The 144,179-nt window shown below is 44.5% G+C and overlaps 2 protein-coding genes and 1 pseudogene across 5 annotated transcripts; 2 read left to right on the top strand and 1 right to left on the bottom strand.

The window, feature by feature from the left end:
- Positions 1-40,934: 40,934 nt before the first annotated feature.
- On the bottom strand, positions 40,935-80,577 carry LOC146830301 (uncharacterized). The gene is made up of 2 exons (XM_085604505.1): positions 80,482-80,577; positions 40,935-45,418 (listed from the first exon to the last, which is right to left on the bottom strand). Exon 2 carries the CDS (start codon positions 45,146-45,148, stop codon positions 44,168-44,170), a length of 981 nt encoding a protein of 326 aa, XP_085460631.1. The 5' UTR covers positions 45,149-45,418; positions 80,482-80,577; the 3' UTR covers positions 40,935-44,167.
- Positions 80,578-81,020: 443 nt separating this feature from the next.
- On the top strand, positions 81,021-123,392 carry LOC146830299 (uncharacterized). 3 transcript variants are annotated; one of them, XM_085604493.1, is made up of 3 exons: positions 83,275-83,396; positions 117,577-117,694; positions 120,450-123,392. In XM_085604493.1, exon 3 carries the CDS (start codon positions 120,725-120,727, stop codon positions 122,153-122,155), a length of 1,431 nt encoding a protein of 476 aa, XP_085460619.1. In that variant the 5' UTR covers positions 83,275-83,396; positions 117,577-117,694; positions 120,450-120,724; the 3' UTR covers positions 122,156-123,392. The 3 variants fall into 3 exon arrangements, with proteins under 3 accessions (XP_085460621.1, XP_085460620.1, XP_085460619.1); XM_085604495.1 differs by lacking the exons at positions 83,275-83,396; positions 117,577-117,694 and adding an exon at positions 81,021-81,109; XM_085604494.1 differs by lacking the exon at positions 117,577-117,694 and having other exon boundaries at positions 83,270-83,396.
- LOC146830300 (uncharacterized) lies at positions 83,270-108,427 on the top strand (annotated as a pseudogene). Its single transcript, XR_014961092.1, has 4 exons — positions 83,270-83,396; positions 101,973-102,480; positions 102,538-102,846; positions 107,845-108,427. The product of XR_014961092.1 is annotated as an uncharacterized LOC146830300 (transcript).
- Positions 123,393-144,179: the final 20,787 nt, after the last annotated feature.

Raw genomic sequence — 144,179 nt, 5'->3', positions numbered from 1 at the left:
TGAAGTACACCTGGTCGTCCCGGCCACCAATGTCTCCCATATCAATTTGCACCCAATGACTGGCGACGTCATCTTTCTCGACCGCCACCAGCGTTCAGCTCAATACTTTGCAAACGATCCCTATGATGACATTCCTCAAGAATGTTGCCTCTTTAACGATGCCCAGCTCTTCTTTGGAGGGCTCATTCCACTTTTCCAGACTGAAGCTAATGCCCGATGGCTCGAGGTAACACGCTATGAGGTAATGAAGGCCATCAACAGCACTAGGGATGGACTAAATGCAATTAGAGAAGAGCTACGCCCCTTAAGACTAATGGTTCTAGAGCACTTTCATACCGGGAAACGACAACGAGAATGGATCAATCACAAAGGCCATTGAGGAGTTGACCAACTTGGGAAAAGAAGATGGCCGAGGAAGGAGGTGCCCCTGCAAACATTTTTGCGGACTGGTTCGACGTTGGCTGGATGCCTTCATGGCTGACGGCAATCTTAAAATGAATAATCCCCATAGTGGGAATTATGTTGCTTCTGCGTTGAGTCTTTCAGATAGGGAACCACTGTGTAAAAAAATTCAGCACCAAGGTAGTAGGTATGAATTACGCTGGCACAAGGATTTACCAGACAAGACAGTATGAGTACATGGACTGTGCCCCAGGGGACGGGAATGGGACACAATTAGAAATGAGTGAGCTCACAGCACCTGACGCTCATTACAACATACTCACAGCTCCCCCACTTCCTCCAGGTAGATACACCATGAGAGAGGGCCCTGCAGCTGCACAATATGAATGTCTGAATAACAGGTCAGATGGAGAATATGCCGAAATAAGGGAACGACAGGGCAGATACAAGTGCTACGTTAATGACACACCCTGGATGCCCCCGCTGGAGGAAGGGTCACCAAGATACTCTGTGAAAAGTTTGTTAAAAAATTAACAAGAGGAGGGAAATGAAGGAGGGTCACGTTTTACCATATAAATTCCCAACACAACATTCTGCTCTACCCAGGCAGCATGAAGCCCCCCTATATAGGCCCCACCAGTTAAAACCTGGGAGATGCATTATCTTGACCATTTTATCTTACACAGTCACTAAGTGCCATAGTAGCTCACACCTCCCTTGAGACATCTAAATATAGGCCCAAGGCCAGTGCCTCATTTTATCCTCCTCAATAATAAAATCTACCAGGCCCCACTAATCTCAAACATGAATTTCTCTTGTGCCCAGCACGGCGAGGCAGCCTGGGCAATCACAGAAACTTTCCAGTTACAAGAATAGCCTATATCACACATAGACAGGACCAGCTGGTACATGCTCGTTATTTCATAAGTAGTGTTTGCCTTTCCAAGCTTGCTCAAAACAAAACCACGATGGCACCTTGGCATGATAACACCTGTTTCAAAGTTCCGCTTTCAGATACATTTTCCGAGAAATTTATGATAAAAATATTCTTTGTTTATAAGTTGCGGTCAAGCATTGCTAACCACCCAATCAAACACCTGGTCCACTGTAGGTACCACATCTGTGTTCTTATGGTACCACTTCTGTATTCTCAGGATTTTAGCAACATCACTATACCCTAGTTGGTGCACAGAACTCATCTGCAGTGCCATGCACGGCATGGGTTCCCGGCCAGCCGTATATCTGCATTGGGCCTAAGAAGCCTACTCTCAGGTGGTAGAGCCCAATCTAGATTAACATTTTTCCTTTTTTAGCCTTTTGTCTTATTCTTGGTTTCTCATCCTCACCCAATTCATTGTATTTAATGTACTTTAAATATTGTGCCTCTTGATGGTTACGTTTTCTCATGTCAGGTTTGCCTTCTAGGCACTTGCACGTTTATTAATATGTGATTTGTGTTGCTATTTCTGACTGATTGAAATTGTGATTTTAATTTTTTCTCTAAACTAATGCATTTAATATATATCTTTTTGCTGTGTTAATGACTTAATGAATAAAAGTGCCACTTCAATGCAAGGTCTTCGCTTCACACCTGTGTTCGTTATTTTTAGACAAACTGTGTTTGAGTTGTGGTAGACCACACTAGGAGGGGTATGATTTACCCTTCAACATTTGTGTCATGTATGAAAGGTGTGTGACTGGCCTGTAGAGAGGTTGGTGTTTTGTTGCAGCTTTACAGCTCACGAGCTGTGATCAATGGATCAGGTTTTCAACTTTTCAGTTATTAATGGTGCATTTCATTTTTGTGAAATCTCTTGTTAGTAAAGTTTTACACTCTGAACCTTCACTCATTCTTGTGCCAAATCCAATCAGTATGTGTGTGTACTCGAGGAATAGATGAGTGTGAATTAATATTTGTCTTATTTCTTTCTCTGCCAGGGTGTACATTGTCTCTACGTTGTCTGTTGATGTGAGTGTTGTAATGTGCTTGGCCCACGGCAGGCGGTGTGAATGGTCTTGTGTGTGTCGCATATGAAAGGTGTCTGAATGGCCTGTAAAGAGGTCGGTGCCTTGTCGTAGCTTTACAACTCACGAGCTATGAGTCGGTTCAGTTTTTGGAACTTTCCGTTATTAACAGTGTATTTCACTTTTGTGAAATCTCTTGTTAAAAGAATATATATTTTGAACCTTTCACTCACCCTTGTGATTTAAAGGAACTCAAACTCAAATGCACCACCATTGTGGAAGTGAAACCAGTTCCGGCAAGGTACAGGGATTAAGTTGGGATACAGAGAGCCTGGTTGTCAAAGAGACAGAAGTAAGCTACTGGGCATACACCACATAGAGATCCCCTGGGGCTATCCAAACTAACACTCCCCTTGAAAAGACCAAGTCGGCCGTACCATAAACAGTCCCCCTCCAATGTGTCTATACTCTTCGGAGGTCCTCCTCTACCCAGTGAGTCTCCTGCTGGAGTGCAATGTTTATACAGTGAAGTATGAGGTGGGAGTACACGGCCCACTTCTTGCGTAGTGTGGCCATATCTCTGACATTCCAGGTCAGGAGGCAATAGGTGGGGGTCGATACTTTGTTAGCTTCTCCCTTTAAGTATACATGTGTGCCCTATCCACCCTCATCCACGCCCTATGTATTGTCACTACGGGTCTCACCTATCCTCTCCTGCCCCCCCCCCATAATCTATCTTGTGTCTTTAAAACACATTTGACATATCCTCCCCACTGAAACAATCCCACACACCTTCTTCCAGGACATCAGCCTGCAGCATAAGCTATCTGCAACATTAGAACAACACCTAGACTAATCGGTGTCTAGAAACCTTTTAAGCACGTCTGAGTTGAAAACAAGTAGGAGTGGGGGAACCATTGTGGCGTTGCATGTCCCAGTGTCTTCCTAGTGTAAAATATGTGTTCCAGTCTCTGGCCCCTCCAACACAGCCCCAACCTCCCCTAACACAAGTCAGGGGCTCCCGGAAGGCAAAACACCCAGAGACATCTTCCCCTCGGTGTCCGCTAAGCAACCCCCCATTAATTACTGTAGTTCTCAGGTGATGTTGTCTGCTGTTCGGGGAGTCAGTGCTGGTCCTTTCTTGCTTTACACTCCCAAGTAAAAGAAATTCAGCACTCTCTAGATGAGACACTTGATAAAGCAGGACAAACACCTGGAAATGAGGCTCAGCACTCACAAAATGAGGCAAATCTAAAGGCAGTTTCAAAATAAAGTGTGTTTTTTTTTATTAATGCCAAACTCTCTAATAACAGAAAGACTTTCCCAGATGCCAAATGAAACAGATAAAACAACATCAACTGTATAATGAGATATATGTGCACAAGCAAGTAATAATAATACACAAGTAAACAAATGCTTGAGATAAAACACAAGCATATAATAATGGGACATTCACAAGTCAAATGCAAATAAGCAAAACATAAGAAGATAATAATGGAACATTCACAAATCAAAAGCAGATAATAATGGATGTCCAATGCAAGAAACAAGCACTGTTAAATGCCAGAAATAAACACTGTTAAATGAAAGAATCATTTATAAAGAGCACAACATGAAAACATCACAAAGCAATAAAATGTGTAGCTCATACATCACAATTTGAGTTAAATACAACATTCTAGTCAGCTTGACTGGGAAGCCCTTCGGTCGTCCAGAAGTCTCAATGAGATAGCAAAACATTCCCCCGTGACGGTGCGTCTACCTCACGAGGATATCCAGGTTGCCAAAGGAAGAGTCAGCACAAGTCGCGCTGCGCCCTGCAGAAGGCGATTACGCTCTATGGCTATCTGAAGAAGTCCACAATCAAGGACTTAGAGGTACTAATTGACCTTTAGAAACAGGTAAAATATACCTTGTTTCATTAACCCTGGTTACTCAGGTCAGTGATCCATTCCCTTTTGATTTTGAGTCCTACAAGGTGAACATTATTGTGGTGGGACGTACGCTCTGCGTCCTCCGCTCCCAGCGGTAGGCGCTGCACATCTGCCATCAGTAGTTCCACCAGTGAGGATAAGTTCCGCTGGTCAGCTCGCAAGAGGGACACCTTCAAGGAGACGGAGCCTATATTGACCTCCACGGTGGATGTAGTGTCTTGGATAGCCTGAAAAATCTTGGCAAACTGCTCTGAGTGTAGCCCCAGTGTGTCCTCTAGTTGTGCCCTGATGCCTAGACCTGGTGCAGATGTAGTAGGGCTAGCCGGTCCCTCATCCTAAGCCACCAGTGGTGGCCTGCTACTCTTGGGCTGCATCATCTTGCAGTGCGTCACAACAAGAATGGGGGCACAAGGGTAGAACCAAAGTCACATGTGGTGGCCACCTTCCGAGGGTCCAGCAGTCACACCTTGACCCAGATGGAGCAAGAGTCGGTCATCTGCATGGAACGGTGGACGGTGAATGCTGAGGCCCAATGATTTTGGCTAGCACCCTCACTGCCAGGCCCCCAGTCTGCTGCTTAACGTCTCCCCTCAACAGGGATACGGGGGGATACCCGTGGAACAGCCTCTCACTTGGGATTCTGCTGTGGGGCCTTTCCTCTCAACGCCGGTTTCAATTTTGTGCTCTAGTCTCTCTCACTGCTGCTCACAGTGCCAGAGCCCCCAATCCAGTCCCCACTTTGCTCCGCTGTCTGCAAGGGGGAAGATTGTCACTAGCATCCACAGTCTCGCTTTCCCTCATGGTTGTGGCCAACACAGAGGGGGCTTCGGGCACATCTCAGGCCCAAATATGGTCTAGGACTGCAAATGGATTTCGCTTCACTGCTCAGCTCACATCGCAGCCGAGAACAGATGGCTTCAGTATTACAGCCATAGTAATTACAGTATTACAGCAAGAAGTGTGTCCACGTATGGGACTATTTCAGAGGACTCGCCTCCGAGTCCACCCACTGCGACATACTCCATCTCTATTGACCCGTGGCTGCAGTCGCTGTTGGGTGCCCAAGGCGCAGCCCAGGCCCTGAAATTGCTTACAGCTCTGAGTGGGTATTGGCTCCGCAGTCAGGAGCGGACGTGTCTTTTACCGTCGCTGCACAGGATTCAGCTCTGCCTACTGGGTGACCTCGAAGGCCTCTTACTGTGGGCCACTGGCCATGCCTTAGGCCCCGTGGTGGAGACAGGCACCGTATCTTTTAATCAACCTGTCGGACGCTTTCTTCTCCATCTGCGGGCTTCCCACAGCCTTGGTGGTTCTGCGCCTGAAATGATGCCGGCCTTGGGGGGCTAGTTTGTGTAGGATTATTTAGGCCCCAGTGCGGAGCTTCAGCAGCACACATTCGCACCAATCGCCATCTTGGCAATGCCCCACGAAACCTCATTTTAAATTCTAACTTATGGTGAAGTTGGATTTTAAATTGGAATCCTGAAAATGCCACTTTAAGAAAGTTGGCATTTTCTTGCTTTAGCCAGTCGGTGCCTGAAGCCTATCTCTGAGCCACATGACTGGGTGCGGGTAACAGTTGGGCTTTGTGTATTCCTCCATTACGGCCACACATAATGGGGAGGTTAAGTGTGACTGGAAGGGCCCTCACTGACAGGATGGGAGGGAGAAGCTGGACCCAACCCCACTTACACTTGAATAGGCTGTGTCCTAGTGGTGGCTTAGTGGATTAACGCATCCACTGGAGGGTCCTGTGTTTGACCTCCTGCTCACAGGTTCAAATCCCAGCGGGTCCACTCAGCCTTCCATCCTTCGGAGATCAATAAAATGAGTACCATTGTGTTTGGTAACAATAAACATCTATTGTTCACTACCAAGATACCTTTGGGTGAATATGCGCTTTACAAATACACGTGTTATGTTATGTCCTGTTTCCACACAAAGGGCTGTATATTCCCTGTAGTTAGTCTGGAGCCAAGACCAGGAAGGAAGTGCACCTAAGCACTTCAAAGGCATGCCTCTAGAAACTCCTCCCCCTGTTCAAAGACACAACTGGGTTTAAATACTAGGCCTCAGACATCATCAGAAGGACTGCTGTGCTGCTGAAAGGACTTTTGCTCTGTACGACGGCTGCCCTCTTGCCTGGCTGAGAAGGACTGGACCTGCATCTCTTGAACCCAGAGTGGCTCCAATGGCTAGTTGGCTGGCCTCCTGATCTGAAACCTCAGTGACACAACAGGCTTCCAACAACCTCACACCTGCACCTGTACTCTGCTATCTGTGAGTCTACCCTGCCAAGTGGTGACACCTCAGTCCTGGACTCTTAGACATGGGCCAAAGGAACTCTGTCAGCCTGGTGATCCAGAGAAATCTATGCATCTTCTCTGCTTCGCAGCGCAAACCTGGGCACACCTGCCAAATCCCTGCTGCTGCATGGATTGGACCTGTCACAAAGACCCGCATTGCATCGCAGCCTCTTGGAACTGCCACTGTGCAACACATCCTTGCACAGGCATCTCTTGTCGACAGCAGCCTCGATGACAATGCCGAACCCCACATCGCAGCCTCACAGCTCCCCGGAACCGACATATCGCCCATGACTGCGCACCACATCCTTGATGGTGGAATTTGAATCACAAGTCCCGTCAACGGGATCCTCAACGACAACACAAGCCTTTTCATCGCAGCCTTGCCACATCTCTGACCCGATGCATCGCTTCGGCTGAATAACGCAACTTTGGCTTGGACCCTCACAAAGCTTCACAAACCAGGATTTAAGGTTCTTTCTTCAATGGGTCTAATTGGGTCCTCGTAGCCGGCTCACACCCCATCGCGGTCGGCCTGAGCAAGTGACTTTTTTCCGGTCTGGCATAACCAGATATCCACAGTTGGCAGTAACTACTAATTGTATGTTTGTTTTGGTCCTGTTTTTTTGTGGTGTTTCACTGTGTTACTGTTTGAAGTGTTGCACAAATACTTAACACATTGCGTCTAAGTAAGCCTGACTGCTCTGTGCCAATCTACCAGAGAGTTGAGCATAGGTAAATTTGGGTTTTGCTTGTGACTTACCCTGACAGGGATTGTGGTTGCTGCTCACACTCCAGTCAACCAGTGACCCCATTTTTCACAGAGGGCAGAAGGGATCCACCAACATTTCTACTATGTGTCCTAGAATGTCACTGCACTATACACTAAGATGGAGCTTGGTGAGGGCACATTTAAATGGATTAGGCTTGACAGTGGGCAGATGGATGATGTGTGTGTAGGTGCCCCTCTGCCCTCTTTCAGTCCTGCACATAGCTGTATTTCATCACTGTTGGTGCACTAGCTATACCCACGTCATATCCCCTTCTGTTGCCATGGTATTTGTTGTGCCTTTCTGTAATTTGCAATTTGTCTACTATTTTTGGTACGGTTTTCAATCTGGTGCATCTTCCTTTCACCGCTTCTGCCCACATTTGAAAATCTATCTATTGCATGTTTTTTGGGGCGGGATTATCTTGAGGATTGCTCAGGTTGTGAAAGTCTTAAACCTTTGCTTACGTTTAGTAATGCTCTTGTTCTTGGGGCCTCCGCTTGTTTATTTGGTTTATACTGGATTGGATAGGTTTTCATTTCTGTACTTTTGGCCTTACTTCTACCTGCCTAATTCTTGTTGGGTGTTCTATCACCTTCTATCGTTGAGTGGCTAGGATACAGGTGGTGGCTGCCTTCTCTATATGGCAAGGTACCCTTCAAGCGTTGTTCTTTCTATTTGGAGGCATAACTTACTTTTAGTTACTTTTTTGCCTTAACCTTCTTCTGGTTCAGGGAGGTTTAAGTCTGGTATGTATCTGTTTTTATTACCTTCTGGGTGATTTTGCTACTTTGTGTGGTGGTCTTAGTAGTTTACTCTACTTTGGAGATTTATGAGGTGAGAATCTATAGGTAGACTATCCATCAGAAATATAGTCATAAATGTTAAGTAACCTTTTCTTTCTTCCCAAAACTGAATAGACATTAATCCAGTAGTTTTAGAAAAGGTAATATCCTAGAATATCAATCAAAGACTGAGGTAGCATGGTTAGTAAGGTGGGATCCCTGTGGGGAATATCTTTTTGCCTGATCACCAGAGGCCTGGTTACTGAACCCAAAATTATTGGGTCTGGCAACACTAGACTTAATTTTACCAGGTGTGGGTCCACAACTGGTATAATGTGTGGATCTCTGGGCAGAGGCTGTGGACTCAAGCACAGCACATCCCCTTCCAAGAGCACTGGGGAGCAGGCAATCCTCCTCCAAGACCAGAGTTGTCTGGCCTGCTTTCCTGCATCCACCTGATCCTCCGCCTCCCAAACTGCATTTTGGCTCCAATATCTCAACTTCCTAGAGCATGTGATAAAAGCAAGGTCCCCGAAAATTGGGACATGCCTATTGAATTGGAACTGGCAATTCCAGGTTTGCAGCTAGCACTAAAGCCTGGTACTGAGCTGTGCGTAGTGCTTAGCCCTCTCATAGAACTACAACATAAAGCCTCCCACCATAAGAACTACTATGCATACTGATGAGCCCGGGTATTGGACTACTAGAGCTGGCCTCTGGTACTGATATCTGAGCTTCTAAACTCTCAGACAAAAACATTTTCTGAAGCTCCTCGGAGGCACCAACCTCAGTGAAAGGAACAAAGGGTAAGTGATGCATGTTCATGTGCCTACAGTCATTGAAAAGTGTAATTCTCTCTACAGAACAGGACAATATGAATTTTGGAGATTTGCTCCATAACTGCAGGGATGGGGTTTCAGACCCATGATGCAAGGACTCAGTTCAGTGCACATTATGAATTAGAGAGGCCCAGAGGACCTCAGCCCTAATACCAGCACACCAAGCTATTCTTTTGCACAGGCACTGTTTTCAGGTGAGTTCAGGGACGCAGTGGTAATTAAAACAATTTGTTTGGGGTGAGCTAGAGTGCCCGGTGCAAGATGGCCACACCGTAGTGCAGCTCTGCGGGCCAGGCGGAATAATCCTACCATAATCCTGCATGTCCAACCTTCCGAAGCTACCACAATAGGGAAGAAATACACTGCAGCAGAGACAGCATCTGACAAAACGTGTCGGATCATGGGAGGAGACGCCGAGCGCCGCCCCGGGAATGATTGCCTGAGACCGCACTGTATGCAGAGCCGAGGCAATATAGGGGAACTTCATGGCCCCCACTTGATTTGTTTGGAGTCGGACATGTTGAGCCGTATTGAAGTGGTCCCATGCAGCTATATTTGAGAAATTGGGCCCAAGACCAACGGACGCAATGCAGAGATTGATGTCGACACCAGGCCGGCGCCGAGATGGCGGTGTCTGATGGAGATCGTTGAAGTAAGTGGCACAGGTGGAGATCTTCTGGCTTGCAGTGCGGTGGCCGGACCGCTCTGGCCGCTACTAGACAGAGAAATAGAGTGAACGAACTGTTAGTACCTCTGGATAAACTCATGCCTGCATACCCCGTCCATAAATAAGGCTTGCAAAATGCACAGTGGCTACGCACTATGAAAGTGGGAGGCTCTGGTGGGCAGTAGGCCTTCTTTCACTCTGATTGTCACAGCCCTGCTGACACACTGTGCAAGAGACCTAGTGCATGGCTGCGGCTCCTGGCTTCCCTTTTCTGGCTGCAGTACTGAGGAGCACATACAGAACCAGGGAGGCATATACACCCGCTGGGCCGATAAGAGTTGTGAGGAACCTGACCATTAAGGGCCAAGCGGCGCAGAGTACGCCTGAAATCCTCTAGTTCTCCTGCCTTGCAATACAGAGACACTGGACACTCCGTCTGGTGTAAAAGATCGAGTTTTATTATCTGCAGCTAGGACAGTTGTCCGTGAAGTCACACAGGGATGGGTTCACAAGAGACTGCTCCTCGACCTCCGTGGCGCACAAGCTTTTATACAGTGAAATACAATGGATACAATGGATAACCAAAAACATATAGAATTTGAGACATCGACAAATGTCACCGACAATGGTTTAAGCTGAAAACTGACTCGGGTTCCAGGTGATGTTTGTTGCTGGCCCCTTTAAGCAAATTACAAAGAGAATCCACATGATATAGTTTACAAGGAGAGAAAACATGGTTGTATGTTCTAGAAGGACAGTCGTGAAGCCAGAGAATGCATGAGATGTGTAGCGAAGGGCAGTAGATAAGATAAGCAAGAGGAAAGAAATGTGTGAGCTAACAGATAGTTCGGGCGGGGGTTATCCAGCTCAGACATGAATTAGTGTATTCGGCCAGACCCTGACACTAGTTAATAAACACGGGACGAAAGGTTACCTGGCACACAAGGGCAGAAATGACAAAAACATCTCGTTTACCAGCTGCCTGAGTGAGGGCAACCTAAAATGGCGGAAAACACAAGATGGAGTCTGGGTGCGATCGAGAAACGAAAAATTTCAGAACCTCAGACCCTCCTTTTGCCATTACTCAGGCAATAACACAATGACTGGGCTCATGTTAGTCTGAGTCGATATCAATTGCCATAAGGTCGTTTAACTGTTGCTGGACCATCATCTTACTATTCTCCGTTTGTTGGGTTACAGGCTTTGATACACATAAGGTAGCGAACAGACCACAGATAGCAGGACCACAGTGTATGCACAAGCAACAAGAGAATATGATGGCCAGAATTGCTCCAAGGAATGTTAGTATCTTCCATCCCCAGGTAGATAGCAATCCCCATAACCATCCCATGAGGAACCAATCTCCTTCGTCCTGATGGATCGATGCGGAGATGGTATGTAATTTTGAGATGGCCTGATATACAGTCGGGGCGTCATGAGGAATGTATATACAGCAGCTTGATCCAATTAATTTACAGACTCCTCCTCGGTCTGCTAGGATCACATCTAGCACAATTCTGTTTTGTAACGTCATGAGACGGTCCGCTCAGAGTTCTGCAGTGATGTTACTTAAGGCACCTGCAGTAACATCGATGGTTGTCTCAACCACGCGGACTAATCGCCTAATGTTTCCGCTGTTAATCATTGGTCCCCAGAAGGGAATGAATCCTTTGAAGAAATCTCCTCCCTCCTGGCCAGCTGTGTCTTTGGCATCAAATACGCCTCTACCATATCTGTGTCTGTGATGGTCTGAGGGTGCAGTATACGTTGGGGGAAGCAAGAATGCTATGTAACATGTTCCCAAAAAGTCAGAGGGGAGCCATGTATATGCTTTGTCATAGCAGACAAAATAGGTTCCTTGTGATGGGATCAATGGAGGGTTATTTTGAGACGTGAATACATATATCTGGGAACAGTTTTGTTGAGTGTCATTCTCCTTGCTATTGATTCGGAGGCAAAAGTTGCCTTGGTGGGGTACAGTCCATGCTGGGGAAGACTTCACTTGTTTGGTCTTATTATTAAGACTGGAAATGCAATGAGTTACATTCCAACCTTCGTAGGCTTTCTTTTCATCCAAAGGAATCTTACTCTTCCCTAGAATTTTAGCCATGGCCACTATACCCTTTATCAAAGTACCGTGGCTAAAATCCATTCCTTTCTCAAATGTACCTATCGGATATCGAAGTCTGTTGTGGTAGGCAGCCGAAAACATGGCCAGGTAAGCCCATGCTGAACCTTCATATGAGAAAGGCAATACTAAATAGGGCATCCCTTTATGGGCAGTGTGGGGCATGAGTCCACATACCCAACAGTCGGATATGTTGACAATTAACTGGTGTTGGTGTAACAGCTGGATAAACAAATTATTTTTATACTCCATCCTTCTTATTTGTTCATGTGGGGTAAGGGCACTTATCTTGTGTTGAATTTTAGTGGGACGAGAAGGTACAGAAGTAGATAGAGGAACAGTTTTTAGTTGTAACACATGGACAATCCAACCTATACATGCTAGCAAAACACATAGAATTAGCAACACACACAAGGTTACGCCAAAACGACTACGTAAGGATTTACGATATTTGGTTTGCATATTCTGTCTCCTATCTACCTGACGTGATGTACCATCCATCCTGGCTAGAAAAATGTGTCGCTCGCGGCAATCTTCCTCAATCACTTGGCTATTTGACAGTCCTAAACCTAGCGGATCTTGACCATAAACCAGGTCCAGTCCAAGACTCCTACCGAGACCCTGCGATGGGGACAGATGGCACAAATACTATCTAAAAAGGAAAAATAGTTCATTGGTGGCAAAAGTAACAAATGTTCAAGTCTTTGCTCCAGGTCTGGTCCTCAGGTTGTATCGTTTCTTTGTTGGAGTCGTTTGGTCCTGAAAGATTATTTCCGGATTAGTAGTGTTCACTTGTAGATATAATGGAATGGTTCTTCGAAGAGTGTCATCACTTTCTTCCTCAGTCTGGGTGTCTTCCAGCCGTGTGTTACTAAATGGTACGAACCGGGGAATCTTGTCTCCTTCAGATTCACCTATGCCCCCGCGGACCCACTGGTCAAAAGGCAAGGGCAAGGGTACCTTTTTGCAATGCACGGCGTGGACCCAGTTTTTCTTGCCTAATTAATTAGCAGTCAAGTCATGAAGGTAATCAATAAGCATAGGGTACCGTATGTCTGAGTACTTCCTAGGGTGAGGAACTCCCAAATATTGGTGGGGCATCCGAATATCACTTCATATGGACTAAGTCCCACACGAGAGTGTACAGTAGTTCTGGTGGATAGTAAGGCCAATGGTAAAGCGTCAGGCCAGGCAAGACCTGTGCTGGCCTGAATCTTTGTCAATTTCAGTTTGAGGGTGCCATTGTAGCACTCTACCAAACCCGCTGACTGTGGATGGTTTGCCGCGTGGAATTTCTGCCTAATACCAAGACCCGTACATACTTTCTGCATGATTTTGCCTACAAATTCACTTCCATTGTCACTCCAGACAATTCGAGGCAAACCGAATCTAGGAAAAAACTCTTTTAGTAATACTTTAGCAGTTGATACAGCTGTGTTATCTTTTAAGGGGTAAGCCTCTATCCACCTAGAGAATGCACATACTACCACCAGAAAATACTTGAGATTGTTGCATCGATCCATGTGTATATAATCAATCTGTAATACTTCAAAGGGGTACGTAGGGGGAGAGAAATGGCCTGCAGGAGTTGGAGTACCCTTCCCCGGGTTATGCATTAAGCATATGATGCAATGTTTTACCACATTGTCTGCACATTTCGGAATTCCTTCATTTTGCCAAACTGGAGCCAGGAGTTTGCATATGCCTTTAGCACTAATGTGAGCTGGTCCATGAGCCATAGTCACTACAGGTAATACATATGCATCTGGCAACATCCATCGCTGCTGCTCTGACAATTCTGTCCAACATCCATTCGAATCCAACATTCCCGTACTTTCTTTCCACTTACTCAACTCTTTCTCTGTAGCCTCTTCCTGAATCGTTCTTACGCTCTCAATTGTATCCTCACACATTCCTCTTTCTGGGATCTGATTTGCAGGGCCTGCAACATACATGTGACTTGTGATGTCCATAGCTGTGTTTTTCGATACCTCGTCTGCGACAGCATTCCCGCGACCAATGTCATCTGTGACTCTTTTCTGTGCACTACACTTGATGATGGCAATTTGGGTAGGTAATGTGAGAGAGTCAAGAAGATCGGTGACCAACTGGCCATGCTGAATCTTCGTTCCATGGGAAGTAAAGAATCCTCTTTCCTTCCATAAACGACCAAAACTGTGTGCCACGCAAAAAGCATATTGGCTGTCTCTGTAAACATTCACTCTTTTCCCTTTCAACAGCACACATGCTCTAGTCAAGGCTATCAATTCTGCAGCCTGGGCTGAATTGTATTGAATACATGCTGTCTCCACTACTGTATGTAATGTGGTGACTGTATAAGCTGAGGTAGTCTCCCCATTGGGTAATTTGAAACAGGAACCGTCAACCCACAAGGTTCCATCCGGATCCTCGAGCGCAGTATCTTTTAAATCTATTCTTCCTTTTGTTTCTTCTTCTGTGCGGAGAAAGCAGTCATGATGATCCTGAGAATCTCTTTCATCTGGGAGTGGTAACAAAGTAGCTGGATTCAAGGTGTTACATCGCTTTATACGTATGTGGCTTGCTAAGAGAGTCAACTCGTAACCAGACAACCGGGCACTCGTGAGGTGTTGTGTTTTAGTTCTATTTAACAAAGTGTCCACAGCATGTGGTACCATGACAGTGAGTGTGTGATCCAATACTACTCCAGCTGATTGACGAATAGAGATTGCTGTCGCTGCCGTAGCTCTGAGACAGCTAGGTAACGCTTTAGCTACCGGGTCTAACGTAGCAGAAAAGTAGGCACATGGCCTCTGTTTGTCTCCAAATTGTTGTGTCAAAACTAATAATGCACAACCTTCTCTCTCATGGACATAGAGCGTGAAACATTTACTGTAATCAGGGGTACCTAACACAGGAGCAGAACACAGGGCTGATCGTAAGTCCGAAAAACTCTTCTGACATTCATCAGTCCATGGGAGTGGATGGGGCGTGTCTTTCTGTGTAAGTGCTAATAAAGGTTTGGCCAATAAAGATAAATTAGGTATCCATTGTCTGCAGTAGGAAGTAATGCCCAAGAAAGCTCGTACTTTTCTCTGCGCCGATGGTACCGACATGTGCGCAATTGCTTCAATGCGTTCGGGGGTTAGTCGCCTTCCCTCCTTTGATAAGAGATGACCTAAGTATGTAACTTCTTGGCACACGTACTGTAATTTAGAAGGTGATACCTTATGATTGAGATCAGACAAATGCTGCAACAATGCCACAGTCACATCTCTACACGCATCCTTTGAATCAGTCGCGATCAACAAATCATCCACATACTGAATAAGAGTGGCTCCTGGAGGCAAAGGGAATGTATCAAGCTGTGATTTAAGAGCTTGACTATAAATGGATGGACTTTCACAATAGCCTTGTGGTGCTCTCTTGAATCGGAAGCTTCGGCCTCCTAAACAAAATCCAAACATATCTCTGCTCTCTTTAGCAATAGGAATGCTGAAGAAAGCGTTCTTTAAGTCAATCACGGTGAACCAAGCTGCTGAAGCTGGTATCATCGTCAGTAAGGCTGTAATGTCTGGGACAACAGGGAACTGTGGTGAAACAATTTTGTTCACCTCTCGAAGATCAATCACAAATCTATAGACTGGTGGTTGAGAAGGATCAGTTCACTTAAGAATCGGAAGAATAGGGCTGTTACACACATTTCCTCTAGTTTCTTCCACCACACCCTTCTGGACCAAATCTTGAACAATAGCCAATAATGCTTTTTCACCTTCATTGGAAATCTTATACTGAGCTATACGTGGCAGTTTAACATTAGGCTTGAGAGTGACAACATATGGTGGAATCGCAAGACGACCCACATAATTCGGACCCGTAGCCCAAAGACTTTCAGGAAGAGATAGCAATTCAGGTGGAAACTTATCTCTAGACAGATGCATTGATGATGTTTGTTTCTTACCTAGTGTAAGATACACACCAGAAGGGGAGCAGTGTATTGTGGCATGTAACTTTTTCAACAGATCCAAACCGAATAGATTCTCACCACAACCAGTTGTAAGGATAAGTGATGCTTCCAGGTCATATGGACCAATCGAAACCGGTAAAGGGCAAGAGACTGGGTTACGAACTGGGGCGCCGGAAAATCCTACAGACGTGTTTATTGAGCCAGACAAAGGTGCCCCAGAGAGTTTAGAATGAATAATAGAACTTCTCATTGCACCAGTATCTAAAACAAATGGCTCTGAAATACCCATTGCATTGACAGTGACATAAGGACCATTCTGATCTACTGGAATTGGTACTACTCCCTTACTTTGTCCATGGCTGGCCTATTCATTTTGGAAACTTTTGTCACCACCTTCAACATAATAGTCACTATAATATTGTGTAGACTAGACTCTCTGTTGGTCAAAAGTATTCACAGCATTAGGGGAGGGAAAGGAACACTTCTCTTGGAGGGACATACCTCTACCTCTACCCCTGGAGACTGACTGGAAATGACCACGGCCTCGTGGGACAAACGCTCCATTATTACGTTGGAGCAAAACTGGACAATTACTCTTAAAGTGTCCCTCTTCCTTACAGTAAGCGCATTGGTTTGGACCTAGCATAGGTCGGGGTACATAATGTTCGGGCTTCTGAAACACTTTCTGAAACTGTGGGGGCTGAGAAGACTGGTGCTGAGCAGGACGTGGAGGATAAGCCTGCTGTAAAAGAACCTTTGTTTTTAAATCTTTATTTTTCTTCTCCTGCTTATCTTTCTCTTCCTTGTCCCTGTTTTCATAATATTGTGCTGTAGCCAATATTTTAGCAGTAGAAGAAACAGCCCATGCACTTTCGGAACTTTTTAATTTATTCGATAATTCGGGAAGCAAGTTAAATACGAACTTGTCCACAAATAAGCGTTGTCCACCTTCCGTGCTCATATCCTGGCCACTATGATCCAGAAAGGTCTCTTCAAACCGAGTGAAGAAATCGGAGACGCTCTCGTCTTTCTTTTGCTTACAGGCGGTTAACTTATCCCAATTTACTCGTACCGCAGGCATAAGAGTCTTCATTAAATCAATGATTCCACCAGGAAGTGCTGTAATCAGATCATCAGGCTTTGCGCCGCCAACTTGTGCTGTGTCAGCAGCTCTAATAGCTGCCCAAACACCACCTAGTTCGGCAGCATGATCTTCCCTACGAATTTTTGCCCATATTGCTTGCGGAACAACATTCCCAAATAACATATCAATGTCAGCTAAGTTCATAACGCAAGCCTCAACTGTCTGGGATAGCTCCTTATAATAGCCAGCAGGATTTTTACGTGGGTCTGGAAGTGTTTGTTTAAGGGCTAAAACTTTGACTCTTTTCCAAGGTTCATGTACCCATATACGTTGGAAATGAGCAGCCACCGGCTGAGCACAACCTACCGCCTCTCTCCATACTGGGGGAACTTCACGCATTGGATAGTGTTTAGTTTTGTCAATAAGATCAGTTTCGGGGAGTTTTAGAGAGAGAAATGAAGTCCTAAATTCAATCAGCATAATCACCGCTTTCTCAACGTCTGCTCCTACTATAAAACCTTTATCAAAATCGGCTTGGAGCTTCATAAGTTCCATAGGAGCCATGTCTAATTCCATATTGTCCCAACCCTTAATGAGAGTGTCGCACATTACGTCAAAAACATATCTTTGAATGGGCTCTGTCCATTGAAAGAAGGTGCTCAAAATATCCTGTGCACTATATATTGAACCTTTCTCAATCCATTTACGGGCGAGGGAACCTAATACTGCTTTTTCTTCCGTAATAGGAAGCTGACAACGAGATTGTCGTCTAGAAAAAGACGGAGACAGATTTAGGGCTCCAATTAAGGGAGAAAAGAAACTTGTGACAGCATTTGTGAGTCTCCTCGGTGTACCTGGAGAGTTTCTCACCAGAGCAGGGGATAAAGAGGAATTTAAAGGAGATGGAATAACAGGAGGAGGAGAAAGCAAAGGCTGAGGAAGAAGTGAAGAATTATTTGGCTGAGCAGGTCGCTGAGCAGCTGCTGGTTGAGCCATAGGAGGTGCAGTAGGAGTTTGCACATAGGGTGGAGGAGAATTCAACAAACAAGACATTAAAGGGTCTTCCTCTATATCTTTACTCTTCTCTGAAGGGGAAGTAGGCAACACCGGATAGCATCTATCTACTGCCATGCAATGTTGTCTTTCTGATACCTCCCTAGCAGAGTCTACTTCGTTATTTCTGAACTGCTGGGCAGCCTGTAAAATCGACATATTTTTATCCTTTTGATCTCTTCTTGCTTGTTTCATTTCTTTCTGTTTGGCTTCCTTTCGCCAAAGGCGGAACGAGTCAAACATTGCCGGCCGGGCTTTTCTTCTAAACAAAGTGGTTTCTAAATTGTCTAAGATATTGGGCTCAAAACTGCCGTTTTGTGGCCACTGTAAAACACCGTCTTTTCTGGTATATCGGACCCATGTCTTGTTAAAAGTGATGGGGCCAATACCATGTTTTGAATAGAGCTCATAAGTGGGAGTTCCAACCGGAGGAATCAGACAAGAGTCCTCGAGCTGGGAGTCCCTAGTACAACCTAAGCAACAAAATCGACGAAACTTACTTAGACCAGGCATCGTTATTTCTCTGGACTATTCTACAAACTTCAAAAAGGGGGGGGGGGTCAATTCTTAACAAAACAGCACAAACGTACTCACCCCTTGGCTTCAATTATTGCAACAATTGAAATACAAGAAGGAAACTCAAAGACCCAAAAACAAAATTTTGTGGGAGCGACCCACCAATCAAATACTTAACTAAGTATCTTCTTACGCCAACCTGAGGTCCGTCTATCGTCTCGCTCTACCAAATCGTCACAAAAACCGGGGCCAAGGCAGGACGGCAGTCAGGGCAGCAGTCGCAGCAGCCGTCTGAAAGGAGAAGCCACGCCGTAAAATCCTTCGGTCCACTTTCGACATACAGGGGACAATCACGTGAGGCGCCTCCTCCAGATTTTCCTTGCGGGCCCCTCACGATCCTCTGGCTGCACCGCTACCACTGAAGCCGTCCCTTCGTGGTCGCCATTTGAGGAACCTGACCATTAAGGGCCAAGCGGCGCAAAGTACGCCTAAAATCCTCTAGTTCTCCTGCCTAGCAATACAGAGACACTGGACACTCCGTCTGGCGTATAAGATCGAGTTTTATTAGCCGCAGCTTGGACAGTTGTCCGTGAAGTCACACAGGGATGGGTTCACAAGAGACTGCTCCTCGACCTCTGTGGCGCACAAGCTTTTATACAGTGAAATATAATGGATACAATGGATAACCAAAAACATATAGAATTTGAGACATCGACAAATGTCACCGACAATGGTTTAAGCTGAAAACTGACTCGGGTTCCAGGTGATGTTTGTTGCTGGCCCCTTTAAGCAAATTGCAAAGAGAATCCACATGATACAGTTTACAAGGAGAGAAAACATGGTTGTATGTTCTAGAAGGACAGTCGTGAAGCCAGAGAATGCATGAGATGTGTAGCGAAGGGCAGTAGATAAGATAAGCGAGAGGAAAGAATGGTGTGAGCTAACAGATAGTTCAGGCGGGGGTTATCCAGCTCAGACATGAATTTGTGTATTCGGCCAGACCCTGACACTAGTTAATAAACACGGGACGAAAGGTTACCTGGCACGCAAGGGCAGAAATGACAAAAACATCTCGTTTACCAGCTGCCTGAGTGAGGGCAACCTAAAATGGCAGAAAACACAAGATGGAGTCTGGGTGCGATCGAGAAACGACAAATTTCAGAACCTCAGTTGGTGGAGCTGGACTGTGGCAGGTTGGAGCAACTGTGTGTCACTCTTCATGCGCCAGGCCCCTCATCATCGCTCCTCACCGAACATTAACAATTGAAGTCGGCAGACATAGCACTACAAACACTGAGGGTGCATCACTGCGCATTGGCGACGCAGAGGTAGAGTGTTCGTGACCCACTACCTGCTGGATTGACCAAAGACCCTGCTAATTCAGGAACGTCTAGGGGAGGGAAGATACCGATACCCATCACTGCCCTGTGGCCCAGTCTAGGTGCATAGAGACAGTGCGCTACCACTGCTGCAATTGTGATAACCCCCGACATAGAGGCAGAGGGGTTCCAAACAGATCTGAGATGAGAAGAAAAGAATCAGCCTCGACTTAGAAGCCAGCAGGAAACCTGGAGATGGCAAGCAAGCCCTCTCTAAGGCTAGAGTAATGGCGACGGCCCCGCCGTAGACCTCCGACTTGGATTCAACCCAGCTGGCGATGCAGCAAAGTCTGAACTCCATAGACTGGGAAAATAGATAGCCTGAATCGTCGCATAGATCATCTGACCACCATGTTGGAAAAACACACCACCCGCCTGAATGACGCTTAACACTGCATTTCTACAGCAGAAGATGGAGAGTAATGTTGAAACGATACTGAAGGAGATATTTGGAGGGGATACTTTCTCTTCTTTCCTCATTGTTGAACGAACACACAGGTCGCTGGAGTTGAGACCGCCGCCCGGGGCCCCCGACCAATAAATGCAAAGCTACTGAACTACCGCGATCAGGATGCAGTGCTGCATTTCGCAAGGGACAAACAGATCAGCTACCAAGGCAATTCCAAAGCCTTCTACCCGGATTTCACCACAATGATACAAGCAGCATGCAACAAATATCTTCCAGTGAAAAAAAGACTCCAGCGGGTGGAGATTCAGAACTCAATGTTATACCCTGCCCGACTGAGAGTGGAGTACCGGGTGCGACAAAGATCTTCGGGACCCCTAAGACAGCCATGGGCTTTATAAAAAAATACTCACACCTCGTAAGCGTCCTCCAGAGAACAATGAATATAGCACCAGTGATACTTGAACTGTTGGGACAGTAATATCTCCCAAAGTGTCTGGTCAACGCTTTTAGTTAACAAAGACTTGAGAAAAAAATTGGTGCGTTCAGAGAGGTCTTAAGTGTTGGTCTGACTATTGTTCATACAGCGCCTTCTCCCATATGGTTGTAGCAGTTAACTGAGGCAGTGGCGGTCCGCCCTATTACACAATTTCTTCTTTCAAGTGGACACTAAACGAGTTTGGCCTCCTCCATGTTACTTGAAGGTGCCTCTGGTACTCTGGGTGCCCCACCAAGGGCATTACCCTGAAGTTAGGAACACACTAGAGTATGTCTCAGTTTGTCTTATTAGTTGTTTTTGGGACTTCTGCAAGGATGGGTTGTCGTTAGCATGATTGGGATACTGAAGTTGGAGAGGGAGGGGTCGGAATGGGGGGGGGGGGTTATTCCCTAATGTTGCAAATGACTTTGATGTTGCTATCATCTAGGTACATGCCACACCGCTGAACATGTCTTATGCTTTAGAGCTCACCTACTCTGATGAAACAAGACGCAAATGCATAGACACATATCATTTATTACTAGGAACGTCCGAGGTTTAAATAATCCCCGTAAAATCTGTAAAAGACATTGAAATGTTATCTCCCTGAGACTTCAGATCAGGAGGCCATCCAACTAGTCCTAGGAGTCACTCTGGATACTAGTGATGCAGGTCCAATGCTTGTCAAACAGGCAGAGGACAGCAGGTGACAGGTCAGCAAAGCAGGAGTCCAGTAGAGTGCAGTCCAGCAGAGTGGCAGTCCTTCAGCAGGGTGGCAGTCCTTTTTCCTGGAAGCGGATTCACCAGTCCAGAAGTGTACTGAAGTGGTGGTATCGGAGGTTAATTTCTTATACCCGGTGATGCCTTTAAAGTGGGGGGGGGACATCAAAGACTTGCCTTTGAAGTGCACAGAAGTCCTCCCTTCCTGCTCTAACTCCATACTCACTACAGGAGGGTATGCAGCCCTTTCAGGTGTAAGTGAGGAGGTCCAGCTTTTCCTTCCCATCCTGCCAGGATGGCCCATCACGTCACACCTAAGCTCCCACTGGTGTGTGGCTTTTTAGAGGGAATACACAAATCCCAGCTCTCCCCCCACAGCAGACATGTGATCAGAGACAGGCAGTAGGCACCAAATGGCTAAAGTAAGAAAATGCCAACTTCCTAAAAGTGCAATGAAAAAGATAATAGAATGCACTCCTTTCCTTGTGCTTGTTTCGTTACTAGGTTATGGCATGCGAACTGATTTTGTGATCTGTCCCAAAAGTCACAGCTGTGTGGTTAGCAGTATAAAAGACAAGTGCCTTACGCGCCAATCAGTCGCACTGCGTTATGCAGGAATTGATCCTCATCATTGATCCTCACAATAAACAGATATGCATCTTGTACTTCACATTTAGTCCAAGTTTTAATGCGATTTTTTATTATGATGCTTGTTCCAAACGTCATCCATTAGTTTACATTCACTACAAAGACAGCGTAATTCCACAATTTTTTCATTTTTTCAAATGCCTACTGCATGCCCATCCGGGCCTTAACAGCAACATGTAGGAATAAACAATTCATGCTGAGTAGCCTCATGTTGTTCCACCCAATGCATTTCGCGCTATATATAGCCCTTCGTCAGTGGTAACTGAAATAATGAAAAGGACATCTAAATCATCTGCTCAGTGCCATCTATCCTTAGCATCTGTGTCTCAATAATACCCCCTGTAGTTTGCCCTTAACCAATCTCATCCTAAATGTGCGTGCACCATCATGCAAGCATACTTATGTGAACATGGTAATAGTACCCCTTGCCTACTACACACAAATGCTCTACCTTAAGTGCATGCTCCAAAAACCATGTCTGATCCAAACCCAAAACGTCCCAATTACAATCTCACAGTCCAGCATAACAAGTATTTCACCATCAACAGTTCCATCCTCTAACATTCAAAATCATTTTTATTTCAGACTCTAAGGGCAAATCCTTCTGCACCTTACCACTCCTGCAGACCCTAGCATACTGCCCATTTTTCTCCACACTTCTAATAGGTAGCTGACTTTGCAAAAAGCCCTGAGATTTAAATTTAAAAAAAATGCCCTGCATATCCACATCTAAAACACTTCCCTGTAACTCTTTGAAAACTTTGCTTTCTTTAATTTTTGTTTTGTCGGAAATGTACGCAAATCATTCACACTAAACACCTCAATAACTACATCAATATTTTCCTTAACTAGCATTCCACTATGCGATTCAACATCATCATTGTTTTTCTCACTTCGCATCTCAGGCACCCACACTGATGTGTTCTCCAGTCCCTCCATTATGGCTATTGCCTCTTTCAAATCAGTATTCCTGGTGAGTAACTTTTCTTTGAACCCTGTGACCACTGTTACCCCTCACCAGTTGGTCCCTTATTACAGAATCCGTCAATGTTTCAAATTCACGAGTGCGCTTCCTACTTTCTCCATTTTACCTTGTACTCTGGCAAAAAAAAAAATGGGTTTCTTCAAAACTACATTGATGCGCTTAGAGAAATATTTCTCTATCATGGCTGACATTTCATAAAGTGCAGCTGGTTCACCGTCACCTCTTCTCCAAGGTTTCATAGACATTCCTACCCTCCAGTCACAGGTTGTGCAATAAAACACTTGGTTTTCTAATAGCTGAAAGCTTTCTCCCCCAATTGCGAGTATATGAGTCAAAAAGCTTTTTCCACCATTTCCACATTAAAACAGGAACTCCTCTTTCTGAAAAGAACTGTGGAGGTTGAGACATACTGAAGATCAATATGAGATCACCGAAGAATGTTTCTGCCGCAAAGTGACACCTTCAAGATATTCCAGTCTGGATAACACATTTAAAGTTTCTGCTAAAACAATCCTGAAGGTGTAGAAGTCATTAGCAGACAATTAATTCCTGGTAATTACTAAGTGTAAATGCAACAATTGATCTCACAGTGCGTGCGATGCTAGCCAAACTGTACAATTCCTGTGCTGAATTCAACCGGTATAATGAGATCGATACATTTTGCTAATCCAAATTGGCTGCTATCAAGTTGCACGCATATGAGACGCGTGAGGTCAAAACTGGATTCAAGCTGGGTGAAATACTGTGCGTCGTGCATGCCCAAGTGATGCCTCAACCTGCTTCAAAAGGGCAACACACACTGTATGTGGAACACGCAGGATTCCCACACTGATGAGACACTGGAAATGGCTGTCAGCATGCTGTCAGTCGTTGCTATGCAACCCGTTAATGTTGTGCTTGAAACCGCATGAAGGATGAATTGAGCATGGTATCTGGTAAAACCAGAATGGAAATGGGAGAAAACGCAATTGATACAGAGACCATACCAGATTAGGTAAGAAGGTCTGCTGAAATGCTGTGTGCAGTGCTAAGTTCAGCAGGTGGCCAAGTACATTGGTGGGTCTGGAACAACCGGTGGCTTCCAAACACAGCCGAAGAGATCCTTGTCGCCAGTGTTAAGCTCTCCTTCTTCCAGTAAAATCCACAGGCTTGAGATGGTTTTAATCATTTATTAGGAAGATAGAGAGAAGAATAGAAACCAACAGCCACCTCACAGCTCAGTCCAACTGACTTCTTTAGAATGTTTCTCAACCTATTATATTACAATAAGAATACATCACAATAACAAACCCAATGACGCAGATACATTCTTATAGCATCAGAGAATGCCCATGATGAAGAGACATTCTCTTAGCAACAGAGAATGCAATACAGAGAACATTAACAGATACATGGTACCTTCACCGCTTATTATGTGGATCTCTACCGCCCCACACCAGAGTGCCCTTCCCTAAATCATCTGGGACAAACAGTTGACCGGCCAAATTTTACAAACCTTTCCAAGCCACATTAGCCCCCAAGCTACTCTGACCCTTTGAAACAGCGCCATTGACCGGGATCCTTTCCGCCACTCTTCTGGAGGCAGCCATAATGTCGTTATTGAAACTAGGTAAAGACCAATACCATCTCATTGCAATGTTGAACATAGACTATAACATTCTGAGGATGGTGTTATCTCAAACTGTCCAACGGATTTTACCATGCTTGATCCATAGGGACCAGAACGGATTCCTACCGGGGAGAAATACCTCTCTGTGTGTACAACCGCTTTTCCGGATCATGGAGGTGGCACAAGGCAGATGGCCCAGGGCGACGTCACAAGTGGTAGATGGACAAGTTACTCACCTTCGGTAACACCTTTTCTGGTAGACACACAATATAGCCATAGATTCCTTACCTTTGAATTTCCAAGGCATCGGAATGGATATGGAAGATTTTTTTACAAGCAATATTCTTGCGCGCTGGTAGGTGGCTTTGTATGATGACTTTGGCATCGTCTCCATTGTTGTGATGTACACTTCACCTATATAGGCACCACTTCGACGCACTGACATCAGTTACTTTCAGGACTTAACCGCCAGAAGCGCAGACCCATTAAGTGCACTAACAGTGGTGTGTTTTGAACAACTAGGGGCCTGAAAAGTAACAGCCCTAAACTTGTCCGCAATGAGGGGAGTATGGGTGGGTTGTAAGGAATCTGCAGCTAGATCAGGTCCGTACCATGACCGCACAACCTTGTTTTACTCCCACGTACCCCACAAAGAGTTAGTCATCCACCCAGAACTCTTTTGTATGGTCAGGGTAAAACGACTACGCTGTTTTTGGTTGCAGACGGTGGAGTCGCTCCTCTTCTTTAGAGGGGTGCGGAGGAGCATAAAAAGTGGGCAAGGTGACACATTGTCCAACGTGGAATGGTGTTCCACTTTTGGTAAGAAAGAAGCCCTAGTGCGAAACACCAATTAATCAGGGAAGAATGTCAGGTAAGAAGGCTTAGGTGACAGAGCCTGCAATTCTCTCACCCTAATAGCAGAAGTAATTGCCACTAAAAAGGCGATCTTGATAGTGAGCAGCCGGAAGGGGCAGTTGTGCGGAGGTTCAAACGGAGCACACATAAGGAAGGTGAGAATCAAATCAAGGCCCTGCTGAGACATGATGAAAGGGGCAGGTGAAAACATACATACAAGCCCCTTAAGAAATCTATTTACAATATGCATTTAAGTAAAGATGGTTGGTCTGGCAACCTCAAGAAGGCAGGGCTGGAAGGTACCCTTTGAGAATGCCTAAAGCAGAGCCCCTGCTGGGTAAGGGTAAAAAAAAAAAAAAAAAAAAAAAAAGGACTCGAGAGACACAAGCAGAAAGAGGATCAATAGATCTTTCTGTACAATATATTACAAATTTGTGCCACCGGCAGGAGTGCACAGCCTTGATAGAGGGACGCCTGGCTGCCAAAATAACAACATTACAGACTTCGAGAGGAAGGTCGAATGCTGTTAACTGCTGCCGCTCAATCTCCACGCAAAAAGGCGTAGAGTTGATAGATTCGGGTGGAGGACCATCCCCTGCTGCTGCGACAAAAGATCCTTCCCAAGGCGCAGCCGAATTGGAGAATCGATGCTCAATTGGAAAAGCTCTGGATAGTGGACTCTCCGTGACAAGTCGGGAGCCACAAGAATGACTTGGGCCCATTCGCTCCTGATCTTCTTGAGCACTCTGGACAGGAGTGCTATTGGCAGAAAGGAGGCCTGTGCTCCACTTGAGATGAAAAGCGGCGCCGAGCGAGTGCCGCCTTGGAAACTCCAGCGTGTAAAACTGCTGACATTGCGTGTTATCGGTGGAGGTAAACAGATCTAACCAAGGGTCTCCCCACAACTGGAAGAGACCATGAGCCACCTCCGGATGGGGATGCCATTCGTGTTCCGCTAGGCAACAATGGCTGTGTTTGTTCGCCCTGTTGTTCAGAAAATCTGCCAGGTGTTGAACCACCAAGGAAATGCGCTGCTGTTCCAGCCACGTCCAGAGATGCAGGGCCACTTGACAAAGGCTACACAACCCCACCCCACCCCACCCGGTTTGTTGCAGTACCACATGGTAGTGGTGTTGTCCATAAACATTGAACCAGCTTTCCCTTGGTTGAAGTAAGAAATAGCTTTCAATACTAAGTGAATCGCTTGGTTCTCCAGCAAGTTGATGTGGAGTCCCGATTCTGTCAGAGACCAGAGACCTCTAATTTTCACCTCTCCCAGATGGCTGTCCCATTCCAGGAGTGACACATCTGTCACTACTGTGGTGTCTGGTTGGAGAAGGGAGCGGGGTCTGCCTCTGACCCAATCGCAGTCTGTTAGGCACCACTGCAGGTCCCATACAGTTCTCTCCGCGATCTGGGCTATTCTGGAGTGACTCCCCTGATGCTGCGCCCACTGGAACTTTAAGTCCCACTGCAAAGCCCGCATATGCCATCTGGCATGTGTCACTAGCAGGATACAGGCCACAATGCCCAGAAGCCTCAGTGTCATTCTCACTGAAATTCAGGTTAGAGGCTGAAACGTTGAATATCCTTGAGTCGCCTTTCGGGAGGATAGGTTTGAAACTGCACCGTATCCAGAACAGCTCCAACGTTAAGGAGCATCTGAGAGGAAGTCAGGTGTGACTTCAGCACGTGGATTGAGAACCTCAGTGAGTGCTGAAGGCTCGCCGTAGTCTGGAGGTGGGGGATGAGAGCCTGGGGCAACCACCAGTCATTGAGATAGGGGAAGACTGGCACCCCTGATCTGCGCAGATGAACTGCGACCACGGCCATCACCTTGGTGAACACTTTAGGGACGCTGGTAAGACCATAGGGAAACATGTTGAACTGAAAGTGCTTGTGGCCTACCTTGAACCGCAGGTATCACGGATTGGCAGGCAGGATGGGAAGGTGAAAATAGGCGTCCTGCAGGTCTAACTCTACCATTCAGAGCTAGAGTGAGCATCTTTAACTTTTCCTTTTTGAGGAAGTAGTTGAGGGCTCGCATATCTAGGACAGGGTGCAGGCCATTTTCCTTCTTCGGGACCAGAACTAGCAGGAATAGCAACCTCAGCCTACTTCTGGCAATGAAACCCTCTCTATGGCTCACTTGGCCTAAAGAGCCACGACTTCCTCCTGAAGCAAAGTCAGGTGATCCTCCATCAGCTGGTCATACATTGGAGCATAGAGGTAGGGGTAGTCTCGAAGGGGAGGGAGTAGCCCAGTAGCCCCTTCCGACTATCTGAAGAACCCCCCTTGTGGCTGAGGTATGGTTGGCGCAGCTGAAAGCCCTTTCCATAGCCAAAAAAGGGGTGAAAGGCAGACAGGGGTGTGTGGCCACTGAGAGGCCTTATGACTTGCCAGTAGCCCGTGAGTTCTTAAAGCGCTCAAAGACCATAACTGCTTGCCTCAGAAGAGACGGGTGCCATCAAAGGGCATGTCCACAAGGAAAGTCTGGACATCCCCAGAAATGCCATAAGTTCCGAGCCAGGCGTGTAGTCGAACAGCCACAGCCAATATTGCTCTGCCCAGCGAGTGGGTCGTGTCAAACCAACAACGAATGGCGAACTTTGCTGCATCTCTCCTGTGTGATGCGACTTGGGAGAGGCTGACACAGCCCTCCTCCAGGGCCTGTGGCAGCACTTACGCAACCATTTCCCACAGGGAGTGGGAATAATGGCCCAATGGGCATGCGGTAGTCACCGACCGCAATGCAAGGATGGCGGAAGAAAAGATTTTCCTACCCCAACTATCAGGGGTGCTAAAGGGAACACGCCTAGTGAAGTAGAGGCCTGGACAACCAAGCTCTCGGGGGTTGGGTGGTGGTGAGAACATTTGGGTTATACTGTGCAGGGTAATGGCTGCAGGCGATTGTCCTATTCACACGAGCCCCTTGTAGGAAGGTGGATATCTGACTATGGTTACCCCCAACTTTTTGCCTAGTGTCTAGCTGGTTTTTCGACTTAGTTGGCCTGAGATCCTGCCATTCAGGGTCTCAGGCTGTCTGCTCTCTCTTTAAAATGGACTCCATGTACCCTAGGTACATAACCAATTGGTAAGGATCACCTTATTGGACCCTGTACAGTGTACCCTAGGTACCCAGGGCATAGGTGTACCCTAGGCCTCCCAGGGGCTGCAGCATGTATTATGCCACCCCTGGTCTGGCCTTCCAATCAGACACAACTGGCTGATCACTCAGCTGGGGCAAGGTCGTGTAATCACCCCTTGCTTAGATATAGTATATCTATATCTACCTTATATATAGACACATGTGTACCTATCAGCCACTCCTATGGCAGGCCTTAACAATCCTGGAGGCAGAGTGCTTGCTAACATGTGAGATGGTGCTCTAGCATGAGCTGAGCCTGTCTGCAGCTTTCGGAACCATGTCCTTATAGCTGTTCTATGATATAGCCTACCATATACTCTTAAAGTGCCTTATAATCTTAAACGGTTATGGTAACTATGGTTTGGCTTTATCAAAACATGTCGTGTAAGGTGTCTAACACTTTGGAATAATACCCCCATACCATTTCTGGTGATGAGGATATTATTCCTCCCTTCTAGAGGGAGAGACATGTTAAAATCCTACTTTGCTGTTTAACTCTAACCAAAGCCTCAGCATCACAAAATGGATGCTGCTGCCACAGACACAAGTCTGACCCCCTGCTGCTGGGAGTGATCCCGGCAAGGGAGGCTTGGACAATAGGTTTCCTGCTTGGGGAGGTGCTAGCACCTCCCCAGACAGACTTTAGTGTATTGGGGCAGGGTGGGCTGAAAGGAATGAGACATGCCTGGGGCACACAAGGTGTTCCTTGCATAGTCCAGTTCAAACCGGTGCTGGGGCACTCCAGCCCCAGCTCTGGCGCGAAACTGGACAAAGGGAAGTGGGTGTAACCACCCCCTCCCAGGTCCCACCCATAAGGCGTGACCTAGCAGGTATCCCAGCCCCCCAGATTAGTATAAGAGTGGGAGTTGGGCCTCAAGACTTTAGATTATCCTGAACCTGCAACTTGAACAGAAACTCTGGACCTTTGACATTCGACGAAAGAAGAAGACTGAAGAATCTCCCTTGTGGCCAAGGAGTGGCTACCCTGTGCAAACAGGCACCATCAAGAGACTACCCTTTGCTTTGCCCACGTTCCACGAGGAACCGACTGCAGAGCCCGACCAGAGCCTTGACTTCCAGACTTCTCCGACCCTGATCCACATCTACAGCAGAGCTGAGATCCGTGGAGGCGACGAGCGACGTGGGACCGGCTACCTGGGAAAAGTGGCTAGTATCTTCAAGCGCAGCTTCTGAGGCACCCTCGAAGTTGTGCACCGGGGATTGAGAAGCCCCACCCCCAAGCACCATCTGCACCGAAGATCAGCCCCCCACACTCCACGAGTCCTGCGTGGGGCCCTTCAGCATTTTCCTGCTTGCCGCGTCTGTCCGGTTGCTTGCCCGCTGGCTAGTGGCCTTTGTGACGACGCACCCTGAAATCTTCTGCGCTGGTTTGGCTCCTCCAGACTGGCTCCCGCTTCTCTGCAAAGAAGAAGCACCCCAGACCTTCCTGGTCTGCACCAGAAGCAAGTCCTCCGTTCTTCGTGGGTTCCGCTTGCCAAGGCTTGGTGAGTCCTAGTCCAACTTCGACGCCGCCGACAGCAAGAGCCTTCGTGGGACAGCTCGCCTCCTGGTCCTGGTCGTCCTCGACGCTTCCTGGTCCTCCTGGCTGCAGCGACAAGCTTCACCTTCACCTGCAAATCTTCACGACATCGTCTGGTTCCTTCCTGGTTCCACGTGGTCACTGGCTAGTGACCTTGACTCTGTCCCCTCTGCTTGCAGGTCTCCTCTCTTCTTGATCCCAGCCTTGGGATCCACCGGACACTCTTCACTGACTGCCTGTCAGCATCTTTCTTCAGGCATCCATAGGAGTCGACGACGAAACCCGACGCAACTTCACCCCTATGCACCCGCAGCCTGTGGGCTAGGTAACTTGGGTACTCCGGTGCTCATCAGGATAGTGACTATCCTAGTGTCTAAGTTTCAAGTCTCAACTTCCTAGCTACTCCGGAAGTGTCCTAAATCTATCTATTTCTAAACTGTACTATTGCTAGTGACTTTTACGCATTACGCGTGAGTGTTTCCACTCTGCATACGAATCCCGTGGGCCTCCCACTTCCTAACCTTTGGTAGTATAGTGTAGCCCCAGCGATTCCCTAGGCCTAGGCCTATTCTATTTCCGTGACAGTGGTTCTTATACCACTTACTTAGTATATGGTTTGCGTGGCCCCTAGGGCCTAACTGTATTACTTACCTGTGTGACTTAATGTATGCTTAAATAACACTGTGTTGTACTTACCTCTAATCTCATAAAGAGTGCTGAGGGTTTTCTTAGAATAAATACACTTTATTTTATATATATATCTGTTGTGGTGTCCTTTCATTTGGTATTCAAGGGATTATATATGGTATCACAGCTGGCTTCACATGCCATTCAGAGTTTAGCCTAAGACTGCTCTTGTCCATGCTACCACTAGGATAGCTGGTCTATAAGGTTGACTTTACAACCAATCACCATAAGGGTATTTGGACTGATATAGGGTGTACACTATAACTAGTGACATCATACATCAGGCCAACTTCTCACATTGGTGAGCAGCGGTTGGGATCTGAGCTTGCTGTTGTAATACCATTGTAATCTTAAGATACTAAAGTGAAAGATCACACAGATATTGTCTAGGTACATATAACATAGTTTATAATACTTAAGTCCTACTGGACTTAGTAGTTGTAGGTTGAAGGGAGTAACACACCCTGACTACAACTACTAGAGAGGTTTAGTAGAAACAACTAGTGTAGGTAGGTGCACACACCACACCCTCACTAGATCATGCCTCTGGGAGGAGATCAAGTAGATGCTCTCTCAGGAGGGGCAGGTCTGCAGAAGACCCCCTCTAGGTATGATACCTTCACATTCCAGGAGATGAGACATTTGTGTACCTCCAGAGGAATAAAACAGGGTGCAAACCCTACTCTCCTTCAGTTAAGACAACTCCTAGAGGAGTATGATTCTCTTAGGGCCTCTCAGGCAGGTACCCTAGGTACAGAGGAGGGTCTACCCACCACAGATGAGTCAGATGGGACTTCAGAGGAAGAGGTAGACAGCCAGGGCCAAGTAGGAAGACTTAGCCAGGCTCACCTAAGTTTACATGGGAGTTTGCATGGGGTCCCCCCATACAGACCCCCAAGTAGGCTTTCACAGAGAAGCAGGAGAGACAGATCCCCTTCAAGGGAATCCATCCACTCCCATGTCTCTAGCATCTCTAATGCTTCCTCTCACAGGGGAATGACTTCACCTGAGAGAAAGGAGCATGAAGCCAGAATGAGGGAAGCTAATCTGAGGATTCAGAGGGAAGAACTTGCCCTTGCCAAGGAGAAGCTTGCTCTGGCTAGAGAGCAAAAATTGTGTGGGTCAGAACCCACTGGTGGCAGCAACATTCCTAGAGATAGGGATAGGTCTTATGACCATAGAAACCTAAGCAAGATAGTCCCCCCATATCAGAATGGGGATGACATCCACAAATGGATGACTGCTTTGGAGAGGGCCTGCAAAGTACAGCAGGTACCCCAGAGTCAGTGGGCAGCTATCTTGTGGCTCTCCTTTTCTGACAAAGGCAGAGACAAGCTCCTCACAGTCAGTGATGAGGATGCAAACAATTACAAAGTCCTGAAGAGTGCTCTGATAGATGGGTTTGGCTTAACCACTGAGCAATATAGGTTGTTGTTCAGAGACACCCAGAAGACACAGACACAGGACTGGTCTGATTTTGTGGATTGTGCCACTAAGGCTTTGGAAGGTTGGTTAAATGGCAGCAAGGTGCAGGACTATACAGGATTGTACAACTTGATTATGAGGGAGCAGATCCTTAGTAATTGTCAGAACCAGTTTCTCCATCAACACCTGGTAGACTCAGATTTGACCTCTCCCCAAGAATTGGGAAAAAGGGCAGATAAATGGGTCAGGACCAGGATTAGGCCTAAAAATCAGGGTGGTGACCAAAAGAAAGATACCACCAAGCCTCAAGAGAAGGGTGGGGATAAAGCAAAAGAGAAATCTTCCTCAGGGCCCCAAAACTCCACACAGGGTGGTGGGTCCCAAGCTCCCTCCTCTACCACAGTTAAAAAGCCCTACTGCCATGAGTGTAAAACTCCTGGGCTTTGGAAAACTGACAGCAGTTGCCCAAGGGCTACAAACAAAACTGTTCCTCCAACTACTCCTGTCACACCACCTATTACTGTCAGCAGTAATCCCCCAGGTGGTGGGAGTGCCCCCAAAAATATGGTTGGGCTTTCTTGGGGAACACAGGGGGATCCTGGCTTAGCCAATTCCCCCACAGCAGCTACTCTTGTCTGTGATGGTGGCATGGGGTTTGCCAACTTCACTGCCTGTCCCAACACTTTGGGTAGGTACAGACAGGAGCCCTACATCAATGGTAGAAAAGCTGAGGCCTACAGAGACACTGGAGCTAGCATCACTATGGTGGCCCATAGGCTAGTTCCCTCTGAGCAGCTTTTGCCTGGTTTCTCATACCAGGTAACTAACATTGATGGCAAACAGAACAGTCATCCCATGGCAGAGGTATGTCTCAGCTGGGGAGGGGTCACTGGGCCTAAAAGGGTGGCAGTGTCCCCAACCTTGCCGGTGGACTGCTTACTGGGGAATGACTTAGAACTCTCAGCTTGGGCTGGAGTTGAACAAGACACCCATTCTAAAATGGTAGGCCTTTCAAAAAAGGGTAGTGGGGTTGTGCCAGCCACAACCCCTGTCCAAGTAGATTTCCTCCCTGAAAAGGTTGGAAGGGCAGTGGTAGCCACAGCCCAGGCAAAGACAGACTTCCCTGTAGAGATTGGCAGAGCTGTGACAGTCACAGCTCAAACACAAACTGAGTGCCTCCCTGAAAAGGTTGGCAAGGCTGTAATGGTCTCAGCCCATACTCAGACTGACATAGGTGTAGTGAAGCCTGAAACTATGGATCACTCCACACAAACAGAGAGTAGTGGGGAGGAAGAAAAGTCTCCCTCTCCCCAGACATTAGGAAAAGGTCAGCCTCCTCAGGGATCTGACCTCACCCCTTGTGAAGGAACTGCCCCAGAGGTAGCCAGGCCTGGCCTGGCAGAGCCTCTGATGTCAGTGGCCCCTTCCAAGGTGGGACCCAGTCTGGTGCAGGTAGCCTGCCTCTCTCTACCCTGCCTCAGTCAGCCCAGGGCTGCAGAGGTCAGGGAGGCCAGTGGACCCCAAGAGGGCCCCTGTCCACAAGAACCCCCCCCATCAACAGAATGAGGATTGCCTGGCTAGTAGCCCTAGCCAGGTGATGGGTAAAAACATTCCTGAGGGATCCCATTTACAGGTAGTTAGGGACCTCCCCCAGAGGGATTCTGTTGGGCACAGGCAAACATGGGACCTTAGGGCCCCAAACCTGACCTGTCCCTCCAGTAAGCCCACAAAAGGGACCCAGCCTCCAGCTTTAGGTAGCCAGAGGCTGACCCTGAGAGCACAGTGCAACTCAGTGAAAGAAAGAAAGGCATCCATGGTGGAGGATGATTGGAGGAAGCTGAGGCCTCACTTTGAGGACACTCACTTCAGTACTCCATCTCAACACCAGCCTTTTACTTTGCAAAGACACACCAAAGGTAGAGATTCCCTATGGTGGAGACCCTATGATATCTTTAGGATGAGGGATTGCTTAGTGGACCATGAGACAGGGGGTAACCATGCCAGTGCTGGTTCTTCCTTATATGGCCACTTAGGCAATAGAGGCTTACCTTGTCAAGGCCAGCCTTATCTCCTTTCGTTTGGGGGGGGTTGTGTAGGAAGGTGGATATCTGACTATGGTTACCCCCAACTTTTTGCCTAGTGTCTAGCTGGTTTTTCGACTTAGTTGGCCTGAGATCCTGCCATTCAGGGTCTCAGGCTGTCTGCTCTCTCTTTAAAATGGACTCCATGTACCCTAGGTACATAACCAATTGGTAAGGATCACCTTATTGGACCCTGTACAGTGTACCCTAGGTACCCAGGGCATAGGTGTACCCTAGGCCTCCCAGGGGCTGCAGCATGTATTATGCCACCCCTGGTCTGGCCTTCCAATCAGACACAACTGGCTGATCACTCAGCTGGGGCAAGGTCGTGTAATCACCCCTTGCTTAGATATAGTATATCTATATCTACCTTATATATAGACACATGTGTACCTATCAGCCACTCCTATGGCAGGCCTTAACAATCCTGGAGGCAGAGTGCTTGCTAACATGTGAGATGGTGCTCTAGCATGAGCTGAGCCTGTCTGCAGCTTTCGGAACCATGTCCTTATAGCTGTTCTATGATATAGCCTACCATATACTCTTAAAGTGCCTTATAATCTTAAACGGTTATGGTAACTATGGTTTGGCTTTATCAAAACATGTCGTGTAAGGTGTCTAACACTTTGGAATAATACCCCCATACCATTTCTGGTGATGAGGATATTATTCCTCCCTTCTAGAGGGAGAGACATGTTAAAATCCTACTTTGCTGTTTAACTCTAACCAAAGCCTCAGCATCACAAAATGGATGCTGCTGCCACAGACACAAGTCTGACCCCCTGCTGCTGGGAGTGATCCCGGCAAGGGAGGCTTGGACAATAGGTTTCCTGCTTGGGGAGGTGCTAGCACCTCCCCAGACAGACTTTAGTGTATTGGGGCAGGGTGGGCTGAAAGGAATGAGACATGCCTGGGGCACACAAGGTGTTCCTTGCATAGTCCAGTTCAAACCGGTGCTGGGGCACTCCAGCCCCAGCTCTGGCGCGAAACTGGACAAAGGGAAGTGGGTGTAACCACCCCCTCCCAGGTCCCACCCATAAGGCGTGACCTAGCAGGTATCCCAGCCCCCCAGATTAGTATAAGAGTGGGAGTTGGGCCTCAAGACTTTAGATTATCCTGAACCTGCAACTTGAACAGAAACTCTGGACCTTCGACATTCGACGAAAGAAGAAGACTGAAGAATCTCCCTTGTGGCCAAGGAGTGGCTACCCTGTGCAAACAGGCACCATCAAGAGACTACCCTTTGCTTTGCCCACGTTCCACGAGGAACCGACTGCAGAGCCCGACCAGAGCCTTGACTTCCAGACTTCTCCGACCCTGATCCACATCTACAGCAGAGCTGAGATCCGTGGAGGCGACGAGCGACGTGGGACCGGCTACCTGGGAAAAGTGGCTAGTATCTTCAAGCGCAGCTTCTGAGGCACCCTCGAAGTTGTGCCCCGGGGATTGAGAAGCCCCACCCCCAAGCACCATCTGCACCGAAGATCAGCCCCCCACACTCCACGAGTCCTGCGTGGGGCCCTTCAGCATTTTCCTGCTTGCCGCGTCTGTCCGGTTGCTTGCCCGCTGGCTAGTGGCCTTTGTGACGACGCACCCTGAAATCTTCTGCGCTGGTTTGGCTCCTCCAGACTGGCTCCCGCTTCTCTGCAAAGAAGAAGCACCCCAGACCTTCCTGGTCTGCACCAGAAGCAAGTCCTCCGTTCTTCGTGGGTTCCGCTTGCCAAGGCTTGGTGAGTCCTAGTCCAACTTCGACGCCGCCGACAGCAAGAGCCTTCGTGGGACAGCTCGCCTCCTGGTCCTGGTCGTCCTCGACGCTTCCTGGTCCTCCTGGCTGCAGCGACAAGCTTCACCTTCACCTGCAAATCTTCACGACATCGTCTGGTTCCTTCCTGGTTCCACGTGGTCACTGGCTAGTGACCTTGACTCTGTCCCCTCTGCTTGCAGGTCTCCTCTCTTCTTGATCCCAGCCTTGGGATCCACCGGACACTCTTCACTGACTGCCTGTCAGCATCTTTCTTCAGGCATCCATAGGAGTCGACGACGAAACCCGACGCAACTTCACCCCTATGCACCCGCAGCCTGTGGGCTAGGTAACTTGGGTACTCCGGTGCTCATCAGGATAGTGACTATCCTAGTGTCTAAGTTTCAAGTCTCAACTTCCTAGCTACTCCGGAAGTGTCCTAAATCTATCTATTTCTAAACTGTACTATTGCTAGTGACTTTTACGCATTACGCGTGAGTGTTTCCACTCTGCATACGAATCCCGTGGGCCTCCCACTTCCTAACCTTTGGTAGTATAGTGTAGCCCCAGCGATTCCCTAGGCCTAGGCCTATTCTATTTCCGTGACAGTGGTTCTTATACCACTTACTTAGTATATGGTTTGCGTGGCCCCTAGGGCCTAACTGTATTACTTACCTGTGTGACTTAATGTATGCTTAAATAACACTGTGTTGTACTTACCTCTAATCTCATAAAGAGTGCTGAGGGTTTTCTTAGAATAAATACACTTTATTTTATATATATATCTGTTGTGGTGTCCTTTCATTTGGTATTCAAGGGATTATATATGGTATCACAGCTGGCTTCACATGCCATTCAGAGTTTAGCCTAAGACTGCTCTTGTCCATGCTACCACTAGGATAGCTGGTCTATAAGGTTGACTTTACAACCAATCACCATAAGGGTATTTGGACTGATATAGGGTGTACACTATAACTAGTGACATCATACATCAGGCCAACTTCTCACACCCCTGTGCTGGGCTTGGACCAGGTTCCAAGAAGGGCATCTGTCAAGGCCTTATTGAATGGCAGGAGGGGTTTCGAGGATTAGACACCCTGCAAGACCTTTGTCAAGATGTTCGTCTTGACTTCCACCGAAGGGAGCTGAAGGTCCAGGATCTTAGCAGCCCTTCTCACCACCACAGCATATGAGGTTCCCTCCTCCATAGCCACGGTAGGGGGGAGAAAGCAGGCCAGAATGTGGAGCGGTATCCAGTCCACTGGCCGCACCCAATTCCTCATACCAGTCCATTTCGTATTGAAGCTGGTCTTTTAAAGGGTCAAGCAACCTCTCCCAATCTTCCTCCATTCCTAGCTCTTCAAAATAAGGCTGAGGAACCGACCTAGGACCCAAGGGTGCTATTGACAGCGGAATCAGCATCAATATGCGCCTATACAGCACCGGGTTGTTGGGGATAAGAATGGGGCTAGCAGCAGCGGATGCCTCGGCTCAGGGACCGGCCAAAGTCAAAGTAGCACGACCAGCATCAGTCCAGATCCATTCCCAGCTCCATGGGGGGTGGGGGGGGGGGGGGGGGGGGAGAGAGGGGCACAGAACTTGATGGAGCACCATCTGAGCCTCCAGCACTCGAAGGCACGCGGGGAGGGTCAGGCCGCCAAAATATGAGGCACATGGCATCATAAAATTGTTTGAGCTGGGAGGGGGTGGCTTTGGCTCCCGGGAAGGAAGGAAAGCATGGAGCAGACTCAGGCACAGGTTCTGCAGAACAAGGCATGCCGAGGCTCGTCTGTCAAGTAAGCCGATGGACAAGAAGAATTCGAAGCACACTTCGACTTCTCGTGTTTCTTATGACACTTACCGGACGACTTTGAGTGGGAAGATTAGGACTTAGGACTCCCAGAGCGGTTCCCAGACTTTCTTCTCGACTGGGATTGAGAACGAGACCTCAGGGACAAACGACGTGGTGCCGGGCCGCACGCAGCTTTAGGGACTGCTCCCTCAAAGCTTTCAGAGTCATGGTCCGGCAGTTGGAGCACGACTTAAGAGTTGTGGTCGCACTTCAGTCACCAAAGGCAAATCAGTCACCGACATGGCACGGTGGTAGGCACCGCATGGTTTGAATCCAGAAGTCTTCTTTGACATGTTGGAAAAACCTACACAGCAAAAAAAGTGCGACAAAACTTTGAGAAAAGCCTATCAAAAAGTGACAGACGGTATCTCTCTTCACAGATCTGCGCTGCTGGCGTAGAAAGAAAACGTCAGCGCGCCGAGGTGGTGCCTATATAGGTGAACCAGACGTCACAACATTGGAGACTACGACAACGACGTCACGTGGGGAGACCAATGCCACCTATCTTCCTGATCCAGTCTGACGCCTGGGAAATTCAATGGTAAGGAATCTGCAGCTAGATATCTCTATCAGATATCCATAAAGCATTTGCTTCCCTCAGTTGGGATTATCTATTCATTGTTCTAGTGGGTTTCAGCCTTGGCCCCTACATTGCCAAGCTGATCCTGTTATTATATACCTCACCTACCGGTTGAAATCGCTTTGGAGGGTCCATCTCTAAACCTATTATGGTAAAACGCGGCACTAGGCAGGGCTGTCCCCTTTCACCCCTTTTGTTTGCTATGGTTATAGAGCTGGGGCCTATAGGGCACCGATGAATGAAGCAGACTGGGGAATCCTCCTATCTGACGGTTCTCACACTCTCTCACTCTATGAGGATGATGTCCTGCTCTAGCTACAGGATACTGCTTCCGACTTCACCCCTGTTGCCTCGCTCCTGGTGGAATTTGACTGAGTGTCCGGATTGATAGTCAGCTGGAACAAGTCTTGCCTTCAGCTCCCACAGAGCATAGGGGCCTTGAGGTGCCAAGCTTCAAATACTACTATCTGGTGGCCCAGCTGTAGTGGCTGGCCTACTGGTTGGTGGGCCGGTTTTGGGCGAACATGGGGCTGTCAACCCTCCCCTCTCTGCTGGAATCTTTCTTCGTCTCCTGCACGCTGGTGCCGCTCTTCCCTGGGACTTGCTCCTCCTTCCAAGGGTAGCTCACCCATGCGGGCACTCTATATTACACAATATCTATCTTCTCCTGTATGCCCCAGCGATTCTCCTTTTGGGCTTCCTGACCTGGAGGGCCCACCTTTCCAGCAGTCAGCTGCAGGTGAGGGAGAAGGCTGGCCTCACCAGTATGAGTGAGCTTTTCAAGGTTTCATGGATGGCCATATAATGGTGTTGAAAACACTAACTGACCAATGCACGCACCCCGAAGGCCAGTTCCTCCTCTATGCCTCTCTGGGGGGGGCAGGGGGAGGGGAGGGCAATCGGTAACACCTGCGCCACTCAGGGCTTGGAACCAGCCACACATCAACTCATCCAAACACTAAACACTATGGGCCCCAGCTGCAGATTAGATGCATGGCTCATTAAGGCTCTCATTGCACACACGCAGACATGTCTACAACCTTTATGAGACGAGTGGGAGGCTGAATTTGGCAGGCAACTTCATGATACCCCATGCGAACGGGCCTTAGTTTACACACAAAGAGTGTTCCGCAAAGCTTGCCTAAAACGGATCAAATTTTATATACTCCATAGGGCTTACCTATTCCCCAGGTGACTGGCGTGCATCTTTCCCGGTGCACCAGATATGTTTGCAAGATGTAATAACCCAGTAACCGACCTGAAGAATATTCTGTGAGACTGCCCTCAGTTAAGAACATACTGGACCATATATTCCCCCCTGGAACATATCACAGTAATCCCTAACATCAATTCTTGTGAAGCAGGAGCTTTGGAAATATATACACCAGACCACGCAAACGTAAAATCAAAAGGCACTTCTTAGACCTGGCCCAAAAAACGATTACAAAACGCTGAAGAATGGGAGGCATTACGCTCCAAATTGATTGACCCTGATTTTGTGCAAATGAAATAAATGGTAATGACACAAAATAAGAATAAGATTGCAGTTAAAACTGTTACTATTAACAAGAACAATGTGTAACGTTTCAAACATGTTTTCAAGTTACATAGCATCCTAGATCCTAATTCTATTACTAATCTCTACATTAATTAAGAAGGCTAAAATCTTAGATAGCACCCTTACCTGCTAAGCATTTGGAATGGATCACACAGCATAACTTTTGAAACAGCATGTCTGGCTGTTTGTTATCATAGTTCTGCCATGATAAAACAGACTTGTACTTTAGCCAAGGACAAGAATCCCAACATAGCTGCTTTCGGCCTCTGCAGCTAGCCTCTTCCGATGTATCTCTCAAATTGGGAGCAGAGTCTGATTCAGGAACCAGCAAATTGGCAAGACCTCTGTTGATAATCTCTCAGGAGAATACCCAGACTTTTATAGGAATTTGGCCACTGATTCAATCTAATGTTTACAAAACAAATCATAGATTGGGACAAGAAAAACCTCTAAATATTCAGTTAGTTTCTAAGCTTTCAAATTTGCTGCAAAGTTATTTGCAAAGTGCATCAATATGCACTCCTTTAAAAATTAGTTTATCAATCTTAGGGAAGGCAGTCTTGATCTATTGACAAATAGAAGTGCTTTTAAGAGGCTTGTTGCTGAGGCTAGCTATCCGGAACAAAAGAAGACATCCCTGTTCTATTGCGGTCTTCGAGACCTGGTTGTGAATCTGTCTCAAAACTTGTTGCAAACTTATGAGTAAGGTCATCAAACTAGATCATAAGAAGAATGCAAGGGTGAGCAGGGCAAAGCAGACTCGAAAGCAATCAGAGTCCTGCTGGAGGTCTTTGTGCATGTTCAATCATAAAGATATGCAGATTCAGATATAGTCCAAGAGACGTTCTCATAAAGTAATATTCCTTTATTTTCTTATAGTATATTACCAATAGAAACAGTTCATACAAGAGATAGCCAACATGTGTTTCGAGGAAATTCCTCTATTTCAAGGCTTTTTTCAAAACCCCAGCATTGATTGGAAAGCACATGCAATAAACCATACTGCTTCAACACTTGTTTACCAGTTTTATGGCACAACATTCCTTATCATAGTAGCCATGGTCCAAGCTAGGGAGTACAATCAACTCTTCTCTTTTGAATTTCGATTGCCATATCGACATTCATCCTTGAACCACTTTAAGATGCAGTTGTAGCTGAACTCCTACTAAGAAAGAACCTTAATACTTGTAGACCCACTTAGACCTTTGTTACAAGCTGCCTGGTAAATGGGCCTTATCTCACCTCCATCCCCCTACCCCAGGAGTACCAGTAACTCTGGGGTAGTGGTGGGAATCTGGGTCACTAAGAGTTGAACCAGAGGGTCCACTATGAAATAAGAAATTTACAGGGGAGATTTGTAATCCTGAGTCCGATTCCCCTGTTCAGCAGCTAAGAAGTCTGTTAGAGCCACAATTAAGAGGTCACTCTATTTAAATGCATTTGCAATTGGTTTTAAGGTTCTCAAAATGTTCTATTTCCATTTGCATTCTTTGTGGCTCAAAAGAGGGAGCTTGAGGACTAGCATGAATTACCAGGTACTTAACAAGATGACTATTGAGAAGGAATAACTACTGTCTTTGATCCCAGCTTTGTTTTATCAAGTCAAAAGCAGACCTGGATCTTCACATGGCATACAGTCTTCTCAGGATCCGAGCGTGTTGGACTTGGCCCTTCCTGCAGGGTCATCCCCAAACTTTTAGCATTCACTCTCTTTTCTTCTGAACCGGTTTTCATTGCCTTTTAGAACTCTGCAATTTACCACTGATCATTAGTAATAAAGTGTTTGAGCTCTCTTTGTTAAACATAGAGAAATTGGCTTACACTCAATTGGCACAATTAATTTACTAGTACGCCCCTAGTAAAATGGTACTATGTGTACTCAGGGCCTACATTTTAAGGGTTACTATGGGGCCTGCATCACTTATTGTGCCCGCCACTTACGTAGCCTTTTAAACACGTCTAAAGTCTCCCATTGCAGTCTGTATGTGCAGTTTTAAACTGCCATTTCAACCTGGCGAAGTAAACCTTTTGCCATGCCCAAACGTTCCTTTTTTAACACATATGTAATCCCTAGAGCAGACCCTAACCAGCCCATAGGGTAGGGTGCATTGTACTTAAAAACGTTGGACAAAAACTTTTAAGTTTACATGCCCAGGGAGTAAAAAACTCCTAAATGTGTTTATTACAACTCTAAGGCCTACCTCTCTCATAGGATAATATTGAGTTACCTTATCACATTTAATAAGTGATAACTTTTGCTTGGGAGCAGGTAGGAAAGTCATGTTTGGTGTCTAAGGAGTTTCAATTTAACCCCTTGCGTGCGGGTTTTTTTCTCCCGCTGTGCGGGAGAAATAAACGGCGTTCGGGAACACGACGTCTCCCGGCCGTCGTGCGCACACGCCCACCGTAATGCACGACGGCCGGGAGACGTCGTGCGCATGCAAGGGGTTAAAACACTCTTTAATGGTAAAGTCAGATTTTAAGTCACAATTTTGAAAATGCAATTTTTAGAAAGTTGATATTTTCTTGACCTAAACATTTAATGCCTGTATCTCATGACTAGGTGTAGATGGCAGTTGGTCTTTGTGTATTTCTCCTAGACAGTGAGACAATGGGCCGTCTCCGTCAGGATCAGGTGGAAAAGATTTCACCTACCACACATGCACTTCAACGACTCTGCCTCAGCACACTTACAAAGGATTTAACCCTACTCTGTTGTGACTCCAAACTGGGTAAAAGTCAGGGAGGAAGGAAATTCAAGACATCTCTGTGGTGGGAAAAACTAGAAGCTTTTCCCTCTTCAAAGTGGGCACCAAGAGTAAATATTGGACATTCAGAAACAACTCTTCAATTATGCACAATATAACTTAAAACATTCTAAACATAGGATTGGAATAAGCAGAAATTACATAGGCTGTAATTGATTAGTTGCAATGTTGTTCTCAGCAGAATTAGAATGAATATTGCATTGAATTGGAGGATCTTCACAAATACTTAGTGGATCCGGCACCAATGAGTACACCTGTTGACACAAAATTGCAATTTATGGAGAATGATCAGTACTACTTGATTCCGGGCTGGATTATGTTGTTTCCCAGTTGGTTGTCTCTGTTGGATTGAGGGCAACTTCAGTTTGACGCTTAAATAACTGAATGTTTGAACTCTCTATCACTAGCAGAACTTATCTTGGGACTTCTGCACAGAGGTTTAAGGGCAGGCTGATCTGGAAATATTTGGAACCAGGCTCCAGCATGTCTGATCAAACAGTGAGCCTTTGTGAGCTAATCACCTAGAAAATACTCAAAGTCATTATTTTCAAGTGAGGATGACAAGATAAGGAGCAATTACGTAATTTATAGTTTGCATAAATTATTTCTACAGAAGGTTGGTTCAGCATTTTCCTACAGATTAGCGTATGTTCTTCAGATATCAAGGCCTCCTTTTCATTAGAATAAACCAACTAAAAGTTCATAAAGCTAAGTTCTAAGTAAACTGGTTTTGCAAGTCTGGCTTAAGGCGTTCCCAGAGTCCAAGCCTCCTCCTGCCCATCCACAAAAAAAATAAAAAAGTTTTATGTTGAGGTAGTCTTTGTAAATGCATCAATCATCATACAGACATTTTTCTTAATGGGATACAAGCCTTGTTAGTGGATAGAGAAATCTGCTTATGGGTAGAAGGCAGTTTCATGAGTAGCGCCCTACTGTGTTCTTATTCTGCCTTCCTAATCTATTAGGTAATGGCAAGTTGCAGCTGGTCCCTTTAAACCGCAAATTGGGCCCCAATTGCATTCTCTGAGCTTATCGCAGGGTGGCAACTGCATAAGCCCTTCCCAAATTTGAAACCATAGGGTGATTCCCAGAAGTATGACTGCATCAATGTTTTAATGAAACTATGCTACTTGTGAAGCTGATCTTGCCATCTGTACACCAGCATTGTTTTCTCCAGAATGGATCATTGGATGCCTGTAAATACGTGAGGATCAACTTCAGCTTTTTTGCATTCAGCACACTTATATGGCTTCTCCACAGAATGGATTCTCTGATGACAAACCAGAGTTGATGAACGAGGGAAGCTTTCCTTTCACCCACTACACTGGTGTGGTTTCTCCCGCGTATGGATTCTCTGATGCTTATAAAGACTTGAGTGTCGACTGTAGCTTTTTGTGCACTCAGTACACTGGTATGGTTTCTCTCCAGTATGGATTCTCTGGTGACAAACAAGATTTGATCTTTGAACAAAAGTTCTCTCACACTCTGAACACTGATGAGGCTTCTCCCTAATATGGATCATCTGATGCGTACAGAGTTCAGAGTTTAGACTGAAGCTTTTCTGGCACTCTGTACATTGGTATGGTTGCTTCCCAGTATGAATCTTCTGATGCGATTGGAGACGGGAGAATCGACTGAAGCTTTTGTCACACTCTGTACACTTGTGTGATTTTACCCCAGTATGACTTTTCCAATGATTTACCAAACCTGATTTATCAATGAAGCACTTGTCACACTCAGTACATTGGTATGGCTTCTCCCCGGTATGGACTCGGAGATGCAGTTCCAGAGATGACAGAAAAGAACAGCTTTTCTGGCACTCTGGGCACTGATATGGTTTTTCACCAGTATGGATCCTCTGATGAGAGTAAAGATTACCCCTTTGACTGAAGCATTTTTCACACTCTGTACATTTGTATGGCTTCTCTCCAGTATGGATTCTGCGATGTTGGTAAAGATGCGAGCTTCGACTGAAGCTCTTCTCACACATTTTACATTTGTACGGTTTCTCCCCAGTATGAATTCTTTGATGCTTCACCAGATATGATTTGTGAGTGAAGTTTTTCCCACAGTCTGTACACTTGTATGCTTTTTCACCACTGTGGATTCTTAAATGTTTTAATAAATATGACTTCTGAGTGAAGTTTTTCTCACACTCTGTACACTGGAACAGTTTCTTCGGGGGCGGAACCCTTTGGTGCTTGAATATATTTGAACTTTGAGTGACACTTTCCATGCAATCCATATGCATTTTATCCCCAGTACAGGTGTCTTGATATAGCAAAGTCATCATCAGTAATGGTTTTCCCTTACTCTGGTACGAGGTATTAGCGATAATTCTCTAACGTGTGAATTTATTGAAGCTGGGGGTAAAGGTTAACTGGCACTCTGTGCCCTGGCATGTTATTTCCCCACAGATCTGTATACATATGTGATCTTCAAGAGTTTCCTCACACTCCTTGCGGTGGTACGATTATTTTTTACCACTGTTGCTATGGATGGTGTGCTGCAGTGATAGTGCATCATACTGTACAGCACGGCTGTTCATCAACAACATTTCAGGCTGTGAAAGAGAAGAAAAGCAATTGTAAATGAGTGGTTAAAAGGTATCTGGTGTTTACTTCTGCACCACAAATATTCATGTCTGCAATTTATTTGAGTATGCATATCTGGATTAGTCGGGGAGTGGTGAGACTTGTGTTCGTTTTCACGTCTTGGGACAGAAAGAAATGAGTACAACATGTAAAACTGTTAATGTACCGTGTCATGGTTGGAAATGGAGGCATGTCTCGAGAATTCAAGGTCATTAATTCAGCTCAGTTTGTCGGAGTTGTTTGTCACCATTTACATGTATAGAAATGGGAGATGTTAGATTGCTTGGGCCAAGGGAGAACAGCGCACTGGAGTGCAGGGCTGAGTGTCCTTTTTATGATGGGGCTGAGAGTCTCATGGCTGGCTTTACCTTTTATTTTTAAAATATATTTCATTCATTGCAAAACACTGTCATTAAAGAGCAGCACTGTATTTAAGTCTCATACTTTCTTGGAAGCAAGTGGCTTTACTCACAGTCACATTTTAAACTGTATCCAGAATTATTCCATATGCTCTGATTTTTTAAAAGACCAAACTACAAACTGTATAAAGTTTTAAAACATTTACAATCCATCACTCTCTCTTCCATCTGAGTGGGTCCATATTAATTAAGTAGGATTAGCATGAGAAAATATTTCATAACTTATATGATCGATTTTCTTGGAGTATTGACCTATGCATGTTCACTGTATTTATGCACCCAATTAACATGTGTTCTGCTTTGTATCCAATCCAGAAAGCATACATAGTTTACATATACAAACGGTTTACATACAAACAGATTAGGCTTTCATGTATGAGCATTTGTGTTTGTAAAGTAAGGATATCTCAGGGATCATGGAATCATCTCTATTATTATCTTCATTATTAACATTTCATTCTATTGTTGTGCCATGGGCTGCCTCCTCAATCCCAGTCTTTTCTTTCTGTGTAGTGTAAGACTAGCTGCATCTACCAAATGAATCAGAATTCTCCTCCAACTAGTAGGCAGGAAGGTTTGACGGTCTTTCAAAGTAGGGTGATAGCTCTCTTACCTATTATAAAAGCCAAATCAAATTTCAAGATCACTATCCCCCTTTTAGGTTTCTGGAATAACCCAAGAATATAAGCCTATCCTGTTGAAGGGCAGCATGGGTCTGAAGCTTGTGTGCATCTCACAGCAATGTGGGTTTTCTGAAGGTTGATTCGGAATTATCTTGTTCATTTTCTGCTGGGTGAGTAAAGTCCTCTGTAACATGTTAAACTGTATATATGAAGCGTGAATTCTGGGAGACCTTATGTAGACAGTCGGTCACTGATTTCACGCTCAATGTCTGTTTCAAATGTGCCCGTAAATGGGACGATTGGTATGTCTGAAAGTTCAAGTATTGCTTTATAGAACCAGGAGACAAGCTGTCTGGCATTCCTCGTAGTCATGGCCACTGCAATAAGGTGATTCTGCACCATTTGCTTTTTCTGCATACTATAGCTTTGCTGCATTTGCCACATAAGTCATGGTCTGCTGCATAATCTGCAGAGTTTAACAACAAAAATTCCCTCCAGCTCAAACAGATCAAAAGTTACTAAAAACGTGGCAATGTGTTTGCATGCAGTGGACAGTCGTTTGCAAAGGTTAACTTGGGCTTCCAGTTAATAAGCTTCAAAATTAGTGGCCCATGTCCTTATTTATCCAATGGCAGTTTAAATTTTGCTAATGCTACTCTTCTTCTGTTAGTCTCACATCAGATCACGACATGGTAGCATAATCACTGTGAATAGATTGAGCTATACGGCCCATAGTGGACAAAGAGAATGTGAATGAGAATGCAAACAGAGATCGCTGCATACGAACCACGGATCTTAATTTGACCTCTAATGTATCACTCTCTAGAAAATATGTCTGGATCCCAAATTATCAGAACAGGACTACTTCCCATTGCATCTCATGGCCCGAGAATAAATCTCTACTTGGTAGTGTATGGAATTTTTGGAATTTGCAGGATTTGCTTAAAATAATGCCCAGGCTCAACACATCTTTGAAGGAGCAGAGAGCATTCAAAATAGTTGTGAGATCACCCTCAATACCCCTAACAAAGCAGTATATCATGTGTATAAAGTGAGATTGCATAATTAGCATCTCCCAGTTGAGTTGCTCATTCCTACCCCAAAAGGGCCTTTCTGATGGATAGTTGTTCAATGGCTAGCAAGAAGAGGTGGGGAGAGAGTGGGTACCACTGCTGGCATCCTCTTCCCACTTTATACAATACCAATATGGATCGTCAAGCTATAACCCTGGCCCTTGGCCTAACATGGAGGATAAGGATCAAATGGAGCATTTGCCTGCCTGTTGCAAATTGTGGCAGTACTTTCAAAATATAGCGCTAGTTGCACGTCAAAAGTTTTCTCCAAGGCCAGACAGGCCATGCATAGACAAAGACCAGGAGTCTTTTCTATAATACTACAGGGGCATCCAATATTCAGAAATGTGTTAAGAGGGATAAAGCCATTTTGGTCCTGTAATAAAGTAGGTAAAATGGCTAGTAGTTTGTGTGCTACTATTTTACTGAGTATCTTTTATATATTACATGCTGTAGGGGTTGGTACTAGTATTGCTTGTCCGCTGTGTTAAGTAGTTACCTGTTATCGAGTGCAGACCAGTTTGAGGGCAAAAAGGCAGCATATTCAAGTATTGAATCCCCTAAGGTGGTTGTCTTCCCTTGTGCACCTAGATGGTTTGCACAGACGTCTGTACTACATCATGCACCTCTTAAGGTAGTTGGCATGCCTTGCACAACTTTGTGTGGCTAGCCCTTTTATTGTTATGAGTTTCAAGTTGTGTGCTACCGTGGGTCTAGTCACTCAAAATGGAGTCTCCATGACAGCCAATATAATCATGTGCTCTCTACAGCTCACCTGCATTAATAATTACTATTGCTACAAAGGACCCTTGACTGGGCTAGTGAAGTAATTTCATGGCACATCCTGGTGAAAGATTGAAAACCTTGCACACATCTCATTTATTTTAGGCTTTTTAGCGCCAACTGGCAGCTTGCTAACCATTTAGACTGCTGGATTACGCAAGATCCGGTGGAATTTGCACTTAAACTTTATCAATCAAGTTACATTTATTAGTGTAAGTAGAGGTCATTGTAAAGTTCATCTAAACTGTAAGTTCTGAAAGAAGGTTAGCGTGGAATGGTTGGGATATTAATGAGATAGGGGAATGTGACTACCAATATTCAATGGGAGCGGACGCCACAACCCAGCCCTCTGTCTGACTTTCTTCAGTGACCATCCCAATGAACCATCTAATGGAGTTAGGGTACAGGTAGAACATTAGGTTGGTTCTCAATTTGGTTTTCTCTATTGTGTTCTCTGCTGAGCCACACTGCTTGCTGTGGGTTGTATTGTCAATGTGGGTTTCATGTTCGTTTGCAGTTTAGTTTGTGCTGATTAAGGGAAATCAAGGCAGAGTAAACCACAAAGGGCATCAAATTAAGGAGTACTGTGGGCTTCCAGTTGTATTAAAGGGCGCCTGACTGCAGAGAGGTCCTGGCCTTCCTGTTTTGTAAGATAGTGGTTGTGCTCCCTGCCCATCTACTGGTAAGAACAGACAATGAAATGATGGCTGCTGGGATCTAGTTTCATCTACAGGTCAAATTCCAGAAAGTTCCTCTTGGCTTCTTATCATTGTAAAGTCCTACCTATTCACATTGTGTGATAAGAAATTATACATACAAATGTTCTAAGTAATGTGCTTTTGATACAAATGCTATAAAATAGATGTCACCTTTGCCTGTATTGTGACCTGCGTACCCTTTAGGTTTGCTCTAGCACACACAATCGTGATGACGCGCACCGAGAGGATGAATCTGCACACCCCCCAACACGGATGGTAATGGTTACACCCATCAGTGATTGTCTGGCCATTAACCATAGCATGTTAATTGCCAAGGTGGGAAGGTAGAGGCATCAAAGACTTTAGGACTGGTGTTCTGCTGCTTTAAGGCAGTCTTGCTTATGTGTTCATAAAGGCAGCACTCTAGCAAGAGTTAGCATCTGTAAAGATTAAGGCGTTGCTTAGAACATTGCTTACCGTATGACACCTTTGGAGTTGCCGCTCCTGTCTCCCATGAGAACAAATGCAGTCAAAACAATTCTAGTTTACCGCAGGTAGGAGGACTGCCTGGATAAACAAGCAATACGTTTTTAAATCAGAAAACTGAAATGTGACATTAAATCTATTCACTTATTAATTTTCCCTGGTCTTTTCAAATATTTGGCCCTGTTTCAGAGAAATGTAGAGATTAGTGTATTAAAAGAGGAGTTGTTGCTCATTTACTATTACTTTGAACTGAAACATTGTTTTTTCCCTTTTCAGTAGTAATATCCATAAGGAGTAAGTAGACATTAATTTAAGTAGATAACATACAAAAACACAAAATGTAATATTAGTTTTCTTTAATAGAGTCCCAAAAACGTTTCTACTGAAGGCTTAGTTTTTCCAAAAGTAGAGTATTTAGTGATAAGGTTTTAGTACATTCCTTAGTGCTGTAGGTTTAGTTAGCCGTGTTAGATTACATTTTATATGGGAAATTATTCTTTTTTTTCCCCCAGCAGGAATTATAAAAATTAAAAAAAACACAAGCAGCCTCAATCGGAGTGCTTCTAATAATTTGAATTAGGTTTTAAAGCACTGTTTTAGCGCAACTTTCGATGCAGTCACTGTTTTGCCCCCTCAGTTCTCTGCAAACAATCCCTGCTGTAATTTGTGGGGACATAAAATGTGGGTAGGGGACTGTTGTGCAGTAAAACTGACCTCAAAGACCATTGCCACATATTATTCCCCATTACCAGCCGGGAAGCTCTGAAGGTACAGTGCGTTTAATGTATTTTCATAGGAGGGTGGCAAAGGAGGCTCGGTGAGAGCAATATTATGTCCACAACTGGGAGAAGACTTGTACTGGACAGTGTGATATGTGTTGGTAAACTCTAACTTAAAACAAACCTTAAAAGCTATATATGAAACACCCTTATGTTCTTTTTCTCACCCATATTTATTGCTAATTCAAACAGTGTGATAAATATTGAATGAAATCGGGTTAGTTAATACAGAGATATGAAATGTGCCATACTTGGCTTATAAACTAAGTATTTAGGACCAGGGTATAGTCTACATATAGAACTTGCATCATATGTACACATAATTAAACTTCATTCAATGCCAGTAAACCACAGCTTTGAGTGGGAGGTCAATTTCGAGGATTCAAATTGTACAACTGGAGCCCTGTTAGAAGACCCACAGGACATACTTGCTTTTGTCTTGCTGTTTTTTTATATGAATCTTTGCTGGTCCTCTAACTTCCTGTGTCCAATACATACTATTTTCCTCTCCCATCCAACACCGCTCCAGTGTTCTAGCTCGCTTAGCATACTCGCCCAAGAGGCGGCTCATGGTAACTTACTCTTTCACTCTACACTCAGTCGATAAATTAGTGCATATTACCATCAGAATTCATATGCCAATTTGTGCATTGCACATCAGAGTCTGCCTTTTTTATGTCAAAAGTTTATTTATAATGAATGCACAGGCATCTCCGCGAATTGGACATCTTCAGACTTCCAAGGAGAAATGGGCTCATGATACACAGACAATGAGGGCTGTAGACTGGCTGTTTTATTCTTATCTGGACTCTTGCAGTATGTATGGAATGCCAAAATACAGCCACAACTTGACCTCATCTAGGAAGCTGTGTACAGTAGAAGACTAGACTGGAAAACATCCTGTAAGAATGCATGTCTGATGCCATCAGAGAAACTCATAAGGGGCTTTTGATGCTGAACTGGTTCAGCTCTTCTAGGGACTAGAAAGGGATGGATTTCAGCATCGATTGATTAAACCAAAAACCATCTAACATGGAATTCTTTTTAACATACTATTGTATTTCCTATGTTATCATGATTGGTCTGTTGACGCTAGTTACAACATTTATTCATATAATATGCACTAGGGTAGGGCATTAATTATCATTCAAGACTTTCAGATATGCAGTGTGGATTTCTTGTGTTGGTTCATCAATGTGCAAATGAACCATGGAACTCACCAATAAAACAATCCTCTAGTCTCACAGGATTTTTCGTTGCCCCATATTAATTATCCTCAAGTAGGTGGGAGGTGTGTTGGTCCACAGTCTGCCTGATTCCCTAGCTCGTAGCTGAAAGATTGGTGAAGCATGTGCATTTTACAGGATTTAAGATTTCTAAACACTCGGCCAAATTTGCTGTTTAACCTGCAAAAACATATCATTACATCCAACTCATGGGCTAGAGTTTGTCGTACAATTGGTTAACAAGACCCTATGGTTTATTACGGACGCAGAAAAAAACATACCTAATATTGGTTACACAGTCACCTTAAGAGCTTCTTATTAACTGTAGAATTTGTTACACGTAACTAAGAGGTTTTCCCCGTTTCAATTGTCTCATTCTGAATCTGTTGTAAAATGGCTGTCCAAATGAGGACGCGCTTTTGGAGTCCTTTGACACAGAATCTCAAGGGATGAGGGTACCCTTAGATGGGGGGGAAGGAGGGGACAGAAACACAGCATGCTCCTTAAAATTTTGATCCTGCACATGCAGCAGATCCTGTAAAAAATTTCCTTATATACAGAGCTGTTTAAATTCTGGAAAGTTATGACCCTTATGCCTCACGGTAAATCCCTATAGGTTTCAAAGATCATCAAGCATGGCTGGAGGCGAAACTTGTCAATGTAGTGGAACCTGCTAGCATGGGTCCTTTAGGTCTTCCAGACGCTACTTTGCCAGTATTAGTTGGTTATATCCCATATCCTAACATAGTACATATAGCTGATGTGTAGAATTAAGACATTTACTAAATGAATTTGAGGTCATCTATAGGAGACTATACGTAGTACAGACAATAGGTACTGGTAAGGTTGGTTCACGCTGTTGCCCCACAGGCACCTGCTTCAATGCAGAAATCTGGCCCGCAAACTGTTAACGCAGTAATGGGCAAGCGAAACAAAACTAGGAGCCCTCGCAAAACAATTTGAGAAGGTCTGTCCACATTCAACATTGCAAGATAAGCATAGGCCACTATGTGTGTTCATATTCTCATGATACCACCTACACAGAATCATACTAGATAAGTAATAATATTTGATAGCGTATATACTACAACAGGTGGTACACCATTTTTAATGGTATTAACAACAAATACAGGAAAAACATGGAGCAGCTCCAGTGGTTTATTTGGGTATGTAGTTAGTTGGTAATTTGAGTCGTTTCAAAATTTTAGTGACATCTAGGGACAAAGCATATATATTTTATCACAAGGGAACCCCACATTTTTGAACCAGGGGTACAATGTAGTTTAGAGGAAAACAGTGGTTCTTATAAGGCCAATAGGTCCTGATAACAGTGTGTTATCCAAAAAGACACAGAGAGCAGATTTCTCTATACCCCACAATGTCATACAATTCTTTTATGTATGTATAGGGTGGGACACAAAGGCATTGTTCGTGTAATACATTTATTCCACAATATTCATATCTGACTGTTCAAAAATATGGATATGGGGCTTACAAATTAGTGAAAAGAGGGAGGTGTGCTGTGGTGAGTTAGAAGAAATGTTAAAAACATTCATCACATTGACAACATAAGAAAACTCCTTCTAAACAATGTTTTTATATAATAAACAAGGGGTTATAATGTACTAAGGTCGACGATGCTTAGATCTCAATTCGAGATCATGATCAAAACTGGTTTGAGAGCACCTGATACCTATAAAATAAGAAAAAAGAACTTAAAGAAGGTCCCGACGAACATACCTATTAGTTAGACAAAGACATTTGTATTATTTAACAGTTTTATTTGACTATGCAAGAATGCCAAGACAGATGGAAAACTTTAAATCAATGGAAGTAGTATATTTTTGGATAACACGCTGTTATCAGGACCTATTGGCCCTATAAGAACCACTGTTTTCGTCTAAACTATCTAGGGACGAAACAGCATAAGTGGCTCTGTACCGGTTCTTGGCCTTTCTTCCTTTGCAAGATCATAAACAAGAGCTACCTAAAATTATTTCATATGTACATAGCTCTGTAGGCAACTATGCCTTGCGTAGTCTCACTTCAAAACTACAACTCAAATCTAAAAATAAATCTAAGGGTTCTGTTAGGAAAAAAGCTCCAGAAACTAAGAACAAGCATTGGCATAGCCAATAGGTCTCGCTTTTGGGACCTTATAAGTATTTAGTTATGCAGCATAATATCCTTGGTGCAACAACATTAACTGTTGCATAGTTAAACACTTATAAGGTCCCAAAGGCGAGACCTATTGGCTATGCCAATGCTTGCTATTTTTGCACTGAGTGTTGCTGCTATAAATGTATTAGTTGAAGATTTTATTTTATTGTTTTTATATTTCTTAATCTTAAAGTGAAACTTGTTGGACGCACTATGAAATCATGAGACAGTGGGGGACCACGACATTACATAGTGTATGTGGCTGCTTTATTATGAAAACTGCTTTTGCCTGAGGAATGTATAAGCTAAGATGCTTCTTTAATGGTCATATTCTTATATGTCGAATAACGATTATTATTAATATCATCACGGCGTAACTAAAAACTCGTACGAGTCATAGGTAAATCACTTTTCCTGATAGTGTAAATACAGTATTTGTGACTATGTAAAGGAGGGGGGTGTTACACAAGCAACTGCAAACTGACTGCTCCTTTGTGCCATCTTGTGTCTAATCAGCTACCCCATGCTCATGATTGACTGGTTTCCCGAATCCAGGTCCGAATAAAGTTCATATGAAACTCTTCTATGCAAATCCCTCATGCTCCAGATGCTTCTGCAACAATAAACACATCTCTGTGAAGCTTCCTGCTGCACCCTGGAGGTGCAGGGAGGTGCAGTCGGTTAAGCAGTCCAATCAGGCTGAGAGCTCAAGCAGGGAGGGGTGAAGGGCTCAAGGAGGTGAGGCACAGACATCTGTGAAGATATTCAGAGGTAGTTGGGCCGTGAGTGGGAGGCTTGGAAGGGTCGCAAGGGACGTGTTGAAAAAATTCACATGAAGGAGGCGGAGAAGGACTTGGCATGGGATGCATGGAAATTTTCGATATAAGGGAGTTCAGGTCGGGTCAGGAGAGCTCACATACTAGCTTCAGGAGACAATTGAGGGAGAAGCAGGGCACAAGTCCTAAACAAGCATTGGCCGCGCAAAACTGGAAGCTGGTAATAAGAGAACCGGCGTCAGATTCAGAAACCCGCTAGTGATGCGCGGGAGCAGGAAAAAGTGATCGCGCTTGAAGGGGGCCGCAAGCAATGTATAAAAAAAACACGCTAGTTATGTGCGCGCACGCAGCAGCAGAAAAGAGTAAAAGTGATCGTGCTGGAAGGGAGGCAGATGGAGGCTGCGTGCGTGAACGCAAGCTTGAGGCCAGCAAAAGCCTCTGGTAGAACTTTGAAAACCCCAAAACTAAATGTCTCGCAGAGCAGCGCATGCGCTGGCTCAGGCGAGACCTAAAAAAGCAGAAAGCCTGTCAGAGAACTAGAATTGCATATCCTCAACAGCAGGAGTCCAGGAGAGATGGATATAATTTGAGTAACCATGAAAAATGTTAATGCCAATTCGGTGTCAGTAAACCATGACTCTGTGGGGAGTAAGAAGCATACAAACTGATGATTATTATTGATGACGAATATATCCAACCAAACAGCCTAGAAGAAATAAGCATAAAGAAGAACAAGAAAGGTACAGAACCAAAAGTTAATTTTAAAAAGAAGAAAGTAGCAGGTCTGACAAATGGAGACGTGCCTCACAGACTGCGAACCCTTCTGCGGACTTAGACAGTAGAACATCTAGACAGGGCAGTGTTCGTCACTATACATCACAAGACTCAAAGAATAACTGGTCATGACCCTAAGAACATATTCATATAGAAACACCGGATGGACAAGTAAACACTTGGGTGCCGATCACGATCCGGTAAAAAAATTCCCCGTACGACTCGTATCCGGTCTTTTTACCGTACAAATCGTACAAGTGCCGTACAAACTGCCAATTACGATTCGCATGGTAAAAAGTCCATACGAATCGCATTGGGAATTATTCCCCACACGTCCTCGGGTCGGAAAATGTGTCCGACACGTCCACGGACGATTTACCGTACAAATGTGAAAAGTGAAGTCCGACCGCGGAATTACGATCCATCCCGTGCGTCCGATGTTACAACCGTATGGAAAAAACACCGTCCGCACCGAACTCCCATAACAACCATGGAGACATGTGCCCGCATACGCGCCGACCCCCCCCCAGCCCCCGTACGTTTGAGTCATACCCCCACCCGTGTACGTGTCGAACCCCCCGTATATGTACACCCGTGTACGTGTCGAACCCCCCGTGTATGTACACCCGTGTACATGTCGAACCCCCCGTGTATGTACACCCATGTACGTGTCGAACCCCCCCGTGTATGTACACCCGTGTACGTGTCGAACCCCCCCGCGTAGCGCTGGGGGTACGCACCGTACATACACGGGTGGGTGTACGACTCGAACGTACACAGGTGTACATACACGGGGGGGTTCGACACGTACACAGGTGTACATACACGGGGGGTTCGACACGTACCCAGGTGTGCATACACAGGGGGTTCGACACGTACACGGGTGTACATACACGGGTGGGGGTACGACTCGAACGTACACAGGTGTACATACACGGGGGGTTCGACGCGTACACGGGTGTACATACACGGGGGGTTCGACACGTACGTACGGGGGCTGAGGGGGGGTACGACTCGAACGTACGGGGGCTGGGGGGGGGGGAGGGGGGTCGGCGCGTACCGGGCCACCTACTCTGGTCGTTTCGCGCCGTACTTTGCTTTTCCGGCACTTTTTGGGTGCCGTGAAAATATTGCCGTCCGGACTGCTGTCGGTTCGAATCGTACTTCCTGGGTCGTGAAACGCTGCCTGAAAGCGTCCCGACGTCACATCGCAGCATTCCCGGATCACATTCGTACGTATATTTTCGTCGGTCGGTGTCTTTTACGATTCGTACGGAAATGGTGTTTCCGTGCGAATCGTAATTCCATGTTTGTAAAGTTTTGCTACCGGGTACGAGTCGGACGGAGAAAACGCTCCGACCGACGGTTCGTACCCGGTTTTTACCGGATCGTAATCGGCACCTTGATAGGGTTTATGTTGCAGAAATACAAATATGGAGGATATATTGTGCATCACAAAAGCTGTATTCTGATCTCATTTATAGGATGCCTATGACATCATCCTGGCAGAGTATCATCGACCTCTTTCTTTGTAAAGGGTGAACCTTGCAGACAAGAAGTAAAAATGGAAGCATGTACCCGAAGATCTCGGGGGAAACATTCACGCGAGTGGGCTTTGAAATAAGCTCTTCCATTATATAGAAAATCAGTATACCACATGTGACTAATCCAAAGGAGTGAACCAGAGATTCAGCCTCAATATTTATTAACGCCAGAGGGAATGCAGGTTATAAAATTCATTATGGACCAATTGCTGTATCAGTGTAAAATAAATACATAAAACAAACAACTCCTATAGAAATCTGCTAGATTATAAAAATTGGAATGAACGCACTGTGAAATGCTCAAAGCATTGGACTAAAGAAAAAAAATATAAGATAATATGTTTATACAAGGTTGTGTTTGTCTCAATGGTATGAAATAGCCGTAGGCTCTTGGCAGCAAGAATGATAGAGATCTTAAAATAAATATTCTGTCTTGCTGTCATACACTGATGAAATATTATTTTAGAAACATACCTGAGCAAGACGCAAATAATCTAAATCAGCAGCCACACATAGTACAGATTGGCATTGAATAGACAATCTAGCTGTATTCCATAAAAATGACTAAAGGAACTTCTGGTATTTTGATCACAAAATCAAATTTAATATTTTAAATACATTATATTATTTAAACATATAAAATGATGAACAAAATACAATATTTACATGAAGTGTCCTATATAATAATCAATTCATGAAGTGAATTATAAAATGCATTTGATAAGCTCGTAATTAGTTCCAGCAGTGTTAAATTAGGCCTGGGCGTAGTTTCTGGAGTTTTGCTACGCGGAACTCCGCGAAGTTACAAATAACTCTGTGAAGTTCCACAAGTGGTGGAGTGCAGTGCGAACTGCAGTTTGTGCTGGTATTCCTGCAGCTCGGGTAGAAATCCTACCCAAGCAGCAGCTCGCGAACGGTAAAGGAGAAAAAAACTCTACTGCACATCGCGAAGCAGAGTTTTCTCCACTTCGCGAGCTCCGCGGAGTGCAGTAAAACTCAGTGAACGGAGCGAAGTTCACCGCCCAGGCCTACTCATGTTCAGTCTTAAACACACTTGATACATAGAACAATAACTCGAGGAATTGGTTCATTAGGAGGAGACTATAATGTTGAATGATTTGATAATGTGAATGGCTTAGGTTTTATGTAGTGGACGGTAAAATTACACTACGCACGCTATGGCAGAAATGCCTTCATCAGGGAGCCATCACATTTTTCAATCTGATTCTCAAACGTGATCATCAAGTTGTACTAGATTCGAGGGCCATTGGAATATGGGGCCTCCAACTAATAAGAAGTTCATAAAGGTGCAACGATGAACAAAAATCAAGGGTCACAAGGTCCAGTCTCATTAGCACTAAACTTCAAGGAAATGTCAAGTACGAAAAATCCAAATTGGGCACTAGGCGGCAGTATTTACTTGATTACAAGATCCCTATGGTAAATGCATACGGACTAGGAAAGGAATATCCTTATATTATTTGCCCAGCCAACCAATTATGGACTGTCCACTCTATAAATGGCGGTCTGACAGCAACTCGCCTCGCATTTCATACACTGATCAAACATACATTACAGATGAAATGTTGATTTAAAAGAACACCTGGAGAGGGTGAAGCGAATAGTGAGTTTGCTAGTTTGCCACAGGTAGGCAGCCGAGCACATTACTTAAGGAGACGGGTCGCAGAGCAGAATCTCAGCAGTGAAGAGAATGGCGGCCTAAAATTAAATAGAATTGAGATTTACATTACTGGACATTAGACAGTGGCAGCTTGGCAGAGCGGCCAGCGGCATGAGAGGCTGCAGGCCCCCAAACTCGACTCTGGCAGTCATGGCCGTGTTCCGGTCCGGATGTGCGTGGCATCATGAAGGGAGGTTGCAGGCACCAGTGAACTCTCTCTCTGGCGCTGCAGCGGCCTCGGTCAAACTCTGGTTCGGACTCGAGCAGCACCTTGATGAGAGGCTGCAAGCTGTACGCATCCTACTGGTCGGTGGTTCCAGCAGCGGCGAGCTCCATTCCAGCCAAACTTTACCAAACTACCAATAACTGCCGCCTGCTAACGTCGTGCCGTGGGCAGCACTCCCTGTCTCGGCATTGGTTACCTATGGGGACACATTGTTGCACTGTCCCTAATAACGCCATCATGTCACGTAAGTGCCAAATGGAGCCTGCGCATTTAAACTAGCCCCTGCGCCTGCAGCAGTCACAGTCCCTGTCAGGCTGGCTGCCATAGCAGTGCGCCAATGCTGCTTTGCTCAATGCTAATTATAGCACGCCAGGTTGACAGGTTTACTGAGGCCTTAAAAATGCGTGACTTTGCATTTCAGTGCGGTGATGCGGACCGCCACACTGAAATGCGTGGGTCTAACGCCTGATGCGTGATACTTGGCAGGACTGTATAAAATAAACTTTGGCAAATCAAAAATTGCATATTTTAACTTGGGTATGAATCATCCAGTTAGGGTAAAGATTTAGCACCGGACTTCCTTCAGTAGTGTGGTACCTTACACCTTCCAAATATATTGAAAAAGTTACAAGAACCGATATGGTTTTTGAACGAGTTCACCTGTCACATTATGATGTACCTGCCACATATGACGAGGAAGTGAAGCTCTTGACTACAACTATAACTGTACTACTAAAAATGTGCATTGTGGCACAAACATACCATTGTTGTAACATGCACTAATCTGAAAATGCAATAAAATAGGTTTAAAAAAATAAGACGAGCAAGTGTAGCTCTTGTATAATTAAATGTTGCTTCGCTTTTCAGAAAATAAATGGGTAATTTGAAGATACACACTTGGACTGGAAGCAGACATGTTAGCGACGAAACATCCCCAAATGGGGGACAAGAAGAGGAACCTAGTCACTAGGGTGGTTCCTAGCACTTCAGGCTACACATATGTAATAATTAACAGTAAGAAATCCCGAGGTCTACAAAAACGTTATACACAGGTGTGGAAAAACCACTACTAATCAGTTATGAAAGAAAGAATTGAGTGAAACAGAACTAGTAATTAAGCTCAACAGAGTTATTTTAGGGCATATCCCTTTTTAGGACGAAATCCCTCACTCACCAAAGGTGACATGCTTCATCATTTGGGATTCTCCTCCCAGAGGAAAAACCTAGTTCCTCTGGGGGCTACAACCCCCTCTACTAAGAGGGAGGAGCTCAGGGATGTTTTAGTATGTTAAATCGGATATTATAAATCCACATATGAAGAGCTAATAGTATGAATGAGGACGCAGCGCAAAACAAAACAAAACTGTGAGGAGAGTAAAGTTTAAAACTGACTAAAGGACGCCAAGGAAAAACATAATTGTAAGACGTTCTTTGCCAGGATTTAAAAATACAGGGCATCAGCGGTCGGAATTATAGACCGCGATGATGAAAAAAAGTTACTTTTTTTCATCTCCTCATGGGCATCGACTCCATTGTTAGATTGTTTTCTTTCCGCCATTGTGTTCGGACGTGTATTGCTGCGCGCCGGTTCAAAACCGTCCTCCGGGTTCCCCTCAGTGCGCAATCCACTCTGCCCTCGACTGTATGGTTATCGTACGCGTTTCCCTGTCTCCGCGTATCCCTTTGATCGGAAAATCTCTCATCTTCGGTTGAAAATATCATGGGTGGCCTTCGGGCCTAGCTGCGTCGATCCACCCCTGAGCCAATGGAACGAACTCTGTTTCAATTTTGTCCTAGGTGCCACTTGAAGTACCCTCCACACCGATGTACACCAGGTCTGCAACTTGTGTTTATCACCGGTGCACAAGGAAGAAGACTGCGAGGCCTGTCGCTCGTTTAGGTCGGAAAAGACTCTTAAAGATCGTCGGGCTCAATGACGAGAAATGCAGCGCCAAAGTACTCAACAAACTCCAGAGCTCTTCGGAGAAGAGTCCAAACAAGAACAAGCAGCAGCTGCAGAAGAAGAGGAGACCTTCTCGGTCGAAGAATTTAATTCCAACCTCGAGATCGAATTGAAGTGAGAAGACATTTCAGCGGGACACGGTGTCGTGAGTACCAAAACCCCCGAACCCCAAAAAACTACCTTTTACCAAACATGAGGCTTTGGCACCACCTCTGCCATCGGGCCTTGGTCGGCACCGAGATGACGTTTCTGACACCCTGCCCTCAGGCCCAGCACCAAAACAACTACTCAAGCCTTCCGACTCTGAATCAAGCGGAGACAAATTGTCTTCGGACCTAGAGACGTTTTAATGCATGGGCAAAGTGGGCTCTGGCCCAGGGTCCCAGTCTTTCAAGGGGGCCCCCTGTTAGAGCCTGCTTTGATCTGCAGAGTCTTGCCCCAATGACCTTGAATATTTCTTAGAGATCGTTTTAAATACGGTTGTCCTTTATTTATTTTTCATGTCAGTGATGTGAGAGAGTCTGTTGCAGACAAATGTTGTGTTTATGTTTCATGCAGCAGCCATAAAATAAAGTTTCTTTTAGATCAAAACAGGACCCTCTTATGAGAAATGGGAAGATGTGAGAAATTATTTGCAGTAATATTAATGAGCTGCTGATGTGTTACAATATTGAAAGCACATCAATATCCCTGCATTTTAGATGTAAACACATTTAAGATTTGGATAAGTGTACCTGCTCAGTATCAGTGGCCTGGCCAAGAGAGGGCATAAAAGAGGTGAAATTGGATCACTGAAATTGGATCAAATAAATTCAAAGGGGCCCTCAAAACTCGTTTGGCCCAGGGCTCCCAAAATCCTTAAGATGTCCCTGTTTGGACCCGAAACATTCTGCTCTGAAAGACAAATCTGGTTCGGAGACAAAATCCCCCGGGTCAAAACAAGAGTCTGCTTCGGAGCCGAAACCTTCCACTTGGAAACAAAAAGCCGCTTGGGAGCCTAAACCTTCCGCTTCCGAGCACAAGTCCGGTTCGGCACCAAAACTTTTAGTGCAGAAATCCAAAGAACATATTTCAGAGTCTCCAGAACCCATCTTAGACATTATGAAAGACAGAATGGATCCAAAGCAGAAAAAAATGTATATCAATCCAGACACTGGACACATATTGGCCAAAACTCATTCTAAAAGGAAACTTAGCTCAGGAGGACACTGGAGACAAGATTCCCCTCAAAAAGAACAAGCATTGAAAATGCAATAGGTCTCGCCTTTGATTAAGTTAAAGCCATTTGTTTTGCTAATGGTATTGTATAGCAAAGCAAATGGCTTTAACTTCATAAAAGGCGAGACCTATTGCATTTTCAATGCTGGTTATACTTTCTAGGTGATAAAATGATGACCATTGAGTTGGAAATCCATGAACGCCGGCTGTCAATTACCAGTAATAAGACAAATGTGTGATGAACACAACAATGTCATGTTGTGCAAGCACACAGATGAGGGTGTGGAGGCGGCACACACAACGTGCCTACAGGTGCACGCACAGGATGCAAAAAGCACCCTTGGACAAGCCAGCCACGTCACTAACACAAGGACCACCAGAAGACCGCATGTAGTAAATAATTTTACAATCGATCACCCCCAGCAATACAATCGATTATAAGCTCAAGCTGCACTATTGATCTGACTAGCTGTGAAGAAGACTGCTTTCTAAACAGCTAGGTGAGAGCGCGTCAGAAGTGTGGGGGCGTTATCAGCAGTTGTCACCCAAAAAAGGTGGTATCTGGGACCCCCCAGTCCACTGATGCAGGCAGCCACAGTACCACCCCCACCTCCATTCCAGGGCTGGGCCCCTGCAGAGCTCAGTGCAATGTGAAACAAAGCACAGATCCTTCAGGCTAGCTCAATAGTTGGGTACACCCAAAGTAAGCAGAAGGAGAGCAGCAAGTGATAACAATTGCAGGTTCTGTATCCTGCCTTCCAAAGCTGTCTGTGATGAAATACCTTTTTTTATCTAGGTCAAAGCTCCTTTAAGTGCATTTTGGGACACAGAGAAGAAAGCCTGCATTCTTCGTTTCTCTGGTGCACCTGCTGAAAACAGAAGTCGTGTTGGTGGAGTCAACGTCCGCCTAGCCGCAGGCACGGGGTAGATTACTGAACTGCATCTGAGAGTACCAGCCTCCTCAACTACTCGAACGTCAAGTAGGTAAGACGTGGAAGTAGGGGTTATGCCTGTTGCACAAGTACACAGTGGAGCAAAGTGAATGCAGTGGCAAGGAACAGGCTGCGCGTGCGCATGTTTGAGACCAGAGAAACCATCAGGGTTAAAGCCTACCACGCCAGTGGTTCAAATTGGAGACATTTATTCCCTTATATTCCATGAACTTCACACAACCTGGTTTCTAAGACCTTTACAAGAGTCAGACCTATAGTGGCAGCACATATATAAGCTATGTTAGGACATACAGCATGTATACACGCTTTCCACCATTTTACAGAAGCAATTGGTGACAGCAGCATAGCTGGAATACACACAACAGGTGAGAGGTGTTTGTCGGCAACACAAACACAAGTGCAAACAGTGCTTAATTTGTAAAACACTAAGTGCCAGGGCCCTTCTCGGAAGGTCACTGCTGCCTGCACCACACATTGCTCACAGTTATGCGTGGCAGTAAAGACGGTGATGCAGGAAGAGACCGCTTGGGCCACAGAAATGGAAAACCAAAATGGCGGATGCCTGTTTACATTCCGGATGAGTCTTTACAGCAGCTGTGCCACATTAGAGGATGGGCATAACCTGGGGTATCGCTCTGACTAGGAGTACTGAAGAAACACTGGTACTTCTCTTTCCTCACAGAGTCCCCGGAAAGGGAAATGTGCTCAGACTTCCTTGAAGCGAGCGTCATTATGACTCAGCTGCTGCTGTGCTGATATTGAAAGGTGCCGACTTCACTTTGCAGTTACTGGAAGGCGAATAGAACTGTGGATGTGAATGTTGTAAAGTGACTTAAAAGTTGACTTGGCCAACTCAGGCTTCAATGCGAGTTGTCACCTTCCAATTCATCAGACCCTCTCTCAAAAAAGTATAGGTTGCTGTGACTGCCAGAAGTCACACCTTATTTTTGCAGATTTTATATAGCGCAAACTCGACCCGAAGGTATTGGAGCGCTTTACACTTCTTAGAATGTAAGGACATCATACACAATACAGGAAAGCCTGGATATTTTCTGAAAGTATGTCAAATCAACAACATGGAGTCGTCAATAACATCAGTGAAGGATTTCATATTCTGAGATATTGGGAAACAGTCAGAGGAAACGACCGCTATATAAAAAAATATTGTAACTATTAATCAGCAAACAACGCGTAATAATAACATAGGTTGCTTGCTTCTATTTCTCACCTGAACATGATTAATACTCCCTTAAAACGGATTGCTAAAATAGTAATATTTTAGCCTATTGCCAACAAATGTGTTTACTAGTATTTTCTTTCAAAAGGAGAATGTAGCCGTTCAGAGGGACTGGATGCTTTTCTGGCGGCGAAAAAAAAGTCGCCTGAGTGTCACGCCGCCAGTAAAGCATCTAATCCCCGCGTGCACATTTACTGTCTGTCTCTCCACGTGCACGTTTTGGAATCCGTATCGATTCCAAAAGGTCCTCGTCATGGCGAGAGGAGTGCATACGCGCTCCTAACGCCAGACGAGACCTAAAAAGGACACTGCTACAAGTTCGATCCATTACCTTTCCCTCCACCACCTCCACCATCGTCGCCTTTACCAATACTACCAGGCTTTGATCCATTACACATAACACCACAGGGATCTCCTCACACACAGACTGATTTAGGAGATGGGGATGATGATGAGAATGATGACAAAGCTCCTTTGCCTAGATGTCCATGGAATGATTACAATGTTGATCCACACATGGATAATGATCCAAACCTATACCCTATAAAACCTTCACCTTCAGATGATAACGTATCTTATCTGGGGCTAATTTCCAGGGCAGCAGCATATCATAGGGTTACACTGCATAAAGAGGCATTAGATGACAATTTTTTATTTGAGGCACTGGGGTCTTCACATAGAGTTAGTCAAAGTATCCCTGTGTCGAAAGGCATGGTGAGACATGCAGATTATATCTTTAAAGATCCAGTTCGTACACGAATCTTAACACCCAGGGTTGATAAAAAAAATATGAACCATCACCCTCTCATCCGGGTTTCATTAAAGTACAGCTCCCCCTTGATTTCCTGGTAGTTTCCAAAGCTCGTAAAAGGGTGAACTCACAGACATCTGGTGATGCTCCTCCCCCAGATAAAGAAGCTCAGCTTATTGGCGCATCTGGTAAAAGGGTAGCTGCTCAAGCCGCTAATCACTGGCGTACTGCCAACACACAGGGCCTCTTAGCCAGATATGACAGGGCCACTGGGATGAATTGGAAGGTCTACTTCAATACCTACCAGATGAACACAAGAAAAACAACAAGAGCTAGTTCAAGAAGGAAAGCTCATCTCTAACTGTTCCATTAGAAGGGCTCTTGATGCTGCTGAAACTGCAGCATGGGAAGTTAATACCAGCATTCTCTTACATAGAGATGCCTGGCTCAGAATTAATGGCTTTAAACCAGAAGTCCTACAGTCTATTTTAAACACTTTCTTTGATAAACAACATCTTTTCGGGCCTCAGGTTGATGAAGGGGTAGAAAAGATGAAAAAGGACACAGATGTGGCAAAATCCATGGGAGCGCTTCAGAGTCCTTCAAGCAGAGGCTCTTTTGTTACTCATTCTATAGAGCAAGGTCTAAAAGTACATCCTCAGACCCTAACACTTCCTCTTACAAATCCAACACACAACCCTTTCCTGGTAGAGGCTTCTTTAGAGGAGGGTACAAAGGAAACAATTTTAAAGGTAGAGATAAGGGCACGCCAATGTAAAGCTACCCCTGCCCCAATAAGCAGTGACTTGCCTACACTTCGCCCCCGATCATCTAACACCTGCCGGGGAAGGCTTCAACAATTTCTCCCCATTTGGCAATTACTACCATCAGACAAATGGGTGTTAGACATTATCCAACATGGTTATTGCCAGGAGCTCACCAGCAATCCTCCCAACATACCACCTCATACACACAAATTTGACAGAACATTTACAACTTCTCAAACAAGAGGTTCAAGCTCTTTTGACAAAAGGAGCTATAGAGCCAGTTCCTTTACAGTACCAAGGCTCAGGGGTCTACTCTCTGTATTTCCTAATCCCCAAAGAGGCCGTCTCCTGAAGACCAAAATTGGGAACCAGCACAATGTCTGTCTGTTCTATGCAGACGATCTGGTATTACTGGTTTATACCCATATTGGTCTGGAGAGGAAGCTAAATGCCCTGGCAACTTACAGCAAGCAGAACCAGCTCCATATTAATTTGGAAAAGACCAAGAGCTTGATCTTTGGAAAAAAAGTAAAGAGTTTCACTTGGCATTTAGATACGCAGGAGGTGGAGCAAGTTGACCAATTTAAATATTTGGGCTTGACCTTTAGGAGGACTTTAAATTGGGGTATGCACTGTGATGGCACCAAGCAGAAGGCCCTATTGCAGGCTAGCTGTCTGTCAAGATTTAATAGTAAATTTGGGGGGCTATACCATATTCGATTATTAAGGGCTTATGAAGGGAAGATAGCTCTGTTAGGTCTGTATGGAGGAGATTTTTTTTCCCCTTGATACTACCTATAATTGGGACAGATTAGAAGAGGTAGTGCTTAAAAGACTCCGATCACTCCCCCAAGGCACTATGGTTCACGCCATAAGGTGAGAGTGCAACTTGGTCTGGTGGAATATTGCGGCTTCTACTCGGGCTTTAAGATACTTTAACATACTGCTGGAGGATGATGAGGTGTTTAAAGCCTCCAAATTGTGCTGGGAAGAGATTCGAAGTAGAGAAAGGATGTGGACAAAGGCTGTAAGAACCAGACTAACTGCACTTAGGAACCTCCATTCAAATAGTGGTACAATTACATCTTGGTTCCCCTTTCCAGGCAAACGTGCATTGAGAGATTCTGTTGCTATGGTGTCTGAATCAATTGACCTACTGTATTTAAGGAAGAAATCCTCCATCAGCTCCTCAATCTCTACACTGGGCCAGGATCATGTTTTTTCGTATTTATAGCAGTTACCAGACCCAGGATTGAGGAATGAAATATTAAGGGTCAGGGTGGGATGTAATCTAATCTATTCATCACGCCCACACAGGACCAGGGTGCAGAATAATAGTGGTCTTTGTCTTTGCCCCTTGAAAGTTACATTCTCCCTCATACATATTCTTATGGACTGCGTCTTTTATCTTGCAAATCGAATTAAGTTTTTAAGGCCTCTGTTTTTTAAATATGATTCTCTCCATAGGAGGAAAGCATGGAGCTATTGTCAGAAATGCGCTATCTAGATGTGGCAGTTAGAATTGCTCAGTTTTTACAATCTGTTAAAACAGAATTTTAATAATAAAATGTAGGGGGTGTTGGGTAGTTCAGAGGGGGTTCTTTTAAAATGTTCTTAATTGTTAATTGAGTTTTTTTATTTATTTTTTAGGTTTTATGGGCAATTGTCTAAATAAACTTGTTTCTTACCTACCTACCTTAAGACCAATTTTGGATCTAAGGACATTAAACCTGTACATACTTTCAGAACACTTTCACATGGTCAGGCTTCAACAGGTTCTTCCACTGCTACAGTAAGGCGATTTTTTTGTCCACACTGGACTTAAAAGATGCATACTTTCATATTCCGGTTCACCCAGCTCATCGCAAATACCGCCGATTTGTGATAGCAGGAAAACACTATCAATTCAAAGTACTTCCATTCGGAATAACTACTGCACCCTGAGTATTCACAAAATGTCTGGCAGGAGTAGCGGCACATCTCAGAAGACAACAAATGTATGTCTTCCTATACCTGGACGACTGGCTTATCAAAGTCAGTATACACCAAAAGTGCTTATACCACACTCAGACTACATTACACCTACTCTACCAACTGGGTTTCACAGTCAATGCTTAAAAGTCTCACCATCAGCAGTCTTATCTAGGAGCTACTCTAAACACTTCAACAGCTCTAGCTTTTCCAAATGCAGCCAGAATTCAAAATATTCAAACTCTGCTACTAAAGTTTCAAACCAATCAATACTTAGCAGTCAGAACATTCATGCAATTGCTAGGAATGATGGCATCATGCATTGCCATAGTGCCTCATGCAAAGTTGCAGATGCGTCCTCTACAGGAATGTTTGGCACGTCAGTGGAATCAGTTGCAGGGTCAATTAATGGATCTAGTGCTGGTAGACAGCAACACCCATCACTCTCTGCAGTGGTGGAACACACCAAACGTATCAAAAGGGCGGCCCTTCATCGACCCTCTTCCACAGATTGTGCTAACAGCAGACTCATCCCTCACAGGTTGGGAAGCCCATCTTCACAACTTGACAATTCAAGGTCTATGGGACAACAAGTACAAAGCTCTGCACATAAACACTATCTAGAGCTTCTAGCTGTACATCAAGCACTGAAATATTTTCAGCCTCACCTCTTAGGGAAAGTTGCCATAGTCCGCACTGACAACATGCCAGCAATGTACTATGTACAAAACCAAGGAGGGGCGGGGGCACATTTTCTTCAACTGTTACTCCTCTCTCAGACAATTTGGTGTAGGGCAATTCATCCCAGAGTCCAACTTCTGAAGGAGCACCTCCCAGGAGTGAACATTCAGATTGCCGACCTCCTAAGCAGATTGCAGCAACAAATACATGAGTGGGAACTTCATCCAGAGGTTCTCCTTCCATTCTTTCAAGAATGGGCATTGCCACAAATAGATCTGTTCGCCACAGTGGACAACTCAAAATGCCAAAACTTCACCTTCAGGTTCCCCCACCCTCTATCCAAGGGCAATGCCCTATGGATGAATTGGTCAGGGATCTTTGCCTACGCTTTTTTGTCTCTCCTTCCATTTCTGGTTCGAAAGCTCAGGCAAACATCCCTCACACTGATACTAGTGGCTCCCACTTGGGCCCATCATCCGCACGCGGTTCACGGCACTCTTAGAACTGTCAGTAGTTCCACATCAAAAGCTGCACCTCAATTCTAGCCTTCTCAAACAGAAGGATGGAGAAGTCAGACACCCAAACCCCAAGGAGCTCAATCTAGTGATTTGACTCTTGAAGTCAGAGTTTGGTTATCTTAACTTGCCTCCAGAATGCATGACCATTCTTAAAGAAGCAAGAAAGCCTACTACCAGAGCATGATATGCAGCGAATTGGAAAAGATTTGCTATATATTGTACTAATAACAATATTGATCAACTAGACGCATTCACTCAAAATATAATTTGTTATCTTCTGCATTCACAGTGTGCTGGTCTAGCCTACACGTCCATTCGACTGCATCTTGCAGCAGTAGCTGCATATCTGCAGAACTGACAACATGCATCTTTGTTCAAGGTTTCAGTAATTAAAGCCTTTATGGAGGGCCTTAAGAGAGTTATACCACCCAGGGCGCCTCCAGCACCAGTTTGGAATCTAAACATTGTGCTTACAAGGGCTCATGGGCCCACCTTTTGAGCCATTACACAACTGTCCCCTAAAGTTTCTTTCACGGAAAGTGTCCTTTCTCATTGTGATCACTTCATTGAGGAGAGTAAGTGAACTGCAGGCTTTAACCTTAGTAGAACCCTTATTTCAACTTCATAAAGACAGAGTAGTTCTTCGCACCAACCCAAAATTCCTTCCCAAAGTAGTTTCTGCTTTTTATATCAATCAGTTGAGTTGCCTGTGTTTTTCCTCAACCTGATTCTGTAGCAGAAAGAGCTCTTCATACTCTATGTCAGAAGAGCATTATTGTACTACATTGAAGGAACAAAACAATTTTGCAAACAAAACAATTGTTTGTTGCATTTGCTACACCTAACAAAGGCAATCTCATCTCTAAATCTAGTATTGCAAGATAGATTGTTAAATGCATTCATAACTGCTGCTCTAAAGCTAAACAAACTTCATCTATACCTCCTAGAGTACATTCCACTCATAAAATAGGAGTGTCTATGGCCTTTTTAGGTAACATCCCTATAGAGGGCATTAGTTAAGCAGCAATATGGGCCACACCACACACTTTTACCAAGTATTACTGTGTAAATTTGTTAGCATGTCACCAAGCCAACGTAGGGCAAGCAGTGCTAAAAACACTTTTTCAAACAGCTGCAACATCTACTGGTTGGCCACCGCTTTGGGAGAATACTGCTATATAGTCTATGCAAAGCATGTGTATCTACATGCTTTGAACGGATTATGCTACTTACCCAGTAAGCATCTGTTCTTGGCATGTAGAGCTGTAGAGTCACACGCACCCTCCCACCTCCCCGGGCACCTGTAGTTGTTGCAGTTTTGCATTACTTACATTGCATACGCATGGACATCTCTATACTACACTTACTTACTCTATTCTCACCCTCTTGCAGGAAAACAGTCTAACAATGGAGTCGATGCCCATGCGCACTATCACCGAAAGGAGGAGTCACCTTAGCTCCTGACTAGGAAAGACTTTGTAGAAAAAAAACTTGCAAACATCCGGACCCAACACTAGATGGCAGGAGTATGGAAAGTGTGTGAATCTACAGCTCTACATGCCAAGAACAGATGCTTACTGGGTAAGTAGCAAAATCCTTTCACTATCTATTACCTCTTTGTCCCTCTCTCTTGTTCTCGTTTACTGAAGGTAATTTTGTTATTGAACAACTAAATGCTCCCCAGCATATGGCATATTTAACATGGTGTTACAAGACTCAATCAATCAATCAGGGGTATATAGAGCGTGCTACTCACCCGTGTGTCTCTCAAGGCGCTGGGGGGTGCAGCGCTAGGCCAGCTGAAAAGCCAGGTCTGGAGGCTCTTCCTGAAGGTGCGCAGGGTGGGAGAGCGTCTGATGTTGACTGGGGGTTTGTTCCAGACTTTGGCTGCGACTCTACCCCCAGCTCTGGTTCTGCGGATATGCGGGGTCGTTGCTAGGGCGAGGTCGAGGGAGCAGAGGTTTCTTTATAGTGTCTTGTATCAGGATCAATAAATACAGTCCTTTGCCTTGAATCTTGCAACTACCCCATCTCTGTAAACTTGTTTTCTTTCTCACCACCCAAAGAAGCATTTGGTGTTGAGAAATCTGTTCGCTACTGAGTGAGCAAGAGAAAAGTACGCGGCTGCTATCTGAGCCGATCTTGTTTTGGAGGTCTGCCTCAAACAAAGGCATTTTTTGGGACTGTTGTTCCTCAAGCATTGAGGACTGTTTGAGGTTGATCTTCTTCATGTGTAGTCATAAGCATCTGAGTCCTCCCTTCAGTGTTTAACTTGAGCCAGTGGTTGCCACTGGGGGCCACCAACACTTATTTTTCCTCATCCAACTTTCACCCATCGCAAAAAAGAGAGAGAAACACACAACAGGAAAGGAGGAGGAAGAGAAAACAATTATAAAGGAGGAAAGCAGGGATGACAAGGAACCTGAAAGAGATTAAGAGGCAGGGAGTGTTTGTTGGTGGATTAAAGCTGTATCGGGTGGAATCAAGACTTTGTACCCTTGATATTTTGCATCCCCCACTATTCGTAGCACCGGCCATGGTCTTTTGGGCAAAACATAGGGCCCTGGCACTTAGTATTTTACAAATAAAGCATGCCTCCATAACACTCAGATTCTATGTCAGGACCGGAGGCTCCGATTATGCTTCTCATTTCTTTACTAGAAGCTCACACCAGCCAATGAAAATACAAACAGAAAAACCATGTGATAAACCACAGAGTGCCAGGGTACATAAGGTCCCTGCATGAACATAGAGTCCTCTTTCTTTGCTGCTCCGCAGCCAGTTAAGTGCCCTTTACTTTCCTTACTGTGGAAGTGTTGTATTGATGAAACGTGTTGTGTTTATAAAGTTAGATTACTAGCGATCTTGTCGGTTACAGGCTAGCGCTTTATGAGTGATTTCATGTTTACCTGTTGCGGTTGAGTTTCGTGCGGATGTAACTTGAATGCTGCCTCCGCCTCTCAGGAGTGGCGCTTGCCTTCTTATTATTGTGGCGCCAGTGCGAGCTATCATTACTTTAATAGAGTCTGTCTGAGTGCTTACCTTCGCGCTCCGTGTGTTCAACGTGCCAGTGCGAGTTATCATTGGTTTAGGTAGAGTTGCCTGAGCGGCGCACCGCGTGTTCAACGCGCGATTGCGTTCCGACTCTTGTTCGCGGTCGGGTAGTGGAGCGGGAGGTCCCGAGGAGCGAGGACGCGCGGTCCTCTTTCGATTGCCACGAGCCTCGGCCAGCGCGCATGCGCGGCGGCCATATTTGCGTGTGCTTTCGGCAATTAGGCATGGAGTGAACGCGGAGACAGCGTTTTATGTCTCAGACCTTCGTGCTTTAGTGATAAAAAGCGCGCAAAGGCTCGTTTTTTGGCTCCTCTGATGCCCCATTGTTGCACATACTGTGTGGGGCTGTATAATCATTCATAGGCTCTGCCTAGAGTGGATATTTTTCAGCAAGCTACTCCTTCCTCCACGTCCTACCTTGATTTTAACTCACCCTAGGTGAATTATTGGAGATTGCTTGGGGTTACCACTCCCTCTGACCTCTTCCACTTACCTTACCTACCTGGCCTAATCCTTGCGGCTGCAGGCAGTTCTCCAGGGTCAGTGATTCCACACTTGGTGTGCTACAATGTCTGAGTACTATGAGGAGGACTATTACTACTATGAAGAGGAACCCTCTGGGTTTGTAGAACAAGACCTCGTTGAGGCTTTAGATGCGGGCGTCCAGCACTCCGTGAATTCAGCGCTGTTAAGGGCGATTGCACCCCTAAAACGTCATCTGTGCTCCTATGCCAAGCAAAAAGGCTGGCTTCCCTCTTCAGGCTCTCGAGCTAGATCTAGGGGTAAAGGAAAGGCGAACCCCCATTTGGCTGACTTTGCTAAATTGGCCAAGGCAATGGCTGAACAGGAGCGCTCTGCTTCCAGTAGAGAAGCCACGCTCACGGAAATTTCCCAAGAGGATGGTGATCAGGACACCTCCTCGGATCCTTCCACTGATCAGGAGGAGGCTCCTCGTCCCTCCAAAAAAGCCAGGAAGGAGAAACATTCTGAACCGGATCCGTCCCCTAAGGTCCTCACCTTTGAGCCTGCCAAGATCATCCATCCTAATTCCACAGCTTGGCTGCCACCCCAGGAAGTGGCAGATTATGTACACTCCCACCTGCGCCAAGCATTTGAGAAGGACGTGCGGGCACGACTCCGGTCTGAGTGCCCTAGGCCCGATCTCGCTGACAAAGTGGCAGAAACGCCAGAGGTAGACCCATCAATGTTACCCTATCTAAGGAAATATTCTAAGGACCCCAAGAAGGGCCTTGACAGATCTTGGAGGTCCTGTCAGGATAAACTGTTGGATATCTCTGGGCCCCTGACCAAAATTCTCGAGCTTGGCTTTAGGGCCAAAGAATCGTCCCGTACCGTTGATCCGGATGAGCTGATTGGCTGGGCTCAAAGGGCAATGTGCCAACTTGGCAATGCCAACTGTGCACTTTCAGCGGAACAACGCCGTTCCATTCTCTAAAAGTTGGATCCCAAATTGGCCGAGTTAGCCACATCAGAATCAGGGCCCCTGGCTCAGGGCCTTTTGTTTGGGCAACCCTTCTTAAAGGAACTGACCTAATTTGTGGCCACCTTCAGCGGGCTGGATAAGGCCCAAGGCTCACTCAGACGGGCGTTCCGCCCGGTTTTTGGCAGGGCCGGACGGTTTTGTGGGCGCTCGTTCAGCCGAGGAAACTCTCAAGGCGCCCAGCGTGGCCAGCAGAGGGGAGGTTATCAAGACAACTCCAATACCTCCTCCTTCTACCCTACTCGACGATCCAGGAACAGAATCCGCAAGGGTGGCAGATTTGGTGGCAATTCCAACAATCAACATGATGCCGGAAACTCAGGCGAGCCTGATCCCTTATTCCGAGGTGCAATTGGGGGGGCAGAGTAGGCTGTTTTCTCAGCAACTGGCGCAAGATCTCTCAGGATGCATGGGTATTAGAAACGGTGCAAGGGTACAAGCTAGGGCTGTACGATTCCCCATCACAGAGCATTCACCCTCCCCCCATGTCTTTTTCACGAGATCAGACCTTTATCTCAGCAGAGATCATGTCCTTAATAAGGAAGGGCGCGATAGTGGTTTCCTCTCTTCACCCTCAGGGTTTTCTAAGCAATGTCTTTCTAGTGGAGAAGAAAGGGGGTGGATCCAGACTGGTGTTAAACCTCAAAGATTTTAATTCGTGGATTATTTACAGACACTTCAAGATGGAAGGTATCCATCTATTACGCGATCTCCTCCAAGAAGGGGACTGGATGGTCCGGCTGGACCTGAAGGAAGCGTATTTATCCATGCCCATCTTTCCCCCTCATCGTCGGTTTCTCCAATTTTTGTGGCAAGGAGTTTGCTACGAGTACAAAGTCCTCCCGTTCGGCCTGTCGTCAGCACCTTGGTGCTTCACAAAACTTCTGAGACCAGTGGTAGAGTCTCTCAGAGTGCGGGGAGTCCGCCTCATAATATATCTAGACGACATCATCATTTTGGCGACAACCCCCCAGTTAGTTCAAATACACCTCACTTGGGCAATCAACCTGTTACAGAATTTGGGGTTCATTGTGAATCCACAGAAGTCAGTACTGACTCCGTCCCAGTCAATCGAGTTTCTAGGTTTCCTCGTCAATTCAGTGACTTGCCGGCTTCTGCTTCCGATGCAAAAATTCAGGACTATCAAACGGGAACTGAAGTCTACACTTGACAGGCAGACGATGTCCCTGAGATCACTGGCCCGTATAGTGGAATTGTCGGCATCTTCCATTCAGGCGATCTTCCCGGGCCCCCTTCACTACCGAGCCCTGCAGCGGCTCAAAATCCGCCATCTCCAAAGAGTCCTCAGTTACTCAGAACAGATTCGCCTCTCAGGCGAGGCGAGGCTGGAGATGAACTGGTGGTTAAACCACATGGAGGCCTGGAACGGCTGAGCGCTATTCGGATCAGCCCCGGATGTGATAATCGAATCCGATGCCAGCCGGTGGGGTTGGGGTGCCCGTTGCGGCCAGTTGTCCACGGGTGGTCGTTGGTCGCCGGAAGAACTACGTTTACATATCAACTGCCTGGAACTGTTAGCTGGTTCCTTTGCAATCCGATGTCTTTCTCCTCAGAAGACAGACTGTTGTATTCTTCGGATGGACAACGTATCGGCAGTTCGGTATGTCAACAAACTGGGCGGTACCAGGTCCCGGATGTTGGCAGAAGTTGCCAAAGATTTTTGCCACTACTGTCTTCAGAACAGAATCTCGTTAGTAGCGGAATATCTACCGGGCTGCAACAACGAGGTGGCAGATTGGCACTCCCGCCATCTACAGGATTTCAGCGACTGGATGCTGTCTCCCCGAGTATTTCAGAACTTGAGCCACCTATGGGGTCCCTGTCGGATAGACTTGTTTGCGTCTTGCCTCAACAGACAGGTTCCCCAGTTTTTCAGTTGGAGGCCGGATCCAGAGGCTCTGGCCACGGATGCATTCCTACAGGAATGGCCGCAGGACCTCTGTTACGCTTTCCCCCCCCATTTATGATGATCCACAGGGTGCTAGCACGAGCCAGGGCTTATCGGGCGGAACTCGTCTTGATCACTCCTCTGTGGAGAGCACAGGCGTGGTTCTCGGTCGTATTAGAAATGTGTTGTGCAGTCCCAGTTCTTCTTCCCCGGATGGAGAACCTACTGTTGGACCCTCTTCAGAATCCTCATCCATTGGTGATATCGGGCCAACTTCCTCTAGTGGCCTGGCGGGTTTCAGGGACAGATGGAAAGTCCCAGGCCTTTCTCGCGAGGCTGACAGATTTATCACAGAGGCCTGGTCAGCCAACACACATAAGAGATATGCTTCCTCTCGGAAGAGATGGTGTGATTGGTGCTCTCAACGGGACGTGGATACCTCTGCAGCACATGTGTATTTAGTGGTAAATTTTCTGGCCTCTATGGCTTCCTCAGGTTTAGCATACAGAACAGTCAACAACTTTCGTTCCGCCATATCAGCAGGTCATTTGCCTTTAGAGGGCAAACCCATAGATGAACACCCGTTAGTGTGTAAGCTGCTTAGAGGTATTCGAATGGTAAAACCCCCACTTCCTAAATATTCTCAGTTGTGGGATGTCTCCATTGTCCTTAAATTCTTGGAAGCTTGGCCTCCAAATAAATACTTATCCCGTAAGCAACTCTCTGCTAAGTTAACAATGTTACTATGTCTAGTTTCTTGTAAAAGAGTCTCTGACGTACGGGCATTGGATTTAGCGGGGGTAGATATTCCCCAGAAGGAGTAACCTTTATCCTGTCCAGACGAACTAAATGTAACACTGCGTTCCATCACTTACCCAGCTTTTCCGAATAATCCCAAGCTGTGCGTGGTACAATGCATTAAAGATTATGAGGTGAGTACCGCAGAATTTCGTATTGATATGCAAGGTCAATTGTTGATTGCTCTGCAGAAACCTTTTCGCCCGGTGGCTCCGGCTACCTTGTCTCGATGGATGCGTTGGCTTATGGATGAAGCAGGGATTGATGTTTGCAAGTTTGGGGCACATTCAGCCCGAGGAGCTATGGCCTCGAAAGCATATTCATCAGGCGTTAGCCTGGCAGAAATCATGCATGCAGCCGACTGGTCTACTGAGCATACTTTCAAAGCATTTTATTATAAGCCTATTGTGGATGTAGCTTCTGTTGTGGTGGCTAAGCTTTGAACAAGCATAATCGGAGCCTCCGGTCCTGACATAGAATTAAAAATTTGCTAACATTCGTGACAAGAATTTACAATTCTATTAAGGACAACGGAGGCAAGGATTATCCGATCCAGAGGACATTTTATTGATCAAATATTGTCTGTTTATTCATGCTCGTATATTGCATAAGTTGATTGTTTCCCTCCCTTCTTTTGTGCTGGTTATGTAATGTTGACTTTCACCGAATGGTTGGAATGGCTTTTAGGGGTTGTCCTTCTTTTATTTCAGGGACTGATTGCAAATGAAGCCTGAATAGGGTTCAGCTGAGATTGGCTGGTATGCAGTTCTTTGGTTTGCGCAAGAGTGAGTTACCTGGACCGGGATCCAGTTCGAGCTTGCAGCCCCGTTGGGCCCCCAGTTCTTGCTTGAAGAAGTCCTGGTCTACCGATGATCCTTCAGGAGCAGGTCGTGAATGGACTTAACTGTTATGTTTAGAAAGAAAGAGGACTATGTTCATGCAGGGACCTTATGTACCCTGGGACTCTATGGTTTATCACATGGTTTTTCTGTTTGTATTTTCATTGGCTGCTGTGAGCTTCTAGTAAAGAAATGAGAAGCATAATCCTCGCCTCCATTGTCCATAATAGAATTGTAAATTCTTGTCACGAATGTTCGCAAATTTTTAATTCAACCTTCCGGTATGGGTGACTTGGTGCCTTGGAGTGATTTCTCTTTAGGAAGCCTCTAAAAGTCTCTTTTTGAAGACATGCTTTTCCCTCGTGTGTCTCTTCTCCAGCCTCTCATTGTATACAAAGGAGTCGCCCTCTAGTCTCTAAACTTATCTGTATTTCGAATTGTAGGTTAAAGTGACGCGTTCTTCGGTCAAATGGCTCCAGGACCAGGCTCCTCATATTCTAAGTGTTGTTAGACTCTTCTTCCAGGCTGAATATCCCTGTAAGGGCTATAGTCTTCTCCCAATTCTATATGACGTCCCCTAGTCAAAAGCCCTTGGGCTACTTCAATGTATGCATGAGCTCTCCATTGCAGTGTAATGAGCTCTCCGGCAGTCTCAGTTCTGATAGACAGTAATTTTGCTTTTAGGTGGAGACTAGGCAGCGCGCATGCGCTGCTGGAAGACCTGCTGCAATCACTATACACAGTTTAATCCCACCTGCTGCTTGCCACTCCTGCGTCTCTCTTCTTTGCTGGCTCCTCATTGGTTGGCGTTCCAGATACATCACTTCCGTTTTGCGCTCAGGAACACCGGCCAACTACAGTTTCCTTATGCTGTAGGTGTTTATATATTCCTTTGGGGACTACTACTTTTATTTCCTGCTTGTGTACACTGTTGGTGCCTGTTCCTAGTTTATGTTGCAGAGTGTATGTGTATATTGCTCGTGTTACACTCCCGCTCTGTGTGTTCCACCCCCTCCCCGGCCTCTATCCCGTCGTGCTTTCATGTCCTCCCAGTCCATCAGCCCTGCCACCAGTCTGACTGTTCCAAGGCAGTCATTTTGGCTGCTTTTATACATCGTACTTTCAAACCAATATATTTGCGCGTTTCTATCAGCTGCTTTTGAGTTCTGCTGTTTTTCTTAAATTTCTCAAACACAGCTGAGTTCACGAGTACAGAAAGAGAAAACCTGATACTACTGCCAAAAAGAAAACAATTGTAGCAGATCCTGCAAGCAGGTAAGCGCTGAACCACGCCTACCGCCCAATCAGCTGTCTGAGCTGTTGCTATGTGCACTGCCTTCTTTGTAGAGGTGACAGAAGAAATGCACTTTACGGAAAGATGGGTAATGCACCCAAAGCATAATGTTTTCGACTAACCGCTGCAGCTGAAGAATGTAGCTTTTTATATCTTTCTTCATGCCCAGTACTAAAACAATACACTTCATGTATTCCATTCTAGGGGCTAAAATTATTGTGTATACAAGTGCAGTGTTGTTAAAGCTGTTTTTTGTAGAATTAGAATTCTTAGTTATTTGTAAAAGTCAAAGCATACACAATTCAATCTTCTATTGGTACATTAGCAGTACTCTGCTAATTTGATTGCTTCGAGCAGGCCAATAGCGTGCTGTGTTTGTATAAACTTTGTATGCTCACATTTGTTACATATCAAAAGATTTGAAATGGAGTCATGTACAGCAACATGTTCATAATTATTTGGCACACAACCCAGAAAAGTCACTACTTGTAAAAATACTAAGTCTGTGCCATCGTGTTATGTTGAACTTGGTTGGAAGCCTGTTTGTTGGCTATAAACCAAAAACAAAGGCCCAACTATTTGGTTAGATTGTTTTAGTATTGTGAGCATGGAAAAATCACTCAAGCCGACGGCATTTGAAACTAACTTGATAGAAATGTCGGCTGCTGGCATAGATGTGAAATGAAGGGCCGTAAGTTGGTGATATGTTTAACTAGGTCGCTTCCACTCTAACAGAGCAGCTGCAACGGTTTTGTAAAAATTATCATAAACATTTTATAATGCGCCAATGTGACTAGAAGTGTCAAAGCCTGCATGTTAAACAACAGTAGATATTACAGCACTCGCCTTTCCAAAAATGCTGTCAATGTGATGAAATATTGTGCATTTTTTATCTGCCCACAATTAATACTCAGACACCATCCTATATTTAAAGTATTTGTTAACATCTTTACGGCATTAGCAATAGTGAAAAGAAAGCATGCTTACTGCTATCTCCCTCTGGACCCATTTCCTACCAGATTTGAAGTCTGGCTGCCATAGCACCTGAGGTTCAAAACAGCAGTGCAGGACAAGCAAATTGGGAGTGGTGTGTTGGTGGGGTGGGAGGGGTGTTGGTGGGGTGGGAGGGATGTTGGAGGGGCACAAAATGACAGAGAGCAGAAGGATAGGAGGGGCAAGTAACACAAGGGATGGAAGGGTCAAACATCACTAACAGTGGGATGGGGCAAGCACCAACGGGTGTGTGGGGTGGAAGGGAGCTACCATCACCAGGGACAACAGGAGGAAGGTGGGTGAGGCAAGTAGGACTCTGAGCAGGGGAGACAGACCGAAAACAAATGCACTGTTATTGATCGCAACAATTTTTTTTTTTTAAATTTAAGTACCTCCAGAAGCGCACAGCCAGCATAATGATAAATCTGTACTTGGTCCATGCTCCACTAACAGAGAAACACAGGAAGAGAAACCAGGAGGTACAATGAGAAGCAAGGAAATGAGAGTGAAATTGAAGCCAACCAACAGTAAGTAATGGGTGGGCCCAAAGCCAGGGCTCTCAAACTCTGTCCTAGAGGGCCAGATCCATGGCAGGTTTTTAGCATATCCCCATTTAGATAAATGTAGTTCTTTAAAAAAAAATGTGGCATGGATCCGTCCTTCCAGGACCGACTCTGGAGAACCCTGCCCTAAGTACTTTGTAACTATTTTCCCCCATTTACAAGATCTCTTGCAAGCGACAGTGCTTGTGCTGTCTCTGGCGAGACCTATTAAAGTGCTATAGTCAGGATGCGGAAGGATTTCACAAGGCGTAACGTGTATAGTGGCTGGAAACCAGTGCTGAATTAAGTGCTTAAGGTAAAGGCAGGCAAGTAGAACAAGGATATCTATGAGGGAGCTGGCAACATAGAAGTTTGTGATGGTGGCAATGGAAGCTGGATGAATGTGTATGAGCCGTTCCTGAGGGACAAAGTTGCACTCCACCTCAGTGGATTTTAAGTGGTAGGGGTAATGTTATTATGGGACTTATTAGGAGTGGACACAGTAAGTACTGTTCTGTAGTATGCACATTACACTGAGGAAGAGCAGTACAAATTTAGCTGTACCTATCCGTATTAGAGGGAGCAACAAGTAGGCGGGTTGATGCAAATTAAAAACAATTCACAGGTCAATTCACAGGTGGCAGGAAGGGTGTGTAAAGAGGTCGGACCCTAGTGCTGCTGGTTCATATCATACCAGGGTGAGAGGATCCCCAAGGATGCAGCGACTCGGGGCACCACTGAAGTTATTGAACAGGGGCACAGACCGGCACAAGGGTAGGGGGTGCAGATACTGACCCGAACCGGCTGCCGCGAAGTTCGTCTTCAAGTTCGCTGCAGCCTAACAGGAAACAGACTCTTGGACATAGAGGCGGGAACTCCTCGTTACCTAATAATAGTGACGATCCCATTCCAAAATGGCGGCGGATTCGCGTTAAATGGAAGTTTTTTCCCCAGCGGAAGATTACTTTTGTTTATTAACGCTTTCTAGAATCTTGATTTTTATTTAGTGGTTGTGGTACAGGCTTTTTAGAAGAAATCAAATATTTGAAATGTGTGCATAAGTTGTAATCATGCTGGCTTCATTATGAACTCCACCAAGCGACAGTGACAAACGAAGACCGAATGAACGGCTGTTTATCAGTCTGTTGATAAAAGACTCCTAGAAAGGCTGTGACGGTTACTGGAGCGAGGAGTACAGTGGCGCAGGTTACTCCGGTGGTATATTTTTTCTCTGCTTGACTTCATCTTTCCAAGAAGGCCGCCACGGAAGAGAAAACACTTTCAGCCGAGTCCGCCGCCGTCTTGGAACAGTCACTTTCATTAGATAAGGTAGAGTTCCCCCCTCCCCTCTTTTATGTCCGTGACGCTGTTGCCCGTCATGTGGACGCAGAGTTGAAGACGAACTTCGCGGCCGCCGATTCTGGTCAGTATCTGTCTCGTCTGTCAGCCTCTGACCCCTCCCCCAACCCACACTGCACCTACCAGCCTATGCTTACTTCGCAACACTATTGTCAAAGTCGTAAAGATGTTAACAACGTCTTTAAATGTAGGCTGAACTCTGGGAATTTCTTGGGGGTAAATAAAAATAGAAAAAATCAACACAAATTCCTCACATGTATAGCATGTTTCAAAAGATTGAGCTCCTTGCACCACCTTGCGTCACTTTTAATATGGGAAAAAGTGACCTAAGGGCGGCGCAAGGGGCTTGTAAATAAGTCCCTGAAAATGATGGGTTCAACACGGAAAGCAAGTCCCTGCTGCGCTATTTGGGATCTCAGTGGCGGCTCCTCGATGGGGGCAGGGGGGCGTTGCTCCCCTTCTTTCTCGCAGTACGAGAAGGCAGAAACATAAACGGTAAAACTACCATTCTATGTTTCTGCCTTCTCGCACTGCGAGAAAGCAGAAGTGCCTCTGTGCCTGGTTGTAGGCGGGCGGGTGGACGGTCCTGCTAGAGGGCAGGGGGGAGTGGCTTACCCACTGTTGTGGGTATTGACTGTTAGGTCGGCCCCAGGGCCGAACAAAGCAGTCATGCGCACTCCCCCTTTTTCTCTATGTAGGCTGCTGCATGCAGCCTCCATAGAGAAAATGAACCGGCTGGGGTGCTCTCTGCTGCGCCTTACCAATCACAACGCTGCCATTGCAGCGTTGTGATTGGCATGGGTAGGGGAGGGAAGCTGCCTGCTGGCTGCTTCCTGTTCCAGTAGAATTAGTGGGACCCGGCTGCACCTTTACCCCCGTGACCGGCCAGGAGCAGAGGCGGCTCGGTAACTGGCAGAAGGATACTTTTTATTTTTATTATGCCCCCCCCCCCAAAGTCTGTCCTCGTGCACTGCGATAATGCCAAGTTTCTGTACAATGTAATGGGCGTGAGTGTAGACAGTAAACTGCACAGGCCCTCTATGAATACATGGAACCACAGGCGGTTGGTGGAAGGGGGCTTCACGACCAGAGACTCTTACCTCGAAAGGACAGGGACACCTGCCTGTCATGTCGCTCGAGCAGGTTAGCGACCTTCTTCAGACTAACGCTCAGTGCCATGGAGCCAAGGATACCAGGACCGTCGTGCGACTGTCCCTCTGTGCCTTACTCCTGTAGCCCCTGTCGGTGGGCAGCAACGTAGTTGCTCCTCCGTACTTCCTATGGGTGGGAAAGTATTGCGGTTTACGTGCTGCGCTGCATTTTATCTGTACTGCTCGAGCATCCTACGTGCTTGCTCGAGCCATGCCTGCTCGCTCCCTTGTGCACCAGGCATGAGACTCCTCAGTGCCTTACGTCCCCAGCCATGCCCGTTTCCTTCCCAGTCTGCCGGCTGCACCAGCTTAGCAGTCGCAGTTAATTACCATTTTCATATCTCGTTTTCAATATCGGATATTTAGGCATCCGTTTGACAAGATTTTCCGAACTGCCGCCTTCTGCTACTTTGCCCGCATTTGGTGTTTGTTATTGCCAATACTAGCCCATGGGCGCCCCTCTCCACTTAACATCTAGATTGGACCTGGAATGTTCAAATTGTTAAACAAATCAGTTCATTTTTACAATGGAAGTGTAAAGGAATGTATTCTTATCACTACCAATATGATCGCTATTCGTTAATTATTTGACACGTCTAGGTTAGCTGTGACAGTTCATTGTTCTATACAGCTACTCAAAGCATAATGATTCAAGGAGGCACTTTCATTAGCATTCACTAATTACTCGGCTCGCCAGCACACTCTAGTTACTCAAAACCAACAATGAACCTGAAAAGTAGCTCAATATTTATTATATTTTATGGCATTTTGCTGTTGAGTGAGTCACAAACCGGGATATACTTGGTGACACGTTCATATTAAAAATGAATTGATACGAAAAAACTGCTGTGATGTAATATTGTGTTCTGAGTTAGAAAAAGCAAGTGATATGACAATTCTCGCAATATAAATCGGCAATCCAAGTTATTTGGTGTTTTGATTTATATAGCCAAAATTGTAAGATCACTTGTTTTTTTCTGTTTACTCCTCGTCATTATGGGATAATTTTCGGTTGTTTATCGATGAACTTTCAGCTCCTGGAGCATTTATAAAATTCCTCGCTTCATTTTCCAGAAAAGAAAAAAAAAACGCTGCGAGTGGAGCTTTAAGAAGGGAGGAAGTCGGTAAATATGCCAATGCTTGAAAGCTTATCTTTAAACAGCAGAGAAATGGGCTCCTGCGACGAGGCCAGGGTATGAGGTAGGTTTCAGTGACCGGGAAGGGTGTTCTGCCTGCATGGTGTTGTGCTGCATGCAGACATGCATTGTGCTTGTGTTCTGTAAATCTTTAATCTAGCCTGGCAGCCTCTCCTAATTTTTAAGGCAGGCACAAAAATTTGGTTATTTCTCACTTCCTCCTTTACTTTATGCCCCCAGGCAGTCGGCAGAGTGGGCAGAGACTCCTAATGGGGTTACAGGCAATGGCACTGCGCAAGCACAGTCCTGTAATGTGAAGTCCCTTTATGATTTTTGTGTGCACCTCTTGCAGCATGAACCAGCAACATGTCTGTCGCAGTGTCAAATGGCTTTTGGCCTGGATAAAACTGTTGTTTGCAGAAGGCTGGTACTGTTCTGAGTTCTGCTTCTGATTGCAGCTTTTTTCACCTCTTTCAAAATGCAAGCAGTTTCAATTCAAACCATTTGTCAGGACAAAGCCATGTAACTGATGGCTGCATTTGATGGGGTGGGTGATGGTAATGAAGACATAATTCAATTCAATTCAAAAGACCTTTATTCGAATTTCATAAAATCCATAAAAGTACAACAAAGAAAAACAACACATTTGTACAATAATACAATCCATAAAAACACCACAATCACAGTAATTCATTTGCAAGTATACAACTAACATAAATAATTTTCAGGGATTTTCCATCGTTTTACGTGCGTGTACAATTAATCTCAGAAAAGTGCTAGTGCGAAAAATTAATTCATCTGTATCCAGGGAAAATAATAGTGAACATGATTCCCCCAGTGTAAGAGGTCTTAATTTCCTAAAATAGGGAGTTAAAAACCAATTAATATATTTTAGATAAAATTTGCAGAAGAATAAGAAGTGGATGTCATTCTGTTTGCTAATTCCATCACATGGGCAAGGATTGTATTCTACTGTGTGATGATACCCCAAAGGGAAAGCCAACAAAGTTTTTACAGAACCTGCCCTTAAACGAAAGAGCAGCGATCGTTCCCAATTGGACATGGGGAGAGTTAGGTAGGATGGTAGTGGGTGTCTACACAAATCATACCCCATGTATGTAGCAACAGAAGATTTAGACAGCTCCTTCCCCAGTCTTTCTGAATTAAAAAGTGCATAAAGTGCTTGTTTGACTATGACCTTATCATTCATCTCAATTCCTGTGGGTTCTAAGAAAAGATTGCCTTTATCCACTGCACATAATGTTTTAGAGACCTCAGCTAACCAGGGTATGGACATGTGGTGGTCACACTTTAGACAGTCTAATATAATGCTTTTGGTTAAGGTCGCAAAATTATTTGTCCAAATCCTGATCCAAAATAGGGCTGGTCTGGCTCTGATAAAATCGCATACATAGGGGAGATTTAGTTCTTTGTGGCAAATGAATTCAGAGGCTGAAAAGGGAGCACCCAATATTTTCCTACAGAAGCGGTTTTCCTCCCGTTGAATCCCTGAGTTTCTCCCTGAGCCCCAGACCTCAGCCCCATATGTTGCCACAGGAATGCACTGTAATTTAAAAAATTTTAAAATAGCCCTAGTGGCACATAACATATATGCTCCCCTCCGGTAGTAAACTTTGGAGATCCCATCCTTGACTTTGTGTATATGGCTCTTGTGTCCATGGGATTAGCAAGTGTGCAGCTTCCATTCTGACCTGTTGAACATATACAGTAAGATATGGGGCAGTTTTGAATGTATTTAAAAATGTAATGACTACATGTGGACAATAGCTTTATAAACCGTCATGCTTTTTCAAATTTGTTTTAAAATACACCATTTTCCCGCTTTTCTTGGGGGAGAAACCCCCCTCAAACCTCTCTTATGTCAGTCAGGCTTGTTCGCTGGTAAGGTAACACCTTCTCAACTTTTACGCCCCACCACTTTGAAATGTCACCAGCCACCACTGATCTCAATAAAATAGTAAAAAACAAACAGTTACGGAAAAAAGTGTGCTGTCAAATGCCTCGAGACTGCCCTGCGCAGGGCTGTTTAAGTACCCTTGTAAAACAAACAGACTACTGCTTTTAGCACCTTCCCTTGCCAAGCTGCAATGTGTCCCAAAGGTATGCAGAAGGTGGTATCTCTCTTGCACACACACTTTTATGTCTCACACACTCTTTCTCTCTACTACTTTATTTACCAGCTCTACACATTCATACACACAACACTCATTTGGGCCCATATACATTCATACATGCAATGAGATGGCAAACATCCACTGGTCATCAATTTTATTTTACCCTAGGAAACCTTTACACCAGTATTCTTTCCATTCCTGTCTCCTGAGTAAATTAACAATTCGATAAGATCTAGTAGTAGATTAGAATAGGGAGAAAATACGATAATGCATTTAACTTTTATTTTAAAGAACCACAGACTCAGAAGGAGTTTTAAAAGTTGATCTGAATTAATTATTTTGTGAGTCAAATCAACATACACATGAATATACCGAAGTTCTCCATCAGGAAAAATAGTACAGTTAGCTTGTAATCAGTTTTGTATTAATAAGTTGTTGCAATGACAGCACCCTAGGAGAAAAGAACAGGGAGCCAGTACAGAGCATTAACCCTACAGTTATATTTACCTAGAATGGTGTGAGGACCCCGACATTAGAGAGTCAAGGATTCAGGGCAGGCACAGGACAGGAAAAAGGTGACCTCTTCTAGTATATCGCCAGCATTACACCCCTCTCTGGTGCTACTCTCTTCGGCGCTACTCTCTCCGACTCGGGCTCATCCGTACCCCTTCCTAGATGTGCCTCCTCGGTTTTTCCGCGAGTTTTCCCTAGTGTTGGATTCTTCAGTCAGATTGCAGCAAAATCGGGCAGCATCTCAGCATAGCATCAGCATCTCAGCATCAAGTGTGTCTAACTATCTAGAACTTACCTCTGTTAGACCAATTCAAATGTATGATCCACCCCCAAATGTTTCAATTCCATGTTCACCCGCAATTTTGATTGGGCCAAGCAGTGGGGTGAGGACATCACACCACAATAAGTGCAATAATTTTCTTTAGTCTATTGTCTAGTTCTCCGCCCCTTAATTTTAATACCCACAAGCTTTATTCCCACAAGCATTTCATATGTTGATCGATAAGTCTATTTTACAATGTTGCTTCTTCCGCTCGTAGGGTCAAGAGTTGGGTTTCCCATGTCCTTGCTGGGCTTAAGGTTTGTCAGTCAGTCAATTTACTTCACTTGTTCAGAACAAGCAGATGTTCTCGCATGTGTAGTAGCCACAAGGGAACAGAGTCGCGGTCACCCTCCAAGGCCCAAATGTGAACTATTAATAAAGTCAGAGAGAAACAGGTTAGAATACAAAATTAAATGAATTCACTGTATACCACTTATTTCTACTCTAACCCCATTTACTTAATAAATCCTTCGCATTAATAGCTTAGTAAGACGTGCATATGTTAGTTTCAGCTCAGCATGTGCGTTAGTGCGATGGGTTTGAACAGCCATATTTAAAGCTAGTGCGCAGCTGCAAAGTTTTCCCCCCAAGCGACAGAAAACGTCATACTACGTAGATATAGTAGATGCATGCGCAGAAGAGTTCACGCGTTTTCGGCAGCCATTTTAGGACACTCGGGTTATTCATTAGTAAGGTACATAGGAAAGCGTCCCCTAGATACAATATGTTGAAAGTGGTGCACTGTTAGTACTCACGGACAGATTGATTATAGTGTTACCGGTTATTCGAGAGGATTGCATACGAGCAAGTTTCTTTTTATCCAAAACCTTGATCCATCAGTTCCCTCTCTGATGGCATTTTATGCCATCACTAAATTCTATTAAATCAGATGCCAACTTTAGCATTCTACCATTTCGATGTCTTCAAATCTTTTATTTCTTCCCTTATCTTTCTTAAATTGTGATCCTTTCATTCTTTTATAAATATTTCCCATCAATTCTTCAAGTCGTATTTCTTCTAATTTTCTCTTTCTACCTTTCTCTTTCACTTCGTACCTTTTTCTTTTCCCACGGCATTTGCGACAACACATTATCATCAGAACTAGCAAAGTTATGCCCATGATTGGCAATAATATTTGACCTACGATACCTTTACCTATTTTAGAAAACCAACTACTAATGGTGGAAAAACTATTTGTTATTTTCTTACATACACTGTCAACTTCCAGTGGTTTCAGTTATTCTTCCAAATGTGTAATATTTTTAATCTATCTTCCAATCTCTACACTTTTGTCAGATATATATGTGCAACAATGTTGCGCTTTCAGCATTTTACAGACTCCACCCTCTTTTGCCAATAAGATATCAAGGGCAAGTCGATTTTGCAAAACCATAGATCTGACAGCAACTAATTCTGTATTGATCAGTAAAAATCCTTCAGCAGTGTCAGTAGATAACCGATCAACTACTGTTGACAAATGACACATTTTTTGACAATTTAGCAGAACCCCCACTGAAGGTATCAATGCACCATATATATCACCTACTATTTCAGAAAAATTAGCTCTTTTATATCTAGTTAGTCCACTACTGTCATTATTGCTTCCAGTGATTCTTTTAACATGATAAACTTTAGGGAATACTATTCCGAAATAGCAACTCCCGTACCAGTGATCAGGCAACGTAAAATAGGCTTTGTTTCCACAAATATAATACATTCTAGGAAATACTGGATCAGTTCCTCCTTTTAGTCCACAACCCCCAATTACTAAGAAGTTATGTTCACATTCACAAGAACCAATAAATACGTTTTTCTGTTTTAAGTGTATGGAGACAGATTTTTCCTTTCTTTTGAAAGTCCAGAGACATAGCAGCATGAGTTTTGCCAGTTACTAAAAGTTCTTCCCTTTCAGCCCATTTAGGTTTCTGAGGTTTCGGTTCAGAGGCTCTTCTTTGGAAATTCTGTCTCCTGTTTTCTACTAAATTCAAAAATATATTTTCTTCTTCGTGCAATTTACAGGTTAAGTTGCGTTTATTTGTATCAGCTATATCTATTGTCTTCATTGTTAGGAAATATTCACCCATGAATTGTGAGTCTCTAGTACTAAGGACAGGGTTCATGCTCTTTCGCATGGGAACTTCTGAAAATATTACATCTACATTCGAATAATAATACTGCAGTTTTCCAGTTCTATAGAATAAACTAGCTAGTACACTACATGAAATTCCACATGTCAAAGGTAAATGATGATAAGTTACCCCTTCAGCTACTGAGCTTGGCAATTTCAAACAAACGTAACAATCACTAACTTCCATAGTTTCTACATAATGTACTGAGATTTGCAAATACATTTAAATCAGTTTCATTCGTATCTACAGTGTAGTGTAAATCTAGCTCCTCTGGTGTTTCTAAGTCTATTCTATCTCCTTTAATGTTTGCAACTTCTGTATGTGTATTAGTACTTTTTTGTTTGTCAGTAACCATCAGATAGGGAATAGCTATTGCTAATATCACCTATATTATGAGGACTAATATTAAACTACATATACAGATCCTACAACACTTTTTTATACAGCTTTGTTTTGGTTTTCCAGCAACATTATTATCAGACATCTTGGGCAAGAAGATTATATCTTCTTAACTTTCAGAACTTTGTATGAGAGAACACCTTAGGCGCCTTTCTCTTTCAGGTCGGTATCACTTCTTCTTTAATTTGTTCAACACTCAGTTCTTCATCACTTTCTTCATTTAAATCGAGATTTTCAAAGTCTTCAAGAATAACATGCGTCCATTCAGGACCCCTGAACTTGTTATTCAATGTCTTCAATATTTGACTCCTTCGTTTTGGTATTACCTTGGAAGGTCCAGATTGATTAGTTATTTCATTTACTTGACCAGGTTCTTCATTGATTGTTTTAAGTTGATATCTCAGTCTCTTGATAATTCTTGGCCAATTATCACCTTTTCGACTTTTCTTAAACTTCATTGCACTGCCAGGTTCGTCAAGACTCCTTTTATTTTCTTTAGACTTTGGCACAACTTGCTCAGCTTCGTCTTCAGATTTCCTCTCTATCTGACCTTGTCCAGGGCTTATTATTTTGGCCGGTTCTGCCTGGATGGGTTCATCTACCATAATCTGACCCTGTTCAGGATTAGTGATGTCTGGTTTTTCTTCTGTATCCTGAACTTGCGTTTCTATGCCTATCTGGTCCTGTTCAGGTCTTTTTACCTTCTTCTGCCTGAACGTTTTCTCTAAGTCCTAACTGTCCCTCCTCAAACTCCGGAATGAGGCTTTGAGTTTCTTCTGTCTGATTACATTGTTCTCTCCTTTGCTGTTCCTGCTCAGGCTCCCTAACAGTCGTTTCCCTACTTTCCTGACCGAGTTCTTCTATACCTGTCTGGTCCTCACTCTTCTCCTGTCTATCTAACTGTGTTTTATAAATACTTCAGGTATGTCCACCACTGGGATCCAGTCGTCCTGATAAGTGCTCGGTTGATCTTGGGCAGCTATTTCAGGATCTTCTATAGGAAGTTCTTCAGCTGCACAACCTTCACCAACATCAATTTCTGGTTTCAATTGTAACTCTTCTTCTTCAGGAGCTGGTACCCTTTTGGTATGGCTTGCATGAATCCAATTAGGCAACCCTGCACACTTTACAGCGGTTGAGGTAGTCAATATAACTTGATGCGGTTTATCCCACCTTGGTGCCAGGCACGATTCTCGAGTGTGATTCTTCACAACTACCCAGTCACCAGGATTCAGATCATGCGAGTGGCTCAGCTGTCTGTTGAAAGCGTCTTCCCCAACCTGATGAGAGAGAGAACGCACTCTGTCAGCCAACTCTTTGCAATACTCCAAAACCAAGTCATCAGTTATATTCAACAGCTTGTGTCCTGGTACACATGCTTGTCTCATTGCTCTTCCCATGAGTATTTCATGGGGACTCAATCCAGTATTTCTGTCTGGAATACTTCTGAGTCCCATCAGAACAAGAGGCAAAGCATCAGGCTATTCCAGTGGGGTGGATGCACACACCTTTCCGAGTCTTGCCTTTATTGTGCCATTCAACTGTTCTACCACTCAAGAAGCCTCTGGACGGTAAGTGCAGTGCAATTTTTGTTCGACTTTGAACGCTTCACAGATTAGTCGAATTATTTCATTATTAAACTGAGACCCTCCATCTGATTCAATCGTTACTGGAAAACCAAATCTAGGAATAAGTTCTCTCAATAAAAGTTTGGCCACTGTCAAGCTGTCATTTCTTCGGGTCGGGTATGCTTCCACCCACTTTGAGAATAAACAAACTATGACAAGTAAATATTTCAACCCTCGACAAGCAGGCAGTTGAATGAAATCTAACTGAAGTCTCACAAAAGGTCCTTCTGCCTTTCCAATCTTTCCCATGCAGACCACAGTTTTCCTGCCAGGGTTCATTTGTTGACATATTAAACATCTCTGGTAAAGGCTCTCTGCTACATTCCTGAACCTTGTGTTAACCAATCTTGTCTGAAAAGTCGAATCATTGCATTCCTGCCCACATGTTTGTCTCCATGGTACATTCTAGCCATTGGCGCAAGCATACTGTCTGGCATGACTGGTCTGCAATCATAACAAACCCGCACACCATCTTCTGCCCTTCTTTGATATCCTATTTTCACCCACTCTTCCTTTTCTCTCATGTCTACTACATCCTGCAGATCTTTCACCTCCTCCCAAGTTCCCACTCCTGCAAGTAGCATAAGTTGCAGATGATTCCACAAGTTTCGATTTTCTTGTTTAAGGCAATCTTATGCCTTGCACATTGTTGGGCAACCTGGTCAGCATATCGGTTACCGGCTGTCACATAGTCATTTCCTGATTGGTGAGCAGCACACTTAACCACGGCCACCTCTTTTGGTAATTGAATTGCCTCCAGTAATTCTTTCACAAAAATTAAATTTTTAATAGGCGTCCCTGAAGAAGTCAGGAAACCCCTCTGCATCCACAGTTGGCCAAAATCAAGCACAACCCCATAACCATATTTACTGTCAGTAAATATGGTTACTCACCAATTTTGCATGCCTTAATTAAGGCGATCAATTCAGCGACTTGTGCAGATTTGACTTCTGATAAATAGGATGCTTCGACTATTCCAGTTAATGTACATACGGCGTAAGTAGCACTCAATTCTCTCTCCTCATGTCTCATGAATGAGCCGTCTACAAACAGCTCATGTTCTGCATTTTTCAAAGGTTCCTCCTGAATGTCAGGACGTGGTTTGGTGCTAACTTCAGTCACGTCAAGACATTCATGCTCAACCTCCTCTCTCACTTCTTCGTCGTAAGAATCAGGTAGTAAGGTAGCTGGATTAAGAACAGTACACCTCACTATTGTCACATTTTCAGCTCCCAGTATTAATTCTTTCATATTTTGTCAACCTACTGGGAGTTAGATACAGTGTTCGGGTCCTGGTCAATAAAATAGCCACTGCATGAGGAATGTGCACCTTGACAGGGTGTCCCATCACAATTGACTCACTCTGCTCTATGCTTACGCAAGTTGCGGCAACAGCTTTCAGGCAAACTGCTAATGTGCAGGCCACAGGATCCAAGGTAGCAGAAAAATATGCCACTGGCCTTCCCACCAATCCGTGTTTATGTGTTAGTACTGAAAGTGCACAATTACCCCTCTCATAGCACAATAATGCAAATTCTTGTGAATAGTCGGGCATGCCTAAAGCGGGTGCTTCACACAAATACTCGCGCAACTTTCTGAAAGATCCTATACTTTCCTCATCCCATTCTATAGGATCCTTTGCTCTCTTTTTGGTCATTTGTATCAGAGGTTTGGCTAGTAAAGCAAACCCTACAATCCACTGTCTGCAATACCCTACATTTCCAAGGAACATTCTTATTTCTTTTTGGGTTCATGGCAACTGCATTTGTCTTATTATTCTGATTATTTCAGAGGTCACCCTTCTAACTCCTCTTTTTATTTGATGTCCCAGGTATTTAACTGAATTTTTACAAAACTGAAGTTTCTCAGGGGACACTTTATGTCCACCCTTTGCCAAATGATTTAACAATGCAATTGAATCAGTAACACAGTCCTCTCGTGTGTTTGACGCCACCAATAGGTCGTCAATATACTGCACCAGGACTGACTCTCTGGGCAATACAAGAGATTCAAGGCTTCCTTTGAGAATCTGATTAAAGATTGAAGGGCTTTCTGTGTACCCTTGAGGCACACGATTCCAGACATGCTCTTCAAATTTGAACGAAAATAAAAACTTGCTATCTGAATGCAATGGAATAGAAAAGAACGCATGACATAAATCGATTACTGTGAACCATCCTGCTTTCCATGGTATCTGATAAAGAATCACAGCTGGATTAGGCACCACTGGGCAGCATGGCACAACAATCTTGTTAATTTTTCTGAGGTCTTGGACCACCCTGTATTTTCCATTAGGTTTCTTAATTCCAATTATAGGTGAATTACACGGGCTACTCATTATTTCTTTCAGAATGCCTTGTTCGACCAATCGCTCTATCTCTGCTGCGACACCTGCCTTTACTTCTGGACTCATTTTATATTGTTGGGTATTCGGGTAATCAGCACCTTCTTTCACAGTCACTTTTACGGGATCTACATTTGCCATTAATCATATTTCTTTTCCAGTAAAATCCCATATTTCTGCATTTACAGTCAGTTTGACTTCTGCAGGTAATTCATTTTGTGTCATCATTGAATGTAATTCATTTACTTCTGTTCCCTGTTTAGCCAACATGAACTTGTAAACTCTTCATCTGGGGTTTGTATTGCAACACCATCCGGGGTGCAAAATATAGTGCAATTCATTTTGCACAACACGTCTCTCCCAAGCAAGTTTACAGGGCTTGAGTCACAGACCACGAACTTATGCATTTCTTTAAAATTACCAATGTGCACCTCCATGGGTTCTGTGATTGGAGTGCTAATCCGTTTGTTTGAAACACCTACTGTGAGAAGTTGGCCTGGTATGTGCTGTGCACTAGTTATAGTGGGCACCCTGTACCAGTCCAAACAACCCCTTATCGGTTATAGGTTAAAGACAACATTTATTGAAAGCTATCCTAGTGGTAGCTATGGAGTGCAGCCTTCAAGCTAAGTCTTGAAGGAATCTAAAGCAGCTTGTTTTACCAGTCTATAATCTCTTGAGTGCCTAAATGTAAGACAACCACACCAGGTATATATATAAAATATATGTATTTATTTCTAAACACACCCTCCTAGACTGTTTATGAGACTAGAGGTCAAAACACATGTTACACTTCAAATATGACCGTAATAAGCACAAATACACGTCAGGCCCTAGGGGCGAGCCAAACCATATACTAAAATAGTGGTATAAGAACCACGACTTAACTAGACACAAGGCCTAGAGCCTGTAGAATCGCTGGGACCCCAAGGAACCACCCAAGGCAGTGAACACAGCCGCGAGCTCCCGTTTGCTTCTATGGGGAAAGTCGCGGTTAGATTTTTTAAGATTAAGGACACTTAGAAATGAACTAGGACCAAACCCTTTGGGACTTAGGAAGTTCTAGGGTCAACACTCACGGGAGCACCGGAGTACTCGTGTTACCTCACCCAGGGAAGCCGGGTGCATAGGTGTCAAATGGTGTTGGGTCGCTTCGTCGATTTCAATGGGAGCTGGCAAACAAGTGCTGCTGCCGGGAAGATGAGAAGTGTCCAAAGAGATCCAAGCCTGGATCGAAGATGAGAAGAACCTGAAAGCAGAGGGGACAGAGTCTGGGTCACTTGCCAGTGACCAGGAGGACGATAGGCAGATGCCCACCGATGTCGGGTGTTTCAGGTCAAGAAGGTGAAGCTTGACTCTTCAGCCACGAGGACCAGGAGGCGTCGGGGATGACCAGGAGCTGGATTCGAGCTGTCCCACAAAGGATGTCGAGTGCTGCAGCGTCGGAGCCTGGAATGGACACAACAAGCCTTGGCAACAGCAACCCACGCAGAAAGGAGAAAGATTCTTTGGTGCAGACCAGCAAGGTCTTAGGGACTCACCACTTGGTTGGGAGTCAGGGCACGTCTGGAGCAACCAGGGAAGCTCAAGGAAAATCAAAGTTACCCCCTCAGGGACCCACCAGTCGACAGACCAGGGATCGCGAAGGGACCTCGAGAGGAAACACAAAATCGCAGCCCACAGGTCACTCGGGGAGACTAGGTTGACAGTCTTCGGTGGATCTTCTGCTTGAGGTGGGGGCTACAAGTAACCCCAAGCATGACTTCAAGTGACGTCGAGAAGCCAATGCACTTGCAAAAGTGCACGGTGACCAGGAGTTCCGGTTCCACGCGACTCACGAGGGCTGCGGGTCGCAGCTTTGCTGGGGACTCGGGTCAGCCTCTGAGATGTCTGGAAATCCTCTTCCTGGGCTGCAAATACTTCGGAGTCTGGCAGGAGCTTCGGAAATGCAGACCGGCAAAATGCTTCGTTGGTGCCTGCCAAGCAGGGGAGTCACTCCTTGACCCCAAGGGAGATTTCTTCAGTCTTCTACTCGTTAGTAGAGAGTCGAAGTTCCAGGATTCAGTTTCAGAGCCCCAATACACATAATCCTGTCTGGGAGGTGGTTACACCTCCCTGTGACAGGAAACCTATTGTCCAGGCCTCTCCTGCCGGAGTTTCGGTCAGCAGCAGGAGGCCAGACCCGTCTCTGTGGCTGCAGCATCCATTTTGTGATGCCAGGGCTCTCTTAGATTTCTACCGGGTATACCTGTGCTGCCATGTCTCTCCCGCTATGTGGGGGTGTGATTCCAAGGTGTTTGACACCAAACACAACATGTTTCTGTGCAGCCAGTCCAAAGTTAGCATTAACCGTTTAAGATATAATGCACTTAAGAGTATATGGTCAGGCTGCACCACTGACAATCCCGGAGAAGAGGTTCCGAAGGCTGCAGAGGGGCTCAGGCCCCTGGTAGGCCTCTAGGGTACCTATGCCCTGGGAACATAGTATACCATATATTAGGGACTCACAAGGGTACCTCAGGATCCAATCTGTGGTGTACCTAAAGTACATGCAATCAATTTATAGAGGAAGCAGCTAGGCTGGGGCCCTGAATGGCAGGGTCCCAGCCAGACTAAAGTCGAAAAGCAGTGAAACACCAGCAAAAAGTGGGGGTAAACATGTGAAGCAGATCCTACTCTCCTACACCTACAACTTGTATATTCTCTCTCGAGAGGGGCAGGTTAGGAATGTCTGCTGTTCTCACAGTAGACCTGGTAGCACCAGTGTCCAACAAGAAGGTAATATCATTTCCTTTCACGTTACCCTCTATGTAAGGACCTGACTGATCTACCGGTAGGGATGCGCCAAGCACACACTTCCCTTCCTCCCTCCTGGGGCACCGTCATTCCTGATCATAATCAATCAGTGGTTCCTGCAAAAGAAACTGTGATGTTACAACATTTTTCTTACCACTTCCTTCTGGAAATCCGGCGTTCACACTGTACTTGGCTTGACTCACAAAATTGATTTAGGGGCAGGTGGCAATTGACTCTGAAGATCTATACCCTGTTGCTGAAGACTCATTAACACCTCACTCTGCGTCTGTGGATTTAAAATGTGATTCGGGGCATTATTAATTTGTATAGCTTTACACTCGTTCTTTCAATGTTCCCGCATCCATGACGGGGAAATTTTTTCTTTGCCTCTTCCTGATTTAATCTTCCCCGTGGCTTTCCCTCATTATTATCAACTTGACCTTGTGTTCTTCCTTGATTTTCTGACTGTTTATGTAATTGGAGCTCTTGTTGTTCAGCTAATTTTACTTGAGCCCGCCTTACTTTTTCTTCTAACGCCTTTAGCTTGTTATCAATTTCGTCCCCACAATATTTTGCATATTTTAAAATTTCGTCAATGGGCTTTGACTGCCAGCACAGCATGTGCTGCTTAATCATTTGAGATATATCCAATCTCAGCCCAGACACAAATCGATACACCAAATGGGTCATATCTTTATTTTCTAAACTTTCAAACCCACTATACTGTTTGAGCACCTGTAAAATACATTTGTGATAGGCATGTACAGATTCATCCTTTTCTTGGGTTGTTCTGTCTATTTTTACCCAATCGGTTTCTTTCAGGGGAATTTTACTCTTTAGAAAGGTGATTACCTGATGATACTTTTTCTTTACATCCTCTGACGGGGCTCCTGTTTCTGAGTCTCTTGAATATTCCTCATTAGGCCAGTCCACAGTAATCATACATTCTGTCCACAAATCTGCAGGTACTACTATGTCAAACAGATCATCCAGATCCTTCAATAAAACTTTTGAAACTTTCACAAACCTCTCAATTTGTCTGTACCACTCCACTGGTTTCTCTCTCAATTTTGGGAAATCATTCGTAAAAGACAAAATATCCTATCTATTCCATGGCACATGTACGTACCCCCCTCCGGGTGCTTCTCTCATCGGATACAACCTTTCAGCTTTTTCTTTTTCCCTCACGACATATTCAGATGTCGTTCTATTTACCTGTGCTTCTTCCTTTTTCTTTGCCCATCTAACTTTTAATCTTTCAAGATCTCCCCACTTTTGTAACAGAAATAACAATTCCCTGATCTGCAACTTTATTCCAGACACATTCATATTTTCTAAATCCGTATCAGAAAATTCTGCTCTATAAGGTTTCTGCAACACCTTTGATTTCTCTATGTCAATTCCCATTTCTGATGCCAGATTTGTCAGCTTTTCATGGAATACCTTTGTATTTCGTGTAATGCTTCTACAGATAAACAGTAATTCTTCTTCACTGTATGTGTTTAACCTGTCTAGACCCACATTTCCAGCAACCATTTCTTCCAATTCTACTCTCAATTTAAAAATGTCTAATAATTTTGGCTGAGACTTTGGCTTTTATATGTCTTCTGACCATCTCTCAATATCTTCTGGGGTTACTATTGGGGCACTTATAGTTCCTGATGATGTTTCTAGTCTAACTTCCTTTGAACAACTGGGCAAATTTCTTTTTGGGGTTTCCATCGTCGGCTCCCGTATGGGCAAATCCATCAATGATATTACTGATTCACAATCACTTGCTTAATCATCCATTATTACCTTTTCTTTTCTAGGTTCTATACTTGGAGTAGGCATCACAGGATTTTTAGGACAGTTTGATTTTTCTCCATACAATGGAACTACCGGACCTATTGTCACTGGTATGGTCAAAGCATCAGGATGTATATTCATCTGAGTTATTTTCTGGATCAGTTCATCTTTATTCTTATTTATTGCCTCCCTTTCCTTTTCTTGAAGCACCCTGTCAGCGGTGTCATGTACTATCTGGGGAACCAAAGGTGTTCCCATCATCGGGGCACTAGGGGTCATTCTATTAAATCCATCATTATAAGGTGGAGGACTTTTCGTCAATACGTCCTCTAATTACACTTCTTCTGTTTCTCCGCTATCTATCCTGGTTAAGTGCTTAGTCTTCTCTGTACATTTACCTCCCATCTGCTCTTCTGATGTTAACACAGGATATACACCTTCTGCCACCATGGCGTTTCCATTGCTTCATTTGACTATCTCTAGTCTCTCGAGGAAAATATCGGGTAATATTTGCTTTGTGGTCTGTCACGTTCAAAGGCTTCCATTTCCCATTATTCTAAAGCCTCATATTGAGTCAATCTAGGTCTGGTTTCTAACTCATTCATTCGTGTTCTTAAATTGTACAATATTCTTCCATTAAAACTTCCGTACTCAGGGAATGCTAATATTCTATCATCTTTGGTGTATTCTACCCAATTTTCTAACCATACACAGGTATGATAGCCTCTCTCCACCATCTTGTAAGATGCAGGCGTATTTGGAGGAGGAATGAGAATTCTCTCTCTACTCTTAATGGGTTTGTCCTTCTTGAAATAATTCTTAACCTTTTGCATAAATGTCATTTTTCTCTTTTCTCTATTAAGGTACTGCTCGTAAGCAAACCCTATAAATCTTCTATCTGGTCGAGTCCCTGTTAAAGTTGGATCGCACATACAAACTCCACTATCTATTATTATTCTTGAGATTTCTATTTTGTTAACCAATCAGACACTTGCTTTAATTTCTAAAAATTCTCCAATACCAGTGCGTTTTCTATTCTGGGAACCTGGGAACTTCACCAGAGAACCATCCTCTACCAGATGGACGTAGATACTGGTTCAATGTGTGTCCCAAATGTATCTGTTGGTATATTGTCTGAATCGAGGGAGACCACGGTAATGATGATAAGGGGTGATGTATGCAGTGCACGTGATAAGAAAGTGATGGTTAAAATTGGTTACCAAGGCACAAATGTGTTTTTATTGAAGTGCTACCTTGATACCAAGATAAAATAAAACAGTGCTATGACAGTTTAAACAAATAACTGTGTTGGAAAAGACTGGTCTACATGTTTCAGCTCTCGGATAAATTATATCCCAGCTTTCGTCAGGACCAGAAAGCTACTGCAAAATTATGGTGTATTTAATTCAAAAAATCTCATAAATCATTCAACCTGGACCTTGTTCCTGGTACAGGGAAAATACCTGTAAAAATAACAGCAGTAAAGAATTCAAACAGACAAACAGAGTGGTAAAGCGTTACAATTTGGTCAAAAAACCGCAAAGATATTGAATCTATCAGTTTTGCGAAGGTACCAATTAGTGTACTAAAACAACTATACAGCCATCACATCAAGTGAAAAAATATTATGTTGTAACTCACCCGAATAATTCTGGGTATGTGCCTCGCCCCACCTGGCAACTGCTCAGGTTAGGAGGCACCGCTCTAGGGAATAATATAAGTGAAAAACATTATGTCACCTGACCATGGTTGTTAGAATGCTGAACACTTAATACATATAGCGCAAATTTAAAAACAAGGCGGACTGATCACACGGGAGTCTGGCCATCGACAAAGCATACCTCTATGCATTTTTGCAATCGTGTCACTCTATGTAGAGAAAATGTATCCTAAAACATAGAGAAAATGTATCCTAAAACATAGTGCAGATTAATAGAGCTTTATGTTGTGCTGGTCATTGATGTGCTAGATGCTAGAAATCATCATCTATGATTGCTATATTATATCATTTAATGCAGGCGACTAGTATGGTTTTGTCTCTCATGGTGGAATCGCTGCATGATGAGGGTCAAACACGCGCAAAAGTAAAAGACTCTCTTACTCAAAGGCATGTGTCATGGTGACTAGGCAACTTGTTAATAAGAGATGCCGGTTCGTTATATCTTACAGCACGGTTCAGTCTATTCTGAATAAATACCAAATGCTCGTTAACGAACACATGTTTAGGTAGTGAGAATGACGGTACTTGGCTCAATTCAGAAAGAAGGTTCACAAAGTTTAACTGCAAAAGTTTAACTTAAAAGCAGTTTGTCCGTGTACACCTTACCTCTCCGTCGGTACCTCTCGCGGCTTCTGAGCGAGAAGGGGAGGTGTACGTTGGTAGTAGGGAATCCTATTTGAGGACCCGGAAAGCGTCGCTGCCATCGTGACCTGTGCGTGATCTACGTGAAGACCGAGCGCAGGCTGATGACGGAATGGCGTGGTGACGTGCCGCACATGTCTTATCGGGAATTGTAGTCTTTTGTCATGAACCTGGTGCAATCAAGGCAATGTGGTCACGGAGTATATCGCGCCCTACCTGTGACGTCAAAAAACCGCAAAGATATTGAATCTATCAGTTTTGCGAAGGTACCAATTAGTGTACTAAAACAACTATACAGCCATCACATCAAGTGAAAAAATATTATGTTGTAACTCACCCGAATAATTCTGGGTATGTGCCTCACCCCACCTGGCAACTGCTCAGGTTAGGAGGCACATAGAGTGACACGATTGCAAAAATGCATAGAGGTATGCTTTGTCGATGGCCAGACTCCCGTGTGATCAGTCCGCCTTGTTTTTAAATTTGCGCTATATGTATTAAGTGTTCAGCATTCTAACAACCATGGTCAGGTGACATAATGTTTTTCACTTATATTATTCCCTAGAGCGGTGCCTCCTAACCTGAGCAGTTGCCAGGTGGGGCGAGGCACATACCCAGAATTATTCGGGTGAGTTACAACATAATATTTTTTCACTTGATGTGATGGCTGTATAGTTGTTTTAGTACACTAATTGGTACCTTCGCAAAACTGATAGATTCAATATCTTTGCGGTTTTTTGACCAAATTGTAACGCTTTACCACTCTGTTTGTCTGTTTGAATTCTTTACTGCTGTTATTTTTACAGGTATTTTCCCTGTACCAGGAACAAGGTCCAGGTTGTATGATTTATGAGATTTTTTGTATTAAATACACCATAATTTTGCAGTAGCTTTCTGGTACTGACGAAAGCTGGGATATAATTTATCCGAGAGCTGAAACATGTAGACCAGTCTTTTCCAACACAGTTATTTGTTTAAACTGTCATAGCACTGTTTTATTTTATCTTGGTATCAAGGTAGCACTTCAATAAAAACACATTTGTGCCTTGGTAACCAATTTTAACCATCACTTTCTTATCACGTGCACTGCATACATCACCCCTTATCATCATTACCGTGGTCTCCCTCGATTCAGACAATATACCAACAGATACATTTGGGACACACATTGAACCAGTATCTACGTCCATCTGGTAGAGGATGGTTCTCTGGTGAAGTTCCCAGGTTCCCAAATGATGAAGCGAGCCACTTGTCGTGGGTGATGGGAATCTTTCTCATGCATACACATACCCATTGGGACATTTGGGACTTTGTTGACAGCAGTTAGATTTAGATCAGTATTTACCGAGTGGTTGCGTTATGGTCACAAAACTTTTTTTGACTCACAGTTTTTCTCTTTTTGCATATACTAGTTGAATTGGGGATTATAAACTGTTTGAGTCCTTAAATCATATCCCTTAGACCCCCACTCTTTTTGAGATATTCTATTAGCTATATACAGTGAATATGCATGGGTCAATCCCCTGAGAATTGGTCAAATAGGTTGTGCAATGTTTTCTCGTGCTAATCCTAAGTAATGAATAAGGACCCACTCAGAGGGAAGAAGCAGGGGTATTAACTGTATTAAATCTGTACATAGTTTGAAGCTTGATCTTTTAGAAATTGGTTATGTGATAATGCTGAATACAGTTTAAAATTTGCTTGTAAGAAAGTACGAGACATTAATGCGATGCTGCCCTTTTTCTTTGTATCTGTGATATTATTTTGTACATAAAAACAATGAAATGTTGTTTTAAAATATAAAAGGTGAAGCACGCCTTAATGACTCGCAGCCCATCATATAAAGGACAAACTCAGCCCTGCACTCCAGTGTCCTGTTCTTTCTGGCCCAACACATCCACCCTCTGCCATTCATGGTCATGGGAATGATAACAGTCAACGTGGACAAACTAAGCCAAAACTAACCCCTTGAATTGCCTGGTAGTTCCCCAATCACATCCTCCAGATACGGTACATCAACAGATATAAGTGTTGCACTCTTCTCATTCCATAGCAGGTGGAAAAGAGTAACACAAGACTCCCAGTGCTCAAGAACAACACAGATACACATACGTGTACACTCTTCTAATAAAAGGAAAATGTAAACATGATTATTTTAATACACAAGTGAATACCTGACCTTTTCTATTGATGCATTCACCATTAGTTATCCTCTCTTTTACAGCCTCAAAGGGCTCTGAGGCACAGTATGATGAGCTAAGAGTGCAACACACCCTCAGAAGCAACAATAGCAACCAAATAATGGTACCAAAGCGAAGAGCGTGAGAAAATACTTGAAGATTGGCCGTACACACATCAGGTCTGTGCTAGTTAACCTTTACCCCCAGTTTGAATGAGTTCTCAAACAGTGTATGAAGTATGATAAAAACATCACTGATGGCTTTGTTATGTCAAAACATCTTTACTGGGGAGAAAACTCATATGGATGGCATGGAGAGTTCAACTCAAAGTTCCCCAAATATATTCAAGCACCAGAGGATCCAGACCCCAAAGAGACAGTACCAGTGTACAGAGTGTGAGAAAAACTTCACTCGCAAGTCATCTTTATTGAATCATCAAAGACTCCCCACAGGTGAGAAACCGTACCAGTGTACGGACTGTGGGAAAAGCTTCACTCAAAAGTCAGACCTCTGGATGCATCGGAGAATCCATACTGGGGAGAAACCGTACCAGTTTACAGACAGTGGGAAAAACTTCACTCAAAAGTCAGATCTGGTTCAGCATCAAAGAATCCATACTGGGGAGAAACAATACCTGTGTACAGAGTGCCAAAAAAGCTTCACTTATCGACAGGCTTTGTTATATCATAAAATGACCCAATCTGGTGAACAACGATATCACTGTGAAATATGTGAGAAAAGCTTCAGTCAAAGCGCCCATCTTTACCAGCATCAGAGAATCCATAGCGGAGATAAACTGTACAAATGTACAAAGTGTGAAAATAGCTTCAGTCAGAGCGGTAATCTATACTCTCATCAGAGAATCCATACTGGAGAAAGACCTTATCAGTGTTCAGAGTGCCAGAAAAGCTTCACTTTAATGACAAGCTATACCTCTCTGAAGAGCTCTAATTAGAGCGAAACACTGTGTCTGAATGTTTTAGGTTTTCGAAATTATTTGTTTAACATGTCTAAACCCACGTTGGGAAACAAAGTTCCACTGCTTCAACACTGGATAACTACCTAGTCAAAGTAGTTACTAAAATTAATAGTGAAAGGCGCAAATCCCTAGGTCAAGGTTCCACCTCGACTCCCATCTCCCCTTTAGTGAATAATACATCCACCATATTATCCCCTCTTTTCCACGAGGTAATTAGTCCCAACGATAACCATGATTTGGTTACCCTGGGTGACTTAGCTCTTACTGAACAAGATTTGCCTAAAACTGATAGGGACCCTCCAAAAGTTGTAAATGAGTTCCCTTTAGAGGAATCTCCAGATCCGACAACCCAGAGAACCTTGAGACCCCGTAAACATACTCAATCGAAACAAGGAGGCGCACGAAGTAACCACAAAAAAAAAGGTTCTGTTTCTGTAATCGGGGATATCTCGAAGGAAGCCTCCTCTAATAATCTAACCACTAAGTTCGATCCCGATCAACTAGAGTTTTTGGCAGGCCTCTTGGAGGCTAAAATTATAAAAATAGTTGAACCCCTTGTAGCAAAGATTAGTGAACTATCGATAGAGATCGAAGGTTTACGTAAACTCGTGGCCCTTCGATTAACTCCCCCGTGAAACCTTGTAGTGTGGCTGGGGGCTCAGGTGGATCTGTTGATCCTCATAAATCCTTAAAGGCAATCTCTAATTGTGTCGTACCACCGGGTGTTGTACCCAAGATCAATGTGAATAATATTTTACCTTTGGATAGCTGTCCAAGGAGCAACCAGCTACCTAGGTTTATGCACACAGGAGGAGTGCAACCAGACTTACCCCCTGAGTGTGCCCCACTTGTCGTAGTATTAACAAATGTTCCCCCCCTGAAGGATGACTCTCATAAAATTAAATCGGAATCCCACGAATCTCTCAAGAACAAAACTGTTTTGTGGCTAAATAAACAGTGTGGTTTTCCAGTGCATATGGCCCATCAGATCTCAACCACTAGAAGAGTCTCATGGATAGGGCATTCTCGTAAGAACACAAAGGGGGATTGTGTTATAATAAATTTTAGGAATTCTTCCTTAGTCAATAATATCCTATTAAAAGCTACTGCGCTCCCCCACACTGACCAGGGTATTACTGTCCGACCGTTGGGTTATTTTTATAGGCAACTGACAAATCCACCTGTTAGTGATCCAACGGAGGGTAGAGCATGTTCCCCTGATGAACAATTTTCTCATGGTGTCGTCACATCCAACCGTTTTCAAGCGTTGAGCAATCTAGACTCAAATGATTGACTTCACGATGACTGGGTTTCCTCCATATCCACTAGGGAAGCCTCAACTCCGATACCTGAGGTGGACCAGGGTCTAAGTGGAATTGACTTAACTATGAGTTCTGAGGGCACCCTACATGCTATGACAAGAGTGAGGAATGTTAATATTGATAATGTGGATAGCATAGCTGTTGTTCCATTACAGCCTGCAGGCACAAGTGTCCTTAGTTGGAATATAGCCGGCCTTAATAGTAAAATGCATAATCCCCTATGGAGGGATTGTTTATTAGGCCATGAAATCATTGGGTTACAAGAAACTTGGGACACTGAAAGCACCTTTTTGTTAGATGGGTTTTCTGCCTTTTGGTCACCTGCGGTGGTATCTTGCCGGGGGAGGGCAAAGGGCGGACTCCTCACCCTTATCTCATTGTCACTGGAGGGTAAATACAGTAAAGTGGAGTCAGGTTCGCCTCATTGTTTAGCAGTGGAAATTCAATCCAACTCAAAAGGGAATTGGCTTATTGTTATTTTTTATAATTCGTTCACTAAAAGTACGCCAAATGAACACTTGGTCAGTCTATATGATTTCTTGCAAATGTATAATGAAAATAACAAGAATCCTTACTCGGTTATAGTGCTTGGAGATTTTAATGTTCATCATTGTTTTAGCAACTGTTTTGTATGGGACAGTTTAGGTCCTTCACGCCAAGGAAATATACACTTCGAACACACACCACAGGGCTTGTATCTAGAAGAGCTTCTTGCCGGTAATGCTTTGGTTCACCCCGTTAACCACTTAAATGATATCCCAACGTATAAAGGAACTGGCTTGGGCTCCACTATCGATTACATTTTTGTTAGTACAACCCAAGCAGATAATGTAAACCGGTATAAGGTTAATTGGTCTACTTATAGTGATCATAATTCTGTTCAAATAATTCTGTCTGATGATCTTAGGAAGAGAGAATCTGACAATCCGACTGTCAGAATCACGGACATAAGGCCAACTGACCAAACACGTCGCCTGAAATGGTGTCAAGTGGTCCCAAAGGACTTTAATGAGAACTTGTTGGGAACGGTGGGGGAAGAAATGCATACGTGTTTGCAAGACGGGATCTTTGGTGATGTGGTCCTGTCTGCCTATGGCAAAATTTGTTCACAGGTAAACAGTGACCTTAAAAAAGTTTGTAAGGCCAAACCCACGAATGGGGAGAAATGGTTTGATCACAGCTGCTCATTAGCCCAACGGAAGTTAATGAGAGCTCTGAAAGCTGTCCCACCAGACAGAGCAGAAATCGCTGTATTCAGGAAAGCCTATAAAAAGGCCCAGAATAAGCGTAAAAATGAAATTAGGGAAGAGGCGTGGAACGAACTTTTATCCCTTGATGTCATTAAAAATAGTGCCAAATTTTGGTCTATCGTAAACAAGCCTTTTTTTAACGGTAAAAGTAATAATGAGCTTGGCGGTATTCAAGAAGACAAGTGGTTTAGCCACTTCAAACAGGTGTATGATGGAGATGGCTCTAGGGTAACGTCCATTTTGAACTCCGAGAAGTATACCCTATCCTTTACGGAATTAGAGGTTACACATGCCATCATGCAAATGACAAGCAACAAGGCCCCGGGACCTGATGGTGTCCCGGCTGACCTTTTTAAATCAGACATAAAAATTTGGTCTAAAATTCTTTTTAACGTTTTCGTTAACGCATGTCAACTGGGTCTACCGTCGACTTGGGCGAAATCTGTCATTATACCTATTTTTTAAAAAGGGGATAGAGGTGACCCGAGCTGTTACCGTCCAATCTCTTTAATAGACGCATCTGTGAAAGTACTGGGGAGGGTTGTCCTTGTCCAATTGACTGATTGGCTAGAGGAAACAGGAACACTCTCCAAGGTTCAGTACGGATTTAGAAAAGGGATGGGCACCACAGACCAATGCCTAAATTTACAACTTTTAATAGGCAAATACACGGTGGCCAAAAAGGGAACCTTGTTGGTAGCCTTTATGGACCTGTCATCGGCCTTTGACCGTGTAAATAGGTCAAAATTATGGTCCCTGCTCCTTTCCTATGGAGTAGACAAAAACATCGTCTACTTCTTAGCTGATCTTCACAGGGATTTATCGGCCACAGTACGGTATGATCAATCGGGCAATTGCACAAAAGACATACCCATATCAAATGGAGTTAGACAGGGGTGCATTTTGGCACCCCTGCTTTTTACTCTTTATATAAATGAACTAGAAAATGCCTTAACCACCTCATGCAATGATATCCCCCGTGCAGGGAAATGTTTAATCCCTGCACTTTTATACGCCGATGACGCCGCCTTACTTGCAAGAACAGGAGTGGGCCTTCAGTTACTGCTAGATTCATTTGAGGGCTTTATGAAGGCCCTGGATTTAACTTGTCAATTTTGCTAAGTCGCACGTTATGGTTATTGGTCCAAAATCTGCTAAGTCCAAAACGTTTAAATGTGGGGGTCACCAATTATCCAGGGTATCTTCATTTCCATATCTGGGCGTTCTTTTTGACGACCAAGGCTCCTGGGTAACCCAAATTACAGCTAAAAAGATTGTTTTATCTAGAGCTACTGTGGGCGTTCTGGGTTTTGCCAGAAAGCTAGGTGCCAGACCAATGAGGGCCCTTATTCAAGTTTATAAAGCTAAATGCCTCTCTTTGGCATTGTATGGAGCTGAGTTATGGGGCTACAAAAATGTTAAAAGTATTCAGATTATTGAGGATAGGTTTTTAAAAAACCTCCTCTCAGTCCCGATTTCAACTGCTAATTATAATGTCCATCAGGAACTTGGAATCGGCTCTGTAGAAGATAGCATCGCTCTGGCCCCATTACTGAAATGGATTAGAACCTGGCTTAACCCAGACCTACAGTTAAATCATACAATCATGAAAGACTGTACATTGCTAGACTTTGGGTCCCGAATACCCTGGCTGAAATATATTCAGAACCTGGCCATAAAGCTAGGAAGGCCTGAATTATATCAGTCCCCAGAGGCCCTTGTAAAGGGTCACATTAATTGGTGCAAAGAAACATTTATGTACATATCTACCATGGATAGGGAAGGGAACGAGCTGGTTAAGGGCACCGTTAGGGCTCACCAGCTCTGTAAAACTACACCATCCATGGAACCATACTTAGGCTATGTCACAAATGCAAATCATCGTTTCCTACTGACTAGATTTAGACTAAACCAATTACACATCTTGTTTGGAGACAGGAAAGGCTGGAAAAGGGCTGTGGATCTTGACCCTTGTTCCTGTGACAATTTTTCCCCACAGGACGTGACACATTTTTTTTTCTTCTGTGAGCACTTTATAGACATAAGGAAACACTTTTTATTCCCTATATTAAGAAATAAAGGCTTTGTTCAGGTGAGACCTGCTCTTCTCTATCTCCAGATGTTAAATAATGTTTGGGAAACCTTTAACATTGCGAATTTTCTATCCGTTGTAATTCGCTCCCTGAGGAAATGAACTGTATTCCTTTTAATGTTTTTAAACTGTATACATTGCTCTATTTTATTAATTTGTATCAATGTGTTTTAGCTGTAATGGTTAACTAAAATGAATTTTGTATTTTTAAGGTTATTTATTGTAGTATGCTTTTATGGTTTGCACCTAAACCGAATAAAGACTTTTTGACTGACTGACATCTTTGATACGTCATCTCAGAGTCCATACTGGGGAGAAACCGTACCACTGTACTGAGTGTGACAAATGGTACACTGACAAATCAAGTCTATTAAAGCATTGGAAAATTCATACTCGTGGGGGGGGGGGGTAATCACACAAGTGTACTGAGTGCACAAAAATCTTCAGTCAATGCGCAAGTCTTAATTCGCATCAGAGAATCCATACTGTGAAGAAACATCACCATTGTAAAGAGTGCAAGGAGAGCTTGGGTCAACCATCATGTCTTTATTCACATTAAATGCTTCATATTCGGGAGAAACCATACTAGTGTAGTGGGTGTGAAAAAAGCTTCACTAAGACATCAGATCTGGTAGTTTATCAGAGAATCCATACTGGGGAGAAGACATACCAGTGTACTGAATGCAAAAAATGCTTTGTTTGTTGCTCCAGAATTTACAGGCATCAGATGATACATACTGGAGACACACCACAACAGTGTACAGATTGCAAGAAAGCAGTACCGTACACAAGAAACTGCCTCCTAACTATAGAGAGATTTATCAATCAACTTACAAGATTTCCTGTACTCCTTTGATGAAGATGCCTATAGGGTGATTGAAGCAATTACAAAGATCACCTCCACACAGAACTATATCTCCTTTTTGTGGGTGGGTGGGTATATGGATGCTTGGACTGTGGAAACTCATATAAAAAGACAGGGATAAACAGTTTACTTCCAATTTAGTTCTTTCATAAAGTTACAAAGGAGACCATGCTATTTTAAGAGCCTGCTCTAATCTGGGAAAAAGAAAAGCTGAAATAACCCTCTATAGAGACATTTTAAGCAAAACATAAGTTACTCCATTTTTTATGTATCCATCATTCTCCCTTGAAACTAACGACTTTGAGTTCATGCAATCGGTTATTTAAATCTCATACTAAAGTGGGTGGATGGAGTGTCCTCAGTCCAACTGAGACAACCAACTAGATAACAACATTCTCCAGTTTTGCACAACCATCCTGGTAAACGTCTAGCCACTAATTCTGGTCATCCTCTGTATATTGCAGTTCTCTGTGTGAACAAGTTTACTCATTGGTGCTAATAGTGGCGTAACTGACCATGAGTGGAGCGCCTCCTACTCGATGCAAGATTCATTCTAATTTTACTACTGAGAAAAACATTGTAGCTAGTCATTTTAAACATTCAGCCTATGTCATTTGTGCTTATTCCACTCCTATTTTTTAAGGTACTTTAAATAATAGTGTGCTTATTATTTATGTTTAATAATTTAACAACTCTCTTTCTACAAACTCCTAATGATCTTCCATCTAAGGGGAATGTTCCCTCTCTCTTTCAATGGAAAGGTGAGCTGTTTATCAGACATAAGGCTACCCATGTGTAGTTGTCACAAAGGCACCAGCACCAACCGCACAGGCACTTTACTTTGTCAATCGATCAATCAAGCCTTTTATAGAGCGCGCTACTCACCGGTGAGGGTCTCAAGGCGCTAGGGGGTGGAGGGAGCAGCTACTGGTCGAACAGCCAGGTCTAGAGGAGTCTCCTGAAGGTCAGCAGGTCCTGGGTCTGCCGTAGGTGGGTGGGGAGGGTGTTCCACGTCTTGGCGGCGAGGTGGGAGAGTGATCTGCCGCCGGTGGTCATTCAGCGGATGCGTGGGATGGTGGCGAGGCCGAGGTCGGCGGAGCGAAGCTGGCGGTTCGGGGTGTAGAAGGATAGTCCTTCATTAAGGTATGCTGGTCCGGTGATGTGGAGTGCTTTGTGGGCATGGGTGAGGAGCTTGAAGGTGATCCTCTTGTTGACTGGGAGCCAGTGCAGGTCTCTCAGGTGTGTGGTGATGTGGCTGTGGCTGTGGTTGTGGCGCGGGAGTCCGAGGATGAGGCGTGCGGAGGTGTTTTGTATGCGTTGGAGTCTCTTCTGGAGTGTGGCCGTGGTTCCTGCATAGAGGGCGTTGCTGTAATCCAGCCTGCTGCTGACGAGTACTTGGGTGACCGTCCTACTGGTTTCGGTGGAGATCCATCTGTAGATCTTTCGGAGCATGCGGAGGGTGTTGAAGCAGGAGGAGGAAAGGGCATTGACTTGCCAAGTCATAGAGAGCGTGGAGTCCAGAATGAAACCCAGGTTGCATGCGTGGTTGGTGGGTGTCGGGGCAGCTCCTAGCGTGGCCGGCCACCAGGAGTCATCCCATGCGAAAGGGGTGGACCTGAGGATGAGGACCTCTGTCTTGTCCGAGATTATGGAACGAAGCAAGTTGATAGTCATGCTGCTAGTATACATCAGGTGATTGACGTGTCAAAGCAGGCCTTGTTTAAAAATGTGAACTAAATGGACCACTCAAATCCTGAAATGTTATAGCACTAGTTCTGTTTAAAATACAAAATGGCAATAGATTCTGTCTAAAAAAAATATTTCATGTGATTGAGAATCATGTTAGGAATAATTGGCATCTAACCAGAGTAAGGCAGAGTCTATTTTTGTTCTGCAGTGACCATTCCTATACCATTCTAAATTGGCAGATATTGGCAGTGATCGTGAATCCGGCTTGGCTAGTTCATCTGTGCCACAAGACGCCACTGCTGCTGGAGGTGCTAGGTACTAATGTACCATGTGGATACCGCAACCTCTACCAATCGGGAGATATAGCTGTGGCTATGGAGACGTTGACGAGATTGAGCTCAATGCTGAATGTCTTGCTTCCAAGGTTGAAGATGTGGTGGAGACAGAGGTCAGCGGGGGCTCTTGAGTTGGCGACGTTTCCCAGGTGGTGAGTTAGTGGACGGGGCTTGCTTTTGTGGGAGCGAGGTGGCCAAGAAGTTCAGAGGGGGTGTCCTGGGGCTCAAAGTTCATGTAGATGGTGGAGATCTTGTCGTGAAAGAAGACTGCCAGGGTGTCTCATAGTTTCTGTGAAGTTGTGATGATGTTTTCGGTGGCTCTGGGGTTGGGGAACTCTCTGATGATGTTGAAGTGGTCTTTGCTGTGGTCTGAGCTGGTTTTGATGCGATCCGCCAGGGTGTTCTTTTTTGTTACCTTCCGGAGTTGGTGCTAGTGATTGAGGCCTGTCTTGAAAGTGGCTGTGTCTGCAGATTCTTTGCTGGTGCACCATTTTCTTTCTAGTTGATTGCAGTTGCATTTTGAGGTACCATGCTCCATGGTATACCATCTTGCCTGTTTGGTAGATCTTTTGCGTTTGCTGGGCTTGAGAGGGTGCGGGGGGACTCAGTCGGTGCACTCTGTGATCTAGGCAGTGAAGTTCTTAACAGCCTGTTTCAGGTTGGGTGCAGTGTCAGGGCGGGTGGTGTTGAGGGCGTCGGTCCACTGACTTTCTGATTCTTTGCTGAAGCTGTGGTGGGGGCTTCTGGGTGGCTCTGGGGGGAGGGGTTCTGGTAATGGCGAAATGGACGATGGCGTGGGTGGTCTGTCCAGGTAATCTCGGTGACATGACTGTCACTGGCCGTAAAGATTTGGTCAAGTGTGTGTCCTGAGCTGTGTGTAGGGCTGGTGATCAGTTGGGCGAGGCTGATGTTGTTCATGCTTTCGAGAAGGTTGGCAGTGTTGGTGTCATTGAGGTTGTCGAGGTTGAAATTGAAGTCTTCGAGGAAGATGTAATCCTTGTAGTCTATGGGTGATGAAGTCGGGAATGACATTGCAGAAACCCGGGGCATGGTCTTGGAGGTCTGTAATTGAGGGGGCCCCTGATGGTTGATCTGCCATCTTTCTTGAGTTTGAAATTGAGGTGTTCCATTATCGGGGTGTTGCAGTGAATGTTTTCTTTGTGGATGATGGTGATCCTGCCTTTGTGTTTGTTTATATAGTCTTGGTGTACTATCTTGTACCCGTTTACTGATGCTGTGACGATGTCAGGAGGGGATGTGGAGGTGAGCCAAGTCTCGGTGAGGAAGATGACGTCGGGGTAGTGATGATATCCCAGATTTCGGTGGCATGCTTGCAGAGATATCGTGTACTCTCTGAAGCAGCCGCGGTCGGCGTGGTGGTGGCGGTCATCGTGCATGCGGGTGCTCGATGAGAATAGACAGTGCCTGCAGGAAAAAGGTCCTACTAGCAGCAGTTGTTTTTGCGTAGTGTGGGTTCCAGGGCTCGGAGCTCGGCGGTGGTGTATCTGCGTGTGGCAGGAGAAGCAGGGTACCGGGTGAGGCCGAGGCAAGAACGTGCGCAGACGGGTTTGCCTTTAGCACACGCTGCCTCCATTAAGTAGGTCATGGGAGGAGGGAGGTGTGGTTGGTGGGGCTGGCAGGAAGTTCTCTGGGAGAAGCGGCACTACAGTACAGATACAGGAAAAAAGATACAATAAGGAATAACATGGCAGAAACAATGAGGCAGGTGCAATAAAGACTAACAAGGCAAATACAATAAGGCAGATGCAGTAAAGACTAACAAGGCAAATACATGAGGGGCTTACAAAGGCAATACAAGGAGAAGTAAGGCAAAAGGCTGCGGAGCAAGCCTGGTATGGCAGAAGTGGGAGACCTGCTGTTTGTGGCAGCAAGATGGGAGCTGACCCTGACCTGCTACCTCATGTTATCAAGTAAGTCCTCCAGCTCTCACTCAGACATCTATTAAGGAAAGGTTCTTAAAATCAATCAGTCAGTTTTTTATAAAGCTTGACTACTCGCCTGTAAGGGTCTCAAGGCACTGAGTGTGTGGGAGAGGATGGTGGATCTGCAGTTCAGTCGAAGAGCCAGGTCTTGAGGTCCTTCCTGAATCTCAATAACTCTGCCCCACGATACAGGCTACTAATAATTCTGTCTACTATGCCTCTGCCAACTGAGATTAAAATGACAGTGGTTAGACCCCTGCTTCAGAAAGGCTCAACTTGGCTTTCTCCAACTTTAAGCCTACTTCACTAGAACCCTATATTGCTAAGTTTATTTAAAGAGTGGTCATGTTTCAAACTCATAGCTTTTTTTAAAGTAATTTACAGTTGAACCAAAGACTGGCTTCTGTCATGGTTTTAATATGGAGATAGTAGGGGTATCGTTTTGGAGAACTCGGAATGCTTCCAGACAAAACTAATCCCAACACTCTGATTTTATTAGCTCTTGACATTGTTTACAATTGGACCCTCTGCAGCCATTTATCAGTCATGATTGATTGCTAGTATTTAAGTGGCTCAGTGAAGTATGTTCACCTCCAGCACCAGACCTCTTCTCTGAGGAGCCCTCCAGGGCTTTTCCATATCTCTGCTTTTGTTTAATGTATATCTTCATCCTCTAGCCTGGCTTCTGTAAGGGCGAGATGTGTTGGTTTATATGTATGGCAATGATACTTTATGCCTTTTAAATATTTGAAATGGGCAATGTAATGCCAGGGACTTGATTCCTCTAGCTTTGGAAAAGGTTTGAACTTGCATCTCTCAGCGCCATCTTAAGTAAACCCCACCAGAATCAGAAATGATGCTAATTTGTGCTGCTCCCAGTGCTTTCTCGATAGGCTTTTGTTATGAACCTGTTCCCACTTTAAAGAGTCTTGCTGTTCCTTTTGGTTTCTAATCTCTCCCTAGAGGAATATCTGATAACTGTCATTAAAAAAGAATTTTGACTCTTGCTACACTTTTCTCGTTGGCTCCTTATTAGGAACCAAGGCAAAAATATCTCTAAACTGCATGTTATCCAGAATGCGTCAGAAAGGATAATTTTCCAGTTGCACAAATTCTATCATGTGACTGCACTTACTGAACATAAACAAGAGGATTCATTTTAAAGCTTGGCACAAAATTTTCAATCATGGTCTACCCTAAGCTTTAAATTTTAAACGTAACCCACTTGCGTGCTACGATCATCCTCCGAAAAGCATGTGACAATTCCCTTTTTTAAACGGCCTTTTTTTGTGGGAAGTCATTTAGCATCCAAGCAGCTATTCTAATGCAACTATCTCCCACAATGGATACAAGAAGAGAAGAACCTTTTCAGCTTTCGGAAAACGTGGAAAACCTGCCTTTAGAGAACTTGTGAGGTGAACATTTGAACATTATTGACCACCATATAGAGAGATAGATCAATAAATATTGGCTTCTATGTTCAGCTGGTAAATGAAGCTGATAGGAGCACAAGTGAGCAGACCGGGCATCTCTGTTTAATAGTATATTGACAATACACAATTGTATGGGTGGGCGTAGTCAGTTGGTCTAGGAAACAACTTCAATATAATGCATGAAGTTAAGTCTGTTAAGGGCCTTGGACCTGCTGTGCAATTAAAGTGCAAAGCTGTTTCTTGTCCGCTTTATCCATTTTGTTTAAACTAGGTCTCTAGCCAAGGTCTAAAAGGTTTGGCTTTGCCACCCATGGGTGCCTAGACTGAGTTCAATGCACCATGGCCTAAGTGGAAACCTCTAGGTTATTGTAGCCCCACACAATCCCACTGGGCATACTTGCTGGTGTAGGTGAGGAACACAGTGGTAATCCAAACCCAATTTTGTTGTTTGGAATAGCACACGCAAACACTATACTAAGAACGTACACTATACATCTTTAAAAGTGTGTATTTCAGTAGTCTCATCCTGTTTCTTAGTACATGAATGATAACTACACAGCATATAATTAAAACAGAACTAATGGATGATACAAGCTGAGAGAATAGCATGAACAGTTCAAACGATTAGAATGCTCCTAGCAACCTAACACCCTAGAGACTTCTTCTATGCGCTACACTATGCTAGCATGGAGTAGCTAGTTTCTTGGGACTCGGTGTACTGAATACTTATTCACAGGGGAGCAGCTGTGATTATCAGACTTCAGCCAGGAGAGCGTGTTCCTGCAGAAGGAAAACGCACATCAATTCAGCTCTTCTCTGTATCGACTGTCAGCCTAGGAATGGAGGCTGTGGCAGTCTGGCAGGATCACTTGGTATATACCTGGGCAAAGGCCCCTCTCCTTCCGTGGTCAATTTAAGAGGTTTAGATAGGGTTGATCTCTTACATTTTCCCCTACCTTGGGGACTTTTCCATTAATCTGAGATGTAACTGGTATGAACCAGCATGATGAGAATAGATTAACTCGAACTACATATTTATTTTGCATGTCCACTGTCACTCCTTGAAATGAAGATATCATCGAGCTTGTAGTAGACATGTGTTGCCTTATGTGTTAGCAAAATCATTGTTTAGATAAACTGACACTTTCATGATTTCTGTGAAAGATTATGATGTGCTGAATGTTGGCCAAAGGCGGAGTCAGACATGCTTACAAAATGCGCTCGAAATGGAGTCTGGCTTTGGGAGTATACGAAATCCCAGCTGTAAGAAGGGGAGGGCGATAAATTCCGCTCCGCAGGCACAGTTGGCTAAGTTCTCTTCACTGAGTTCCTGCCAAATTCTGCCAACCGCCACATGGCGGAGTTTTTTATTGTGCATGGCTCGCCAACTGTAACTTTTAGAGCTAGAATTGGCATCCCCCTGACTTTCTGGCACTAGGAGGGCACACAGCTAGATCTTTGCAATGCAGGCGGTTGCAACCATTGCTGTGAGGAAGCTATCGCTTGAGTATAAAATCTGCTTAAGTGGCAGCAGAACGTAGTCGAAAAGGAGCGCCCTCTAGCACACCGCATGGTGCAGTTTGTGCTGATTTTTCAGCACAGAACAAGCTCCCGGCACAAAGAAAAACGCTGCGACGTACCGATTTCTGTTTGTTATCACTATATACTCCAGCCAAATAGGCTTGTTGTCTTGACCAACATATGCATGGAGACCGCTATGCCTTGGAGGAAACCCCGTATTGCCATAAATTTGATTCAAATTGCAACTTTCTTTCCACTTCCCTGCTGTTTCTAGGATAGAATCACCACCTCTATTCTTTGCCCTCCTGTACCTTAGCCTCTCATCTACCTTCAAAGCTAGGGGTGTCCCAACATATTTACAGGAGGGCCTAATACATGCCAGATTTTCAGGATACCAACATTATAGCCATTTACGTTAATTGCATGTAGAATTATTTAATGTGGTTGTTTTTTAGCTGTACATTGAACATTCTTTTGGGAAATTCCACCCGCAATCCTGTAAAGCCCATACTATCAGCATACTTTTTGTGCCTAACTGTGCCTACTCAACCATGTCTCAGCTTTGTCTGTTAATCTTTTTTAGGTCTCACCTACAAAGGACTTATTGTTAACGTTCAGTAAGCTTACAGCGCGCCCCATTGTTCACCATTGGTTGACTTTATTGTTCCTTTCATTTGCTTGCTTTTTATTTCATTGCTTGTCTCCCTCTACTAATGTTTGTCCCTCCCCTGAAGCGTAGCCTCTTTACAGTCCTTTTGATTGGCTGACTTGTATCCTTCCACTGCTTAGTTAAAGAAATGCTTTTATCATTTTTGTTTAGCCAGACCTACGTTAACCTGCTTGTGTTTTCTAGCTCTCTTTCTCGTGTTCTACTTCCTCCCCTCAAATACCAGCCCCCAGCTGTGTTGCTCTCTTCACCTCTCAGTTTGCCTGTAAAAGCACAGCAACGGGTATAGATTTGCTGTGGTATGGTAGGAGCATATTTTTGTTATCTCCTGCATCCACATGTTGTACAAAAGCACAAACCTTCGCATGCAAAGGCTAATATTGTACTGAGGAAAGAGCCATCTATCTGCTACACTCGCTCACGTGGTGCCTGAGGCATAAAGTGTACTTAGTGTGACACTTGTCCTGGAGGCCCATAAATCTGCTACATGTGCTGCTACACAGGATCGCATGGCTGAATCGTCTTGAAAGTAAATTAGGTTTTGGCAAGTTTTTCTCTTTACTTTCTGACACTTCCTTATTCTTTTTCAATTCTGTTAAGAGTTTCCTGAATGAAAACTATTTGTTAATGGAATGCTTTACTTTTCAAAGGTTGAAAACATTGAATTGAATGTACAGTTTTGAGATATTACAATCTGCAATAGTGTAACAACTTGCCCAAACCCTCCACAGAAATTGGTCAGTCAGAACATAAGAAAGGTGCCACACCAGACAACTCTTCTGCTGCAAAATAGTGTAACTATGTGAATTGCCAAAAACCAATGCCCAACATTACTTTACATGACCTTCGATATTGCTTTTCATGTACTATTGGAGTGTTTTCTACCTGTATGACCTGTTTAGTTTTTGTGGGTAGAGGTAATGAGTTGTTTTCATGTCTTTGGTGTTTTGCACTGAGCTTGATTCAACATTCTTTGTAGAACTGTGGAGCACATAACAGATGTTTTACCCAGTTAATTAAATACGGATAAATTACATTGACATTGCCAAAGTTATTTGCTCTTAGATTGCTGAGACCTATTGGCTTTGCCAATGCTTTTTTAATGTTTGAAAAGGGTATACAGTTGTGCATGTGCCATGATGGGCCAGAGTTTAATCACCCTGGAGGCACAACGCAGTGTTATGACATCAAGATGGTGGGCGCGGCATTTTTTAATGCATGTGAATTTACTTGCTACTGGGGCTTAAGTCCTGTGACTCGGGGTGGAGTCCACACATCACCATAGACATTAGGGGCAGTGGTGGCCACGTGTCAACCAAAGTGCAGGCCTCTCCCTCACTTGACGCTGGTATGCTTTTGGTTGTAGGAGGATGGTCTGGGGGCGGAGTTCATATGTGTTTGCGATATTTCACACATGGGGTGAAACGAGATCAGGGCACTTCAAGTTGTTCTGGGCCCAGTGCTATTTTAACTAAATAGTGGACTTTTTGCTCTGCGGGTTGCCAGTATCCAATTCTTGTTTCCTCCTGGCTCCATCCTTGTTCCGGAACAGGAGGATTCTGAAGGCGTCAGCCCATTCCTCATCCTTTTGCAGCTCCATTTCTGGAGTCGACTCTGGCTGCACCCCATGGGCATCTCTTCAGTTTATCCCTGGTTGTGCCGCGGTAGGGGTAAGTAAAAGAATATGAACCAGTTTCTTGCAACTATGTTAATCACGGTAATATAGTTTAAATGAGGATGCTGAATCCTTGTCATTGGTTGTTTTAATGCATACAATTCTTTTTTAAATGTTGTGATGTGGTTTACAAAGTTTTTTTATTATTGTTAGTGGATTTGAAAGTGCTTATGGAAACCCACAGAGTTAAAACACTCTTTTTTAAATAATCGATCCATACATTTAAAATGGTAAAGAAAATCAGGGAACAAGTTCCAAAAACCAGCTCACCGACAGAATTGAAAACAGGCATGGGAAATGGAGGCAACTGTATTTTCCGCCACAAAGCTAGGTTCCTTCCCTTATGGAATGTCGCTGACCAATGGGACTCAAAACATATAAACAGAAATAAATTGATTATTGTGAAAAGTGTTAGGAGGAGGGAGGTGTTCCAACGCATGTTTCCCAAACCACTTCTTTCACCTCTGTGTTTGGACTTGTGACTTTGGACTCTTTGGTTACCCATAATTTTACAAAAATGAAACTTTCATCTTGAAAGGTGGTAACCAAGATCCACAATGTTATTTTTGAAGTATCAGGGTGTTTGCACCTTTGTCACTGGGAATGTGTTATGCCTGTTAAATTCCAGCCCTGGTCTTTGTGAAAAAATGGACGTAACTTATCAAAAATCGCTTTGGCTGAGTGAGGAGGGGGGTGGTTTGGAATTGGCAACGGAGGAAGCTCCACTCTTCCCAGCAAGAAAAGCTGAAAAGGGCTGAGGCTCCGGAGATGGTATGATTGCTGCCCAGTGCTGTTTGCAGGAAATAAATACCGGGGAGAGGTATTAACCCCTGTAGAGATTTATACTGAGGAAGAACTGTGCACATCAGCAAGGAGCATAATAGGAGAGAGATGTGCATACCATCAAGGATTCAATTCATGGGAAAATGTGCACGTCTGTAAAATATTAATACTGGGGCGAAAGGCACACCTCTAAAATATTACATACTGGGATAGGCAATCATGAATACAATAGCAATACTGTGTGTGAAATGCGGAACTCTGTAAGACAGTACTACTGGGGAGAAGTGCATATCTATAGAACATTAATAATGGGAGGGAATGTGAATCGCTGTTGAATTAATGCTAAGGAAAATATCGACATCTGTAAGACATACTTGGAGAGAAATGCGCACACTGGAAAGACAGATCTTTATGACATTTGCAAGACTGTCGATTTTGCGGAGGAAATGTGTATATCTTCCAAAGTTAATAATTGGAGACATTTGTGCACAACTGATGTCCACAAACCAGGCTCAGCCTGAGTGAGATGACATGCCCTGGCTGGTTAAAGCCTTGCTTTTACAAACTCCGTTACCTCCAAAGGCTCGGGATCCTGCTTTGCCGAAAGGGAAGGGAGGCTGCCAGAGGGCAGAATATATGCATTCTCTACCCCTAACTTGCACTTCTGAGGGGGTCGCCATCTGCGTGGTCTCCCAAACTGCTGCACCCCGATTGTTCCTCTGCTGGGCCTACACAACAACACCCCCTCCCCAACACATTGCAGGAAGAACCCTCGACTGGAGTGGAGCTGCAACCTTGGGGTCTCTTTGTGCTTTCAGGGTGAATCCAGAGTGCTGGGACTATGAATGCAGAGTGAGTGGTGTGCCTGTATGACTGCAGAGTAAGCAGTGTGACTGTATGAGTGCAGGGTGAGCGCTGTGCCTATGTGACTGCAGTGAGTGAGTAGTGTGAGTCCACTGGATGAGTTGTGAGACTGTATGAGTGCAGGGTGAAGGATGTGCCTGTGAGGTTGTTAGTGTGCAGTGTTAAGGGTGTTCCTCCGTAAGAGCTGGAGGAGTGCTGTGACTGCAGTGTGGTGTGTCTGTGTGAGCATAGAGTGAGTTGTGTGCCCGTATTAGTATACAGGATGAGCGATATGCCTTCCTGAGTATAAGGTGAGGGTTGTGAATGCACTCAATGAGTGGTATGCACTAGTGAGAGCAGGGTGAGGGGTATGCTTATGTGGGTGTAGGGTGAGCTAAGTGAGGTGCATCTGTGAGCACAGGGTGAGAGGAGCGATGTGTCTGTAGGAGTGCAGAGTGATTGGCATGTCCGCATGAGTATAGGGAGAGTGGTGAGTCTTTGTGAGGCCATTTGCCCCTTTTTTTAAATAAATTGGAGCAAGCTTTCTTGAAATGTACACAGAAAATGCACCATCTGCACCCATTTTTCTAACTTTTTCTTGTCAAGTACGGAACTAATGAGTATCTTAATACCCCATCTTAATGATTGATTCAAACTTGATCGCTGTGCTCTCTTGCACTTTAATTTAATCTCATAGATTTCTGCAACACCACTTTTAAAAAGCACCAGCTGCCACTGCTCGCGGGCCCATCATATAGGACATACTCAGCCCTGCTCCCTAGTGTCCTGTTCCACCTGGCCCAACGCATCCTCCCTCTTCCATTCATAGTCATGGGAATGATGACAGTCTACTTAGGCAAACTCCGAAACGAACACCTTGAATTGTATAGAAGTTCCACCATTTGCATCCTCCAGGTATGACACGGTACATCAACAGATACAAGTGTTGTACTCTTCTCATTCCATAGCAGGTGGAAAAATGAAACAGAAGACTCCCAGTACTCAAAATATGCATACTCGTACACTCTTGAAAAAAAATTGCAAGTATGGATATTTTTGAGCACAAGTGAACACCTGACCGTTTCTAATGATGCATTCATAATGAATTATCCTCTCTTTCACAGCCTCAAAGACTGATGAGGAACAGACTGACAGCACAGAATGATGAGCTAAGGCTGAAAAACACCCTTAGAAGCAACAGTGGCAGCCAAATAAAAGTACCATACAGAAGAGCGTGAGAAAATACTTGAAGATTGGATCCGTACACACATCAGGTCTGTGCCAGTTAACCTTTACCTCCAGCTTGAAAGAGTTCACAAACAGACAGTGTATGAAGTGAGAAAAAAAATCACTGACTGCTTTGTTATATCAAAACATCTGTACTGGGGCGAAAACTCATATGGACGGCATGGAGCGTTCAACTCAAAGTTCAAATATATTTCAGCACCAGAGGATCCAGACCCCAAACAAACACTACCAGTGTACAGAGTGTGAGAAAAGCTTCACTCGCAGTTCATCTTTCTTCAATCATAAAAGAATCCACACTGGTGAAAAACCGTACCAGTGCACAGAATGCCAGAAAAGCTTCACTCAGAAGTCCTATCTGATAAAGCATCAAAGAGTCCATACAGGGGAGAAACCGTACCAATGCCCAGAGTGCCAGAAAAACTTCACTTATCGAAAGGCTTTGTTATATCATAAAAGGATCCATTCTGGTGAAAAACCATACCAATGTGAACTGTGTGAAAAATGCTTCAGTCAAAGTGCCCATCTTTACCAACATCAGCGAATCCATAATGGAGATAAACCGTACAAATGTACAGAGTGTGAAAAAAGCTTCAGTCAGAGGGGTAATCTATATTCTCATCAGAGGATCCATACTGGAGAAAAACCTTATCAGTGCCCAGAGTGCCAGAAAAGCTTCACTTTTATGACATCTCTGATACGGCATCTCAGAGTCCATACTGGGGAGAAACCGTTCCATTGTACTGAGTGTGACAAATGGTTCACTGGTAAATCGAGTCTATTAAAGCATAGGAAAATTCATACTGGAGAGAAATCCCACAAGTGTACTGAGTGTTGCAAAAGTTTCAATCTGTTCTCTCGTCTCCAATCACATCAGAAGATTCATACTGGGGAGCAACCATATCAATATACAGAGGGCCAGAAAAGCTTCAGTCAAAACTCTGAGCTTAACGTGCATCAAATGATCCCTACTAGTGACAAGCCTTATCAGTGTTCCGAATGTGAGAGGACTTTTGTTCAAAGGTCAGATCTGGTTCGTCATCAGAGAATCCATACTGGGGAGAAACCATACCAGTGTACTGAGTGCACAAAAAGCTTCAGTCGATGCGCAAGTCTTAATTTGCATCAGAGATTCCATACTGGGAAGAAACCATACCAATGTATGGAGTGCAAGAAGAGCTTTAGTCAGCCTTCAAGTCTTTATTCACATCAGATGCTTCATATTGGGGAGAAGCCATACCAGTGTAGTGGGTGTGAGAAAAGCTTCACTAGGACATCAGATCTTGTAGTTCATCAGAGAATCCATACTGGGGAGAAGCCATACCAGTGTACTGAATGCAAAAAAAGCTTTGTTCGATGCTCAAGTCTTTACAGGCATCAGATGATCCATACCGGCGACAAACCACACCATTGTAAAGATTGCAAAAAAAGTTTCACAAGGAGGTCAACTTTATTAAAACATCGATGCACCCATATTTATAGGAAACACCTGGTTTCGAATTTGGGAAGGACTTGTGCAGTTCCCATCCCTGAGATAGACCAGAGCGTGCAGTTGGGGCGCAATTCAGATTCTGGTTGCAGTTAGCCTAAGATATTACTAATTCAGAATATGCACCCAGCAGGACACTACTCAAGAAACTGTCTCATAAATAAGGAGATTTCTCAATCAACTTACAAGATTTTCTGTACTCCTTTGAAGAAGATGCCTGTAGGATGATTGATGCACTTATAAAGACCACCTCCACATACAACTATATCTCCTCTTTGTGGGTGGGTGAGAGGAGGCTTGGACTGTGGGAACTCCTCAAACCAAACAGGGATAAACAGTGCACTTCCAATTTAGCTTTATTTACTTTTAGTTCTTCTATTTTAAAAAACGTTACAAATAAGCCCTTGCTATCTTAAGAATATGTTCTATTCTGAAAAAAAGAAAAGCTGAACTTATCCTCTACACAGATATTTGAAGCAAAACATGTTACCCAATTTTTTTATCTACCATTCTTCCTTGAAAATAACGACTTTGAGTCCTTTCTGAGCGATTACCCAGTTTAGCTCACAAATGCTCATTGTTCCGACTTACATGTGTCTATTCCATATAATTTGAGCTCATTACCCCCTTATTCCTCTATGCTCAAGACCCAGGACAAGTTCTGTTAGTTGTGGACTAGAGTTCACGCAATCAGTTATTTAAATCTCATACTAAAGTGGGTGGATGGAGTGTCCTCAGTCCGACTGAGACAACCAACTGGATAACAACATTCTCCAGTTTTGCACAACATCCTAGTAAACGACTAGCCACTAATTCTGGTCATCCTCCGTATATTGCAGTTCTCTGTGTGAACAAGTTTACTCATTGGTGCTAATAGTGGAGTCACTGACCATTAGTAAAGTGCCTCCTACTCACTGCAAGATTTATTCTAATTTTACTGCTGAGAAAAACATTGTAACTGATAATTTTCAACATTCACCCTATGTCATTTGTGCTTATTCCACTCCTATGTTTAAAGATTCTTTAATTAATAGTGTGCTTATTATTTAGGTTTAATAATTAAACTCTCTTTTTACAAACTCCTAATGATATTCCATCTAGGGAGAATGTTCCCCCTCTCTAGCTGAACTGTTTGAGACATAAGGCGCTGCACTGGCACTTTAGTTTGATTTGTGTGTTCATAGAACGAAACAAGTTGATAGTCGTGCTGCTAGTATACATCAGGTGATTAACTTGTCAGTGCAGACCTTGCTCATGTGAACTAAATGGAACACTGGAAATCCTGTATCTTTGTATCAATAGTACTGTTTAAAAAATATAAAATGGCAATTCATTTTGTCTAAAATCTTTTTTGCTGGTGATTGAGAATCATGTTAGGAATAATTGCCTAGGAACAGGCACCTAACCAGAGTAAGTCTGAGTCTATTTTTGTTCTGCAGTGACCATTGCTTATAGCAAATTGGCAGATATCAGTGAACCCTGGCTTGGGGGCTGATCCATCTGTGCCACAGTACACCACTGCTGCTGGAGGTGCTAGGTACTGGTGGACAATGTGGATGATGCAACCTCTACCAATCGCAGCGTGGCAATGCTGACTCCGTGCTACACCCACTTTCACACTGCCAACTGTATTGGATACCACTTTGACCCCTGCAGGCTACTACATTGGGCAGTAGGCAGTAATACTCTAGCGCCTCTTGTGTTGCACCAGCATGGCAATGTGGACTTGGTGATAAACCTGCTTTCTTCACACCTCTTACTGTATGAAACACAAAAGACAGCTGAGGGTTCAGGTGTTTCTTGTCCCCCTCCACTCCCTGACACTGAACATTACTGTTACTGGAGACACTAATAATTAGTTATTTAGTGTTCCTTCTGGAGAGTGCTGCCTCTACCTATTTACAGTAACATTTATGATGCAGCAGCTTTAAAGGTGATCGACATTTGACCATCCAACTGTAAGGTGAAGAACCAGTTATGCTGCGAAACTTTGCCACTGGATTCAAGATAGCCTGGCTGAAGAGGGTTATGAACCCGAAACCGGCCCCAGGATGCTTGTTTCCGGTCCAGGGAAGACATGGCTTGGCAGTTCGGGCTGGACTGTTCCCATGAGGCACAGAGTCAGACTGATTTGCATATGGCCATGTCTGAACTGGGGTGGTGGAGTGAGCTAAAGAATGATGATGGATTAAACCCAGATCAGTTGACTGGGGGTGAGTGTTTGATTTTCTAAAACACTCCGTCCATCATCCCCTTTGGTATCGCTTTGATCGCCCTAAGTTGGCAGGGTATGCCCAGACGTGGGTCCCTTGCTCACTTTGCCACTGGATTCAAGATAGCCTGGCTGAAGAGGGTTATGAACCCGAAACCGGTCCCAGGATTCTTGTTTCTGGTCCAGGGAAGACATGGCTTGGCAGTTCGGGCTCGACTGTTCCCATAAGGCACAGGGTCAGACTGATTTGCATATGGCCATGTCTGAACTTGGTTGGTGGAGTGAGCTAAAGAAAGATGATGGATTAAACCCAGATCAGTTGACTGGGGGTGAGTGTTTGATTTGCTAAAACGCTCTGTCCATCATCCCCTTTGGTATCGCGAAAGGTTTTGCAGCATGCCCATACATGGGATTATCTATTTGTAGCGGATGGCAGTGGGAGGTATGCATAATGAACATACTTTGCAAGATCTTGTACGAATATTGAGTTGGATTCTATAGGGCATGTTCAGGTCAGTGGTCCCGCTACCTCAGCTCAGCCTTTTCTAAAAAATGGTTGGGAGAGTTCCAACAAACTAACAAAGTATTTACGCCAGAAAATATCTAAGAAGATGCACGACTGCTACACCCCCAGGTCTCATAAAATGTTATGTCATAGTTATACTAGTACTTCTAGAATACTAGTATCTAGTATACGAGACACGTCTTGGGGTTGACCCTATCAAATGTGGACGTAAGATCCATAAGCTCCCAGTGGAGAGATCCTGGCTGGGCAACAGTGTACTTATTTATAATTAGGTAAAGGTCTAGGCATTGATCGGTAGTCGATTTGCCCAGCCTCAAATCATATTAGTCCTCTGAAAAGGTATCATTTGCATCTGCCCACAACGACAACCTGTCTAGAAGTATCCTCCCAAGAACTTTCACCACAGTATCAATGAGTGAGATAGGGCGGAAGCACTGTGGGTTGTCCTTGTCCCCCTTCTTAAAAATCGGGTCAATCATAGCAGAGGACCACAAAAGCGGGGCTCCCTCACTCACTGCTGCATTTAAAACCAGAGTCAACTAGGTCCCAGACCTCAATGTCGTCCCAAAATAAATCCAAAGGTATACCATCGGGGCTTGTAGCCTTGTTATGCAATAAAGCCTAAATGCCCTGGTAAACTTCCTCAAGGGTAAAGACAACGTTGGCTCTTCTCAACGCTAAGCCAACCTGATCCTCAGCTCCGCCAGCGAGCCCACAGTTGTATACACCATTAAAATGTTACAACCACTGCCGCCCTGAAATATGCTGACATAAAGCAGGCCCTAAGAATTCCGCAAAAAAAGGCTTATTTATCACCTGCCAGAACCGGGCACTATCTCTCGTTTCACTAGCTTAAGCTAGGTCCTATGTGCAGATTTTCGTAGAATATGCTTACAACTGTTAAAGGACTTTTGGTATTCTTTCCGGCAACGGGCCACATACTTCCTGTCTGTAGGAGACTGAGAGCAGCCTTCAGGAGACGAAGTCGCTTGGAGCAATCTTGGTCAAACCATATAAGGCTATCTTGTGGTACTTTAAATTTTGGACCCGTGTTATAAACATCGTCGTATCATGACGATTTTGGTATCAGCAGACCGCAAATTATTAGGATACTATGCATGAGCATTTTCGCCATGTTCGGGTGAAGAAATCACCCTGAAATCATAGTTTCCGTTCTGATCCCTCGGGTTCCATTTTAGAACGACAGCCATTTTGTGATTGCCCTCACATAGGCCCAGAACTAAAGCCAAGCATGGGTCTGAAGGACACGCACACCTTCGTTGACACTTCGGTGACCTGGGCAAGCTGACTCCACTGCCCGAAGCCAAACCTGTTCGGCCAGTTCCTTTCCCAGGGGTCGAGCGAGATTAGTATCAAGGCCCAACATATCGTAAAACCTTTGATCACACACAAACCATGGTTAATCTTCTACACACCTGTCTCTGTTTCCCCTTTTATGACTTGTTTTATGAGGAGGAGGTGACCGGTTTTATTGAGGATCTGTCGATATCTGATGGAAGCAATAAGCCTTGCCGGGTAATTGATTAAGGGCTGGACAATGGGCTTGTCATCATGACTTTGCTTTTTTTTTGTAGTGGAAATATGTGAATGGTTTACTGTAAAATAAGGAATGTTTGCCTGAAGCATAATATTTTGTATAAAAGAGAAGGCTGGCTTTGTAAGTTTGAGCAGTCTCCTGAGAATATACACCGTGTTGTACTTCTAGGATATCTGTTACTGGCTGCAGCCAATAAATTCGATCTTTGACTTCACCTAGAAGACTCTGTGTTTCTGTAGTCTGAAACAGGAAGAACTCGAAGTCTTTGGGTGTGTCCCCTGGCACCGCTGGGTTCCGAAAAACCCAGTACTTCAGTTGGCTGCCAACGTTGGGCGATTTCAGCGGTACCGGTCCAAGCCAGAGGTTCGTGAGGAGCTTCGTGTGAAAATTCTGGAGGAAGGCCGCCACTTCATCGACCCCTGTATGTCGACGTGGTCCGAAAGTCTTTGCTGCGATGTTCCCCGCTTCCCGACGGCTACGAAGGACTGCTGCCCTGACTATCGCCCTGTTTTGGACCCTTGATGATTTGGTAGAGCGAAACGATAGACGAGTCTTCTGGTGATGTCACCGATACCTCAGTTAAGTATAAGTGGAGCGTTTCCCAGTCCTTAGTTCGGTTTTTGGTTTGGTATCCCCTTGGGATCTTTGATTTGGAACTTGCAAGTACCAAAGCCGAGGGACTCGTGTATTCACGAGACTATCGTATTCGATAATCCTTTGAAGTTTGAAGCTAGACTAGAGAGCGAAGATGCCTGGTCTTAGCAAACTTGGAAATTTGTTTTGTCTTGGTTGTAATAGGGATTCCCGATTGGAGGACTCGTGTACTGTTCCTCCGATTGGAACTCCAACTTATGAATTGTATGTGAAACATGGCATAGGCCCCCTCGCATATAATGAAGTATGGATCCGAAACACCAGGAAAGATGGTGTTTTAAAGTGGCCCCAAAATGGTAGTTTTGACACAGAGATTCTGGATAATCTGGAGGTTAAACTTTTAAACAAGAAAGCCCGGCCGGCGATGTTTGACTCTTTCCGCCTATGGCGTAAGGAAGCCAAACAGAAGGAAATTAAATTAGCGAAAAGAAATAAGAGAGAAAAGGGTATTACGGTAATGCAAGCTGCTATGCAGTTTAAAGATAATGAAGAAGAACAGATGAGTGAGCAGTTGCACAGGCAACGTAACATGGTGATCGATAAATGTTATCCAGTTTTGTCGCTTCTTCAGCAAGATGTGTCAAACGAAATGGAGAAAGACCCTTTAATGTCACACTTGTTGAATTCACCACCCCCTTATGTGCAGAGTGCTACAGCACCTCCGCAACCTTTGGTTGTGCAACCCCCAAATATTGTGCCTCAAGTTCTTCCACAACCACCAGCTCCTCTTCAGCTGGCTCCTACTCCTATGGTGCAGCCCCCTCAAGGGCCGCCGACTTTGCTGCCTACTCCACCTGTACTTTCTACGACTTTGTCTATGGAACCAACCGACTCTTCTGGTGGTGTTCCCGATACTGCCTCTGCGTCTGCATCTGCATTTGCCTTGTTTCCCTCTGTTTTTCCTCCCGTTCTATTGTCAACTTCTCCTTCTATGCGACAGAGAATGACTGCTACTGTTGCTAGCATTATATCTCCTCTCTTCGGGTCCACTAGTGTGACCCCTGATTCGAGACGTAAGCAGACGCGTAGTCAACTGCCTGATTCTCGAGAGAAAGAAATGTTTGACCGAATGGCGCGTAGATGGGTTATCTACCCTTCACGGTACGATATGGATTCTATTATGAATGCCTTCCGTCAATGGGAAGCACCGAAACAGAGATATGTTTTTGAAAAGATGTGTTTTTCTTTGTGAGGAATTAGAGGATAATGATTTGGAAGCGAATCCACAGGAGTTGTGCCGTGTACGATTTGAATTTGAAAAGGGCACAATTGTGGGTCCCGATGTTGAGAAAGCGGTTGCGACATTGTTGTCTTTTAGGATTGAGGGTCCTTCTAAGTCATTGTTTGAACATGACCCATCTGATAAAAAGGTGAGACAATACCCTATGAGAGAAGTCCCTCCGGTATGGAAGGACGCGGTTGCGGCTGATGCCGCTCGAGGTATTGTTGCTATGCCAGCTCATTTCCAGCGTTTTTGGGTACATGTTCCTTGGAAGCGATCTGAAGTTTTAGCCCCCAAGCAGACTTTGCCTGATCCTCGTAAAAATCCTGCAGGATATTATAAGGAATTAGCACAGACTGCAGACTCATGTGTTATGAATTTAGCTGACATAGACATGTTATTTGGGAATGTTGTTCCACAGCCTTTGTGGGGAGTGATTCGCAATACAGATCACGCGCAAGAGCTAGGCGACACATGGGCTAACATTAGTACTGCAAATGATAGACAAGTTGGTGGTGCCAAGCCTGAGCCTTTGGTAGCGGAACTTCCTGCTAGGATCATTACTTACATGAAGACTCTAATGCCTGCGATGCGTGTAAATTGGGATAAATTGTCTGCGTGTAAGCAGAAGAAAGATGAAACAGTGTCTGATTTCTTCACTAGGTTTGAGGAAGTGGTCAAGATATGAGTACAGAAGTTGGTCAACGGTTGTTTGTTGACAAGTTTGTGCACAATCTGCTTCCCGAGTTATGTAAGAAATTGAAAGATTCAGAGAGCTCTTGGGCCGTTTCCTCTTCAGCGCAAATATTGGCTACTGCACAGTATTACGAAAATAGGGATAAAGATGAGAAGGATAGAGCAGAAAAGAAAACTAAAGAACTAAAGACGAAGGTTCTTTTACAACACGCTTACCCGCCGCGTGGTGGTCAAAATAACTATCAGCAACCTCAGCAGTTTCAGAGAAACTCGCAAAGGTTCGAGTATTCTCAACGACGTGTTCCGGTAGGTCCCAATCAGTGTTCGTATTGTAAAGAAGAGGGTCATTTCAAGTATAGTTGTCCTATTTTGTTACAGCGTACGAATGGTGCTTCTGCCACAAGAGGTCGAGGTGTTCAACAAGCTCCTAGAGGTAGAGGAGGTGGAAGTGTTCCCCAGAACGCGCGTCCCCTTCCATCTCAGAATTCAATGAATAGTTTCGACCAGCAAAATAATGCGTCTGGTAGGACGGCTCAGTACTATGCTGACGATTATTATGCGGAAGATGAGAATATGGAAGGTAATGATTGCTAGGGCAGCCATAGACAAGGAGAGGGAGTTGTTTCAGTTCCAGTAGATCAAGGTGGACCGTATGTTAAGGTGACTACATCAGGTGTGTCAGAACCTTTTCTGTTGGATACTGGTGCTGCAAAGAGTTCTATTATGCACTCAAAACTCCCTGGCGCACCTTTGTCTGGCAAGATTAATGTTTCAGTAGGTTTTTCTGGCTCCCCGGTTAGGAATCCGATCTCTAGTCCTATGTCCCTTTCTGTTGGACCTTGTGAATTGGAAGCACCCCTTATCCTGACGACAGGTTGCGGTGAAAACCTGTTGGGATTGGATTTGTTGAAAAGATTGTATGCAACATTATATTGTTCTCCTTCGGGAGTACAACTTACACTGGGTAGGAAAGTGACCTCTCCAATGTATTTGTCAAAGGATAAACTCCCAACCGAATTGTCGTTTCTTCCTGATACTCTTTGGGCCACTGGTCCTAACAATGTGGGTCTTTTGGAAATACCGCCATATGTTGTGACATTGAAAACCGATGTTAAATTGCCACGCATTCCCCAATACAAGATCTCTAGTGAAGGTGAAAAGGCGTTGCTAGCGATCATTTATGATTTGATTGAAAAAGATGTAATTGAAGAGACAAGAGGCAACGTTTGCAATAGTCCTGTTCTGCCTGTTTTGAAACGTACTGACCCTTCTCAGCCACCTGTTTACAGATCGTGATTGACCTTAGAGAGGTCAATAAAATAGTTGTGCCACAATTTCCAGTTGTTCCTGATATCACTGCCCTATTGACTATGATTCCAGCTTCCGCCACTTGGTTCTCGGTGATTGACTTGAAGAATGCTTTCTTCAGCATCCCGATCGCCGAGGAGAGTAGAGATATTTTTGGTTTTAGTCTAGGAGGCCGAAGCTTCCGCTTCAAACGCGCTCCTCAAGGCTACTGTGAAAGTCCGTCAATATATAGTCAGGCTTTAAAAACACAGCTTGATGAAATTGTTTTACCTCATGGTGCTACCCTCATTCAGTACGTGGATGATTTACTAATAGCCGCAGATACTGAGGAAATTTGTAAAGAAGCCACCTTGTCGTTGTTGCGTCATTTGTCTGATTTGCATCACAAAGTGTCTCTTTCAAAACTGCAATATTGTCGACAAGAAGTGACCTACTTAGGTCATCTCTTATCGAAGGAGGGAAGGAAACTGACCCCAGAAAGAATTCAGGCAATTGCAAAATTGAGTGTGCCAAAAACACAGAGAGAAGTACGTGCTTTCTTGGGCATTACATCTTACTGTAGGCAGTGGATACCGAATTTCTCTTTGCTGGCCAAACCTTTGGTAGCATTAACCTGTAAAGATACACCAAATCCCGTCCCATGGTCTAAAGATTGTCAGAAAAGTTTTTCCGAATTGCGTAATGCATTGTGTTCGGCTCCTGTGTTGGGTACCCCCGACTACAGTAAGCCTTTTACACTGTATGTCCATGAGAAAGAAGGTTGTGCATTGTCAGTACTGACACAGTCTTTTGGAGACAAGCAGCGTCCATGCGCGTATTTTTCGTCGACTTTGGATCCGGTAGCTAAAGCATTGCCGAGTTGCTTGAGAGCCACAACGGCAGCAGCTGTTTCTATTCGACAGTCTGCTGGGTTAGTGATGAATAGCACGTTGATTGTGATGGTTCCACATGCAGTGGACACGTTGTTAAACAGGACCAAGACACAGCACTTAACTAGTGCTCGATTGTCAGGTTACGAGTTGACACTGTTAGCGAGTCATGTGCACATAAAGAGGTGCAATACGTTGAATCCAGCCACGTTATTGCCGATTCCAGTAGAGACAGATGATGTTGAACAGCATAATTGTTTTCTTAGGACAGAAGAAGAAGCGAAAGGGAGAGTAGATCTTAAAGATACTCCTCTTGTAGAGTGTGATGGTACCTTATGGGTGGATGGTTCATGCTTCAAGCTTCCGAATGGTGATACGACTGCAGCATATGCTGTCACGACTTTGCATACGATTGTTGAAGCTGCACGTATACCACATAATTCAGCTCAAGCAGCAGAGTTGATTGCACTTACGAGAGCGTGTGTGTTATCGAAAGGAATGAAAGTGACCATATATACTGACAGTCAGTATGCGTTTGGTGTGGCTCATAGTTTTGGACGATTGTGGAAAGAAAGTGGGTTCCTGACTTCACATGGAACTAAAATACAGCATGGTCAGTTGGTGAATGAGCTTCTTGAGTCACTGACCTTGCCACTACAAGTCGCGATTGTGAAATGCAGTGCACACAAGGTTACCGATGATGTTGGTCGTGGCAATGCATTTGCTGACGAAATCGCTAAAGAAACAGCAAAGGATGTGAAGAATCGAATGTATGTTGCAGGCCCTGCAAGATGGGTTGGTGATGTTGGAATGTGTGAAGACACGATAGAGAATGTGAAGTCCCTTCAAGCCGAAGCTTCAGAGAAAGAATTGAGTATGTGGAGAGAAAGCAAGGGTAAATTGGACTCGAATGGTTGTTGGATTGACTTATCAGAGCATCAGCGATGGTTGTTGCCTGATGCGTATGTACTTCCAGTGGTTACGATGGCACATGGAATGGCTCATATCAGTGTGAAAGGGATTTGTAAGTTGTTGGCTCCAGTATGGCAAAATGCTGGAATTCCTAAGTGCGCAGAGAATGCGGTCAAAAATTGCATGGTGTGTCTGAAATACAATCCTGGTAGGGGAACCCCAACTCCAGCTGGTCATTTTGCCCTCCAACGTATCCGTTCGAGGTTTTGCAGCTAGATTTCATCCACATGGAAAGGTGCAACAATTTGAAATATGTACTCGTGGTTGTTTGTGCCTTTTCAAGGTGGGTAGAAGCATATCCCTTAAAAGACAACACTGCCTTATCCACAGCTAAAGCCCTTGTCAAAGAATTCTTCCCCAGATTTGGAATGCCGAGAATGGTCTGGAGTGATAATGGGAGTGAATTTGTGGGTCGTGTGATGAAGAAAGTATGTGAAGGGCTAGGTATTCAGCAGAAATTTCACGCTGCAAATCACCCCCAATCAGCTGGACTAGTAGAGTGCTATAATGGCACTTTAAAATTGAAGCTGGCCAAGATTCAAGCGAGCTCTGGTCTTAAATGGCCTGACGCCCTGCCTTTAGCACTTCTATCAACGAGAATGACTGTGCACTCGCGAGTGGGACTTAGTCCTTATGAAATTGTGTTCGGCCGTCCGGCCAACATATGGGGAGTGCCAAGGCCGAAAAAATTCAGTGAGATCGAACACCCTGTATTACTTGATTATCTGTATGAATCGACGGCTAAATTGCGTGTTTTACACCAACAGTTGCATGATACTTTGCCTCAGGTCTCTAAAGCTCCAGGACATCCTATCAATCCTGGATCATGGGTGCTGGTCAAAAACTTCAAGAGGACAAAGAGTGATGAGCTCCGTTGGACCGGCCCCCACCTCCTCCTTCTTGCAACGAGGTCAGCTGTTCGAGTAAAAGGGAAAAAGAACTGGATTCACGGCGTACACTGCAAGAGGGTCCCTTTGCCTCTACCATACGACCGGTGGGTCCAGGAGGGAATCGCTGACTCCGAAACTGAGATTGTGCCTCGTTTTCTGCCTTTTAGCAATGCACGGGTAAAAGGAACAATTTCTGAGAAAGAAAGTGACGACATTCTGCAAGAAGCTGTGCCACCGTCAATTCGATTGGACACTACAGAGCCTGAACTCTTTTCCAAGATCAGACAGTACCGGGAGAGAGTCGCTACAATTTGAGGTCGAGAACTATGGACAAATAAAATTCTTTTTTTTCTTTTTTTTTTTTAAAAGTGCAGCTCTCTCATCTGAGAAACTTGCTTATTTTTGTGTTTTTTTTCGACCCGCCATCCGGGTTCAGCTGCAGGGTCGTGGTTGCCCAAGTCTTTGGAGTGCAGCTGAAGATGTTAGGTCGACAGTTCTGGTCGGTCTAAGGGAGTTGCCCTGAACTGACAGAAGCATTCCTTAGCATAGAACACCCTACCACCACGAGCAGCGATTAGAGAGGATGGAGTTTTTCGAGAATGAGAGACCTGCCAAACAGATGAACTTTAAAGCCAGAATGTGTACAATGATGACAAAGAAACGATTTTTGATAATATGTATTTTCATGTTGCTTAGTATAATGACGTTTTTAATAGGATATGTTTTATTCTCCTTTCAAGTGACGTTTGCACCCACTGCACAGCCCATACCTCCTTCTACTGTTTCCTCGCATTCTTTTCACCCTCTGCCTGAACACGAATCTGCTAGAAGATTGGAATTCGTCAACAATTCATTCATTCAGCTTCGTCAACAATTCATTCATTCAGCTTCTACACCAACACCAATTGGTAGTTAACACAACTAACTGTTAGGTGTGTGGTCTTATGCCTCATACTACTGATAAAGGTATCCCTTATCTAGTCCTACCTTTCAGCCACAATGGTTCTGTGTGGGCATATAGAACTATATTCATATACGCTCATGAAGCCAACCCCCTACGTTCTGTGAAAGATAATGCTAAGAATAGTGCTCTAGTTAAGGGTATAGTAGATATGATTAAGGAAGACATTTCCTATGAGACTATCCCGAGAGATGAGACACTAGCATATATTGGGTGGAACATAACAGGATATGGAGCTGCTCTGAGTGAGAACCAGCGAGAAAGGGGATCCTCCCCGATTTGGGTTGTACCCCATCAGGGTCACCTATGTCTGCAAGGTAATGGCAAGAATTCCAGAGCTCAGTTAGGGAGAAGTATCTGCACTAAGACATATGTCTTTACGTCTCAGACTTCCCCTTTGTTCTTAGCAGCTAAGGGTACCTATTTCATCTGCCATAATAGAGCCTATACATGGTTGCCCCCTGACTTCTCGGGCACATGTTTTGTTTCGTTCCTGTTGCCTCCCACCTACACGGCCGCGGCAGATTACCATAAGACAAGGATAGTTAGAGGTGTCATTAGTCAAGATGACACTGCAGGACAAGAGTTTGGAGATTTCGTGAAAGGTTCTCTGCCGTTTTGGGGTCCTATGGTTAACAGCAGGAACACAAGGCAATTGACAAGGGTGGTTGAATCCACGGTAGTTGAAACCGCCGGTGCCCTTGGTAATTTGACTGCTGAGCTCCAGTCGGATCGACCTATGACTCTTCAGAACAGGGTCGCATTAGACGTCATACTTGCAGACCGAGGTGGGGTATGTACAGTGATCCAATCAAGTTGCTGTGTTTTCATTCCAGATAACGCTCCGACAGTTTACCAGGCCATTTCCAAACTGCATAAGATCTCCGAATCTATTCATGTGGATAAAGGAGATTGGTCATTGATGGGGTGGTTCTGGGAACTGATATCCACCTGGGGATGGAAAACTCTGATATTCATTGGGATGATCTTAGCCATTCTTTTCCTGTTCTGTCTGTGTATACAGTGTGCTCCTGCAATATGTGGCCTCTGTGCTACATCGTGTGTAAGGAAACCAGTATCAAGGGACGAGCTAAGTAATAGGATGATGCTACAGCAACACCTCAATGACTTTATGAATATAGACCTGGATTCAGACCTGGACTCAGACTGACGTGAGTATAGGTTAATTGCCTATGTAAGGGCAAAAGGAGGGTCTGTGGTACTTTAAATTTTGGACCCGTGTTATAAACATCGTCGTATCATGACGATTTTGGTATCAGCAGACCGCAAATGATTAGGATACTATGCATGAGCATTTTCGCCATGTTCGGGTGAAGAAATCACCCTGAAATCATAGTTTCCGTTCTGATCCCTCGGGTTCCATTTTAGAACGACAGCCATTTTGTGATTGCCCTCACATAGGCCCAGAACTAAAGCCAAGCATGGGTCTGAAGGACACGCACACCTTCGTTGACACTTCGGTGACCTGGGCAAGCTGACTCCACTGCCCGAAGCCAAACCTGTTTGACCAGTTCCTTTCCCAGGGGTCGAGCGAGATTAGTATCAAGGCCCAACATATCGTAAAACCTTTGATCACACACAAACCATGGTTAATCTTCTACACACCTGTCCCTGTTTCCCCTTTTATGACTTGTTTTACGAGGAGGAGGTGACCGGTTTTATTGAGGATCTGTCGATATCTTATGGAAGCAATAAGCCTTGCCGGGTAATTGATTAAGGGCTGGACAATTGGCTTGTCATCATGACTTTCCTTTTTTTGTAGTGGAAATATGTGAATGGTTTACTGTAAAATAAGGAATATTTGCCTGAAGCATAATATTTTGTATAAAAGAGAAGGCTGGCTTTGTAAGTTTGAGCAGTCTCCTGAGAATATACACCGTGTTGTACTTCTAGGATATCTGTTACTGGCTGCAGCCAATAAATTCGATCTTTGACTTCACCTAGAAGACTCTGTGTTTCTGTAGTCTGAAACAGGAAGAACTCGAAGTCTTTGGGTGTGTCCCCTGGCACCGCTGGGTTCCGAAAAACCCAGTACTTCAATCTGATCTAGGTTTTATTGCTGGAACCGATAATGGCGACACCTTCTGGTCGATGCATACAAATACCCTCAGCATCGCCCCTCCCGAAGCACTTGTACCCAAACCAGTAGCTATCTTCTGCGACACTCTGTAAAGAGCAACATAATAAATTCCTTTGGATCTACTTGTGACCACCTCCGCTTTCTGCCCTGATCAGAAAGGGGAGGTCCTCCTTGTGTTTCTGCCAAAGGCGTAATCCCACCCCTTACTCCACCAATGACGATAAGGGGTTGTGATCACTGAATGGGCTATGGCTTATGTTAAAATTAGAAAAAAACAAAGAGGTTAAAACAAAAACAAAATCTATTATGGACGCCCAGCCTCTCCCTTTGAACTTGGGAGAAAATGAGGCTTAGTCAAACTTACCAACTTGTCTAGGGCGAAAACCAAGTTATAAGTGTATAAAAAAGTGTTTAGCTCACTGCCTTCTGGTATATGTACCATATGAAGCCCATCTACTATTGTATATCTATCATACATCTCGGCTTGACATTATCTGAAGCTAGGGGACTGCTATACAGATGGCAATTGAAATCTCCTTCTAAAACAAGCTTCTCCTGGCCCACGCCGCACCACTACTAGAAGTTAATAGCAGAGCATAGACTGGGGATGTTGGATGTCCCACATGACCCCGATTTTGCAATATAATAGTTAATCAGGACAATAGGTGTAGCAGCAGAGACATGCAACTTAAGGGCGTGGAACCAGTGTGAGTCCCACATAAGGTCTTTGATGTAACCATAAAGCTCCAATGTCACAAAGATAACGAGGCCCCTTTATTCCTCCCCAATACTGAGGCCACTGCAGGGTACTAATGACAGATCTGTGGTATGGGTTATAGGTATAATGGCGCCTCAGAGAAAGTGCACATCAATTCTCATACTTCACTTATATGACGGTGCTGTAAGGCGTAGAGAAACCACACACTCTACAATGGTAAGCAAAAGCTTGGCAACAATAATTTCTAATTCCTCAGCACACGTAAATAGTATACATTTTCAATGTATATACTGTAAGGAAACATCAATACAATGAGACCAGAACACGAATTATATATGAGAAGTCTTCTTCTTGTCTTCTTTATTGTTCAAACGAAACATCAAATCACAGCCAACACGTGTTTCGTCGCATTGGGAATGTAGTCCCACGACTTTCTCAAGGCTATCTTCTCACTGAAGCTCGAGCAACGGGCTGCTGTACTCGGCGAACCCGCACCGCTCCGGATAGATGAGAACGAGGGCACGGGATACGGGCTGATATCGGAGAATTGTGCCGCACAGGAGCTCTGTGTTTACAGGAATATAGATTTTCCCAGCTCCTCGCCCAGACGTCAGACCCCCATGTGGGACGGAATTACAACCACATTTCAAAAATACTTTCAGTGAGAAGATAGCCTTGAGAAAGTCGTGGGACTACATTCCCAATACGACGAAACACGTGTTGGCTGTGATTTGATGTTTCGTTTGAACAATCCCAAACAATAAAGAAGACAAGAAGAAGACTTCTCATATACAATTCGTGTTCTGGTCTCATTGTATTGATGTTTCCTTACAGTATATACATTGAAAATGTATACTATTTACGTGTGCTGAGGAATTAGAAATTATTGTGGCCACTGCAGGGTAGAAGAGAATACTAACGTCCCATGTTTCCTGCAGGCAAATTGCATGATATGTCTTAACAAACTGCAACCACTTACTATCATCAAACTTGGCAGACAATCACACAGTATTCCAAGGTAGCAGCCTCATTTCCTCCCAATTACCAGATTGAATATTCAAATAGGGAGGAATAGACCAGGTTGATTGCGGGGGTGTCTCCAGGGCATCGAGTCAATCACAAGACTCGAGATTACTCAGGAGTGCAAATCTGTTAACCAAAGACAGGGTTGTGGGCACCGACAGGACCGGGGATAGGGCAACCATAACGAGTCAATCCACCCTGTACCCAGATCCATGAGGGCTGACACACAATCTCCCCCTTATAGAAAAACCCCTGTGGAAGCACTCAAATGTCGTTCAATTTGGGTAATTTGTGTGTGCCTAATGTGGTCAGCTATGGTAGGTTTGTTCCAATTAACCCCCGCACAGTCCCCTGCCCATCTCTTGGCATCCGGCCCAACCAGCCTACCCTCCTGACCATAATAATGAATCATACATATCCATACCTAGATTAGAGTGAAACCAGTGCACCACCTTGTTTTTTTAATTCTCTAAGGGTTTCCCTGTGAGGAGTTATGGGTTGGGGGGGGACAATCCCTAAAACTACCACATATGGGGTTGCTTCTGGGTGCAAGTTCATCACCACCCCAGGCCATGAGATAATGTGTGAATTGCTACAGGGGGACATGGATCCGTCTGGGGGGGGTAGTGGAACTCGGGTTTGCATGTGGAGCAGTGAGGGGAAGCCTAAGTGGCTGGGGGGGTAAAGGAACCAATTCCACTGGATTCACTGCAGCACATTGAGACCGTGCTGGGCCAGTGGTAATGGGCCCCACTCTAAGTGGAGGCCTCAGATCCTTATGTAGAGCAACACATGCTTTCAACTGGTCCGCTAACTGCAGGACACCAACTTCAAGCAATTCCAACCTTGAGGTGATTGAATCTAACTTGGTGTTCCCAATGATGCTAAGGTCCCTAGGGTAAACATCCTGCAGCTGAACAGGCTGACAGACATCTTGGGAACAATACAGAGATGGCTCAGTCTGTTCTCCCACAGTGACTAAGGCAGCTTCCTGTTGTAGTGCAGCCACACATCTTCTGCCCTAACACCTAGGGCTAGTGGTGGGACTTAATTCAGTGCTTGTCCCATAGGCACCACCCTCCCTATAGCCCCCCTCCGGTGTCAGGGTTGGTAACCTCCTGAGGCACATCTGAATGGCCCCCCATGAGCGAACTGCTGCCAGAACACAAGGATCAACAGATGTGGTGAGGACCTAAGCAGGACTACATACACGAAGCACAGCTGACGTAGAATCCTCCCTAGGAAGGGATATCCTTCTCTTAGCTAACTCAATCTCTTTGGGTACCACACACCGTGCCGAAAGAGCAACCCCTTAATGGTAGCGACCCAAGAAGCACACTGGGAGGGACTTTGGTATAGCAGTGGCCGCTTTCCTTGTCCACATCATTTGGAAACCGCGTAAAAATACAAAGTCATCACAACAATCTGAAGGGCCGCCCTTTTCTGTAGCGTAAATACAACTTTCTTCCCAGCCAGGTAAGCATATGACTGTTCAGTGATTAGAGTCTGGTAAAAATGCCCATTAGTCAAACTTGCGGCCCTAATTTAGGGAGACATTATTCATCCTGGATACGGTGCGCACCACCAGTCAAGCAGAGGGCAGCCACATGGGACAGAGGCAAAGACAGTCGCAAGTGTCTGCCAGCCCCCAAAAGCAGGGATCAGTCTGAATGAAAATAGCAAAAGAAACAAGCATTTGCAATGCAATAGGTCTCACATTTTCGAGCGTTTGAGCTATTGGCATTGCAAATGACTGCCTTTTATTTATGTGTTTTTTTAAAAACAGGAAAATAATAGGCATTATCATTTACGATGCAAATAATTTGAACTATCGCAAATGCGAGACCTATCGCATTGCAAGAGATGTTAGGAGAGAGCGAAACAAGCATCCTGGGACCGGTTTCGGGTTCATAACCCTCATCAGCCAGGCTATCTTGAATCCAGAGGCACAGGGTCAGAATGTTTTGCATATGGCCATGTCTGAACGGGGTGGTGGAGTGAGCTAAAGAATGATGATGGATTAAGCCCAGATCAGTTGACTGGGAGTGAGTGTTTGATTTGCTAAAACGCTGTGTCCATCATCCCCTTTGGTATCGCTTTGTTCGCCCTAAGTTGGCAGGGTATGCCCAGACGTGAGTCCCTTGCTCACTTTGCCACTGGATTCAACATAGCCTGGCTGATGAGGGTTATGAACCCGAAACCGGTCCCAGGATGCTTGTTTCCGGTCCAGCGAGACATGACTTGGCAGTTCGGGCTGGACTGTTCCCATGAGGCACAGATCAGACTGATTCGCATATGGCCATGTCTGAACTGGGGTGATGGAGTGAGCTAAAGAATGATGATGGATTAAACCCAGATCAGTTGACTGGGGTGAGTGTTTGATTTACTCAAACGCTCCATCCATCATCCCCTTTGGTATCGCTTTGTTCGCCCTAAGTTGGCCGGGTATGCCCAGACGTGGGTCCCTTGCTCACTTTGCCATTAGATTCAAGATGGCCTGGCTGATGAGGGTTATGAACCCGAAACCGGTCCCAGGATGCTTGTTTCCGGTCCAGGGAAGACATGGCTTGGCAGTTCGGGCTGGACTGTTCCCATGAGGCACAGGGTCAGATTGATTTGCATATGGCCATGTCTGAACTGGGGTGGTGGAGTGAGCTAAAGAATGATGATGGATTAAACCCAGATCAGTTGACTGGGGGTGAGTGTTTGATTTGCTCAAACGCTCCGTCCATCATCCCCTTTGGTATCACCCCCTTACAATGCAGACGTGTAACAAGCCAAGTAAAAGATCCTGTCCTTATGGGCGGTAACAAATGGAGACAAGGCGGTACCAAGGTGGGACTAACAGGCCTAATTTCAAATCAGAAGCCAGCATTTAGGAAGGACACTGACACAAGCCAATAACAAATATGGGTGGAGAGTGGGTGGGGCTTTCACTGCATACCCTAACACAGCATGCCTCACAGAGCAAGCAGTGCATGCACGCTGCCGCTAGGCTCGACCCAAAATGGAAGGTGGCACAGCATGAACACCAACGGAAAGAAATCCACGTACCTATGGAGCAACGCCAAGCCGCGCTTGTCAGCATGCCCAATAATACATATCCATCAAACCAAGGGGAGTTGCCTCTTCCTGGCGTTGACAGGTGAACAACGGGTCCGGGCTTTGCTGGGGTGCGTCCCGCGTGCGTCCCACGCCGCAGGATGTCTCGGCGCTGTATAGCGTGGGTGGCACTGGCAGGAATGCTGCAATTTTCTGGCCCCTCCTCCTTGGGGCAGAGCAGTCTGGGCCTTGGAGTCCCCTCGGGTCCCAACAACAAACGAGTCATCTTTGGGTGAAGTCATTAAAAATTGAAATCAGTACCCTCATCTCTTTACTATCTTTTAGTGAGAAAGTAGAAGTGGGGGCACAGTTTAGGAGAAGAAATAGCCACTGAAGACTTAGAATTCATTCAGGCATGTGATAATGCGCTTATGTCCATCCCTCGCATCCATATGGCAAAATATGAGGGCAGAGCATTTTCCTATACTGCTCCGTTGGCATGAACTCTGGTTCCAAGCAACTTCCGCTGCTGTGTGGACTTTGCTCAATTCAAAAGATTGTTAAAAACGTGGTTGTTTTATTGAGTAGACTCTGCTTATGTGGCGGTCGAGCACCGATATACACCTTTGGATGTGATTTGTTGAGCTTTATTAAATGGATATAACATAACAGGGTTTTGACGTTACTATGCTCAACCACTTGAATTACCCATTCAGATTTTTAAAGGAAACCTTGACTAACAAGACTAATATTTGTGCTTTCTAGAAAGGGCAAGTTTTTACTGTCCTTGTGGAGACTGTTCAGGATCCACAAGCTGCTCTGCATTCGACAAGATGACGATTCTTTCTCCCATCATGTAATGAATAGATAAAATTGTAGTTTCAAATGACCAATTGGCTATTGCCTTTCAGTTCCTTGAAGGCATACTTAATTATACATGCATTTATCAAGTAAGATCCTTGCCACAGGACCAGTTTGCATTATCCTTTTTGGATCCACAAGTTGCACCACCCACTTATGACCCCACACAGGTCGGAAAGAGAGATTAGGTATGATTTCTATAATTATTATATAAGTCAATGTGCTTTCACCATATACTTATTGACTAACATTGATGAGGGCATACATTCCCTTATAGGGTCTTACCTACCCAGCACATTGTGCTTCCTGATCTAGGATTCTAACAGGACCGTTATAATGTTTTCCTGTGACTCCAGGTCAGTCTTGATTCATTCATACCAAAAATAAACCATTGTAATGCAACAACACACGTGGTCTTACACTGTCTATCTCTTTTGTCACACGGGCTGCATATGTTTTTAGTCCTGAGGAAGACACACTTTGATGTTTTTAATAAACAAAACTAAGAAGGGTCAAAAAGTCGACGATACAGGCAGAAAGCACCTACAGTTAACAAAGTGATCCATTTTAATACAGATTCCCCAAAAACATAACCTTGTCCTATACTGATGTAATTGATTTATGTAATTGAATGCGTTGTCTCTTTGTAGTGTTTTGTTTAAATCACTTGGTCACATTGCACAAACACTTCATGTTTGTCACTGTCTGGGGCAGTCTTTCTTTACTTTTTTATGTAAGCCTTGATATATGAATGACAATATATGAAGGAAACTCAGACTCGTGTGTTGTAAATCATGTATTGATATGTTAAAATGAATAGTCTTAGGGCCTTATTACGATGTCGGTCGGAAAGCATTCTGACCGACTCGGTCTCGGAATCAATTCTGACCGAATCGGATTCTGGGAGTCCGACTGACCGATTACGATGTTGCTGAACACCGTTCGGTCGGACTCCCATTGACTTCAATGGGAGCCTGTATTCCGACCGACAACACAGGCTCCCATTGAAACAAGCATTTACAATGCAATGGTCTCGGCATTGGTAAAGTTAGAGCTATTGGCATTGCTCATGACATTATGTTTGTTTATGTTTTTGTTTTTAAAACATTTAAAGAAACAGCATTGTCATGAGCAATGCCAATAGCTCTAACTTTACCAATGCCGAGACCGTTGCATTGTAAATGCTTGTTTTGGTGGGCACAGGGAGTTTAAATTTGCCCAAATTCACAGGCTGTTGAACCGACAGACACAAAGCTGATTTCCCGCTCCAAAGTCGGCAGCTCTGACCATTTGGCCACAGGTAAGCAGTGGTAAGCAGTGCTGTAATCATCTTCTAGTCAAAGTTAGCGACTTTTTTAAATCTTGAACGTGAACACGTTGTACGCACAGTATATCTTTATTTGGGCACGAACATGTATGTCAACACGAGCAATGTTGAAGATTATCAAGGTTATATCGATTGCGCCAAGATGTATGCCATATTTAAAAAATCAATAAAACGTTTTTTTTGTTTATTTATTAATTTAAGCCACCGGTAACGTTTATCGGAAGCGGAGCATTGGTACCTTTCAAACATGGCCGCGAAGCTTCCCGAACCTTGCGAGAAGCACCCTAAGCCGCCATCCTGGGAAGTATCTCGGTCTCCCGACCCCACCCCCACGCTCGGATTGTTGTCTTGACAACCGACACCGGCCGGGTACTCTGCTTTGCCGGAGGTTTCTGGAAGGATTCTGTCGTCGTTGTGAGAATATTCTGGGTGCGTGACGTCACGGGTCCAGAATCTTCTTGCTGCCGGAATCTAAAGGGGTTTCCTAGAGGCAGTTGGTGCTGTCAGACAGAGCGAGCGCAGCGGGCGAGTCAAGGAGAGGAGGCGAAGTGTATCTTTCCCGAAGTATTCCTAGCTTTATCCTGCGAGGCATTGGCTGTTTGTGCTAAGAGAGAACTTCTTAAAGAGTATTTTGAAAGGGTGCGGCAGAAGGTCACTGTCAATTCAAAGGAGTCAGAAAAAGGTATGAACTAACCTCTCCAGTTTTAACCCATGGCAGAAACCCTCACGAGCATAGGCAAAGTACTTAGACTTTTACTTTAATAGCCCTGTTGGAGTAAGAGCGTAATTGTCCTTTGTCAGTCAACTACAGGTCTCCAGCATTTAGTGATTATTCACGCAATAAATATTTTAGTCTGGTATAATAAAAGTAGTATCGTGGAAGGGTGGAGTAAGAGACTGATAAGGTTATTCTGGCTCTTAGATTTGTACTCGTAGCGAGCGATAAACTGTATGCGCACTCTCTTTTGTGATTACGATTCCACGAAAGTGACATTCAAAGTTGACCCAAATGACTCTGTAACCTTTCTACACCCTCTTACGTTATTCATTTAATTACTTATTTGTTCAATTATGATTTTCACCTGTATCTTCTGTATCTAAGACCGTAAATTTTATTCACCAAGTACACGGCGTAAGTAGGAGTGTAGTAAACAAAATAAGCTAAAGTCTGAATGATAGT

This window comes from Triturus cristatus, chromosome 5_1 (genome assembly GCF_964204655.1).
Source record: "Triturus cristatus chromosome 5_1, aTriCri1.1, whole genome shotgun sequence".
In the NCBI taxonomy this organism is placed as follows: Eukaryota; Metazoa; Chordata; class Amphibia; order Caudata; family Salamandridae; genus Triturus; species Triturus cristatus.
The sequence above is the reverse complement of the archived record's forward strand: the minus strand, read 5'-3'. Positions and strand labels throughout refer to the sequence as shown.

What these genes read in the sequence shown, in the direction of transcription:
- LOC146830301 (XM_085604505.1), bottom strand. Translation starts at nt 45,148, where the DNA reads ATGATGACTTTGCTATATCAAGACACCTGTACTGGGGATAAAATGCAT.
- LOC146830299 (XM_085604495.1), top strand. Translation starts at nt 120,725, where the DNA reads ATGGACGGCATGGAGCGTTCAACTCAAAGTTCAAATATATTTCAGCAC.